The sequence below is a fragment of the Ylistrum balloti genome, unplaced genomic scaffold (genome assembly GCF_031769215.1).
Source record: "Ylistrum balloti isolate Yb309-2 unplaced genomic scaffold, AGI_CSIRO_Ybal_v1 Utg369772, whole genome shotgun sequence".
In the NCBI taxonomy this organism is placed as follows: domain Eukaryota; kingdom Metazoa; phylum Mollusca; class Bivalvia; order Pectinida; family Pectinidae; genus Ylistrum; species Ylistrum balloti.
In genome coordinates, this window is record NW_026781965.1 from 843892 (window position 1) to 988070 (window position 144179).

The window sequence follows — 144179 nt, forward strand, 5'->3', positions numbered from 1 at the left end:
TTAGATGAACACTGGGCAAATCAAGAACTGGTATATAATTATAAATAAGAAATTCTCTAGTTCCTGGATCTGACAATAATCATAAACATTATCATTGTATCACTGAGACCCGTATAGAGGATCGTAACGATCCTGCACTGGTAATAAACTAAACTAAACATCGAATCAGATACCATTCCGAGTTTCCATACAGTATACAACGAGGAAGAGAGTTGTAAGTAACACATATCGCTGAAGAAATTTATCTTATAGGGGAATATTCTGAATCCTATAAACCTCTCCGCCTGCACCTTTTACTTCCAAAATAATGCATAACCGTAAATGTACTGTTGAAGTTTACAGTTGGCCAACGTTTGCAGTTCAGTAAATAATACTTACATTTCTAAAGGTACTGGTTTCCTGACATATCTTCCTGTCATCATCATATTTGCTGACTGTCATATGTAAATGCCATGCACAAGGTCATGTCAATGTGATGTTTGCACATCTTCAATAAGTTCTGAAATGACAGTAATAATATTTCGATGACAGGTGTAATCTACATATCTAGTCCAAAATCTTTTTTAACTTCACTCGCTTTGCAAAATAAATAGATGACACTACTTTCCCGATCATGACAGTTTGAACATTTATGAAGGAAATATGAATAAAAGAAGGGAAAATCCAAGAATAAGTACCTAATTTCGTCATGTATACAGATATTTCTGATTATAATTATACATAATCGAGCTGTCATTCACCAATGTTGGCGACATCCAAACAAACAAAATGGCGGCATTTTTGATCCCATAATTCCCCAAACTTCACATTTGCTCATGCGTACAAGGTGCGACCGCATACATCATTGCAAAATTTCCGGTTTTATGAAACGTTGCCTAGTTACTATGTAAACTAGCCGAAAGCACGTGTTTCGTGATAAGTAAATCTTATGATCAACAATTTGTGAGATGTAGTTTTAACTTCTGTTTGTTTTATAAATGCATGAATAGCATAGAGGCGTAGCTAAATATTGTTAAACCTTTATGCGAATCAGCAGCAATCTTCTTTTTTTTTTTCTCGAAAACTACATCAAAGACATCAAGACATTCAAAATAGCCGATATGATAAGGGAAATGAAGTCTATGAAAGTTTATTGTCTCAAATTTTGAGTGGTATGATGTTGGTGCTAGTTTCCATTTGAGTGGGTATCCACAGAAACTTAGAGAAAATTTTGTGATTATTTTAACGAACATCTGTTCAGAAAACAATATTTTATTCAATTTGGAAAAAAGTGACCAACACTAGTAAGTAGGAGATAAAATATGTATAATGACTAATTTAAATCTACATCTATGTCTGATACTTAAGCATGAGATGTGTGTGTCAAATTTCATAGTGTAGATAGGATGGGTGATGAATTAAAGATGTATGACGTTGTTTGGCATGCATCACATTTGTTAATAAACAATTAATACTAGCTTCTCGGATTGAAACAACACCAACCAGATTATTCGAGCATTCTCAAGTTTTTGTTTTAGGTCGAAAAATGATTGTTTTTACATTTGACAATTTAACATCTAATAAAATCAAAATATTTCCTATGGTCAACAAAACAAAAATAAGATGTTTTACTTATTATCTCCCGTCGAAAGTAGGAAAGAGGTATTGTAAGGCGACTGTCCGTCCGTTATTTCGTCCGCCCATCCACAACACCGTTTCCGGGCGAAAACTCCGGTTCAATGGGTCAAAATGACAATCATCAAGGTCGCTGTTACTATCAATAGAGAATGTGTTTCTGCCCAATAATTCAAATTCCACACAGTGCTTCAGTCAATTTTGAGCTTCACTTGCTTGAACGACTTGCTGTTCAAGTTGAAATGTCAATTAAGGTCAAGGTTACTTTTACTCTAGATAGTAGATAGATAGAACTTCAAATTAATTTCGACACAATAAAGCGAGTTCCGTTGAATAACCAAGAATGATCAATTTCAACTATTACAAAACTGTTCTGGATAATGGTTGAAGAAGTTTTCTCCTATTAATAAAAGCAATTACCTAGTACACAAGCATCCTTAACCTTGCCTCTTGGAAAATTGTTTCGAGAACAACTAAGATCATTATGAACCCAATACGCTTCAGACATACATTGTCCAATTAATTCTGCATGGTTTTTTACTCTTCTGGTAACCAACAAAAGTTCCTTGATAAGGATACATTCCACGTTGTGCTATGGTAATGAGCATTACATGGTTTTATGTATGGTTCTTTTCCTTTGGTGGGCGTCAACTGTTTTGTTGTTGCATTTTTCATTGTGGTGGAATGGGCTGGTAGAGGTTGGGGTGGGGGTGGGGGGGGGGGTTTGACCCCCCAACCCCCACCACCAACACCCACCACCACCCCTTTGCCACACTTTGCTACACTAGCACTGGAGAACCGCCGTCACCTACTCCATTTATGCTCGCCGTATCCTGTAAGAGTATTTTTTTTTTCATGACACCCCCCATCGTTTTTTTTAGGAGGACGGCGGGGGGAGGGGGCTGATAAAGGAATGGCGAGTATCTGCATTAGAACGAAACAAAATCGTCTCTTAAAGTTATATCTTTGTTTATATTGGACATATATACATTTTCAAACTTGACAATAGTTTGTTATTTTTGAGAGTGAGAGGAGGGGAAGAGGCCATTTAGACAGGAAACAGATCGAGTGTACGTGATTTAATTAGTTGACTGACGAGAGAGTAGTGTCGGTGAGTCAGCAGTGTAAATCAGAGATAGTGCCAAACAAGGTTCTACAGTTTGTGGAGTGAACATGAAGAAAGTTACTTGGTTTTATTATATTGATGTTGACACTTAATTATGAAAAAAGTAAAGGAGATGGTGATTGAAATTATAATAGTATCGTAGGAATGGAATGTTGTATGTGGCAATGATAACTTCAGGATGTAGTGTTATTATCCGATTATCCCAAGTCCGTTTTTGTGAAGGACACCTGAAAGTCAACGTGTGATAATGAACTGAAAACTACGCGCAAGACCCCATAACGGAAGGAGAACATTTTGTGCCGGATCTTGGCTTCATAGTTTACATATGTTTCCAACTCTGACGACGATTTAATGCTCCGGAGGTAAGTGGTGGGTAAAACACATTTGATTATTCAAGATCTTCATATTATGGCAATATTGCAATGTCTATTCTCCCCTACCATGCCACAAATATTTTTACAATTTTGTAATTCTAGCGACGGAATGAAATACACACATGCAAAAGTTCCTATTTATTTATCTATTTGAATTACACGTGTATGTAAGCTAATTCTCCGTATCCAGTAGAGCAGTAGAGCAATATATTACATTTCATAACACTTCACATTTGGTCCAATATATGGTAATTCATGGTGAGTTTTTTTGTATATCAATCATAATATCAAGCATGCACATATTGTAATAAGTTTATGTTAGCTATAGTGACATATTTATTTACATTGTATTGTAAGGTTCTGACAAGTCTTACGAAAATGTTCGTTTGGGTAACATGGGAGACTTATGGTAATGTCACTTGGAAGTCCGTAAGGTAGACTTACAGTAAAGTTGGTTGTGGTCATCAGGTAGACTTACAGTAAAGTTGGTTGTGGTCATCAGGTAGACTTACAGTAAAGTTGGTTGTGGTCATCAGGTAAACTTACGGTAATGTTGGTTGTGGTCAATAGGTAGACTTAAGGTAAAGTTGGTTGTGGTCATCAGGTAAACTTACGGTAATGTTGGTTGTGGTCAATAGGTAGACTTACAGTAAAGTTGGTTGTGGTCATCAGGTAAACTTACGGTAATGTTGGTTGTGGTCAATAGGTAGACTTAAGGTAAAGTTTGTTGTGGTCAATAGGTAGACTTACGGTAATGTTGGTTGTGGTCAATAGGTAGACTTACGGTAAAGTTTGTTGTGGTCAATAGGTAGACTTACGGTAATGTTGGTTGTGGTCAATAGGTAGACTTACGGTAATGTTGGTTGTGGTCAATAGGTAGACTTAAGGTAAAGTTAGTTGTGGTCATCAGGTAGACTTACGGTAAAGTTGGTTGTGGTCAATAGGTAGACTTACGGTAATGTTGGTTGTGGTCAATAGGTAGACTTAAGGTAAAGTTAGTTGTGGTCATCAGGTAGACTTACGGTAAAGTTGGTTGTGGTCAATAGGTAGACTTACGGTAATGTTGGTTGTGGTCAACAGGTAGACTTAAGGTAAAGTTAGTTGTGGTCATCAGGTAGACTTACGGTAACATCGGTTGTTGTCATTAGGTAGACTTACGGTAATGTTACTTGGGAGTTCCTTAAGTAGACTTGGTAACATCGGTTGTTGTCATTAGGTAGATTTACGGTAATGTCGGTTGTGGTCGTCAGATAGACTTACGATAGTCTCGGCTGTGGTCATTAGGTAGACTTACTGTGGGAGTTCCTAAGGAAGACTTACGGTAACATCAGTTGTGGCTATTTGGTAGAGTTGTGACGGGATCCAAGTCAAGGACAAGAATTTTTACAACATTTACAGTTTATTTACAGAAAGTATATACATGTCCACATACATAAAGGTGCGAGTCACAAACATCACTATAGTTTCCAACAATCAACTATACGAGTCTCAATTAAAACAGTAAATAATTATCTTCAGTTATGTGGACTTCACACATATATATTCTCGCGCTATCCCAAACTAATACAAAACAACCGGAGTTCCCACAAACACGTCTGTGCTCTCAAACATCCCAACTGAAACTCACCGTGACCAAGCTTTTCCCAAACTTTACCAAACACACCAATGTGATTAATCTAAAGTAATTACACTAAATCTGTCCAAACTAACCCCTCATGACCTTAAATGTCTCTCTCACTCCGTCAGGTCTTAACAGACACATGCCAGCTGGGGACACTGGCCGATGGTCTGCCCAGCCCTATTTGTTTACAGATAAAACAATATGGTAAGTTATCTTTAAACTCATTAATTTTCAATCCTGTACATTCTTCACTCTCATAGAGTTATGGTAATGTCGGTTGGAAGTCTAACAGTAGTTTTACGATAGTGTCTGTTGAGGTTCCCTAAGGAAGTCTAAAGGTTGAGAAGCCCGCGACAGATAGACTTGATATTTTGAAAAGTCGAGTTAATAAGACGACATGTCGACATAATTATTTCGACAAGTCGTGTTACCATACTGCGATAAGTTTCCATTACATGCCTATAACGCTCGTTCTATGATTAACGTGTTTTTCTCTCTTCATGTCAGTAGTTGTACCATGTTATAAACAGTGTTTGGACGATTTAATACCCTTTCCCCTATTAGGTCTTGCATCTTTTTTTGACCCATGTAATTTACCGACCGAAGTTTTTTTTTTAAATGTTTCTTCTGTCGTTCTGAAGCAATCTTTTTTTTCTTTGTTTTTGCTTTTTTATTTTTCGATCTGACATTTTTGGTTTTCACGCACATCCTAACTACTTTCCTCAATATTAAGATATCCTCCGTGTCTTACAAATCAAATTATAGGTTCTGTGGTTAAAAGTTTCTGTATAGATCGTTGTTGTTGATCCGGAATTATTTTTTAATTAGTTGTTTTATGTCTATTTATTTCCTATTGAATCTCACACATATATTTCTGGGCAATATTAAAATTGATAATAAAACTTTATGGCAATGGGGAGTACATGTAGGCAAAACTTTGCTGCTCGGATATATAGACAGATATACATATATATATATATATATATATATATATATATATATATATATATATATATATATATATATATATATATATATATATATATATATATATATATATATATATATATATATATATATATATATATATATATATATATATATATACATATATATATATATATATATATATATATATATATATATATATATATATATATATATATATATACAGACAGATATATATATATATATATATATATATATATATATATATATATATACATACATACATACAGACAGACAGACAGACAGACAGACAGACAGACAGACAGACAGACAGACAGACAGACAGACAGACAGACAGACAGACAGACAGACAGACAGACAGACAGACAGACAGACAGACAGACAGACAGACAGACAGACAGACGACCAGTTGCATTTCGGGCACATGCCAAAATATTTAACCATGATCCGAAAGTCAAAACTATGGGTTCACGTCTGGCGGGGACGTAAACATGAAACTATGTCGTCACACAATGGAATGCCGGTACTCAGATTGTACCTCCGAAGGATTGTATTGCAAGTATCAAGAGGCAACCGAAAAAGTGACATTATAGATAAAGTGTTGTCTGAAAATGTTGCAATGGCGAAAGAAAGTCATAATGTATTATATTCTCAAGTCATGTGATTTATTGGTAGTGTTTATCGTCCCGGTTTGACAACGGTTTAACCAAGAGCTGGTAAACGGTGTCGCCTCTTAATTTGCTGTCCAACATGTCTGACTTCTAACCAGGGTCTAAAATGCCTGTCGAGTGGAAAGACAATTTTCCCGTCTGATCACAATAGATCGTCTACCAAAACTACCTAATTAGAGTGGCAGCAGTTAGACTCCTGCACAAGTAACCAGGTTAGATTGAAGAAAGGGAAATAAAAAGTACAGCTTCCTCCAAAAAAATAAGCTTTGTGATACAGGCATCGAAAGAAGAAACAAATGAATTGAATAAAAAATGGTAATTTAGCGCAGTAGACGAAAGCAAGCGTTGCTTAAAGTAAGGCTGAAAGAGTTACCTCCCGTGGGTAAATACGGGAGGTTACAGGTAAAATATATGAAGATTTGACGAGTTACTTCCCATCCACCATCCAGGAGAATAAACTCGGACGTTGAAATATTTATTTTTTTCAATTAATTTTTTTGGCTTTACAGTACTAAAAAGATGTGTTACTCACTTGTGTGTCTTTCGTACATTCTTCATAGAACGTTATTTCCCATTAAATTACGCTGCGGCATACGTGATGATAGATAGGTAGATAGGTAGATAGATTTATTTGGTAAAACATACATTATATTACATACATACAAAAACATGTATTGTAAAACAATTAACGTTTTAACCAGGATAACGCAGTAAAGTCCGTGGACTTATTTCCAAGGTGGTCCCTTAACATAAAAACATTACAATACAACACTGGATACAAATATTATGACATAAAGTTAAAATATTCCTAAAATATAATGTTTCTAAAATAAACTAAAATTATGTGAAAAAAGTTCATGCGTGTGGTAAGAATATTCTAATATCACAGAAAACAAAAGATTCTTTATGCATTATTCTGTAAAAAACGTCGAACACGGTTTTGAAAGTTTCGTTTGTTAATAACTGAACGAATGTCTGCAGGAGGTGAGTTCCAGGCCTTGACTCCATTAAAATAAAATGTTTTAGAAATTTGACCTTTAACAGAAGGCACAACAAAATTCAATGAACAGTTTCGGGTACCATAATTTTGTCGGTCACAGACCTTTCTAAATTTAGATGACATCTAGCTTGGGCACGTTTCATGAAATACAATGTACATGTGGTTAAGACATGATTGTTTTACTCTGTTTTCAACATTCAAATTGGATAAGACATTTTGGTTTACACTTTCTCTAGGACCAAGATTACAGATAAAACGTAAACATCTATTTTGCACAACCTGTAGCTGATTATTCATCTTTTGGTTCAGGCTGCGCAACAATAATCAAACTGTACAAGAGAATTACAGAGTGATTTCCTGATGTCTAATGGAAGATCTCTGCATTGTCTGTATAAAAAATGAAGTCCGGAATTAACTTTTTCCACTGAGTTTTCAACAATACTTTGGCCTGTTAAACAGTTATATATATCGATACCGAGATAGCGTACTTGATCTGAGTTTTAATTAGGTTCACCAATCACGGTTATTTCAAATGATTTAATTTTGCGGAGTTTTAGCTTTATACCAAAGAGAATAAGTTCAGTTTTCCCGAGGTGCAGAGACAGTAATTGCGCTATCGTCTACGTAGAAAAGTAATTTGGAATCTTTACTTATGCTTAGTTCCATGTCATTGATATAACAGAGGAAAAGAAGGGGTCCCAAAATACTCCCCTGGGGTACCCCCATGTAACTTTTTGAGACGAAGATACAGCATTTTTAATTGAGACGATTTGGTCTCTAGGAGACAGATATGAAGAAAACCAGGATGTACACTCACCCCTATTGCCTTTAATTTGTCACATGAAATTATATGATCGACAGCGTCGAATGCTTTTTGTAGATCCAACAGTATCATGCCTGTATATAGGCCTTTTGACGTTTTACACTTTAAAGATCAAATAGGTTTATCAGAGCCGTATCCATAGAATAATGTCTTCTAAACCTTGATTGATATTGGTACAATAAATTGTTATCCATAAGAAAAGTAAAGAGTTGGAAATAAAGTGATCTTTCTAAAAAGAGCAAAAACTGACAAACTAGAATCGAAAGTAGCAACATTGCATAGTGTGACACTGATACTGATACACTGAATGCGTGATGTTAATGATTTAGGTAATATGTTTCAAATCTTACTATGTTTACATACTGAATACAGAGATCTGGTACCAATGGCAAATACTTAGAAATATGACATATCATCATCAGTACTGAAAAAATAAACAACTGACAATATATAAAATGAAAAATATAATCGCCCAACGTGGGGCTCGAACCCACGACCCCGAGATTAAGAGTCTCGTGCTCTACCGACTGAGCTAGCCGGGCACATATACTATTACAGATGTCATATTATCCATGTTCATCACCCTAAGGTAAGGCCTTCTTTCAACGCCGACTGCTATTTTTTTCCCCATAAAGGATCAAATTATGAAGGAATGATATTTCAAGTTACTACATTGGTAAAAATTGTCGCATGTGTTAAATGTTATATCAAAAGGTTGATGATTACGATATCAGTGTGCGTTGGCACGGATCCAGCAGAGGAGTTACGAATGGATCCGTTCACAACACGATGTTTGTTGTTGGGCGCGAATGTAATGTTGTAAAACTTTATTTTTGATAGTAATGGAAAATCGTGACGGTAAATGCGCATTTTGTCTCTGGGAATTTTACTATTGGCTTTGTAGATTCTGGGGAATTATCACCGCAATTGGTAAGTTACGTTTTGCATATAGAAATACCGAGTTGGAAAACATGTGACGGACATGTTGTGGTGTGGTCTATCACGCCACTTTTTCCGTTTTATTTTGGCTCCGAGCCAAGTCAACCGGTTGTTTACATTAAACAGTTTGAGGCTTGTTGTCACTCATACATTATTCAGGTTACAAAGCAACCAATTTAAGGGGAAATTCTCTCAGAACAATAACATGTGTGTCTTCTATTTTGACAATGAAATGAAGGTTTACTCGACCGTGAAAGTCGCATGTCGTGATTTTCTTGTTTCGTGTTGTCACGTGTAGACATAATAGGATGTATTCCTGGATATCAATAGGGCTTTTACGATCTTTCAGCAATACGTCTGCTCTACTAAGCCTACCTACTGATAATTCTGTATTTATAACTTCACTTGTTCCAACAGTTGTCAAGTTCAACAGGTTGATGTCATTTGAAAGTGTCTGACATAACTACAAGAATGTTACTACGTACAGCCACCATTAAGATTCACATTGATTGAACTTATCCCCTGTCTGATACTTCTCCTGTTGATATGGATACAAAGTAATAAAAGTCAGCAAGGGTTCAAAATTATTTATGTAAAAAGGTCTTATTTTTAAACCGAGACCTAATTAATATAAATAACACATTGCTTCTCCAGCATGCACAATTCTCAAATCACACATAATTAAGGTGAGGGTGGCCAAAATATGAGCGTTCCAGCAAGATTTCTGTTTGCACAAAATATGTATGACAAAACTTTCTTAATTCTTTACTTCATTTTCATATTAGAAGTCATTAGGCCAGTAAGTTATGTCCAGTGTTTATATTAGTTGCTTTCCAATTGGATTGCTGCAGTAATTTTTTGGCTTCTAAGTAAGGATCTTGTATGTGAGAGTCCTTAATTTGTACTTATTTCACTCCTGTTCCTGTGGGCCTGTAAACTTCTTCACTGTAATTAATATGTGTACATGATGGCAATATAAAGGTTCAGCAGATGTCTTGTAAATAATGTTAATGTCCACTTTGATCGGTGCATGTACTATTTGTTTGTGATAACTTGTAATTTTGTTTGACTTACAGCACTATGGGGAATCAGTGTGGAAGAAGCTTTTTATGGTCGATATGTTGGATTCATTCTTTTGTAAGTATCAACAAGCAGAAAGCATGTCTGAATAATAACTAACATTCATTATTTAGTTTTAATAATTGTTTAAGATGTGATGTCTGACTATGGTAAATATTTTGCTTTGAGATCTTAGAATTCTTGAACAATTTGGGACGGATCTCTCTGATCATGAGATGTGATCTAAATAAAGTCGTGGAAAGCTGGCTTTAACAATTTATTTCCCTTTGTTCCTCTAGTAGTCTGCAGTTCTCTCTCAGGTTTTGACAGTCTGTTTGAAATGTTTGTTTGGTAGTCTTCGTTATCATGTGTATCATATCTGCTTTCCATAGCAACAATTAATTTGACATTTGGAAGAGTCATTGCCCTTTGCGTTTTCAGCATTTCGAACATACTTTTCACTCAGGGTCTACACCTCTCTGCTTTATTTTCAGTTTTGCTTTCAGAAGTGCTCATTTTATTGTGCAGGTTTCCCTGTTATATTTACATTATTTAAATGAATTTTACTTCAAGTTTATTCAAGTCACCTTTCTATATGGACAATGATTAAAAAATTCATATGATGCATAAGTGATATACAAAATCATTACCTTGTAAATGTGTTTAAAAAATTGTAAAAAATTGTTACACATTCAATGTAAAGGTACCAAATTATTTTTTAAAATTTTTTTATTATCTTGTCATACAACAAATTGTTATAATTACAGTTGTTGTGGATGATGAAATGCCACTTTGCTAGTCAGTGGATATAAACACATTTGTGGGAGGAGGAGGTTTGGTGTGCGTTGACTAAAAACTGATAGTCTATAAACGTATACATAAAATGTTACCTATTTCATAAATCAAAAGTATGATTCTAATAATGTAATAAAAGATTTGCATGTCAGTCATAGTTAACTTTCCTTTCTATTTCAGAATAGAAGCTGTGATCGTGACTTCTCTAGAGGTTGTGTTTTTCATTGATATTTGTGTGAAAATATTTAAAAGGTGAGTTGGGATTACAGAAACATTAGTTTTGTGTACAAAACAAATACATATACACTGTCTCCTGCTGGTTGTTTAATATAGAGATATAATTTGCTAATTAAGTAAGTTCTAGAAAAGGAAATTATGTAATTGATAATGTGAAGAATTAGAAATATCCCTTAGTTTGACATAAAGTCATTTTCATATGACTGGGATTTACTGAGCTTGGTTTGTTGTAATTCTTATGATTAATTAACCAGAATGCTTTGTATGAGGGAAAAGGAATGTAATTGGGAACTTGCATTGAATTAACAAGTTTATTAATCAATTGCAGGTGTCCAATGTCCACAGATATGAGACATATGCTTTTGTGTTGAAGAGATATCTGCTTTATTTAATGGGGTATCTTGTAAAATACAGTTTTCTTTGTTTGGGGGTGGAGGTGGGGGGAGGGGGAGGAGAATGTGAAAATGTCCACTGTGTGATGGTGTTTGCTATATGAAAAGGATGTCTGCTTAAGCAGATTTAACTGTTTGTATAACCACTTTACATTCGTTTTCTTTTGGAACATTTGATCACTGTAAAGGAATTGACAGTATTTCAGAAAAAAACAGATACTTTTAGTAAATCATTTAAACAAGATGATATGTAATAGTATATGTTTGGCATGTTTTTGGCTTTTACTCTGTGATGGAAATCTCTGAGGCTAATAGATTCTTTCTTTTACAGTAATGATGATGATGAAGAATCTGTGTCCTGTTGTCTTAAAATGTGGGCGTGTGTTTTGTGGCTGGACAATTGGAAGAAAGGAGTTTTTTATTTGCTTTTAGCAGTGCCTTGTTTTATAGAACCTAATGATGCCTGGCTAGCCATTATATCAGGTAAATCATAATATAGAAAATATGTAAATCATAACAGTGTAACAGTCATAACAGTGTAACAGTCATAACAGTCTATATCTGTAAATTATAGCAATCTGCTTACAGAACATCTGTAAATCATAACAGTGTAACAGTCATAACAGTCTATATCTGTAAATTATAGCAATCTGCTTACAGAACATCTGTAAATCATAACAGTGTAACAGTCATAACAGTCTATATCTGTAAATTATAGCAATCTGCTTACAGAACATCTGTAAATCATAACAGTGTAACAGTCATAACAGTCTATATCTGTAAATTATAGCAATCTGCTTACAGAACATCTGTAAATCATAACCAGTCTAAAGAAAATCAGTAAATGATAACCTGCCTATTTATAGAAAATCTGTAAATGATAACCTGCCTATTTATAGAAAATCTGTAAATGATAACCTGCCTATTTATAGGAAATCTGTAAACCATAACCTGCCTATTTATAGAAAATCTGTAAATGATAAACTATTTATAGAAAATCTGTAAACCATAACCTGCCTATTTATAGAAAATCTGTAAACCATAACCTGCCTATTTATAGAAAATCTGTAAACCATAACCTGCCTATTTATAGAAAATCTGTAAATGATAACCTGCCTATTTATAGGAAATCTGTAAATGATAACCTGCCTATTTATAGAAAATCTGTAAATGATAACCCGCCTATTTATAGAAATCTGTAAATGATAACCTGACTATTTATTGAAAATTTGTAAATGATAACCTGCCTATTTATAGAAATCTGTAAATGATAACCTGACTATTTATAGAAAATCTGTAAATGATAACCTGCCTATTTATAGGAAATCTGTAAATGATAACCTGCCTATTTATAGAAAATCTGTAAACCATAACTTGCCTATTTATAGGAAATCTGTAAATGATAACCTGCCTATTTATAGAAAATCTGTAAACCATAACCTGCCTATTTATAGGAAATCTGTAAATGATAACCTGCCTATTTATAGAAAATCTGTAAACCATAACTTGCCTATTTATAGGAAATCTGTAAATGATAACCTGACTATTTATAGAAAATTTGTAAATGATAACCTGCCTATTTATAGAAATCTGTAAATGATAACCTGACTATTTATAGAAAATCTGTAAACCATAACCTGCCTATTTATAGAAAATCTGTAAATGATAACCTGACTATTTATAGAAAATCTGTAAATGATAACCTGACTATTTATAGAAAATCTGTAAATGATAACCTGCCTATTTATAGAAAATCAGTAAATGATAACCTGCCTTATTATAGAAAATCTGTAAATGATAACCTGACTATTTATAGAAAATCTGTAAATGATAACCTGCCTATTTATAGAAAATCTGTAAACCATAACCTGCCTATTTATAGAAAATCTGTAAATGATAACCCGCCTATTTATAGAAAATCTGTAAACCATAACCTGCCTATTTATAGAAAATCTGTAAATGATAACCTGCCTATTTATAGAAAATCAGTAAATGATAACCTGCCTATTTATAGAAAATCTGTAAACCATAACCTGCCTATTTATAGAAAATCTGTAAATGATAACCTGACTATTTATAGAAAATCTGTAAACCATAACCTGCCTATTTATAGAAAATCTGTAAACCATAACCTGCCTATTTATAGAAAATCTGTAAATGATAACCTGCCTATTTATAGAAAATCAGTAAATGATAACCTGCCTATTTATAGAAAATCTGTACCTGGCCAAAAGGTAATCTGATGTAACATGGTTACAGGAAACATATAACCCAACCTTGATATATGAAGAAACACTGAAAACACAAATTGAGAAATTAGCTGAGTATCAGATTGATATTGTTATTAGTATAATTACAGTTTATTGTTTCATATGTTGCAGGTGTTATGCTGATAATGAGTGCTATATTTTATGTAATAAAAACCTTTGGGAGCATGAATGAGGACACTCATCAAAAACTACCACAGGAAACAACATATGATAGGTAAGGTGATGAGGTGAAGGTCACAGTTACATAGGATATGTAAGGTGATGAGGTGTAGTCAAAGTTACATAGGGTATGTAAGGTGATGAAGTGTAGGTCACATTTACATAGGATAGGTAAGGTGATGAGTTGTAGGTCACAGTTACATAGGATAGGTAAGGTGACAAGGTGTAGTCACAGTTACATAGGATAGGTAAGGTTATGAGGTGTAGGTCACAGTTACATAGGATAAGTAAGGTGATGAGGTGTAGGTCACAGTTACATAGGATAGGTAAGGTGACAAGGTGTAGTCACAGTTACATAGGATAGGTAAGGTGATGAGGTGTATGTCACAGTTATATAGGATAGGTAAGGTGATGGAGTGTAGGTCACAGTTACATAGGAAAGGTAAGGTGATGAGGTGTAGGTCACAGTTACATAGGATAAGTAAGGTGATGAAGTGTAGGTCGCAGTAACATAGGATATGTAAGGTGATGAGGTGTAGGTCACAGTAACATAGCATATATAAGGTGATGGAGTATAGGTCACAGTTACATAAGATAGGTAAGGTGATGAAGTGTAGGTCACAGTAACATAGGATATGTAAGGTGATGAAGTGTAGGCCGCAGTAACATAGGATATGTAAGGTGATGGAGTGTAGGTCGCAGTAACATAGGATATGTAAGGTGATGAGGTGTAGGTCGCAGTAACATAGGATATATAAGGTGATGGAGTGTAGGTCACAGTAACATTGGATATGTAAGGTGATGATGTGTAGGTCACAGTAACATAGGATATGTAAGGTGATGAGGTGTAGTCACAGTAACATAGGATATGTAAGGTGATGAAGTGTAGGCCGCAGTAACATAGGATATGTAAGGTGATGGAGTGTAGGTCGCAGTAACATAGGATATGTGAGGTGATGAGGAGTAGGTCACAGTAACATAGGATATATAAGGTGATGAAGTGTAGGTCGCAGTAACATAGGATATGTAAGGTGATGAGGTGTAGTCACAGTAACATAGGATATGTAAGGTGATGAAGTGTATGTCGCAGTAATATAGGAAAGGTAAGGTGACAAGGTGTAGTCACAGTTACATAGGATAGATAAGGTGATGAGGTGTAGGTCACAGTAACATAGGATAGGTAAGGTGATGAGGTGTAGGTCACAGTAACATAGGATATATAAGGTGATGGAATGTAGTTCACAGTTACATAGGATATGTAAGGTGATGAAGTGTAGGCTGCAGTAACATAGGATATGTAAGGTGATGGAGTGTAGGTCGCAGTAACATAGGATATGTAAGGTGATGAAGTGTAGGCCGCAGTAACATAGGATATGTAAGGTGATGAGGTGTAGTCACAGTAACATAGGATATGTAAGGTGATGAAGTGTATGTTGCAGTAATATAGGAAAGGTAAGGTGACAAGGTGTAGTCACAGTTACATAGGATAAATAAGGTGATGAGGTGTAGGTCACAGTAACATAGGATAGGTAAGGTGATGAGGTGTAGGTCACAGTTATATAGGATAGGTAAGGTGATGAGGTGTAGGTCACAGTTACATAGGATAGGTAAGGTGATGAGGTGTAGTCACAGTTACATAGGATAGATAAGGTGATGAGGTGTAGGTCACAGTAACATAGGATATGTAAGGTGATGAGGAATAGGTCACAGTAACATAGGATATATAAGGTGATGGAGTGTAGGTCACAGTAACGTAGGATATGTAAGGTGATGAAGTGTAGGTCACAGTAACATAGAATATGTAAGATGATGAGGTGTAGGTCGCAGTAATATAGGAAAGGTAAGGTGACAAGGTGTAGTCACAGTAACATAGGATATATAAGGTGATGGAATGTAGGTCACAGTTATATAGGATATATAAGGTGATGAGGTGTAGGTCACAGTAACATAGGATAGGTAAGGTGACAAGGTGTAGGTCACAGTAACATAGGATATATAAGGTGATGGAATGTAGTTCACAGTTACATAGGATAGGTAAGGTGATGATGAGTAGGTCACAGTTACATAGGATAGGTAAGGTGACAAGGTGTAGTCAAAGTTACATAGGATAGGTAAGGTGATGATGAGTAGGTCACAGTTACATAGGATAGGTAAGGTGACAAGGTGTAGTCACAGTTACATAGGATAGGTAAGGTGATGAGGTGTAGGTCACAGTTATATAAGATAGGTAAGGTGATGGAGTGTAGTCACAGTTACATTGGATATGTAAGGTGATGAGGTGTAGGTCACAGTTACATAGGATATGTAAGGTGATGAGGTGTAGTCAAAGTTACATAGGGAATGTAAGGTGATGAAGTGTAGGTCACAGTTACATAGGATAGGTAAGGTGATGAGGTGTAGGTCACAGTTACATAGGATAGGTAAGGTGACAAGGTGTAGTCACAGTTACATAGGATAGGTAAGGTGATGAGGTGTAGGTCACAGTTACATAGGATAAGTAAGGTGATGAAGTGTAGGTCGCAGTAACATAGGATATGTAAGGTGATGAGGTGTAGGTCACAGTAACATAGGATATGTAAGGTGATGGAGTGTAGGTCACAGTTACATAAAATAGGTAAGGTGATGAAGTGTAGGCCGCAGTAACATAGGATATGTAAGGTGATGAAGTGTAGGCCACAGTAACATAGGATATGTAAGGTGATGGAGTGTAGGTCGCAGTAACATAGGATATGTAAGGTGATGAGGTGTAGGTCGCAGTAACATAGGATATATAAGGTGATGGTGTGTAGGTCACAGTAACATAGGATATGTAAGGTGATGAGGTGTAGGTCACAGTAACATAGGATATGTAAGGTGATGAGGTGTAGTCACAGTAACATAGGATATGTAAGGTGATGAAGTGTAGGCCGCAGTAACATACGATATGTAAGGTGATGGAGTGTAGGTCGCAGTAACATAGGATATGTAAGGTGATGAGGAGTAGGTCACAGTAACATAGGATATATAGGGTGATGAAGTGTAGGTCGCAGTAACATAGGATATGTAAGGTGATGAGGTGTAGGTCACAGTAACATAGGATATATAAGGTGATGAAGTGTAGGTCGCAGTAACATAGGATATGTAAGGTGATGAGGTGTAGTCACAGTAACATAGGATATGTAAGGTGATGAAGTGTATGTCGCAGTAATATAGGAAAGGTAAGGTGACAAGGTGTAGTCACAGTTACATAGGATAAATAAGGTGATGAGGTGTAGGTCACAGTAACATAGGATAGGTAAGGTGATGAGGTGTAGGTCACAGTAACATAGGATATATAAGGTGATGGAATGTAGTTCACAGTTACATAGGATAGGTAAGGTGACAAGGTGTAGTCACAGTTACATAGGATAGATAAGGTGATGGAGTGTAGGTCACAGTAACATAGGATATGTAAGGTGATGAGGTGTAGGTCACAGTAACATAGGATATGTAAGGTGATGAGGTGTGGTCACAGTAACATAGGATATGTAAGGTGATGAAGTGTAGGTCGCAGTAACATAGGATATGTAAGGTGATGAAGTGTAGGCCGCAGTAACATAGGATATGTAAAGTGATGGAGTGTAGGTCACAGTAACATAGGATATGTAAGGTGATGAGGTGTAGTCACAGTAACATAGGATATGTAAGGTGATGAAGTGTAGGTCGCAGTAACATAGGATATGTAAGGTGATGAAGTGTAGGCCGCAGTAACATAGGATATATAAGGTGATGAAGTGTAGGTCGCAGTAACATAGGATATGTAAGGTGATGAGGTGTAGTCACAGTAACATAGGATATGTAAGGTGATGAAGTGTATGTCGCAGTAATATAGGAAAGGTAAGGTGACAAGGTGTAGTCACAGTTACATAGGATAGATAAGGTGATGAGGTGTAGGTCACAGTAACATAGGATAGGTAAGGTGATGAGGTGTAGGTCACAGTTACATAGGATAGGTAAGGTGATGAGGTGTAGGTCACAGTTACATAGGATAGGTAAGGTGATGAGGTGTAGTCACAGTTACATAGGATAGATAAGGTGATGAGGTGTAGGTCACAGTAACATAGGATATGTAAGGTGATGAGGAGTAGGTCACAGTAACATAGGATATATAAGGTGATGGAGTGTAGGTCACAGTAACGTAGGATATGTAAGGTGATGAAGTGTAGGTCGCAGTAACATAGAATATGTAAGGTGATGAGGTGTAGGTCGCAGTAATATAGGAAAGGTAAGGTGACAAGGTGTAGTCACAGTAACATAGGATATATAAGGTGATGAGGTGTAGGTCACAGTAACATAGAATAGGTAAGGTGATGAGGTGTAGGTCACAGTAACATAGGATATATAAGGTGATGGAATGTAGTTCACAGTTACATAGGATAGGTAAGGTGACAAGGTGTAGTCACAGTTACATAGGATAGGTAAGGTGATGAGGTGTAGGTCACAGTTATATAGGATAGGTAAGGTGATGAGGTGTAGGTCACAGTTATATAGGATAGGTAAGGTGATGGAGTGTAGTCACAGTTACATAGGATATATAAGGTGATGAGGTGTAGGTCACAGTAACATAGGATATGTAAGGTGATGAAGTGTAGGTCACAGTTACATAGGATAGGTAAGGTGATGAGGTGTAGGTCACAGTTACATAGGATAGGTAAGGTGACAAGGTGTAGTCACAGTTACATAGGATAGGTAAGGTGACAAGGTGTAGGTCACAGTTACATAGGATAGGTAAGTTGATGAGGTGTAGGTCACAGTTATATAGGATAGGTAAGGTGATGAAGTGTAGGTCACAGTTATATAGGATAGGTAAGGTGATGAGGTGTAGGTCACAGTTACATAAGATAGGTAAGGTGATGAAGTGTAGGTCGCAGTAACATAGGATATGTAAGGTGATGAGGTGTAGGTCACAGTAACATAGGATATATAAGGTGATGGAGTATAGGTCACAGTAACATAGGATATGTAAGGTGATTAAGTGTAGGCCGCAGTAACATAGGATATGTAAGGTGATGGAGTGTAGGTCGCAGAAATATAGGATATGTAAGGTGATGAGGAGTAGGTCACAGTAACTTAGGATATATAAGGTGATGGAGTGTAGGTCACAGTAACATAGGATATGTAAGGTAATGAGGTGTAAGTCACAGTTACATATGTAAGGTGATGAAGTGTAGGTCGCAGTAACATGGGATATATAAGGTAATGAGGTGTAGGTCACAGTTACATATGTAAGGTGATGAAGTGTAGGTCGCAGTAACATGGGATATATAAGGTGATGGAGTGTAGGTCACAGTAACATAGGATATGTAAGGTGATGGAGTGTAGGTCACAGTAACATAGGATATGTAAGGTGATGGAGTGTAGGTCACAGTAACATAGGATATGTAAGGTGATGAAGTGTAGGTCACAGTAACATAGGATATGTAAGGTGATGAGGTGAAGTCACAGTAACATAAGATAAAATCGCTCACCAGATTCTTATAATTTTTGTTCTGTCTTTATTCAATTTGCTTGAATCTGATTGGTGGATTTCTGTTTTTAACAATACCTTCTAAAAGAATGATAGGACATTTATGAAACTTGTGCTTTACCCTTATTGCAAAATTTCTTTGCTAATGTTTGATTTTCTGAAAGTTCTAAGCATGTTTGATGTTCGCAAAAAATCACCAAACAATAGGCATTGTCTCTCCTGTTGTATATTCTGAAATGATATTTTAATGATTAAATATTTATTAATTGGCCAACAGGTTTGATGATATTCAGGAAGACTTGGAAGATAACATATTAAACCCAATAGATGATGGAGCGGTTGTGTGTGTAGCTGATCAACAGGAGATCTTGGAACTCTGAATGAATGTCACATCTTTACATTGTGCTAGATTTCATAATCAATTTCTATTCACATGGCATTCCTTTTGCATGTGTGTTCATCAAATACTGGTTGGTTACCTCCCTTGTTAGTGCTAGAGTCTGTTGTGTGCTTGATGGCATTATCATTTTGTGATTTTTTGTGAGGAAGTGTGACAGTTTGATTTCTGATTCGATACAATTCAGAAACAAACATTACAATTTTGCTTTAATGCAATCAGCTCTTATGATAATATTTTATTTAAATATGGTATCCACATAAACTTTGGGACATTTTACTACAGCTGGACATTTGATGTTCACATTACAATTCTTTGTCACTGGATTTAAATGTGATTTGATCACAGTATTGTTTCCATTAACGACTTTATGTTATTACAAGTTGTACACATTATTAGTAGTGTGAAAAGTATTGCATTCATCCCTGTCATATCAAATATATTAATCATGGGCTTAGAACAAAATCTATTATTTGAAATATTATAACAAAGGCAACCTTTTGTTTGATGCTTTAATTATAACATTAATTGTATTTTAAAATGATCTGCAAGATAATTAGAGGATATTTAATGGTTTCTCGTTTAATGTCATATATATTTCACAAGTATGACAGAATATCTATTTCATGTTTGGGAAGCACAAGAGAAAAATATAGATGTATTGTCTATCGAGGGAAAAAAATGTATATGATTTTCATTTTTATTATATTTTTAAATGAAATACATGTAAAAAAGAAAGCTGACCCTATTCAACCTATGCTTCATTTGCATCCCAACAGGAAAATCTATGAATTTCGATGCATTGACTAGAAAGCACTGTTCTTGTTGGTCAAAAGTACAAAATGATGTCATCATTAGAAAAGTTAATGATGATATTGGGTTGTCAGATTTCTGATGTCATCATTACAATGATGATGAGTTTTAATTTTTTATCGACTTGATGAATTCCTATATTTTGATAGCAAAAATGTAATAAATAGGTATGCAACAAGACATAAAGTGAATACAGAATTCCAATAAATACATCGTTTGATTGCTGTATTATACATATAGTGATAAATCATTTTATCAACATATCTTTCAAGATCAAATGAATATCAAGCATTTTGATTTTGATCATTTGGTGAAATTTCATTTCTGCAGGGAAAAAAGGTTTCAAAAAGGTCCTGATGTACATAAAGTTTTCTCCATCAGAAGGTTAGTTGTTATAGTTCCCAGTGGGTATGCAAACTAGATTGAAATATTGTTTTCTATGTGGTGTTGTAAAATATCAGGGTAAACTCTGTAAGATTAAGAAGTAATATCATTATGGATGTCATTCCTCCCCAGAGCTAAAATGTTCATTTTGATAGTCAGTGAGATTTCATGAATTTGAATTTGATAAAATTTTGTGTTTTCATGTACAATTTATTATTTTTTTAATTTTAAGTATTATGTAAATTTAAGGAAATTTTACGTAAAGAACAGTGTTTTTTTCAGTTTTATTAGTTCTAGTTTTATTGATTTTCTGAGAATTTACTTGTATACATTATTTTATATTAGTTTTGTTATTTAAGATTTCGTTACAAAACTAAAACTGTTAATGAATTTATTTCTGGATCTGACATAATATACTGAATGATAAACAAATGGAACACTTTAGTGTGTGTGAAAGTGCAATTTAACATTATCTGAACAACGAATACATCTAGTGCCCTATAAATACCACTTTTCTTATAGATACAATGTAGTTATCAAAACACTTTATTTTCTATGAGCTGTATATACTGATAGAGAATCTCCATATTTGATCTACTGTCGATTATGATATAAAATTATTAAAGTTTATTGTTGTTTAAAATCCTATTTATTTATATATTTCACTTTTCACTGTTTTTTCCAGGTGTTTATGTATGAAACCAATGTTATGATGATGCTTGGTTTTTTTTTCAGCATTTGTGTCTTCTCTGTACTTTGTGCCTGATTAAAATTCTCTGTAATTTGTGCCCAATTCAAATAAGAATCGCTATATATACTATGATTGCTTCTCTTAGAATGCAGAGCACTTGTGTAATAATTTTGCTTTCCACATTAGAAGTGTTGTTTGTTTTGTATTGTGTCTGACCATTCCTGGTTGCTTCAGCACCACCAACCTAGGTGTTTTATAAGGGCTAAAATATAAGTGCCTTACATACCTCTTTAATATTAGGATAATGCTTTTCAGTTGTGTAATTAAAAAAATTAATCGGAAACAAAATAGAAATGATTAAAAGTAATGAACAAAGTGCTGGCAATGTGTCTTAATACTAGTGATCTTGTAAATTGTGAAGAAATTCAAAAGAATGTTAATTGAATAAATTTTTTTAAGGATCTTTTTGTGGTGTTGTTACTCAGTAACAAAGGGGATGTTATTGGTCCAGAGTTAGTACTTTTGATAAGATTTTATCAAGTTTTAATGGATTAAGATAACTAGATTACTTACAAATTATGTCCTATATTTGTTGGAAAAAAAAGAGAGAAAAAATTAAAATCCACCTGCACAGATGAAGGTAATATGAACAATACCTTTGCACATGTGAAGATAACTGGACCAAAATCCCTCTGCACAGATAAAGGGAGTTTGACCAAAATCCCTCTGCACAGATAAAGGGAGTTTGACCAAAATCCCTCTGCACAGATAAAGGGAATTTGGAAATGGTCTGAAGTATCTGAGGATGCGAGTAAATCGTTACAATCCAGTTAAGAAAGGGAAGTTTTTACAAAATGAGCTGTGAAGCTTTACTTACTGATACCGACTTGCAGAAGTGTAGTCCTCCTGGGCCAAGCACAGAAAATAAAGGTAAATCTTTTAAAATCCTTAATGTAGTCCAGAGAAGTTAACAGTTTTAAGAAAGACTGAATGAGACGAGGGAAAATATGCTATATAAATGAAAAATGGACCCTTTTCGTACCAAGAGGCAGATCCGAGAAAACATGGAAACATTTACCCTGGTATTTGATCGCTTAAACTTTTGTTTTCAACCAGTATTAAATTCTTCTGAAACACCAGATATATCTCAGCATTACTATTTCTTTAGCCCATTTTTTGTTTTCAGCCTCTTCAAAAAGACAAAATAGACAAAAGTTAAAACTGTGCGAAAATTTCCCTTTATACATTATGGAGCAACATTTGCAATATTACAGAGAATCATTTGCCATGACTGGGGGAATACCAACTGAGCTATGTAGGTCATCTAGATGGATAAATGTCCAGTGTACATGGTGTACTGTTTACACTTCAATTAACAGTGGTGAAACTGGTATTAAAACCATAGAATGAACACTTTCAGCATCAAATTTTCAGTCAATTTTAATGAAAGTTGTTCAGATAAAACAGTCTGCACATGCTCAGTGGCACGCAACAACCGGTTTTGTTTGTGCATTCAGTAATTTTTCCAAAATGACCAAGATAGCACCATGTATACATATTTACATGCAGTTACAATAAGAGGTAAGAGATGCTCATCCTGGATTCACAGTTCTGAATTAAGCAATGTTATGGACGTCAAGGCTGTAATGCAACATTCAATGATATCTTTCCACTGTGATAAAACAAAAAACAAGAGACAAATGTACAATACTCAGTTTTTTATTATTTTATCCTTGAGATTTCCACAGAAGACACATAACCTAACTGCACACAAGGCTGGAGAGTATTTTGCCAGACAATTTGTCCTGCTATGAGGGGAATGTTGATGTTTCCAGTACAACAACCAGTGTTTTAACCCTTGCACCAAATACACAAAATCTATTGTACCTGACACGACCATGCAGCTATCGTGTCAGTATTAAACTAGAGCCAAGCAGCAGCAAATCAATCTGTTCAATGGAACTTAATGTTCAAAAAGAATAGATGGCACATGATCACGATTAAAAATTTGCCTAGTTTTCATATAGATTTTTGGAAAATTAGGAATGTCTACCCATTGTTAAAAATGTTAACAAAATCTGATAGAAATAAGTATTCTGGTAAAATTATGCTCTCAACCATGTTCTGTGCAGAATTATGCCCCTTTACCAACTGTATTTCAACACATTGCTGGTTGGGTGGGTTTTACTAACACTAAAAACATAAATGCATTATCCAATAGTAGCAAACTGCTCACAATATTAAAACATGGTAGACTTAGCACATCAATCAGATCATTATAGGTAGTACAGGAAAACATCACCACAATATGGGGTCCACTATGTACATACAACCAATCCTGTGGCCATATGGATGACTTGAATGGAGTATTAGTGCTGGAATACTTCCTCTAATACATCGATCCAAGTCATCTCAAGTTTTGTATGCGGACTACACACAGGTAAAAAATGTGTGATCAAATTTCACAAATATCTACATTGTTTCATTCAATAATTTCACAAAGTTTGACCACACAGAGCTAATAGATTAAAAAGGAAAGGGGAATACCATATACAATTCTAGATTTTGTGTGAAGTGTCACCGAGACAATTCATTTAACTTTTGTTCATTTGAAGAATTTTTCTCTTTCGTAAGAAATCATTTGTACTTCATATTAATATTGTATATTGTCATGTATCCAGGATTTCCTGGTCCATTGATAGCAGTAAGGCAAGGCATAAACACTGTCAGGGCAGACTATAGCACTAGGTAATCACTGTCTGCTAACTACTGAAGAGGAAAGAGGTAACAATATGGCAGGTTATATATCAACTACTTTATGGCTTTGAGTGGAGAAAGGTACAATATGTGGCCTTTTTCAGGACTTTATAAGCTGCACTTGAAATTTTTATTTTTTTTTAATGTATGTATAAATGGTCTGGCAGATAAATGTGATGATTAGGGGCCCAGCCCTCTGCCTGTGGGTGGACCATGTTCACCCTTGCCTGAGGGTGGACCATGTCCCTCACTGAATCCCCTGCCATTTCGTACATCGCCCATATTCCCACCCATATGCCCCCTGCCTTCATTACATCTCTGCATAGATTTCTACAAATACCAATAACTGCTTGTCTACACAACTTGGCAAGCATCAATGCAGTACTTGTATCAGAAATAAAATATCATAAATGGACTTGTCTATTTCATTTTGCATATTTTTCCTACAAAACCTTAAGTAATCAATTTCAAACCAATACAATTTGACAATACAGAATATTAAAATGTGTTCCTATAATACAGCAAAGACGAAATGGCCCCAAGAAAATGTTTGCTTGATATTTTGTATCAGAAATCAAATAAGTTCGCTGCATCCATTTTCATTAGAAATTATGATAGACTATTTTCAACTCAAAGACACTTGCATGCACTAGGATAAGTTATAATGCATAACATATTTCCCACTCAATAATATAATCAATTGCATTATCTCAATAGAAAATCTTAGTCTTTCAAGGTTTCATACAAAAGTTTCTCTTTATTTTCTGAGCAAAAAAATTTTTTGAAAAGAATCTTGTATTGTAACAGTAATATTCAAAAGCAAAACTAAAAGAAATCATTTCCTCAAAGTTTACACATGCCAACATCAGGGGTGTGTACATCTGTGTTTTACTGGCCAGACTATGATATATCTAAAGTGAACCACACACAAAACTGGACCAACTGGTCAATAGGTCATCACCATATCACTGTTGTTACTATAGTGACATATTAACAAAACTTAATTGTAACTTTCTGATGTTACCATAGTAACAAAAATGACATAGATATAGTAACAAATGCTGTCATTATTTCTATCATAAAAAAAGATGAGATTGAAACTGAAGTAACAAATATTGAAATTGGTGATTTAGTATCAAAATCTTACCTTGTAACTATAGTAACAATGAGACGGAAACTATAGTAACAAAAGTAGGTATTGATGTTTTAGTATCAAATATTGTAACTAGAGTCATAATTACATTAGAGCAGTATCAAATGACATAAGGAACTGTTATCTCCTGAGAGTTAGAGAATTACAGGAATTTTACTTTAGCTTCAAAGTATTGTTAAACTAATATGTGTTTATATTCAATGTCAATCATATCAATATTGTCTGTGTCATCAATAGTGTCAGTATGTGACACCAAAGGAATAGTGTTGGTATGTGACACCAAAGATGTACATGACAATGTCTGTGACATCAATAGTGTTAATATGTGACACCCCAGATGTACATGACATTTCTGTGACATCAATAGTGTCAGTTTGCTACATCACAGATAGATATGATAATGGTTGATACATTTAGAGTATAACTGAATCCATTACCCGACATATAGCTGCCAGCTGACACTGTGTGCCAGGCCTTCCATACAAAGTTTTCTAATCTGTATTGAATAAACCAAGAATCCATTTAAATCTTATTCAATTCATTCTTCTATGAAAAAAAAAAAAGAAAAAAATGGATAGGCCTGATAATTACACCATGTAAATTTGCCATTTCTTATCTAGTTGTATGAAAATAGATTTGGAACGACTGTGTTAAGACTTTGGGACCATACTGCCTGGATGTGTGTATTATGCTTCTTCCCTTGTCATGATACAGAAGTTGACCATACACACTGATATGGCAAAATAAATAGCTAACAATAAATAATGCACACGAATATTTCACACATGAATTGTCTCCCCTATTTTTTGTTCTTCAAATGGGTTGTGCACCATGCTTGCATTTTATTAAAAAATTGTATATATAAAAAATTCATTCACATAATTGTAGTTTTCATGATATGACAGTGTTAAAAATGGTTGGAAAACCCTCATGTACAATAAAAAATAACAGTAAAAATTTGAAACTCTGTCATAATCAACATTAAATATACTCTCAAGATATTTTCTACAAAGGTACAATGATTTCTAACACAAAAAAGAAAAAAATTACAAAAAAGGGAAAAGAAAACCATGGTGACATGAGTATGAACTGATGAAGGTCAATGTCTCCTTGGTTGATGAGGTGAGAGTAGCTGTGCCAGGCACTATCTGTTTTTAACAGGTGTGTTAGCTGTACTGGCTTGACGTGAGCTTTCCGACCGCGGGACTGGCATCTCGTACTCCACCAGGAGGGGAAAGTGATCTGAGGGCACATGAGGGTGAGGGCAGCCAACAACCTTGTTCTGTTGGAACCAATCTGCATCCAGGGGGCCAAGCAGACCGAGCAAGTTTAAGTGGTCACGTGAATAAAAGATGTAATCGATGATACCTTTAAAGTCAAATCTGTAAAGAAACACAAAACAAGGCTCAAAATTGGAAAAATATTCATCAAAATATGGAAGATTGGAAAAAGTTTATCTTTTTAAAATAATATCATAGATTCATTCATAAGTGTTTAGTGAAATTCAAACAAATTGCTTGAAAAGTTATAGGAATCAAAGAGTATCTTTTATCAAAGAAGAAAATGGTAAAAGCTTACGTGTAATTGGTGAAAGGCATGATATCATTGTCGTAGGCACGACCAAGACGGAAATCATGAAGCAGGAAATCTTTCTCTGTGGAGACATTGATGCGTTGTAGACAGTCATCATATCCTCTCTCCTTAAAATCTATGTGATTTCTAGATACTTTTCCTGAGTTGAGAAACTCCAAAACACCTGAAATGGATAAAAAAAACCCTCGAAATTATCTCTAAGATCAATATATTACACAAACAAATACAGATTAATATACAGAATTTCAGTGGATAAAATAGAATAGATTCCTTAACTGTAAATAATGATCTGTCCATATCCTTTTTATTCTGCTTTTATGCTGTATTATAACACCAAAAAAAGACATATCTAGAGCTTTTAACAAAAGCTGAATGTTAATACTTCCTTGATGCATAACACCTACAGATTTTCTGCCAAATGGATACACCAAATGATGTTACCCTGCAGGGATGCTGCTGCCATTTATCATCAAGCTGACATATGGCATTAAGCCAGCCATTTCTAACATGTACGTATAGCTGACAAATCTACCCATTACACTGCAATCACACATTACTGAAATGTCTCTTTACATTAAACCTGAACATGGTTGGATTTTTTTACAGTATTTATATAAGCTAAATGGAACTATATCTCTCTGTGGATAGGACCAGGCTGGTAAATAGGACTTGTTACCAATCTTGTCTATTTAATGTATAGGACTATCCTGGTAGGTAGAACTTGCTAATAATCATGTCAATCTAGGGTATAAGAGGACTATGGTGTTGATAAGTGTATAGAACTAGGTTTGTAAGTAGGACTTATTACAAGCCCTGTCTCTCTTGTGTATAGGTTTTGGTTGGTAGGTAGGACATACAACAGGCCTGTCTCCCTATATATAGGACATGACTAGTAGGTGGAGCCTACTATAAGTCTTGTCTCCCTAGTGTATAGGATTAGGCTTGTAGGTAGGACTTGATACAGGCCCTTTTTCTCTCTTGAATTGAGAACTGATCTGCAACAGAAAAAGGGAATTTGAAGAAGTATGTTTTGGAAAAATGTGTCCATACCTGAGTCTGGGAGGGAGTTTAAATCGCCACATAGTATGAGCGGTATGGAGTTTATGTCTGGGGTAGAGGAACCTGGCCGGAAGCTGCGAATACTTTCTTCGATGATATGCTTGAGTTCCCACATGAGCATCATGGTCTGTATGAGCTTGACATCACAAAACTCTGGGTCCCAGTGAATGTGGGCAGTTGCCACCATTATTTGCTGACGGACAAAGTTCTCTGCTGGTGCACCTATAACATAAACAATATGGGATAACCACACAACAACTGATTCAGGATTCTTTACATTTAGAAATTAATGTTAACAAGCTAACTAGAATAACAGTATTTACTATACATTAATTCCTTTGATTTGTATAAAGAAAATCCTTTTCCTTGGCCAGAAATATTTCCATTTATAATATCCACAATGGAAGTCCAATTTCTAAAGAAGTCAAGATATTTCAAACTACAATACGTGTGTCAGTTGTCCAATGCAACCCCTAGGAACCCACCATTTTCAAATACCCCCTCCTTGGTTTCCAGCATGGCTGCCAGTCCAATATTGTCCTTCGTCATCACCCTATTAAGCATATCATCTGAGCCCTCGGCATTGGCCATGGCTACCTGATTAAACTCAACTAGATGTTCCTTCAATAAGGAGAATCTGAAAAGACAAAGAAAGCCTTTATTACAGTTGCTACAGAGGTGAGTTCATATTATGAAAATTTAACAGAAACACACTATAACATTGTACATTCCCTACATCAATGTTTGTATTCTCTGACTCCACATAACATCACCAGAATAAAATTACCTACTGTTAACATAATCCACTGGGGATGTTTATAAACAATTTATCAGGACAACAACATAGGCAATGTCTAAATCTGTTGTAATAGTGCCCTAATTTACTCAAATAACATTCAACAGTCATTGTCACTGAAACACTATCTTCATTCACTTATGTGGTTACAACATTCCACAATCTAATACCTATAAACAAGCAAGAATTTAATACAGCAAATGTTGCCATCTCCTTGGTAAATCAATAGCAAGATTTTTAAGTTGAATTGTTGGCTTAATTTTTAATTATTAAATATACAAAGAAACATATTTCCACATACAACATGTAGATTCACCCTCAATATTGATTTCTTTAAGCTATTTCCTGCCAAACCAATAAACCTATTTCCTTACAAAATTTTGCTGAAATACTTTATCCCCAAATTTATTTGACAGTAACTAAAACTGACTCCAGATGCTCAACTGATTATATAAACACAACTTAGAACATAAACATTAAGATGATCCAAATTGAATGAAAATGATGCCAAATCATAGACCTATGAAGTTGGGTAAAATTGGGATTTAGCAAGCCAATTCCAATGAACTACCTTAATACCTACTTTGATGTTCTATAGAATATTGCACAACCATCCACATATTTCCTTTCTGATTCTGTCATGGTTCTTGCTCGAGACTTAGCAGAGAAAATGCCATCGTAACCATCTCTCTTTAGCTCAGGTAGGAAGAAATTGTAGAACTGGTCTGTTTCTACCTCCTGAAATTATACAATTTGAAGAAAACAAATTAATTTTACGAAAGATATTTCTGCCAGAAATTTTGATGATGTCCTTGGTGATTAAACCTGATGTTGGAGTATCTGCATGAAAAAAGGTCATTTCGCATTCTCTAACACAAAGGGAATACAGTTTATATATACACAACAGGAACTAGATCAGGAAAGTAGGGGATTCATTGTATAATATGCAAATATACCATAGAAAATGTAGTGAATGTTTGAATAGTGAGAGAAAGCCTGTATTTTAAGTTTATATATTCTACCACAATAAAGTAGATTTAGAAAAGAAAGTCTTAAGTAAATACAGAATTTATTTATTATTATAAATTTGTTATACATAAGTTACAGATTATCTACATACAATAGTAAATTACATACATGGTGTTATTATTTTAATCAATTGTTTACTAACTGATCACAACTGTGAAGAAACATGACAACAGATGAAGTGTTAATGCTGCTGCAAACAAACATTAGCAGCTTTAGACTAAGAGATATTAATGTTCGGATAATGTTCTGACAGGTGTGTACCACAAAATAATCACTGCTACCTGTACAGGTACAGTACACTAGGCATTCTGAGCTATATCTCAGTGATAATCTAGGCCGGTTATTGATCTCTCCTAGCTGTAAGGAGTCAATCTCCTTACTGACCATACATATTCAACAGATCATTATAAGATATTTCAGCTTATAGAGCTGTCTACCTAATGACATAGGAGTAATTCTTAAACACCTGACAATAAAGATCCTTGATAAGAAATGGATCTACCTACATAATAGCCTAGCAACTGACAGAACATATAACAAATCTAAGTGTTCATTGTGTAGTAAAATATCGCTTTTCAATCACACTACAACTCTGTATACAGATACTTAAAACCGTCCTTATATAGATCACCTGAAACGTGTTATAGGGTGTGACCCATATTTAGATGATTTCAACATAACCTACATACTGATACACTCTGCTGTTCTCTTAACACCACCAAACATTACTGCTGTGATTGTGTGTCATCACACTAATATACTGAATGTCTTGCTTATACCTAATTGCAGGTTTTAGATTTGTCTATGTGCTACAGACATAGAAACAGTCTACAATATTTGTTCTAAACAGTTATATTTTTTCTCCTCGCTAGATACTTCTACAGACCTGTGTTCTAGGCTATGTCCTCTGTCTACAGACCTGTGTTCTAGGCTATGTCCTCTGTCTACAGACCTGTGTTCTAGGCTATGTCCCCTGTCTACAGACCTGTGTTCTAGGCTATGTCCTCTGTCTACAGAGCTGTGTTCTAGGCTATGTCCTGTCTACAGACCTGTGTTCTAGGCTATGTCCTCTGTCCAGACCTGTGTTCTAGGCTTTGTCCTCTGTCTACAGACCTGTGTTCTAGGCTATGTCCCCTGTCTACAGACCTGTGTTCTAGGCTATGTCCCCTGTCTACAGACCCGTGTTCTAGGCTATGTCCTCTGTCTACAGACCCGTGTTCTAGGCTATGTCCTCTGTTTACAGACCTGTGTTCTAGGCTATGTCCTCTGTCTACAGACCCGTGTTCAAGGCTATGTCCCCTGTCTTGAGAACTGTGTTCTAGGCTATGTCCTCTGTCTACAGACCCGTGTTCCTGGTTATGTCCCCTGTCTACAGACCCGTGTTCTAGGCTATGTCCCCTGTCTTGAGACCTGTGTTCTAGGCTATGTCACCTGTCTAGAGACCTGTGTTCTAGGCTATGTCCCCTGTCTAGAGACTTGTGTTTTAAACTGTCCTTGACTATAGTCTTTTGTTCAAATCTCTGTCCAATGTCTGTTCCAGGCTCTATTCCTATTCTTTTAAATAATTTACATAATTTTAACCTACATAAAGTATGTCATTGTCGTTCATTCCTCTTTATATTGATGTTGCTGTACATACATCAATAAGTGGACCATCAACCCTTACTAGTGCACAAGACAATTATTGACTGATATTCATTTCAACCAGCTACAGGATAGTGACCTACATTTTTCTGTCAGCCTCTGAAGCAGACACATTTCTCTCTGCAGTAAGCAAGCCTGTGTATTGACTGGCATTACTAAGACTAACAGGACTTCAATGAATATTTGTCTCTTAATTTATTACCTAGGAAATCTGACACAACATATCACAAAGTCAAGCTTATAGATGGAATCAATTCAGAGCCACCCCTCACCAACCCACCTCTTCTTTTATTGTATTTCATGGATTTTGTGTGATGTGACTTGAGTACTAATAAGTCACAACAGAACACAGAATTGTGACCATCCATGTAGTGTCTGGATTGAGTCAGTGCTAACTGTTACCCCTCTTCCCAATTTAACTGTTACATCTGCATTACGATGTTCCCACTGGTGTCAAAAGTTGATAAATTGCGATCTAAGTCATCACTCATGAGTCAAACAGTGTAAAACTAAACAAGAAAGAATGAGTAAATGTAGGGTTTACTGAAGACATAGATAGACAGGAACAGTGATAACCTCTGTCATTGGAGGATGTTTATATGGGTACTTACAGCAAAATAAATCAACAGTATATCTACAATTACTGTCTAAACAACTAAATCTAGGTTGTAGAGACAAAGAACTGGTACCAGCTACCAATATCTATTTTAATTATCATTCCAACTTTTTCTTCTATTTGCATGGATTTTCAATTATCAGCCATGTTTTTTGTTTTATCTTTACATGCATCAACTATTTAATTAGTCAATGTTGAACGACATTGCGAAAAACTAGTCAATGTTTCAGGACATTGTGAAAAACTAGTCAATGTTTCAGGACATTGTGAAAACTAAGAATAGCACAAGGTGTTAGTAGATAATACCAGCCATTAGTTTGTAACAAAATATGTTGGTAAATACACAAAGTATTGGTAAATAACATTTGCAATTGGTAATTAACACTAGGTATTGGTAAGTAAGTAAGTTATTGGTAAATAACAATCAGTATTAGTAAATAACACAAGAAAACAGTACATAATACAAAAACAAAGTGTTTTATTCTAGGTTGGTTACAGATCATTATTGATACAACAAGGCATCAGGTGTTGAATTGAATCCCCGGGGATTATATAGCTTAAATGATGAACCAGACACATGAAACAATCACACATATTATCATACACATGAGTAAATATAGCTTAGCAGGAACAGTAAACAAACGTAGTGTAGCAAACAAGACTCACCAAGTAGACAAAACAAAAAATTAGAAGTGGAACGTGTGAAGTAGCAAGTGGAAGAAGGAAATAGAAAATTAATAACGAAATAATGTAAACACATGATCCTGCTAGCATAATGCTGTTTTCATGATCAGGCTTAAATTCTCAGTCACATGATTATAGCTTTACAGCAATTTCATGCCGTAATTTCTTGCAGACAATGCAAAGACTTTTGTTCCTCAATGATAACCTGGCAACTTTGCTAACAGCACTATATGCAGTGACCTTCAATGCAAGCAGTTAATCCAAAAACATTCATTGCCAGATGATAATCCAGTAACCTTCACTCCCAGTTGATAATCCAGTGGTCTCAATTCAAAAGTGTTCCAAATTGACTCCAAAATGATAAAAACTGTTACTGTACAGCTGGTATGTGATGAATGGTTAGAGGAACAAGAAGATAAATGCAATTACTCGATAGTGGCACCCTGGATAAGCAGGGACTGTGGAGTGGGACATTAGGTTAGTGGTCACTTCTACATAGTAAGCTATGTAGTCACTAGATAGAGGGACAATTGGGTTAGTGGTCAATAGAGTGGACAAGTAGATAGGTCATCACTAGATAGCTGGAAATGGATTAGTGGTCACTGAATAGTGTGACAACTTGATTAGTGGTCAGTAGAGAGTGGTACAACTGGATCAGTGGTAACTAGATGGCGAGACTGGATCAATGATCACTGGATAGTGGGATAATTGGATCATTAGTCACTGGATGGTGTGACAACTGGTTCTGTGGTCACTAGACAATTGGACAACTGGGTCATTAGTCACTAGATGGTGGGACAACTGGTTCTGTGGTCACTAGATGGTGGGACAACTGGTTCTGTGATCACTAGATGGTGGGACAACTGGTTCTGTGATCACTAGATGGTGGGACAACTGGTTCTGTGGTCACTAGATGGTGGGACAACTGGTTGTGTGGTCACTAGACAATTGGACAACTGGATCATTAGTCACTAGATGGTGGGACAACTGGTTGTGTGGTCACTGGATGCTGGGATAACTGGTTCTGTGGTCACTGGACAGTGAGACAACTGGATCATTAGTCACTGGATGCTGTGACAACTGGTTGTGTGGTCACTAGACAATTGGACAACTGGATCATTAGTCACTAGATGGTGTGACAACTGGTTGTGTGGTCACTGGACAGTGAGACAACTGGATCATTAGTCACTGAATGGTGTGACAACTGGTTGTGTGGTCACTGGACTGAAGGAAACCTGGTTCTGTGGTCACTGGACAGTGAGACAACTGGATCATTAGTCACTGGATGGTGTGACAACTGGTTGTGTGGTCACTGGACAGTGAGACAACTGGATCATTAGTCACTGAATGGTGTGACAACTGGTTGTGTGGTCACTGGACAGTGAGACAACTGGATCATTAGTCACTGAATGGTGTGACAACTGGTTGTGTGGTCACTGGACAGTGAGACAACTGGACTAGTAGTAGCACAATTGTCTCAGTAGTGTAATAACTGAGTTAGCAGTGATTTTAATGATCAGGTTCAGTTGTTTGGTAAACTGCAGTATATTTCAAGATGTGTTAGGTTATGGTATTTATCTAGATCTTGTGCATAAGCAAAGTGATAAAGGTACAAGGCAGATGAAGAACCCTGGGGAGTCTGATATAAAGGGACTCACCTGTAGACAGATGATGTCTGCTGCACAATGTTTGATCTCTTCCATGATGCCCTTCTTCCTGTACTCCCAGTTTAGTGCCCATGAGGGACAATACCCGTACAGCTGTCTTGTGCAATACTTATCACATAATACATTGTAGCACATCACAGTGAAGATGGCTGAAAATGAAACATAAACAATATTTTAGTTTTTATAACAATTATATTGCAAATAAAATCTGTTGACCTTGAACAGTTTCACACACTGCCTTGTGTTGTTCATGTTGTCTTCAACAAGGAAGACATGAAATCATGGACACGGATATGTACATAAAGATTTATATAAGACATATATAGGTAATAATATGTGCCCTGTGATTGGTAATGGGTGGCATAAAGAAATTTATTAATTAATTGATATACCATGTATATAGGCAAAGTATGAAGGAACTCATGTGGAACTAACCAGAACAAACATTTCTATTGTTTTATCTAGCCATGTCAACAAAGGCTTACAGGCACATGTTCTAAGTGTTTCACTGACCTCATCAAATGTTAAAGGGACAAAAGTGCTGGAGATGTGCAGTCAGTGCAAAAAAGGCCAAAGGTCAAGTGATTTTACTGACGATTCAGCAATAAACAACAGCACAACACTGTGAGCTGAATATTAATCATTATTGAGATCTTGTGTCAACAGGCCAGGTACACAATAGAATCAGTAAACACAGCAGTTATCAACATATTTTTATTACAGCTAAAGGACTTTTGATGTCTATGCCAAAATGAACTACAATATACTGGATGGTGTTAGTCGGCATTTAAAACTGTTTACAGTTTGAATCCAGAACTGTTAAAATTAAAACAGGTGCTTTTTGACATATGATGTTTTGGCAAGTACAACACACAATGGAAGTGTAAAGATATCATTTTCTCTCATATCAAGTATGAGAGATATCAATACCTCACACCTTTAGACAAAGTTTCATATATTTTGTATAAAGATACATAGTAGATATTAAATTCAATTTTAAAAAACCAGAAACAAGAATGGTTAATAGTCCAGCATTTTCATAATCTTACTGATGCACAGCAATTGTGTGAAAATTGCTAAAATATCCCCTGATCTTACGTTTGTTCACATTTCAATATTTTTCATAAGCTGAACACTAAGTACTTTAAAATGCAAGCTGATTAATTTCTAATGTCATCACCTCAATGGCCAGAACATACAACAGAAATCTCAAGCATTATCTAAATCTGTGCAAAGCCATGCATCAAAGTAAGATTTAGGAACTTTTTTAATTTAGTTTGTTTTCATACATGTACATAGATTTCTTGTCATGGGATGCAAGTATAGTATTTTATATACATAGGCATGATTTGATTTCTCGTTTCAATCTTACTTCTGCAACAAGTGACATTACTAACATGTATGTGTTCCTGTTAAATTTCTTCTATAATGTTATGTTATTCTGTAATTTTCGATGCAGTCACAGAACTAGTGAAAATTATCTGTATGACGACAATGAGGGACAAGTAACTGGGTACATCTGTGCTACAGTATAACATATACTGGGTTTTTAGCCATCTTACTACCACTAAGTATCACAGTAAATAAGTACCTCCTACAGTAGTGTCAACTGTCAGTATTCAAAAACCTATAGGTAGGATTCTTGAGATATAAGATGTAATACAGATGTGATGTGTAATCAGTAGAGAGATCACATTGTCATCTAATCCTAACATTAACCCACCATGTATCCTCTAGTCATAAAACACCACATACAGATATTAGACCTACGACTTAATTCATGTCTGCTCCTATAGAAAACTTTTACTCATCTGCTAGGTCTACCTTCTAAGCTTACACATAAAGAAACAAGATTTCAATCGCGGACCAAGATATTAATTAGCTTGCCTATGGATGGTTTACAATGAAATCCTAATATCTGTATAAAATCCTTTACTTTCTATTTATTGTCTAACTCTAGTAATCTATTTTTCTTCTAAAACCAATCAAATTGTTCCTGATCTGATGAAAGACAAATAATACCAAGAGACATGGTTTCATTAGTCTCCGGGTTTGTAGAAATTGTAAAGTATACAGTCCACAATGATTAATTGCAAATTTTAATTTGTTCTGAGAAAAAGAGAATTTGTGACATCATGAAGTAACATGAAATAAATATGAAATCAGAACCAATTTCTAACATTGTGTAAAAGAAAATAACCCTTTACTTCATGGCACTTTCTTTGAACTTCACGTCCCTGAATTACGCCCATGTCATTAAATCCTAATACAATATAAGTGTTTGACAAAAGAATGTCATATTTCTGTACTGATTACCACAGAAATCAGCGAGAGTGCATTGTGTTGAATGTGACCTCATATGATTTGTACAGTTACAGTGTATGAAAATCCTACTTGGTAACACCTGGCAGGCTCTGCACTCAAACACCCCATGTTCTATCCCTCCTACAGCCCAACCTTCAACCTCATTCTGACACACATAAATATGATCTCACCATTTCCAGCATCAATTAACACAGGCACATAAAATCCAGTAAACACAGAGAACACAGGAATGTTATTTGATCAGATAAAGTTAGTGAGCCTGTTCCTCATTATATTTGTGTTACGACTGAAAATTCCTGAAATTCTCAAAATGTGTATGTATGTTACAACTCCATTGTTGTGTCTTGTGATTTACATCCATGACCATCTGTCAACAGATCTTTTTGTTTGTGATTTCATATTTTAGACATTTTTTCAAATATTTTATGTCCAATTATGAAATAGTTTATTCACAAAAAATTAGACTAAAGCCAAGGAAAGGTCCCATCTTAAAGCTATCGCACAGAAGGCTTGATATGCCAGCGCAGCTAGAAAAGTAGCACTGCATGGTCCTGACCTAATAAGGATAATTTTGTACCAAGCTAGGATTACATCCGTCTTGTGAAAAATTAAAAAATGTCTCAGTCAATCAGAAACCACAGTGGCCATTTTGGATTTTCTGATCCATGCAAAAATTAGTATTTGTGAAGGACCTCATAATGATAATTTGTATCAAGTTAGAAGTCAATATCACCAGCTATTCTCAAGAACTTGAAAATGTCTCATCCAATCAGAAGCCATTGTGATATTTGATTTTCCGATCCACACCAAAACCAACAACACTTATGGGGGATGCCATGATGACCCTTTATACCAGCGTGCGTTCAAAGTCCCGTAACTCTTTTAGATATGAACAAATTCCTATGCTTATCAAATCAATGTGATGTCTCTTGTATATAAACCCATATACCAAATTCGATAAAGATCCAACTGCAAATATGCAGTGTGGAAAGTAATAAATAAAATAGTATATATTTGGCATTCTAAGTCCCATAACTCTTGTAAATATCAATGTGCTGTCTCCTGTACATAAACCCACATACCAAATTCGGTAAAGATCCAACTGCAAATATGCAGTGTGGAAAGTAATTAATGAAATAGTATATATTTGGCATTCAAAGTCCAATAACTCTTGTAAATATCAATGTGCTGTCTCCTGTACATAAACCCACATACCAAATTTGGGGAAGATCTGACTGGAAATACGCAGTGTGGAAAGTAATAAAATGGTATATTTTTGGCATTCAAAGTCTCATAAATCTTGCAAATATTGACAGCTTTCACTCATGTAAGTTCCCAGGAATATAACATACCAAATTCAAAGAGAATCTGACAACAAACACACAAGTTATAGTGCAGAAAGCAAAAACAGACAACAAAAGATGGACGGACAGACTGACAATCTGACAGACCACTTGATTACTAAACGGCACCCGCATCTGATTCGGGGCCCTAAAAATAGGAAAAATTAAACTCCTGTCTGAAATGTTTTGATATCTCTTATCCCTAGGTCAGCTAGATTCGCCTTTCTATCATGTAGCCTGAGGCCTATAGCTACAAGTTCATATATATATATCAAATGTGGTGCGCCATGTACATAAAGCTACTGATATGGGCCTGTGTGATGAGAGTGTGTGTGTTCCTGACTGCCTCATCATGTGGAACTGCATAATGAGCATGCCTCTAGCCATCTATCCTGGCCAGACATAGTGGTAATGACCATCATACCGGGAATGTATGAGTAAACATTCCAATGCTAAAAAACAGGATCTTCTTCTTTCTGAAAACCACCACCCCTTATCAAGTTCTATTTAAAACCCTTAAAAGTGTCACCTGGGCTAAGACAAGATTTCACATCTCAAAATAAAAATCCTTGATCAGCACATTAAGTTTTATAGCGATAATAGTCATGTTTTTTCCCCTACAGTAATACTAAGTGAAGATGAGGAACTTGCAGTACATCCTCACAGCTGCATAATTATTTATATTCAGAAATAGGGCCACTGTCTGGTATGTTAATAGTCCTGCCAGCTTAATTTTTTTCAGAGACATATTGCTATACTTTTTTTTACCTGTCTTTTCTCTTTGATCTTTTCACTAGACATAGTTTTACATATGATACCCTACATAATTTTTACCTTTCATGTTTTTTCCAGACAAAATTAATAGCTGTTGTCCTCTGAACTGTGATCTAATATGAGAATTTGTGTGAACTGAACTCAATGTCAACAAGCTTAATATATATGTTTCACGATCATACTTAGGTGGTGTAATGAAAATATGTAATTTTTTGTTGCCAAAAGGGTTATGTACACATTATTAATTGAATGTGAAATATATTGCAAAATTAAGATTGACAACTGCACAAAAAGTTATATATGAATTCAATGATTTTGAAAGTTTTTGTAAGTAATTCTTTAATTGACACTTGTGTTTTAGTGACAGGCTCCCTACCAATGACTCCCAGCAGGATTAACTATTGAATGTACATACAGAGGTGACCATGTGTTACAATTTGTTTATGCCTACAATTTGATTTTATGAAATCTTTGCATCAGACTATCTAATAAGTTTCATCTGCTCTCAATTAAGCCAGCACATCCTGTTCATGAACCCTTCTGCACCTTAAAATATCAACACTAATATCTCATATATATGTCTATATCACAGGAAATACCCCGGTAATGTATCTCTGACCGCAGCAGTTCAGTACAGATCATTCTGATAACACAATACAGTATCATTTACATTAAGGTAGGGATGATCCTACCATAATAAAGTGAAATTACAATAATGAGTCACAATGATACAGACTGTTGGAAATCATTAGATAAACTATCTATGTGACTAACTTAATGTGAGCAAGTGTACATGGCCTTGACTTAGAGGTACTGTTATACATGTCATAAGACAATGGCATTCATATATTCCTGACCTTGACCATCTGTACACCTGGTATACAGTGGTATGTGTTTATTCCTGACCTTGACCTAGAGGAACTAATATTCTTGACCTTGACCTTTTGTACACTTGATAGACATGGTATTTGTACATTCTTAGAGAAGCTGCTCTTTAGCTGATATAAATTAGTGTTTGACATTTCTGTATAGCTGTTTTTTATGAAAAAGGTGACTCTGAAATACTTTTCAAATTGTTTAGTAACTGTTTTCTAATTTAATCTTAAAACAAGGTTTTCCAAAGTGTTAAAGAGAAAGGTGATAACAAAGGACAGCGTTAAAATAGTTGTCAGGTAAATGATGGGTGGTACAAATTTAGGAACCATACTCCATGTGTAACAATTTATCATGTCAGTTTTTGTACCTCTGCTCACAACTGAAAGTAAAAGGTAGTGTAGATAATAACTAGTATTAGGTGCATTCAGCTGCAGCCATGTAGGCCTGTCAACACTTGATACATCACAGCTTTAAAACACTTCTAACATTTTTTTTATATATATACCTATGTTTCCCTTAGATTTGTCTTATTTTGATTTTTACCTTTGAAGTACAAAGTCTGCAAAACACTCACAAAAGTTGTAATCCATTTCAAAAGTTTAAAATATACATATAAATATACATTCTCTCACCTGTTGGTCTGTTCCTTTCAGAATTGGCTAACCATACCCACTGTCTGCTGGGAGGCTGAGTGGAATTGACTGAAAAGAGAATATCAATGCAATTTATAAAATACATATACCATGTGCCCTGTCCCTTTGATAAGTGCAGTACCCTAGTACACACAACTTCATCTGAGTTAATTACCCAACCCCTTAACTCCAAAACCTGATTATATAAATATCAAATTATCCAACCCCTCCACTTCATAGACTGACCATATCAATATTAAATTACCCAACCCCTCCACTTCATAGACTGACCATATCAATATTAAATTACCCAACCCCTCCACTTCATAGACTGACCATATCAATATTAAATTACCCAACCCCTCCACTTCATAGACTGACCATATCAATATTAAATTACCCAACCCCTCCACTTCATAGACTGACCATATCAATATTAAATTACCCAACCCCTCCACTTCATAGACTGACCATATCAATATTAAATTACCCAACACCTCCACTTCATAGACTGACCATATCAATATTAAATTACCTAACCCCTCAACTCCATAGACTGATGACTTAAATGTTTAATTACCCAACCCTTAACTCCATTGACTGACCACATACGTATGAAATTACCCAACCCCTTAACTTAATGGATTGACCACATAAAGATGAATGACACAACCCCATAACTCTCTGGACTGACCACCTAATTTATCAAACCTTATTAAACAGAACCTATGTAGAGGGAAGGAACATGTTACAAATTCCTCTACTTTACATTTTGTACTTTTCAAAATTACAACAGATCTTAGAAAATTTTAAAACATGGATATAACATCAAAAAAGTTTGCAAAACACTGCCATTATGAACACAATCCATTACTAAAAAAGCCAGATTTTACAGACAAAGCCAAAAAACAAGCCGATGGGATGAATCTTAAATAGCATGGTATCTAACGTTTTAAAGAAGTTTTAAACTGTTGCTTACAGGTAGAAATGTGATAAAAAAGCACATTAGGAAACAGCTATACTGTACATTTTATCATTAAGCATGAATGTCATGAAATGCTTTTGAAAAAGATATTTTACTCAATTAACAACCACTATCTACACAGGATATTTATGTTCAAAAATTGTTAAAGAAAATATGCCATAATCGAGCATGAGGATGTGAACAACAAAGAATATGACTGAGTTGAATGTACGGCATGCATGACAAGTAATTTGACAAGCTGTAAATAATATGGAGCTTTGACCTATCTCTATGTACATATGTATGTAAATCATACAATTCTGTCAAAACTAACAATAAAATAACAAAAAAAAAATAACTTTTAAGAATAAATTGAATTTGATCAGAAGAAATATTAGGATTCAGAATCCACTGAACCCTGACCCTTTGTTTCATGAAGAACAAAAGAACTTCTGAACAATGCAGTTGTTTATGGAATAAAGGAAGTTGTTTATGGAATAAAGGAGGAATCTGAACAGGTCTCTACGTGCCTGTGCATCGATAATGCCTTAGAGGCGGGTAGAAGTCAGTCATGTGATACATATATAGGCTTACAGTAGTACACTGGCTTAATTGTATGTCCTGATCATTTACAGAGAAAAAACCCCAGCAAAGATGGATTAAAAACATTTCAAAGAGTCAGTTACATAATTGTTAACGATTTCCATTTAAGCCTACCTACTTTTGCAGGTCAAGACATTGTGTTAGTTAGGTACACAGTCTTTGATTGGCAACCCTCCCCCCCCCCTCCCCCCAACTTAAAACTCTACAACACATGTTTATGCATGCCTCAGATTACAGAAAAAGAACCATTGAAGCATGTAACCAAAGCCACGTACACTAATTGATTATCCATTGCTATTTAATCAACAAACCTCATTATCAAGCCCTAGAAACGTCAATTCATTAAATACATACTGTCTACAACACTGCTGAATCTGTACGACTTCTAGTTTTTGTACAGATTCTTACTGCATTTTAATATCTGTGTTGAATATTAAAGGGCTTGCCAATGCCAGCATGAATTAAGTGTAGTTTTTATATATATAAATAGACCCACAGTGATTCAACACTTTTCGAAGGGAAAGTAGTTAGAAAGTCATGGGAAAAATACTGGAAAAGGTGACACTGATATGGACAATCACATAATAATAAGTTAGTTTTGCAAGTCCACACTGGTAGACCTTGTGCTTTAAAATACCATTCTTTCTCTGACAGATATTGAATGGTGTACTCTTATTGATAAGACAAGACATCCGAAGACCACTAAATTTTCTTATTACTGTAGAATTTTCTGTGAAAGCAGTTGAGTTCTATCTTGAAAAAATAAACAGAGAGTGACCTTATGACTGGATACTATTACATCATTTTGATATTTTGATGTAAATAGACGTGTTGGAATGAATACCAGCAACCAAGGAAAAGTTAAGAACTTTTGAGTGTAATTATATCTATAATTTGCTTTATAGGAGGTATACTCATCATTCACAAAATAAAAGAAATTGAATATCTGCCTGCTGACTTTTTTTCTTAAATTTTTTTTCTGAAATTACAATTAAAATTCCTAAAATTAAAAGGTCATTAATCTGGGAAAAAACACCATAACCAAATCAGAACTTGAAATGCATAATATTATCATACAACTGTATATGTTAGAAAGTAAATGAGTGGAAACACAGCTCTGACAGAATGACAAAACCATAAAATGGCAGGAGCATAAAACATTTAAGAAAATTTTCTTTGTCCTTGTAACATTTAAGTTGAAGGTTAAGTATACCAGTAAATCCAGTAAAATAAATTTCAACAGGACATGGTTCAAAAGGAAGTTGAACATGTAGTGGTAATACCCTAAAACAGGACGTAAAAGTTTGGAAAGTTGATACGTTAAGAAGGAAACCGTGTAAGTCTGATAGTATGAGGCATTACTGGAGTTAATATTGATTGGGGATAACAATGTATTTGCTGGGTGTTCCTGCTGCTTAAATACAGTGTTCCATCACTCCAGTATCTGTAAGGAAAGCCACATACCCTAGATCAATACCAAACATTCTCATGCACACTATCACTGATGCCAGGGCCTGCATGTGTGCCTAAGGAACAACATATTACCACATCACAAACATCAGGGCCTACATGTGTACCCCAAGAACAATATATTACCACAAGTCTAGCTCCAGGGTCTAATCACACTATCACAAACACCAAGGCCTACATGTGTACCTCAGGAACAATATAATATAACAAAAAGTCTAGCTCCTGGGTCCAAGTACATTGTCATTGGGCCATACTTGTACGCTAGTTCAAGTTAAAGCACCACTGCCTGAAAACAAAATCTCATCACAGGTCCTATTTATCCAACAGTAATACCATACCTGGTTATATGTTAACCTGGGTTCTGAATTACTGTAGAATTATCACAGAATGATTTCATTGTCTTCCAGCTAATAAGCCAATCTCTAACTCAATCATTCCTTTTTTGGTCCCCCTAAGCTTGTTGCAGCGAAAAAAAAAACACAAGATGACATGTGTCAATATAGCTTGTTTTTGGATGGCTAAAAATTTTCACAAAAACACCAAATGTTAAACATGAAAACAATGTTTTTTTCCACAACTTTATTTTCCTCCATTAGTTTTTACTTTTAAAGTTTTCTATTTTCCTTAATTAATTCCATTATTGAAAAAACTGACTCAAAATATCATAGTATTTTGAAATATCATTCAATCTGCATTCTGCCGAATCCTCCCATGAGTCCAAGCCTGCAAATTTCAGGCACTTGAAGGTGTCAGTGAGGGGACAAAACATTAACCTGAATTTTACAAGCCTAAAGAGGGGTGTGTCTGAAGTAAAGCACTAAGGCCATAGCCCTACTAAAGGTTCCCAGTCCCCATATTACTGCTGTGATAATATCAACCTGTAACCAAATCATTCCATCACATTTTCTCTCTTCAATCGACACCAACCTTCATCATTCTATTAACTTAGTCACATCCTTGGGCCTCCACCAAGCACAGATTGCAATCTTCCTATTATCAGGAGTCATAAACCAGGACCTCCACCCCTGGTCAAATACAGGCCTTTGGGTATTGACAAAGCACAGAACCCCACCTTCCTTTTATCAGAGGTCAGACCCCAGGGCCTTCGCCTAGCAAACGTTCCAAACTTCACATGATTAGATATCAGTGATCATGATCAAAGCCTCCAACTAGCAAAGGACCCCACCTTCCCATTATCTGAAGTCATACCAGGTACTCCAGGACCTCTACCTAAATGGTGGCACCAGGTCTCCTCCTAGCCAGAATTATATTCAACTTAAAAGAATACAAGTGAGAATTCTGGCATCAGGGCCCTTAAATAGTAGAGGTCCCTAACTTTAAATTATCAGTAGTCAGACACCAGGATCTCTACCTAGCAAAGGTTCACAACATCAGATCTCACAATCAAGGCTTCCAGATAGTACATGTCTCCAGCAAGGCCTCCAACTAGCAAAGGACCACACCTAGCTGACATCAGGGCTCCCACCTAGTACAGGTACCTAACTTCACATCATCAGTAGTTAGACCCCAAGGCCTCCAACTAGCAAAGGACCACACCTAGCTGACATCAGGGCTCCCACCTAGTACAGGTACCTAACTTCACATCATCAGTAGTTAGACCCCAAGGCCTCCACCTAGCAAAGGTCCCAAACTTTACACTATCAAAAACCAAATCTCAAACCCTCCACCTTGCACACAGGTCCCCACCTTTACATGATCAGAAGTTGGAATTTCAGGCCTCCAACGAAGAGAGACCCCCACCTTCATGTCATCAGAAGTCAGACGTCAAGGCCTCTACCTATCACAGATCCTCATAATCACACTATTCATATACAGCACCATGGCCGCCACATGCATCCATAATACATGTTTAACCTGTGTACACTACATTCAGGGCCTTCACCCTAGCACTAGGCCAAATATTTCAAATTCCATCCTTTTATTATTATTCATCACATATACACTGAACTCTGTGTTCCAATGAGAATTCAGAATACATTGAGTTCTATATGTTTGGAAGGAAGTCAAAATACTTGAGTAGAAACTGAACATCCATCAGCTGGTAGCTATACAAATATAGTCACCACTGTAGATTCACCTATACTTAAGATTACACACAAACTTGCCATCATTCATTCATCCGACCTAATGGATGATGGTCTATTGTTATTTATCATGGAATAATACAATTACCAAAACAAACACTGTCAAGTTATCATAGACTACACAAAAACAGTCTGGTCAATATATCTATGAGTAACAGATGCAGTGGTGTAATATACACGCTGGTGCTGTTATTGAGGAATCTGTCTGGAGGTCGAAACATATGGGCCAATAATGACACTTCTTTGTATCTATCTGAATATACAATATGTTACACTTGGTCCAGTTATACAGATGCATCACAACAACTACATAATCCAAATTGATAGGCTTAGATGTCATCACTACCACATGTTTGATCATCACTTATCTAAGTAACATTCACGTCAATCTCCAGCAGATATTGTACCTGGTACTTCCTTTTGGAATATCCACTACAGAAGTACATAAGCCCTTCATATCTGAACTCGACCCCCTTAAAATTCATCTGGTTTTTTCACTTTATACTCTGTTACGATTTCAACCTATTATACTTAGGGGAAACCTCTTTAAATAGACTTGTTTTGGTCTAACTTGGCAAGGATAAGCTTTCACAGTTAGGGTGGTTCTTTATTCATAGTGACACATATATCACTGTTACAAAATCATTGTACCAGAACTGAATACTATTTCATAGCATTAATGGCCTGTTATCAATCTAAAAATTCCAACACAGAAAACGAGTAGTTTAGGACAATATATAGATATGACATGAACTCTTCTGCCAAAATAAACTGAGTGGTGTAACAGCAACTTACAAAGAGTTATGATTTTAGTTTAGGACTATAGGTTCAGTGACCTGGTTTCTGAATTAAATAGTATAGCAGGCTTTAATTGTGTCACCATGAAGCTCTTTCAACCATTTCAGTTCAAATGTTTCAACTGATCAACCCTGAAGAAAACAAAGATAGGGTACAAGGCAGACCTGAGGAAATTCAACCTTTGTAGATTGAAGTCAGTCACACCTGACTGAAACTAATGCTTATGCTTGAAATAATGATAACAGTTTATCATATTTCTAAAATTACTCACAGAATTATATAAAATGATGTACACCTGAGAGACATTTATAATAAGTGTATACACTTACAGTGTATCAAGGGATTTCCTTGTTTATAAGGTTTTATCCTTAACATTAAGGTTATATTGTCCTTACATAATGGCAGCAATCTTTATTAACATAAAGGACACTCAGTCTGTCTTCAGAATAGAACTCAAAACCTCTTATGAATAAGGAAGAGCTTTAAAAACATTTGATGGTGATCTTATATCCTACATATATCCCACACAAATTTTAAGCATTTTATATTCGTATTTAATTAAAATCCAAATTCCCATTCTGTATAATTGTACATTAAGTTTCCCATGACCATATTTGCTGACTTGATCTGGATTCCCATTCAATATCATTATACATTAAGTTTCCCATGACCATTTCTGCTGACTTGATCTGACAAGCACATGTCAGAGATTGTTTATATACTTACAAGATCTAAGTTGATTTGGGGGTATCATCTGTGTCTTTGGGACATTGGTTGTGTTCACAGGATGGTTGTAGATTGAGGAAGTGAGACTGTATACTGGAGGGTACATGTACGGCCAGTACCAGTGTGGCACCAACATATTAGACAGTTCTGTCATTGATTCAGAAGGGCGGTCACCCAAAAGACCTGGCTGCTGCATAAAGTCAGGTACGGAATGATTTCTGGAAATTGCATAGCTATTGTCAGCACTGTGTAGCTGACCTATAATGCTTGATGAGTCGTTGGTATCCATCAACCAACTATGATCGTAGTACACAGTAAATGTTACATCAGTTCCTGTCAAATCAATGTACACACTATCAGGGAAGAGGTCTTCACTGGATTTACCTCCCTTTCCAGCGATATCAATATCCAGCAGTTGTCTTTCCCTGTCTGATCTTTGGTAATTGTTCTTTGGATTTCTAGATTTGAATGGTTGAGCATTTTTGGATAATTTAGACTGGACAGGTGGGATGGTAGGTAAGGCCTTTGAGGAATCATCGACGGCAGAGGAGGCTTCAGAAGAATCGGTTAATGATATCACAGATACCTCTTCTGCTTCCGAGTCTTGAGTAGAAGTGGGCACAGTGTAGGACGTAGAACTTGGTTCCTCATTCTCCTGACTCTTGTGGAATTCAAAGGCATTATCGCCATGGTTATAGTAATACTGACTATTATATAAATCAGAGAGACACTGGGGACACTCTGAAGGCGGGCAATCGATCCGTACTAGGGGACAACCTGTTGTAAAAAGAGCCAATTTCTCCAACTCATCTTTCGACATTCTGGAATTCTCTGAATTTTCATATGAAACAGACTGATCCGAGTCTGACTGGATTTCAGAACTAGAGATAGTAGATCCATTTTCGCTCTCAGTATCTTCTGTTGTGACAGATCCTTTCTCACTACTATTCAAGTCGTTGCATATGACATCAATATTTTCACATTCAATGATGCTTCTGGGCCGAGAGCTGTCCTTTGTGTCAGTTACATAGTTTGCATTATTGAGAACATAATTAGCCACAAGTTTCGAATTTCTGTTTTGGGCACTATGTGTAAAATTTGTAAATCTGTCTTTCTTATGGGATTTCTCTATTACAGAGATTAAGGCACTTAGATGTTTGACATCATTCTTTCGTTTGAGATGTTTGATGTTGGTGGTAATGTCATCTCTACCCTGAGAACTATCCCCTTCGTTGTCTACAGATACCTCAACATCCTTACATTTGAATTCTGTGTCTGCCAGAGAGCGCTGTTTCTGTCTCAGAGCTGCCTTTAGCGAATCCTTTAACTGGATGACAATTGGGGTATTGGCTTTTGTCGGCTTCTGGCGAGATTTCTGTTTCCATTTTGGACTGTTTCTTGATCGTTCTTTTTGGCACTTTTTACATGCAGGGGGAGTCATTGTCATAGGACTTTTCCACAAATTTTTGACATAGGTGGACTCTACAGGATCAACAGCATCCATAATACTGACCACTTCCCGCTTGACCACAGCCATTTCAGCCATTTATGTTTAAAGTTATTATACTGACCTTAGCACCACATCCTGTTACGACTACGTCCTCTTTGTTATGACAGGATGTGTCCTATTAACGACCGTTTACTAGTTACCTGTGTATCACTAGACAAAGACTTCTAGGTAAAAAAGCATCCCAACACCTCCACAATTACAGCCACAAGGTCTTACTCACACAGTAGTCTGTTTATACATCAATTACTACACAAACACACTAATACTGAAGCAGTGATTTCATATAGAGTCCAAAAGTCCAGGTAATAATCACACCAATAACTGTCTCGAGGTAAAACCAATAGTAAAAACTAGACAAAGAGCCGATCCTCACATGGCATACAAGTTGTTCATTGACACAGATCTCTCTCCACCCGAGACTTGTGCAATTCGTAATGTCTCCTTATAAAGCTTGTGTGCTGTATATCCCTATCATACCATAGAAATGAACTCAATAATGTGGAAATGAGATCAACATTAGAATTTGATTTAACTGCGACAATTTCCTGGTCTTTGTTCAGCTAATGACATGTGCTTCGGTATACAGAGTCCAGTGGACAGGAGGCCATTGGCCCAGTAAATATTTAGTCAGTAAACTTGATCTGAGGAACAGTCAGCAAGCTTAAGTGCTATTTATAAAGATGTCATTCCAAATGTTACATCACCACCTCATTACACGTATATTTGTTGATGATATCACTGATTACTTATGTATTACAAACATCCTTCCAGCCATTTTCTCTGACACCATTACAAATCACATCACATATAGTCCATATCTCAATCGCATCAACTGAAGATTTTTGTTTAGAAACAAACTGGTATATGGTAGGGTTGAGTGAGGTGAGGTGTCTACCGTGTTCCCCAAGGGCTGTATCACACTGGGGTTACAACACCTAGGTAAGGTATACACAGTACTATTAGTGTTGTACACACATGTAGCTCCAGTCCTGTTGGTGGTGTGGTTCACGCATGTCTGTGTTCAGTGGCGGGTATATATCCATTCAAGTTCAGTAATCTGTGTATGATTAATTTACCAATCCTGCAATAAAGTCCTGTGCTCTGATCTTTGAACTAACAAAGCAAATCACAGTGTCTTTCAGTTGAACAGGTCACAATTGTGTTGTAGTTTAACAAAGACTTACAGTCTGGTTATTTAAATTTTTTGTTTTTCAAAAGTCTGTTTGACACCTAGACTTATATCACCAGTTACTACTTCATAAGTCAGTGTCCTTATTCACCCGCACACGGTTCTTTCCTTTTTGAGGACCATGTGCTTTTACTGGCCGTTCGTACACGCTGATTACTTTTATGAATGGCTGTGAGTAGGAGTTGTAGTAGTGTTATCTTATCGGGTAAGATTCCTGACCTTGTACCTGATGACAACACCGGCCTCTGTACTCTCCCACATTCACAAGAATTAAACCCCATTGAGGGGCTAGGCAAAGGGAGGGGCCATGGATGAGTAACACATCACTGCAGATCTATATGAAATCCTGTTACATTCCTCAACCACATAGTGTAAAGACATTAAGCAGTTGTGACGTGTAATGCTGAGGTGAACTATTACGTGTACTCCACATACCAACCTTGTTTTTCTTTTCCTTAGTAATCCCTTTGTTTGTGTTTTGTCTGTTGACCATGATAAAATATATGTTATTCTCAGGAAAGCTGAGTTACGAGAAAGAAGTCACGGTATAGATATATGCAGGTAGAGATGCTCATTAATCAGTGATTATGATGTGTATATACACAGGTAAAGCAGCTCCTTCATTAATCAGTCATTATGATGTGTAGCAGACCAACATGTGCTGCCCATTACTGTATGTACATGTGTGTCCCTGTCTCACCTCTACAGTTTAACATCCTCCCCTGCACTCCAGGGCCCTAGCTAGGTTGATAGTGTCCATTCATCAGTTGATGCAAGCATGGCCCTGAAGATGTATCTACCTTTGACCACAAATAACCAAAGGAGGTGTAAGTGTCCTCTCGGTAGACCCTACAACTTGAGTCTTGTTGGCTATGTACTCCAGTGTGTACATCCATTAACCTGACCTATTCTGTTGGTCAGCCAGTGCCATTGACCATTGGATGATGTGTTCTGGATAATATGCCCCCAGCTGCCTCCCCAAAACAAGTCCTCAGGGCCTCACTAACACATATTCCATGATGGTTCCCTCTTGTCTTACAACTAGCTCATCATCTCTCTCCAGTGCAAGGGAAATCACCTCAACTTCATGACATCACAAATGCTAATCAACATCTCCAGCATCCATGGCTAGTCACATGACCGACACCATTGCCAAAGAATAGCTCTGGTGTTCCATGGGTTTCTCCATCAATAGTGAATGGCCACACACCACAACCAATAATACAGCCTTTATCACTCTCATAACATAGTGAATTGATCAAATCTCAGGTGTAGTCAATCGTTCAAGAAATAAACCTTGACTTCAACTGATACAGTGTAATATACTCGGAATAAAGATAGCTCAATTTAATCCTAATTCTGTTTCGATTGATCTTGCTTCAAATAACATTTTTCTGCATTTATATTTGATCATGTCAATTTTAAACATTACACACATTTCAATGCTACATATATAAAACAATATTTGCATAGGACTTCATCTTTCTGGGGAACCTTGTAGAGTCGGTACCATTAGGTGTATATAGTAGACCAAGAAATCAATACCTACGTAGCTCCAACAATATCAAAATGTCATTACACGATTGATATTGCACAAAACATTTGTAAAACTCTCCTTATCTGGACCGAGGGAAAGCCACAACTGACACTGCCCTACATTGGGGTTTGTTCCCATTAGCCTGCACAACCAATATATAGAAGCATCTAATGGTGATTTTTTTACACAGCATGATCCCATCAGATGCATAGCCATTTCATTTCAACACATGAGCTTCAGCTGGTTATATTAACCCTCAGATATAACTGACAAGAATTTGAGATTCTGTTTATCATACCAACAGCTTGCTGCATATTTTGAGATTATCTATACTTCAAAAATAAAAGCATAACCAAGTTGTGAGTGATGATATTCTACAAACATTTTATCACAGAACACAGGAATAAAAAGGCTTGCACTTCAGACTGATAACTGAAGATTAGATAAAATCATGTAGAAAAACTTCTATACACACACACATATATATATATATATATCTAAATATAATCTCTAACAATTATCACAAACAATATCTGTAAATAAGGAACATATGGTCTATATTTGCAATATTCTATATTCAACTGTATTGTTTGACAGAATCTGTGGCATATATTTCATATTTCACATCTAACTGTATTTGCTGACAGAAAATGTGGTGAATATTTGTTATTTTACATATTTCTGTATTGTCTGACAGAATGTGTGGTGTATATTTGCAATATTCTATATTCAACTGTATTGTTTGACAAAATCTGTGGCATATATTTCATATTTCACATCTAACTGTATTTGCTGACAGAAAATGTGGTGAATATTTGTTATTTTACATATTTCTGTATTGTCTGACAGAATGTGTGGTCTATATTTGCAATATTCTATATTCAACTGTATTGTTTGACAGAATCTGTGGCATATATTTCATATTTCACATCTAACTGTATTTGCTGACAGAAAATGTGGTGAATATTTGTTATTTTACATATTTCTGTATTGTCTGACAGAATGTGTGGTGTATATTTGCAATATTCTATATTCAACTGTATTGTTTGACAGAATCTGTGGCATGTATTTGATATTTCACATCTAATTGTATTTTCTGACAGCAAATGTGGTGAATATTTGTTATTTTACATATTTCTGTATTGTCTGACAGAATGTGTGGTGTATATTTGTAATTCTATATCTAATTGTATTGTTTGACAGAATCTGTGGCATGTATTTGATATTTCACATCTAACTGTATTTTCTGACAGAAAATGTGGTTTATATTTGTAATTCTATATCTAACTGTATTGTCTGACAGAATGTGTGGTGTATATTTGTTATTACATATCTACCCGTATCGTCTGATAGAATGTGAGGTGTATATCTTTAATTCTATATCTAAATAACATTTATTAGGTCATATTTCTTTATAATACACCAATTTTACGGTTACATTTCTATGTTTTTAAATTTTTCTTCAATTTTTTCCTACAGATATATGTAACTAAACCAAATATGTTGAATATTGAATTATACACTAAAAAAAAAAAATCAAATTCCAATGTGTTATACACACACTTATTTTTGAACTGAATGAAATAGTGATGATGAGGAAAGTAAAACATAACCATTCTGCTTTATAACCCAAGAGGACCAACTACCAAATCTCTGGGGTTAATTTTTTATAAAAAAAGGGATATATTAATTTCAAAAGCAAACGAAAATAAAGAATTACTCAAAGCGTTTGTCCCAGATCCAGCATTTTAGAGATGGGCCTATATCTCTATAACAATTCACTGTGTTCAGATTGTGTATTTTAATTGAAAAAGAATAGCCATACACTGCTGTACATATTTTCATTCCATTTTTGTTAAAATAACAAATCTGAAATAAAAGGGATAGCCAATGGCGCACCTGGATATATTTGGTTTGAAATGCATAGATCAAAGCACCAATACATAAAATATATACATATACATGTATGCTGATCAAGTGCTTTTATCTGGAAAATTAGCATACTAAGTGATTTAGCGAAGTCAACATTTCATCACAGAACTATCTAATATATTGATTTTTTTCCTCAAAAATATTCTACAACTAAATTAAAAGTGAAAATTATAGTAAATGCTACTAAAAGGTCAGCAAAATGACACAAGATGTCTAACAGCCATACTGATAAAGGCAGTATATACATATGTATTGACGAGAAAAGCACTCGTTGTAACATGTCACAGACCTTTTGCGTCTAAGTTCTGTCAGTGATGGCCTACTAAAATATCAGATCAGTACCATGGTTCATTACTACATAATATTGGTGACCTTTTTAGTATATATATAGAATTGCTATAGCAGGGATATCATCTTTCTGAGAACTACCACTTCTCTACTAAAAACTTCCGGCTTTATAAAGTTTCAGGCGTGCTCATACATTTATCTATAACGGTTGACTGCTTATCAAGTAAACAACACCTAGTTTCTTTTAAAAAGAAAATGAACTGGTTTATGCAGAGTTGAGCATTTGCATGTAGAGATAAATACCATAATAAAACAGGAATATCAGTGAACAGTGGACACTAAATTTTAATTTAAAGAGCAATAATTTATGCACTGCACATTCTCTTATTATGGCCATTCAGCATGTTAAATCATCCTAGCTTAAATCAGAGTAAAGTTATGCTCTGGACACAGAATTTTAACAAATGGCATAACTATTGTTGTAGGCCTAGAATTTTGGAAGACCGCATAAGGTCTTTATTATGATGAATATCATTATCTTAGTTCAAATGACAGCAAAGTCATGCTCTGAAAATTCAAACAGAGGTCAACAACTCTGAAAATAAGGGTTTGTTGATCTTGAATTTTGGTAAAATGAACATTGAATTAGTATGACGTCAAGATTCATGATCCTTGCTAAACCATGAGCAAAGTTGCAGGACAAGAAAGGATGGATGGGAAGATGGATGGACAGACAAGGCGGCTACTCCACGCTTCCCCACAAAAAAAATTTGGGGAGTGTAAAAACAAAATGACAAAACACAATGTACAAAATGTATTCTTTTTGTCATATGCTCTTTGGTCTTCACTAGTAAATATGAAAATCAAAACAGATTTGTATAAATTATAGAGTACTCCTACAGTGATACACAGGTCAGATACTCAATCAACCCTACAACCCCTGACAACCTGCCCCTGGAGGCCTGAGTCCGCTTCAGGAAGTATATATACACCCTTCAATAAATTTGGTCGCTACCAATCCACGGTTAACAACCTTCCCAGACAGATCAGGTCAAGCTTCAATGATTACATTCTAATTGGCCACCTGATCAGATATTACTATGAATTCTGATACCTAAAACCTGGCATTTTATAAATATGTTGCCTCATGTTCAGTATTTTGTGAGTAATCATAATCAGAATTAAATCTGCCTATAATATGATGTTTTCAATATTAGTCAGATTTACAAATCTATCCTTCACATTATCTTAATCAGACTTACGCATACCCGCTTTATTATGTGTGTGATAACAATAATATTTACACATACAATCTTTATTATGAGTGTTGAGGTAATCAGACTTACATATACCCTCTTTATTATGTGTGTAATTGTAATCAGACATATGCCCTCTGTATCATGTGTGTAATTGTAATCAGACTTACACATACCCTCTGTATCATGTGTGTAATTGTAATCAGACTTACACAAACACTCTTCATTATGTGTGTAATTGTAATCAGACTTACACATACCCTCTCTATCATGTGTGTAATCGTAATCAGACTTACACATACCCTCTCTATCATGTGTGTAATTGTAATCAGACATATGCCCTCTCTATCATGTGTGTAATCGTAATCTGACTTACACATACCTTCTCTATCATGTGTGTAATCGTAATCAGACTTACACATACACTCTTTATCATGTGTGTAATCGTAATCAGACTTACACATACACTCTTTATCATGTGTGTAATCGTAATCAGACCTTCACATACCCTCTCTATCATGTGTGTAATCGTAATCAGACTTACACATACCCTCTCTATCATGTGTGTAATCGTAATCAGACTTACACATACCCTCTCTATCATGTGTGTAATCGTAATCAGACTTACACATACCCTCTCTATCATGTGTGTAATCGTAATCAGACTTACACATACACTCTGTATCATGTGTGTAATCGTAATCAGACTTACACATACCCTCTCTATCATGTGTGTAATCGTAATCAGACTTACACATACACTCTGTATTATGTGTGTAATTGTAATCAGACATATGCCCTCTCTATCATGTGTGTAATTGTAATCAGACATCCACATACCCTCTTTATCATGTGTGTAATCGTAATCTGACTTACACATACCTTCTCTATCATGTGTGTAATTGTAATCAGACTTACACATACCCTCTTTATCATGTGTGTAATCGTAATCAGACTTACACATACACTCTGTATTATGTGTGTAATCGTAATCAGACTTACACATACCTTCTCTATCATGTGTGTAATTGTAATCAGACTTACACATACCCTCTTTATCATGTGTGTAATCGTAATCAGACTTACACATACACTCTGTATTATGTGTGTAATCGTAATCAGACTTACACATACACTCTTTATCATGTGTGTAATCGTAATCAGACTTACACATACACTCTGTATCATGTGTGTAATCGTAATCAGACTTACACATACCCTCTTTATTATGTGTGTAATCGTAATCAGACTTACACATACACTCTGTATTATGTGTGTAATCGTAATCAGACTTACACATACACTCTGTATTATGTGTGTAATTGTAATCAGACTTACATATATCCTGTACTTTTTGTCTGTAATTGCAATCAGAATTATGGCATAATAATACAAAACACACGCAAAGGACAATTTAAAAAAAAACTGTCACTTTTAACTTAAGATATTTTGTCATAATCAGGTGCAATTAATTAATGCTAAGACTAGAACACAACAGCATCCAACATGGATGCAGCTTGTTAAGACACATTATACAACAATGTTTTGATTATAAGCCAATGTAAATAAGGACACAAGTCTACATAACGAGATGTTTTTAAGTAGACAGGTATGGTGTATAGGTGAATCTATCACTAGACATAGAGTAGTGTATTCATATATCAGTTTAAAAGTTGACAGGTACAATGTTTTCTGCATATCTATAAGTTTAACTTGACTTTTTTTATAATCAAACCTGGTATGTTGACTGATTTCTGTTTAGTGACCTACCAAACAGGAAAGACTTTCACATTAATCATTAGTTAAATCAAATTAGCATGTAGCTTATGAACATTATTATACTTGATAAATTATATTCTAACTTCAAAAAACTTTGTGAATAAATTAAACTGATACATGTATCTATTCATTTAATGAATTAATGCATTCAAAGGTAATTATATGTTTAATAAAATGATGTTGGTTTATCAAAAGTACTGTCAATGACATATATTCACATTCAATGACTAAAAATTAACAATTTTAAAGAAAATGTTAGCCTTCATCTGTATAGGTTACACTTCCAACCTCTATATAATTAGGATCCCCCTCTCCCAACTTTTTGCCTTAAAGACTTAAAACTACCTTTGGTAAACACATTCAAGTTTCCAGAATTTGTGGAACTATAGGCAGACCATTGGACTGATTGTTTATACAAATGTGTACCTTCACCAACCCTTGAGACCAGCTGGTCCTTTTGCCTGTATGGAAAGAAATGCCAACAAGTCACCTGAGTTATGTGGGTGCTTGCATGCGCAACTGTGATTGTGACTTTGACAAAATTTATGTCTCTAGAAGAGTATAATGATGAAGTAATTTTGATGATAAGGCAGTGAAATAGGTAACCCTAAAACCTTATCATCCTTAAGATAAGGTAGCTTATTTTCAATTAAGCAGGTTAAGATATCAATGATTAAAGAACAACACAGAGAGTACAATTGTCTTCAGCTTCAGAGAACTATGTATAGAAATATGTTTAATAATTAGAAATTCTATACTTCCCCATTTCATGACAGGCTCTGCATATGTTGCGATTATGGGTAAGAGCATAATAAATTACAATCCTCATTTTTAACCAAAAGACTTCCCATGATGCACTCAAGACTGATTATCAGATACCAAAGGCCAGTAAAGAAAATTGTCAAAAATATTTATCATTAGATTACACATTAGGCAGTAGATTGTTTTACAGGTGTTAAATGGCACTTTTGTGGAACTGTCTAGAGAATAAAATGAAATCAAGGTGAGAGTCCTTCAGTTAAGGATTGATCATTACTTGTTACGTACTATATATGGACTTAATTGGTACAATGAAATCAAAGTCATGGTGAAGGAACTAACATTCAAGGAAGTTAAACTATGATATTGAGGTATTTGCCATTTAGAGAAAAACAATTTCAAGTACACAATTTTTCATAAAATTCATGTTGTTTGTTGAAAATCTGAGTATGATCTTACTTGAAAAACAAGAATCAAGTATCATTTTTTAAACAAAATTTGAACTCTGCACGATAGAACACTTAAAGTGTCAACCACAACTGTTCAATAGTCTCTTCCCTTGACAACTTTATGAATTCCTCACATCATATTGCACAATAATGCATAGTTAGGGACGCACTATCTTACAGAACAGACAATGCTACTTGACATTTAAAATCCTGTGCTTAAAAAATGCAAATATATACATGTTTGCATATTTGAAAAGTAAAAACAAAAAACGTTACACTAGCATTTATGTCTGTTCTTCCTGATCATGAGGTACAGGTCAAGCTGCGCTATTATTCTAGGGGCCAGGAATTCTGATAATCCCTATGTTCAGGATATAGAAATGTTGGGAGTTAAAGCAGCCAATAAGATTTTTATATTCCAAAGGCAGTGAAGGCACCAATGATATTGTAAACTACTCAAAACTACAAAGATATAAAACAAGCCACCAATATTATTCTAAACTATTCAAAATTACAAACATATAAACAGTCTTATTTTACTGTCAATTCCATTATTTGAAAAGATATGATTAATCTGCCAAACAAGGAACATGAAACATTTAGCTGTTCAACAAAATTTTATTAAAGATATTGGACTATTTCCAAACATTACGATCTATAACTGTTATAACACTCCAGTGTACATAATTAACTGGTGGTTTGTGGTAACTGAGATGATTAATGACCTGTTTATATCCTGCTGTAATCACATATCCTGAAGTTTATTGACTCCAATCGCCCTTTTGGATTCACACACATGACAATATGTAACAGTTCCTCTTAGCTACATAATTTTTGTAGCATGTTTTCTTGTTTATTCAATAAAGGAATGGCTACAGGGTTAGAAGACGACTTTAAACTGACACATCATCCATACAAATGCCTGGCAGTACGTAATATAGCTAAATAACAATGAAGCTGGTTTTGTGATCTATCTGTGGTAATTACAGACAGATTTAAGATCATAAACAGGAGAGCATTTACTAGAGATATTTCAGTATATATACAGTGAAATTTTAACTAATATAATATATTTACAATGTTTTTTTTGTTGTTGACAGTACATTTAATCACAGACATTGCAATAAAGAAGACATATGATATACACCACTTTCCATTAGTAGTAGTTTTTTTACATGTCCCTGTACAAAACACTACATCATAACTATAAAACTGTACAGAATAGATAGGACTGGTATTAGACAATTCTAGAAATCTATTAAACCATGTTGAGAAAGTAAATATTAAAACATGTAACAAAAATTTCACTGGTATTTGTAAAGTGAATGAAAATGAATCATTGTCACACGATTGGTTGATACGTTCCAAGTGATTATAAATAAACTACCTGTAGTATCACCAGAGTTACTTCCCTTTATATCATATTAACCTGATAATGAAAACATCCTTTAGTAGTTTAACTTATTGAATTATGTAAAACAAAAATACTATAATAATATATATTTCACATATCCTTTACATTGAAATACTAAGATCTCTAAAATTGGTGTTATGATTTGTTCAGAATGATGTCATCATATGTAAATTTATAATTATGTCATCATATCAAGAAACATGTGTAAATCCATGATGTCATCACAAGGGTGACATGTGCAATGTGTTTGACTTGATGTTAAGACTGACTCATACGGAAAGTGATCTTAACATATTTTCTGAAAAAGGCTTCAGGGCAATTGTATCTTCAACATGTCAGTTAAACTGTGTAGTAATGGTCTCAAATCTCACTTGCAATTTCTGAACACCTTGAGGCAAAGGTGTTAATAGATGTTAGGGCTGTCCAAAGAGTTGTTATAAGCAGGTTGTGCCAGGTGCTCCTAGAAATATTAAGGTTGTGCCAGGTGCTCCTAGAAATATTAAGGTTGTACCAGGTGCTCCTAGAAATATTCATGTTCTCCTGTCAAGCATTGTGCTTGAATTACAATGCAAGATTACAAAACAGTAATTTTGTTTAAAGACTTAACATTTAGTTGACTCCAGGACCTATTATCTTATGTGTTGATTAGATCTAGTAAGCTCTTCATTTCTGTACACTACATTATATATACCTGGCATATGCATATATCATAGCTGTAACCCTTGTCCTTTTTGAGGAATTTTTTGTTTGAAAGTGTTCATCACATTTTGCTGTCATGTGATCATGAATGTGTCAGATACAATTTATTTTGTTCACTTCCGCAGCATATCTTCACTGACAATAGAAAATAACTCAAGAATGCAATTTTCAGAAGTTAATCATAAACAGCAAAACTGTTGGGTTCAAGTATCACCCCTCTAGGATTAGTTTTTGCTTTGTAGATACACAGTATTTGGAGTAAAGACAAACTTCAGTGACTGTAATATAACACATGGTCTGTATGCATTACCACACAACTTCATCATGTGATATGAGAGGTGCTCCAGCTAGTAAGACACATTGCAAAATTATCATACAATGGAATGATTTTCACAACTGCCACATTTTATCACCGCTATATGCAAGGGACATAACTCTATACTACATTAGCACATATTTGAAATATAACACATCTGCCATAAAGCTACACCATTACAAAGTTATACTAGTTTGAGATTTTATGCTGGGTTCTGTCCTTAAATGACCATAGCTGTTGATAGGATGTTTGACAATGAAACCAAACCTTATCATCTAATAGAACAATAATGAAGGGTTTTTCTCTTTCACCATCCCTCAAAATAGTACCTAGCCTATGTAAAAGTTACCTTTGAAGTTTTGCATTACATATATTCATTTACCCAACTGGATTGTTTTCAAGTTTATTGCCCCTTGAACCACCAAGGCTACTTTACAGTGAAGTTTCCTTGTAGAAGCTAATGGCTACCAATAATGAACAACATACAAGAGGGCTATTATGCCATCCTGAGCAGCTGGCGGAAGTGTCTTGCCAAAGGACAACCATGTTGGACCTTAATATTCCACTGACCACCTTTCTGTTGTTTCAAACCACAAACCTTAATCTTCTCCAGAGGTTGTATAGCTAGGCCAATGCACTACCAGCTGAGCTATCAGGGCCCCAGCCAAGGTCTATTCCGTGGAAAGGTTTGTTTTGAGTGATGTGACAGGCTTATGTCTACCCTAAGGGTTGTTTGACAAAGTGTAAACAAAATGTAGATAATGCCATTGAGGCTATTTTTATTCCATAATTAGATTATTCTTGTTTTTATCAAAATTTTGAAGATAACGGCCTGTACATTTTATTTCAGCAATCATAAAATGACCCAAAATTTCCACAATTTATTTTATTTATAAAAGATAAATGATTTTCATAAATTTACTCTTTTCTCATAAACTGTAAGAAGTAGACTTTATATTTAAGAAAGCATCCTTTATAGTTCAACAGTTTTACACTTCGAACTTTTACATCACATATACAAGAGATTTACGAGGGATCTTGGTGCCCACCATTGTTTGGTCTTTACGAGGGATCTTGGTGCCCACCATTGTTTGGTCCATACGAGGGATCTTGGTACCCACCATTGTTTGATCTTAACGAGGGATCTTGGTGCCCACCATTGTTTGGTCTTTATGAAGGATCATGGTGTCCACCATTGTTTGGTCTTTACGAGGGATCTTGGTGCCCACCATTGTTTGATCTTAACGAGGGATCATGGTGCCCACCATTGTTTGGTCTTTATGAAGGATCTTGGTCCCAACCATTGTTTGGTCTTTACGAGGGATCTTGGTGCCCACCATTGTTTGGTCCATACGAGGGATCTTGGTACCCACCATTGTTTGATCTTAACGAGGGATCTTGGTGCCCACCATTGTTTGGTCTTTATGAAGGATCATGGTGTCCACCATTGTTTGGTCTTTACGAGGGATCTTGGTGCCCACCATTGTTTGATCTTAACGAGGGATCTTGGTGCCCACCATTGTTTGGTCTTTATGAAGGATCTTGGTCCCAACCATTGTTTGGTCTTTACGAGGGATCTTGGTGCCTACCAATGTTTGGTTTTTACGAGGGATCTTGGTGCCCACCATTGTTTGGTCTTTATGAAGGATCTTGGTGCCCACCATTGTTTGGTCTTTACATGTTCCTTAAAAGTTTTTTTTTATCTTCTTTTTAATGCTTTCCACAGTTTTTGCTTTTAACCACATGCATTTTGAAAATTCTTCTAAAAAATAGCAATAATAATCTTTAACTGCCAAACCCAAGATGGTTGGCTATCAGCTGTTTTATCTTTATGATCAGTCCTAAAATAAAACATGCACAATTAGAGACCAAGGGAAACTACATATTAAATTGGAAAAAGATAATTATGTTCTTCCAACTTATATTCATCACTCTTGTTGGTCCAGATGGAAGCATGCAAGGTGTCTTACTGTGGGAGGAAACCGGAGTACCCGGGGAAAACCCACATGGTCGGGCAAGTGACCCCATACCTTTTCACATCCATCCCAGGAATCGAACATTGGATTGCTAGCTGAAAGGCGAGTGCATTATCATGGCACCACCTGACCACCCCAGAAAGATCCATCCAGTGTTTTTCAAGAAATAGAGATTGAATAGCTCAAGCTATAAATATATAACTGCACATATCATAATTCTTTATCCTTTTTGCATCCAGTACTTCTGCAGAAATAGCAATAACAATCTTCCATTGTCAAAATTCAACATAACCATTTGTCAGCAATTTTGTTTTTCTGAACTGTTCCAAAATCAAACAAGCACAACTAAGAAACTTTCATATGAAATATGAGAAAACACAGCCAGTGCTTCTCAAGTATTGGTGATAACAACATTTCATTGTCAAAAGATGGATGCCTGTCAGCTATCATAGTTTTTTCCTGTTCAGTTCCAAAATCAAAGAGACACAACTAGGGACCAATATGACCCTTACATATGAAATCGGAGAAAGATCCATCCAAAAATTAAGAGTGAATAGTCCAACATCTGATAATGGTGGGCTATAAATATATAACAACAAACTTTGAAAAAAAGTTCAATCTATCTTATTAACCCTGACTATAAATGATTTTGTTCACTGTGTAACATCATAGTGTTAACAACTTTTCTCAACAGTTTATATTTCTAAATCAGTCATTTCATTCAAAATTGCATCTAGGGTGGTACAGAATACACCAGGATTCCTTTCTTTGCACTGTACTATTTTCAGTAGTTGCCCCCTTAATGTCTCCGAAAGGTTTAATGTATTAGGATGGTTCTGTAGATAGTGACCATTGTACAAACAATAACTTCCATATTGACAGTTACACACAAAAGGTGGACACTGATATCCAAACCTATAAATTTGGTAATTATCATCAAAGTAATTGACTGAACAGTAAACAGTTGGCTGAGGTCAGGAAAAGGACATTAATATTCTTGTGTTCAGCAAATTGCAGTCATATCATTCAAATACCTATATATCTATGTACCCAACCTATACATTTATTCAGGTAGGGAACTTCATTAAGTGTGACTATAATCTTAATGGGCAAGGTAAGGTACTTGAACATCCATCTGGTAGAGAGAGTTAAGTTTTTAAGGTACTTGGACATCCATCTGGACAAGCAAAGGTCAGCTCTTAGGGTACCTGGACATCCATCTGGGAGGGGAAAGGTCAGTTCTTATGGTATCTGGTCAACCACCAGGAAGTCGGGAAGGGGAAAGATCAGCTGTTGGGGTACCTGGACATCCAGGTGGGAAAAGGTTAGTTCTCATATGACCTGGACATCCATGCGAGTGGGGAAAAGTGAGTTCACAGGACACCTTGACAATTATATGGGTGGGGAAAGGCTTATTCACAAAGTACCAGGGATTCTCTCTGGGTGGGGAAAGGGGAGTTCAAAGGATACATGGATACTTATATGGACAAAAAAAATGAGTTCACAGAGTATCTAGACTTTCATGTTGGTGGGAAGTGAGTCCAGAGAACACATGGACATCTATGTGGCAGAGAAGCAAGTTTGCAGGGTACCTGGATATCCATGTGGCCAGGGAAACCAAGTTTAAAGGGCACTTGGACATCAATCTGGGCAGGCCTTCAGCAAGGCCTAGTACATAGGCTACTTAAACATCTATGTGACTGGGGAAAATGAGTTCATAGGCTATAGTTCAACTTTATCAATACTCCATATTTATATAGGAAGTTCATTTGGCAGGCAAGAGTAGACATAAGTATATTCTAAACATGCATTTTGGACTTCCTCCTGGACAAGGAATGGGTGCCTACAAAGTGTGGTTAAGATCATCGAATTTGACAAAGAAAGATTATAGATAAAATACAACTAAGTATTAGTAAGGAAGTAAATACACTGAAATTTACTAGTACAATTATGGTTAGCAATCTTTAAGAAATCAGAATGTTAACCAAGAAAGACAAGTGAGATTGTAACAGATGACGACAATCAGGAAGAACATGTGAATGAGAAGGAAGTCCATGCTGATGAGAACAATTGATCACATTGTTATCTGAGACAGACACTTGGATATTCATACAGGAGGGCTCCTATATGTATGAAGACCAAAAGAGGACCAGCTCAATAATCGGGTTGTAGGTGTAAGGACAAATTATAGAATATCTATAAGATGCACACACAAAGAGATGACCAGAAATCCAAAAAGTGAGATATCAGGGTCTACATTAGTTCTTCAGATGAGAAAACAGAAACTTAATGTATCAGTCAGGAAAATCAACAAATCAATTTGAAATAGAACTTCAAGACTATTGTGCTATTTAATATTGGCAGTAACAGCAAAACAAACAGAAAGTTAATAAATGATGAGCCAATATGTCAGGTCAACCAACAAATCCTACTTTAAGCTACATTATTATGGAAAGTCAATAATAGACGAGATGACAAGACAACCTACAAGTTCCTACTGGTAGGATAACATAATTAAAAGTTAATAGTAGACCTTATTGTCAGGACAACTTACACATTCTTACTAGCAGAATAGTTGAATCGAAAGTCAATAGTGGGCCTTGTTATCATGTTCCTACTGGTAGAGACAGGGGTATAAGTAGTTCATATTTATGTAAATGATTTTTTAAGGATAACAAGTAAGTTCATTTGGGCAAAAAAAAAAAAAGTTTCATAATTTTTCTTAAGCAAGTACATAAGAACAGGTATAGTTATCAATAAAGAAGATTGTTTCTGCTGGAACATAAGGAAAATCGGTGCAAAAGTTTATAAAGGCTGGCAAACCCAGGCAATGAGAAAGTCCATATTTATGGGTGGGGACTGAAGGAGTAACAGCATGCCAATTTATGGATTGGGACTATAGGAGTACCAGGCGTGACAGCATGTATATATGGGTGGGGACTGTAGGAGTAACAGCATGCCCATATATGATTGGGGAGTCCTGGGGTACCAGGAGAGACGGTATATCCATATAGGTGGGGATTGTAGGAGTACCAGAAGTGTCCACATGGGTAGGGACAGTAGGAGTAATAGCATACCCATAGGAAGTATATACTGCTGGGAACCTCTGAACAACCAGAAAGTTGACCATATGGGTTGATGAGGAGGACGGTTTGGGACCTCTGTCAACTAGCATGTCCAAATGGGAGAAAATCTTACCATAAATAGACCCAACCATGAATATGAAGTCCATTTGGATGAACCTCAACCATGACCAGCAAGTCGATATGATTTGGGACATATATTTACTGGGATATGACTTGGGCCACTTGGGGCTAAAGGACTATTTACTAAATTGACAGTTATGAAAAGATGTTGGATACTTACAGTTTGAGCCAGTGACTGGAAGGAACATGGAAGGAAGAAAAATGATGATGTCATGAAGATGTTAAGGGCCAGGAAAAATATTACAGGCATAAAAACAATTCATATAATATACGATCTTTTTAGTAAAAAGGTAAAGATAATAATACAAAATAATGAGAAAGCTTTAAACACCTACACTGCCTGTATATAAATATATGTACATACTTTCTTTTGAAATATATTGCATCAAAACATAAAATATGCTTGATAAATAAAGTTTTATTGGGACAGATCAAAAAGAAATTTGTGCTCTTTTTAACCAAATGAATTATATACCCTATCAACACTGTAAAGGTTATTTCCAATGGCTTCAAGCTTAAGTTTTTGCTGTTTTTCTGGAGTGCAGCCAAATCTTGAAAAAATAATCATGATAAAAGAAAAAAGAAAAAAAATCTCCCCCCCTCCTTAAATCCTTTAAAACAGCAAAAATTCAAAATACGGCAATAGAAACAACCTTTACAATTCATTATATATGTTGCCTATTAATTTTATGCGCAAACATGCTCAACAATGATTTTTTGCTAATACAAAGAAAATATAAAATCACTGCATAGACTTGGCTAGCTCCATTACAGATGTGATAGGCACATGCAGGATTTGCTTGTAACTTATAAACACAAAACAAATTCTGATGGAAATTGAAAGTATTTGTAGGAGAATGCATTACAAGCTTTGTGAACACTGGAGGCCACACACTTACTATTGCCTGACAGAAATAAGTATTAATACTTACCTACAAGATGATCCAACATGTAACTAAGCAATTTCTGAGTTCCATTTGGGGAGTTGTATAGATTCATTATTTCTTGTGACAAGGGATTGCCTTTTAAACCTAAATAAATAAACAGAAACTAGAAATGTTTGTGCAAAACTGATTTAGCCATAGCCACTGTTAATGAAAGCATTAACAAAAAAAATGTCATTAGAATAGTTTTTTAACTAAATTTTCAACTGGATATATTTGGATGGAAAAAAACTAATGAAATTAAATATTTTACTTGCAGAATGGGTCAAAAATATGGCAAAATGGATTTTTAAAAAAAGTATGTAACAGATTGTTAGATAAAGAATGTTGTAATAAGCATAAGAAATTTACAATCCAATGGGACATATGCTCTTCAGGTCTGATAGGTACCAATAAATATTCTGAGAGTTTCCATTTATTTTTCAAAGTTCTGTTTTCTGGATCACATTGAAATTGGCTATAAAAGATTGTCATACTGTCATATACAACAGCAGTTCTATTGTTATATATATAATCTTATATGACTTTCCATTTTATATGCAATTTATGAAAAGAAACTAAGAATTTCTTATTTCAAAGAGTCTCTGGTTAACTAAACCAAAAAAAATTGAGACAAAATTTCATACCTAGTAAACCACATATGAAACCGAGACAAACTTAATATACTTTTTATTACTTCGTCATTTATCTTAGCATTTATAGTATAAAATGTTCTTATCCATGTCAAACTTCTGATTTCTAAGTGATGTCTCTGTGTAATCTGTGAGGATGTCATGTCATTTCATTACCTAAACCTGATGTCATAAAAAGCCATATTTCCCCGATACATGGGTTTATATGTTTTGATTCTGTCAAACATTGAGAGCACATACCTATGGCTATCAAATGTTTTAAAGCAATCAATGAAAATTAATTTGAAAGGACATGTACAATTTGATGATTATTCCAATAATCAATGGAAGTATTACTTTGAGCAGTGACATGGACACTTCAGACTTTCAACATGCAATTCCTTACCTAATGTCTGAAGATTGAAAAGTTTTCCAAGTTCATAAGGAAGAACTCTCAAACAATTGTGATTGAGTAGTAGTTCTCGCAAATGAGCAAGGTCGCCAAGCTCAGAGGGCAAGCTTCGAAGCTTATTGGACGAAAGGTCAAGATAGGTGAGCTGCGTTAGTTTGTTTATATCGGGAGGGATTCTGGACAAGTTGTTGGCGTTGAGATATAGAGATGTTAAATGCTGCAAGTTCCATAAGTCAGGTGCCAAATTTCTTACAGCACCTGAAAAAGAAGGCATTCACCCTGTAATCCATGTACACTTCAAGTCCCTGTAATATATGTATAGACAAATAGATATGTTTATTTCGTCCATAAAATTACATAGATTATATATATATATACATACATATATAGTGTTTCATATTGAATTTCAGAAGAATGATTACTGTCATATGCAATAACAGTAATTTGAGGTGTTACTTCCCTTTCTTTAACACTATTACAAGTACTTACAAAAAGGAAATATATGCTTCCTTGTATATTCTAGATAGCAGATGCAACAAGAAAGATATTTAACTCAATTTATGCAAGTTAACAACAGTCATGACATTTAAATCGAGACAGAAAAAAAAGAATCTTCCTTGAACAAAGCCTGATTGTACATGTAATTTTATAGGATGGAACCTGTAACAAACTGTGTTGTCAATAAAAGCCAGTTGCCAGTAAAAGTAGCCTAACTCTGAACCAGTTTTATTTGTGAAAATTATGTCAAATGATACTTTAACAAATTGTTATTTAGCTATTTAGTTAGCTATGTTTTAATGGCCAACCACTTGTTTCAAATTTAATTGAGAACACTGCTGTGAGTCATCTTACCTACTGATCAATCCACCACATACCTGTTATTTCCAACTCATACCATGACGACTTTTTGCCTGCTGCTAGGTCTTCAGCTGACATAAAGGTGTGAGCACGTCTGGGATTAGGTGAAGCATATTTCTCATACTTGTTATCTTTCGGCATGATGAAAAGTTCTGTTAAAGGAAGAAAGGGTAAAATAAAGTTCACTATCACATTTTAAGTAAATATTGTGAACTATATATCCATGTATGTTGAGCACCGTTCCAGTTTATCAGGTGCTGATCCTTATTCTTGATTCTGGTTATCAGCATGTATGTGGCAAACCTATTTACGCTTTCAAATCTGTAATACTCCATATCTGATAAACAGAAAATGCATTTAACTATATCTACAATACATTAAGTATTTAATTGTTAAAGTGTTAAAATATCTCTCCTCTCCAGTCCCTCTACTGCCCATTTTAATGACCAAAAACAACTTAACTTAAATATCTCGCTTCTCCAAGTTAAGGTATGCCTCTTAAAAATGAAACTTAATACTTCTGTACAGTCCATGAAAATTCTGACACATTTCTCTGGAGTTGATGGTGATATATAATAATCAGTGGTCTTTTATTGGTTAACCTTATACATTGTTAAAGCTTTACATTTTAAACAAGAGAACCATTTTTGTATCACTGTATACACTGTAACCATTTTAGAATTATTGAATGCACTGTAACCATTTTAATATCATTGTATAATGTAACCATTTTTGTATTGCAGGAGTTTGTTACCTACATGATACCTACTTTCATTTTACTATAACGAGATTGATGTTAATCCAAAATTATATTGTAGGCTTAGCCTGAAGTGTGACAGTACTCTCATAGACTTAGCTCGTTGTCCTGTTCTGTTCATTATATAATACGTGTATATAAAATAAACGATTCAGATATAAATTATATTATAACCTTAGACAATGAGTAACCAATCCCTGCTACATTAGGACAATAATTTTGACTGTTCCTCATGTACCAATGATACAAATATAAATCATTATTCAACACAATTGGCATCCATATATAAATATACATCAAACATATTGTGATCAGGTATTTATATAACTTTTACTCTACAGAATTGACACCAGAATGGTGAGTTACATATTATACACCAACAGATCTCAGTGCAAAAGGCAATGACCAGAGGTCATAAATCAAGGTTTGATGGCTAGAATATCAATACTCCAGCATCAATCTCTTTGTAAAATGGACATCGTCACATTTGGTTTAGTCCACATTTAAAAATCTAGTAACTATAATTTGATATTGAGTTATTTTGGCTATTGAGTTGAAACTGAACATTTCTTAATCTAGTTTGTTGTCAGTACTTTTAACATTATATAATCAATTATTTGGGCAAATTTCTTTTAATTGCAAATTAAATATGTTTTTTAATTTGCAGAAAGTACATGAAAGGTTGTACATTTGGTATTTTGTATCGTGTATCTAACGATATTTAGAATTTTCAGGGACATAAAATAGGTGACACTTTCACATGACACCTAGCACTATTCATCAATGACGATGAGTTATCTTGTATATATCTATGACAAATCCATATGTAATGATATTTGTGATTTTAAACCAGATAGTTTTTAATAAGAAGCATAGAAAACAGCTAGACACATATACAGAATAAGTATATACAGTAAAATATCTCTTAATCATTGTTTTGGGTATAGTGGTACATAAGGAAGCGTTACCTTCACAGAATCTTATTGTAAAAATATGAAAGAAAATTGACTATTTTTTCTCATTTCCCCATGTATAGATCAGGATCTGTGCATCGAAAATGGTTTTTATAGATGTAAAAAATATTCATGACATCACACAACATGGAAGCAACACAAATATTTTCAATTATACTCTACCGGTATAAATACTCATTTGTTTTAAATGATATTGCTTTTTGAATTATTAGATGTATAACAATTCAATAATGCTAGGTGACCCAATAAAATTACAGCTAAGCCCCAAAATGAAAGTGCCAACATGATTTATCTAAGATATGGTTGCAACATCCACTCAGCACTGTTAAATATTTTAACCCAATTATTTCATGAACAAAATAACTCGCGAAAAAAATCATGCGATGGCAACGTTTAACTTGCGATCATGTATCGCAAAAACACTCATAAATGAGCCACTTTTATATAACATACTTGCTTGTGTGGTTTTATTAGGTTATTCTTAATATACTTAACTCTTTTATCAACATTAGAGTTACTTTCTCTATGTGAGCACTGTTTTGATTCATGCAATACTTAACAGCTGATGTTTTAAGAGGCGATATAACTTCTTTAATACCAACTAGCTGTTAATACAGTGTCATTGCATCATGAAAATAAATAAAGCAAAGCATATGCAACATCTTCAGTGGAGTACCTTCATCGATAGCTTTCCGCAAACAGCTAAATAGCCCTCTTGCCTCTTTGACAGGTTTTCAAAGTCTGCCAAAAGAAAATCAACATGGCGTCCAACACCGAGTGTATATGAAACAGTTGATTTGATTGGCTATATGAAAATTTATTTTTTTCTGAATTTATTTATTACTGTTATATTTCTATATGTTATTAGAACGAACATGTTAGTTATAAAATATAGTTATTCATTTTTAAATGAAATGCATAACCAAAATGTTTTACTAATTCAGACCAACTCGTGAATTAACGTAACGCACCATTTCCAACATGGCGGCGCCTATGCGTAAACATGGGGCAGGTACTTGTCAAAACAAAAAAACATTGATTATGCCTATACCACGCATCTTATCATAAATCTCACTATGATATGTTGCAAGTGTCGTTGATTGAATGATACTTGTAAAAAATGTCATGCAGCTTTGCCCCAATTAACTGATTACACAAGTTAAATTCTACATATTTCTTAAGTAAATTTCAAGGACTCCTTTGCATGAAAATGTATTAAATTTGTTAGTAGAATCTTGACGAATAAAGAAGTCGTCCGTAAAAATTTTCGATGACAACAGGCGTCATTGGTTACGCTTGAATTCATAAACTGGCTGAATACTTATGAAAATTCGGTTGCAGAGTAAGGTCATTTTTATCAGATCGGAATGGAGGGGGGAGGGGTGTAGTTTTTGCTTATGAGTTATCAATAAGATACTAAAATTAAAATTCAGGATCATTTCAAATAGAAACATAAAGTTCTTTTAACAAATTGCAACCGGAAAGGGTGTCATCCTTTTACCATGACACGGTCAATAAGACACTACATTTGCATAAGGAATATTAATTTCTGTTGTCTAGCTTTGTGCTAAAATGACAATTTATATCATTGACTTTTTTCTCCATTGACTACAGTGTATAGCTATTGAGGACATTTAGTGCAAGTATCATATGTGAGCGTGAATTTACCTATTTAAGCCATATTATAAGCATTGGAGGTGGATGAGATTGTTAAAAAAAGGAAGACAAATGAGTTACACCTTTTTTTGTTCAAAAGGTTAACATTGCATTTGTTATTGGACCATGTCAATAATACAACATCTTTTTTTGTTGTTGAAATGTTTAAAAGAACATTTTGTGTTTCTATGTCACATGTCCCTGCATTTGAATAACATATTGATTATTCATAGCAGTAACTACCCTTCAAATGCAGGACTATTGCCTGTATGTGGAGTGGTGCCAAACCTGTAACAGAGGATATTTATTCTATAAACTCTATCACATTGGTGTAAGAGAAGTCATGAAATGTGTTTAAAAAAAAAAAACCAAACGGAAAGTGGCATGTTGAAAATAAGACTTAAAACATGTACACGTTAATAAACCACATTTGCAAACAAAAATATTGATATATGGTCTAATATGTCTGTGTTTGTATGACATATTGTGTGTCGCCTGAAGATAGTCAATACACAGCTTCAAAAAAGTTTGCAAAAATTATCTGCCATTATTTGTCTTTTTGATTCTTTTATGTTTACATATTTACATAATGGGCTTAATTTTACAATGTGTTTGTATATGTACTGTTTAGTAATATTTGCAATGGATTTGATTTTGCTATATTTATGGTCATTAAAGATAGTGTGAAATGAAATAAGCGACAAATATTTAACATCAATAAAAGTATAAGGAAATCTGTGTTATATGACTGTATATATGTATACCTATGAATAGACATAATGCAAACTTTTATGAGTATTAGTTTCAAGCAATTAAACAATTATACAGTATCCTGTTTGATGTTATTTCAAGCATATGATGTATAAATAACTAATGTAGACTTGTGACAGATATTATTTGTATGTTGCAGTGTTACGCAGACTGTATGTAGCACTAACTCAGGCCTTGAGCCTGGAAAGCCGGGCAACCACAGGGGTCTTTCACTGCCAAATAAGAAATGCTAGCACCAAAAAAAAGGACAAAGAGAAGACCAAGAAAGCCAAGAAAAGGTATCTCTTTATTACAGTATAAATGTAGTTATCTTAGCTTATGACAGAACCTTTTTAGACATGATGGCTTCATATTGATTGTCTGCACATTAAGAACAAGTATTTCTTATCAAAATTCTAATAGTAAGGGTTGTTAGCTATGTTAGAGTTGGATGTGGTCAATAACTCCCTATACTTCAATAAGATGTTTTTTTTTTCTACCAAATGTCAAAATGTCTGCCCCAACTTGGCCAGATGTTCTCAAATCCTTTTTACAAGAATCAAACCAAATCAAATATAAATAAACAGACAAGAAAAATCTCTAGTAAGAGAAATTTCCGAAGAACCAATATCCTGCTAATTTCATAAGTATGTAGTTTCATCTTCTAGGCTTCAGGAGGATATCTAGTGGTATACTGAGGTCTCTGAAAAGTAGTAAATAGTTCAAAAATAAGAGAAGGGCATCAACTTCTGAAGCCAGGTATGTCAATACTGTAATCTGCTGTCTTCTGCTGGTTGTCAACAGTAGAATACAGAATTGGCATACTAAGCTTCAGGAGTTGGTGCTTAATCAAATGTAGTTAATGCTTGTGTCAATCAGAAAAGGAAAACAAATGGATGACAGTATTGATCTCTAATTAATGGAGATATAAAGTATTTTACATTGTCATTATGATTAGATACAAAGAGACATTGAGAGGGTTATTGAAAATCAAATTTGAATTGTAAAATGTTGTAAAAGTCACCAAGCTGTTGTAATTTGGATGAGGATATCAAATATGCAGAAATTACATATGTATCATTAGGTTATAGACTTTTTTTCAATATTTATATCATCTTTTGAATCCGAAGTTATTGGTTAGTTTAAGTGTAACTCGTTTATACTTCACAGAATTTTCACAGCTCCTGAGATGGAGTATATTACCAGTCCATTGCTGAGCACACACCTTGGAAAGGTGCCCACTGATAATGTATGGTTCATGTCCGATTACCCAGAACCCTATTTCACATTAGAGGAAGCTCTTCAGAGACATCAACTGATGGCACAACCCAGCATTTATAACTATTCAGATAGCTACGTGTACGCTAACGTTGCTCTCAACAGCTGGACAAAACGAGAGGTATTAATTCGTTCTTCTGTGATACATTATAGATCATTATACAAATAGCTATAACACAAATAGGTATGTGTCCCTATATATTTCTCAGGATGGAATCGCTCCGTCCATATTTCTGGTATTCATCATTTTTAATGACATATTTAAAATAATATATATTTATCCAAAGCATAACACAAAAAAACTATAAGATTTATCAACATAAAACTTCTTAGGTAGATAGATCTTAACAAAAAGAGATGTAGTACACTTTAAATGCTGATAACCAGAATTCTGTAGTGGTAACTAAGTTCTATGATAACCAGAATTCTGTAGTGGTAACTAAGTTCTATGATAACCAGAATTCTGTAGTGGTAACTAAGTTCTATGATAACCAGAATTCTGTAGTGGTAACTAAGTTCTATGATAACCAGAATTCTGTAGTGGTAACTAAGTTCTATGATAACCAGAATTCTGTAGTGGTAACTAAGTTCTATGATAACCAGAATTCTGTAGTGGTAACTAAGTTCTATGATAACCAGAATTCTGTAGTGGTAACTAAGTTCTATGATAACCAGAATTCTGTAGTGGTAACTAAGTTCTCTGATAACCAGAATTATGTAGTGGTAACTAAGTTCTATGATAACCAGAATTCTGTAGTGGTAACTAAGTTCTATGATAACCAGAATTCTGTAGTGGTAACTAAGTTCTATGATAACCAGAATTCTGTAGTGGTAACTAAGTTCTATGATAACCAGAATTCTGTAGTGGTAACTAAGTTCTATGATAACCAGAATTCTGTAGTGGTAACTAAGTTCTATGATAACCAGAATTCTATAGTGGTAACTAAGTTCTATGATAACCAGAATTCTGTAGTGGTAACTAAGTTCTATGATAACCAGAATTTTGTAGTGGTAACTAAGTTCTATGATAACCAGAATTCTGTAGTGGTTTCCATTTCCTGTTAGATTTATGAAAGTCATTATTTTCATTTTACCTTGCCAGAATATTAAATCAGTAAAATAAAAAATTTTTATTTCTCATGTCATAAATCTTGTATGAGTAAAATGTCTCGTAAAATTCTCTATATCTGTAGCATATTGTTTTACAGGGGTTCTTTATATCAATGTATAAGTCAGCAATGGTCCCTCATCCTTTTGATCCACCTGTGAAAGTAAGATGTGCTGTTTTGACAAAGGTTTGTATCATAACTGATAGAGTATGCAGGAAATTACACTCTCAGAAAGTATACAGCAAATTACACTCTCATAGAGTATGCAACAAATTAAACTCACAAATTTTATAGTGAAATACACTCTCACAAAGCAGAGCATGTTATTCTCTTAGAAAACATACAGCAAATACCACTCTCACAAAATATATGTAAATTTTACTCTCACAAAATGTATGTAAATTTTACTCTCAATAAGTAAACAGAAAATTTCACTTTCAGAAAATACACAATGCAGTTACACCATTACAATGTATACAGCAGATTACACTCACAAGGTCTAAATTTATTACAAACCACACTTTCACATAGTACATAGCAAATTATGCTCTCAAAAAATACTCAGAAAAGTTATACTCTCACAAAATGGTCATCTGCTTTATTGCACATAAGTTCAGCTGGAACTGCACAGGAGTTTGTATAATTTGCGTTGCCTTGTCTATTTTTGGATGATTTTCAACATTTACTTTAAAAAATATATATTTTTACCCAAATCACTATGGATGAGATGCGATAGGCCTCCCAGATTATGTTCATTGCGGTAACCACCAACTACTTCAAAGAGACCACTCCTCAAATTGACCCTGGCTGTTGATGGGCAATAAACCCAGCAAAAACCAAATAACTCTTTTATGATATAATATCTGTTGATTTGATAAAAGTCATTTTAACACGATGCTATGATATAATATCTGTTGATTTGATAAAAGTCGTTTTAACACGATGCTATGATATAATATCTGTTGATTTGATAAAAGTCATTTTAACACGATGCTGACTTGGTCAGCAACTTAAGAAGTGCATGATCATTTTGCTTGTAACACCTCTATATCTCAAATTTCTCTGGTATTTTGAACATGATTTATTCTTAGTTATTCTGAAGATTTGGTGATAGTTTATTTCCAGCTCTGTCAACGAGAGAGCAGAAATCTAATAGTGGAAGTTATATAACTCTAAGGTGTTTTTTCTCTTGTCTTCAATTTACATTGAGGTATAAGCTTGTACAGTTTTAATTGCTTGTACATGTATATCTACTCCATTTTAGTACAATTAAAAGTTTTCTGTGTTTTGCAGCAAAAGGATAATGTAGTGAAGGCTTTTTGGAGCTAAATATTCAACATTTACTTTAGCCCAAAAATATATATTATTACCCAAATCACTACTTAGGATGAGAACACAGGCCTCCCAGATGATATATTGCGGTAACCACCAACTACTAGAAAGAGACCACTCCTCAAATATATGGCTGTTGATGGGCAATAAACCCAGCAAAAACCAAATAACTCTTTTATGATATAATATCTGTTGATTTGATAAAAGTCATTTTAACACGATGCTATGATATAATATCTGTTGATTTGATAAAAGTCATTTTAACACGATGCTGACTTGGTCAGCAACTTAAGAAGTGCATGATCATTTTGCTTGTAACACCTCTATATCTCAAATTTCTCTAGTATTTTGAACATGATTTATTCTTAGTTATTCTGAAGATTTGGTGATAGTTTATTTCCAGCTCTGTCACGAGAGAGCAGACAATCTAATAGCCCAGGTAAATATATATATAACCCAAGGTGGCTCTCCAGCCCTTCAATTTACATTAGTATAAGTTTGCCCAGTTTTAAATATATATGTTATAACCCATTTTAGTACTCTAAAAGCCCTGTGTGCAGCAAAAGGATAATGTAGTGAAGGCTTTACAGTCTGGAGCTAAATATGCAGGAGGAACAGACCTTCTAGCCCAGGTAAATATATATGTTATAACCCAATAGGCTCTCCAGCCCTGTCTTAGGTTTACCTAGAACACAGATCTTCAAGCCCAGGTAAATATATATGTTATAACCCAATAGGCTCTCCAGCCCTGTCACAGGTGTACCTAGAACACAGACCTTCTAGCCCAGGTAAATATATATGTTATAACCCAATAGGCTCTCCAGCCCTGTCACAGGTGTACCTAGAACACAGACCTTCTAGCCCAGGTAAATATATATGTTATAACCCAATAGACTCTCCAGCCCTGTCACAGGTGTACCTAGAACACAGACCTTCTAGCCCAGGTAAATATATATGTTATAACCCAATAGGCTCTCCAGCCCTGTCACAGGTGTACCTAGAACACAGACCTTCTAGCCCAGGTAAATATATATGTTATAACCCAATAGGCTCTCCAGCCCTGTCACAGGTGTACCTAGAACACAGACCTTCTAGCCCAGGTAAATATATATGTTATAACCCAATAGACTCTCCAGCCCTGTCACAGGTGTACCTAGAACACAGACCTTCTAGCCCAGGTAAATATATATGTTATAACCCAATAGGCTCTCCAGCCCTGTCACAGGTGTACCTAGAACACAGACCTTCTAGCCCAGGTAAATATATATGTTATAACCCAATAGGCTCTCCAGCCCTGTCACAGGTGTACCTAGAACACAGACCTTCTAGCCCAGGTAAATATATATGTTATAACCCAATAGGCTCTCCAGCCCTGTCACAGGTGTACCTAGAACACAGACCTTCTAGCCCAGGTAAATATATATGTTATAACCCAATAGGCTCTCCAGCCCTGTCACAGGTGTACCTAGAACACAGACCTTCTAGCCCAGGTAAATATATATGTTATAACCCAATAGGCTCTCCAGCCCTGTCACAGGTGTACCTAGAACACAGACCTTCTAGCCCAGGTAAATATATATGTTATAACCCAATAGACTCTCCAGCCCTGTCACAGGTGTACCTAGAACACAGACCTTCTAGCCCAGGTAAATATATATGTTATAACCCAATAGACTCTCCAGCCCTGTCACAGGTGTACCTAGAACACAGACCTTCTAGCCCAGGTAAATATATATGTTATAACCCAATAGGCTCTCCAGCCCTGTCACAGGTGTACCTAGAACACAGACCTTCTAGCCCAGGTAAATATATATGTTATAACCCAATAGTCCTCTCCTAGAACCCTGTCAGCCCAGGTAAATATATATGTTATAACCTGATAGGAACACAGAACCCAGACCTTCTAGCCCAGGTAAATATATATGTTATAACCTGATAGGATGTCCTTACATGTACCTAGAACCAATACCTTCTAGCCCAGATAGATATATATGTTATAACCTGATAGGATGTCCTTACATGTACCTAGAACCCAGACCTTCTAGCCCAGATAGATATATATGTTATAACCTGATAGGATGTCCTTACATGTACCTAGAACACAGATCTTCTATCCCAGGTAAATATATATGTTATAACCTGATAGGATGTCCTTACATGTACCTAGAACCCAGACCTTTTAGCTTAGATAAATATATTTTCTTATTTTTGAGGTATCTCTGTTTTACAGATTGATATATTTGAAGAGTTGCTGTTAATCTGTACAAAGAGTATCCCAGATTTCTTTTGCCCTGGTATAAAAAATGTTCATTTTCACCCTAAAATACACGAACAAATATTTCAATTTGACATCAAACTTAAATCCAATTTATATTCTCATTCTAAAACTGTTTTTGTTTTCAGTAGATGTTATTACAATGTTACTACTGTAGATACATAATGTTAAATTGTTCTAGCAGGTCAAAGTATATCTGGGCATCAGTTCTGATGGTTAATTAGATAAGTTTTCATCTTTGTTTTTTAGATGCAGACAGATCAAGTATCAATTTATGAGTTGGATCATGTGATAGCAACTCCGGACATGATGAAGCAATTAAAATCTTTGCGCCCTCTATTCGGAGATTTATTTCCAAATGAAAAAAAAGGTATGAAGCAAGTTTAAAATAAAGCTGTTTGTTGCTCAATTATAATATACATGTAAATAAACTTTCACAGTTTTATTAATTCTTTATTTTGAAGTATCTTTGTTTTACAGTTTCACTAGCTCTTATTATTGAGGTTATTTTACAGTTTAAGCAGTTCTTATTTTTGTGTTTTCTCTGTTTTACAGTTTTGTTAAATTTTTTTTGAGGTATCGCTGTTTTCCTGCTTTAGTAATTCCTATTTTTGAGGTATCTCTGTTTCACTGTTTTAGTAATTTTTATCACAGCACTGTGATTGACTTATGTGTTAACATATTATGTATTGTACACTTAATGGAACACAGCTATTATTTTCTACCTTAGATTGACACTTTAAATTCCATACAAATATTTTTCTTCATTTTTCATAGCACTTTTATAATTTGTTTCATTACGTAGCTCATTACGAATTCAGATCTGAATTGGTAGGGTCTGGATTATTATGGCCAATTGTTGTTATAGGTGAGAGTTCAATATATGGCGAGTTCTTCATCATAAAGGGACTGTGATAGCTCAGTTGGTCAGAGCATTGGTGAGATTTCAATATATGGCGAGTTCTTCATCATAAAGGGACTGTGATAGCTCAGTTGGTCAGAGCATTGGTGAGATTTCAATATATGGCGAGTTCTTCATCATAAAGGGACTGTGATAGCTCAGTTGGTGAGAGCATTGGTGAGAGTTCAATATATGGCGAGTTCTTTATTATAAAGGGACTGTGATAGCTCAGTTGGTGAGAGCATTGGTGAGAGTTCAATATATGGCAAGTTCTTTATTATGAAGGGACTGTGATAGCTCAGTTGGTGAGAGCATTGGTGAGATTTCAATATATGGTGAGTTCTTTATTATAAAGGGACTGTGATAGCTCAGTTGGTGAGAGCATTGGTGAGATTTCAATATATGGCGAGTTCTTTATTATGAAGGGACTGTGATAGCTCAGTTGGTGAGAGCATTGGTGAGAGTTCAATATATGGCAAGTTCTTTATTATGAAGGGACTGTGATAGCTCAGTTGGTGAGAGCATTGGTGAGATTTCAATATATGGTGAGTTCTTTATTATAAAGGGACTGTGATAGCTCAGTTGGTGAGAGCATTGGTGAGATTTCAATATATGGCGAGTTCTTTATTATAAAGGGACTGTGATAGCTCAGTTGGTGAGAGCATTGGTGAGAGTTCAATATATGGCAAGTTCTTTATTATGAAGGGACTGTGATAGCTCAGTTGGTGAGAGCATTGGTGAGATTTCAATATATGGTGAGTTCTTTATTATAAAGGGACTGTGATAGCTCAGTTGGTGAGAGCATTGGTGAGATTTCAATATATGGCGAGTTCTTTATTATAAAGGGACTGTGATAGCTCAGTTGGTGAGAGCATTGGTGAGAGTTCAATATATGGCAAGTTCTTTATTATAAAGGGACTGTGATAGCTCAGTTGGTGAGAGCATTGGTGAGAGTTCAATATATGGCGAGTTCTTTATTATAAAGGGACTGTGATAGCTCAGTTGGTGAGAGCATTGGTGAGAGTTCAATATATGGCGAGTTCTTTATTATAAAGGGACTGTGATAGCTCAGTTGGTGAGAGCATTGGTGAGATTTCAATATATGGCGAGTTCTTTATTATAAAGGGACTGTGATAGCTCAGTTGGTGAGAGCATTGGTGGTAGGTAAACTCCGGTGAATATCTGAGGGTTTGGTTCTGTCCCTGATTACTTATGTTTCTCAGAAGGCTGAGGAAATGTCTGGTCCGTGCTTATGTGGTCATTTCCATGGGTAAGACTTCTCAGCCTTATTACTCTTGATGGCTTGTGACAGGCCTCTCGTATGTTGTTCATTGAGGAAGTCACCAGCTACAACAAGGAGACTCTGACCCTGGCTATTCATTGGAGCAATAAATCCAACAAATAAAACACTGTAAATACGAAAGACACTTGTTATAACTGATAGTTCAATATAAGGCTAATAGGTTCTTCACAATAAGCATTGGAATGAGGAAATCTTCTCATTTTTGCCAAACCTGGTAGTACATTATTAGCATTTTCAGTCATGCACTACAACCATGTTATACAGTGTATGTACTAAGTGTCACCATGTGCAATACCAATGTTGTAACATGTTCCACAATCATCTTGGTAATAAAAATTTTAAAGTTTAAATTGTCAGTTTTTTCATGAATATGAATCAGAGATGAAAAGTTCATAGTATCATAGTGTTTTCTATGTACCTTATTTGCTACAAAATTAACACCATCTACTTTTCAAAAAATTAAATGACATTAAAAAATTTCAAATTTTTTATATGTCATTGCTGAAAGGGTCATGAAACATGAAGTTATTGCCCTTGTTTGATAAATTCCATATTATATAGACTTATCATGAAGGTGAAATACTGGGTAGATATTAAGATTGTGTATTTTACAGGCACTCCATGTGTAGGCTCTCCATGAGTAGGCCTTCCATTTGCAATTTGTTTAACTTTCTCCCCTACAGGTAGTATGGGAGAAGACATTTCATCTATGTTAGAAAATTTCCTCGGTGGGATAATTATGAAATCACAGCCAACTAAGACAAAGGGACTTGCAAACATTCGATTTCCAATTGGAAAGGTAAGTTCCTAATTAAACACAATAATATCCTGTGAATTATGGCCGTAAAGTCTTATAAAGAATGATACAGGAAAATGTAATTTTTACGCAAGAATAAATTTTTTATCATCTTCAGTGTCAATATACTACCAGTATTTAAAATTTCTCTTTCTTTTAAAGAGAATAAAAAACATGTTGAACTAGTAATAGTTTTGGTTTTGAAATGAAAAATAAATTGTTTTTGAACTTCATTGTAAAAAATATAATGAGAATATGATTACTGACATGTACTTTCTTCAGTGTAAACTCCTTGAGCCTTCAGTTCTTTGTGTTAATTTGTTACATATCTATATGTACATAAATAAAACAATAGTATTAAGGTTCAGTCCTTAAATCTGAATCTTATTTGAAGTGTATGCTGACTACATGTGATCCACTAAATATGGTTTAAAATTACAAAGAGGCCCAGGATATTGATGTTGGGTATGTGGCATGCTGGAATGAATGACCTTCAAACTTCAAGGTTACAGTCAAATGTGTTAAAATCTTAAAACAATTTCTTCTTAACAACCAGGAAGCTGGGGGTAGTATTATTGGGACTGTATCATACTGGAATGAACGGCTACCAAATTTGTTCAAATGAATGACCTTGACCCACTTTCAAGATTACAAGGATCAAATGTGTTAAAAGTCTTAAAACATCTTAACTATTTATCTTCATGGCCTATCAAGGAGTTCATCATTATGGAATGTGCAAACACAATTAAATGACAAGTGAATATTGCAAGCCAATTAGGCCTTTTATTTTGCTATACATGTTATTGTTTGGAGCTATTTAAAATAAGCTACCACTAAGTACTGTTGACCTATGTAATGCAGTTTACTTGATATGATATTCGATGGATTATTTTTTCAGATAAATATGACACAAGCACAGTTAAGTGAAAATTTGGAGGCATTAAAACTGGAAGTACATAAGGCTCGCCCATCAAAGGTAACAGGTAAGTATTCTTCTATAGATCGTTAGAGTTGATCATTTTGTGATGATATCATGTACCATACAATGTACAAACTAAGCTATATTTTGAATCATGCTGTTTATTGAAATTAGTTAAAGTCTTTTTAGCTAACCATCATTACTTGATGTGCTTTTCAAGGGTCTTTTTTGTTCAAGGTCCATCCATCTTGTAAAACTTGTTGCGATAATAGACCTTCTTGAAACTTTATGGAAGTCATAATTAGCTCACCTACCCAAAGGTCAACTTAGGTTATGCCATCCATCTGGTGTTCACCTTTTCCTTTGAACAACTCCTTTTCAATAACCAAAACTTCAGGCTACTGATACTATGCCAGTATCATGCTGGCATAAAGGGCTAGACAGTTTGTTCAAATGGATAATGTTAACCAACTTTCAAGGTTAGATGTCAAATTTGTTAAAAACTTTAAATGACTTCTTCTCAAAAACCAAAAGACTATGGGTAATTATGTTGGACCTGTAGCATGCTGGATTTAAGGGCTACCAAGTTTGTTCAGATGATTGACCTTGACACACTTGCAAGGCCACAGGAGTAATTAAAATTTTGAAAACTTATTTTTAATAACCAAGAAGCCCAAGGTTATGATATTAGACCAGTTTTATGCTGATATAGGGCTACACACGTACATATGTTTAACCTTTACCACTTTCAGTGTCTCAGAGGTAAAATTTTCAGAGAAGTGAAAGCTTCCTTCTACAGTAACCAATAAATACAATTCATGAGGACTAGCACTATAGACTTTGAAATTTGCCAGAATTTAATTGATTGAACAAATAAACATGTATGTGATGCAGGCCTTTTTGGCCTCTTGCTATGATCTTGGTTATGTATCACTCATTTTGAGCTTGATAACATATGACCATTAGATTTTGAAGATTAAAAGTTTGTTACAGCTACTCCTCAAGAATTACTACGTTAGTGACTAGAAATGATCTTACCAGGTTACTGGGTATTCAAGAAATGTTGACAATAAGATCCCTCTGATATATCCTATATGTAGTCCAAAATTTACATTGTACATGTTTATCCATACCTTAGCATTTCCTCAACCCCATTTAGTTCCTTTTCATTTCTAAGAGACATTCTCTTTCATTCTCCAGGTAAGTACATTCTGCAGTTGGAGATAGAAGTGCCTCCGTCTCCATCGACATTCAAGCTGGATCCACAACTATACGACGTCAGTGAACCAATAAAGAAACAATGAGGAGAGACTATGATATTGCTCAGAACATGAGCTCTGTATTAAGTCATTGAGATGTTGCAAAATAAAGTGTTAATTATGTCCAGATTTAGTCAAGGAGTTATTTCTGTGTATCAGCCATTTTATGTAGAATATAGCTTTATCCATCTCTGGATGGAAGCGCAGAGGGGTCCTACTATTGGAGGAAGCTGGAATACCTTGCATTAAACACAGCATTTCCACTGCACCACCTGACACAGAGTGCAAAATACTAGTTGTGTCCAACATCCTTCACAATTTTGCTGGTATGATTCAGTTTTCAACTATTTATATGTGGAGGGGAAAATTCGAACACAAACTCTTGTAGGATCTGACATTAGTCATTAATATGTTTTTCTGTGTAGTTTTCCCTTTGTACATGGATTTTCTGTCTGTCTTGGTTTACAAATTTACTTTTAGTTCAACCTTACACAAACAAATGAAAATATGTACAAATTGAGAAAGCCAATGATATATAATGATGAGAAAGATTACACAAAACAAAGCATATCTCAACATATGTTTATTTTTTCATATTCATAGTTTAAAAGGTACAAAGACATACTTTGTTGTAAGGAACAGATCACAAATTTCTGTTCTTATTCTTAGTACTTCATCTGATGAATATTAACTTAAGCCAAATAATTTATCAGCAACGTATTAAGTATAAAAGAAAATGTACTCGGAGCTGAATAAATATGATGTTTGTGAGACTATTGGCATAAAATAAACATCACAGGTTATATGTAGAGTAGAAAAATGTGGAAAAAGACCGCAAGAAACATAAGGTGTAAAAAAACAATACAACAGATGTGCAACTTATAAGGGGGAACAGCACTAAAATCCTCAAGTTCATTTCAAACTGATCCAATACTCTTGTGCAATTAGAATTCTTCAGTGAGACAACATGGTAAATTGAAGGATTACATCCCACAAGAACATTGGTCTGCATGGAATGGAATGATGTAAGTTTGTTATAAATCTTGTTGAAAAAATGGCAATAGAATACTTCCATATACTGGCCTTGTGGTTTCAGTTTATTTTTTTTCCCCCTCAACATGAGTTGATGAGGAAATTCCAAATTTGTTTTTGTTTGACTTATATTCAGCATACATGCTACAATGCATGAATTCAACGCATAATACATCTTCACACCATATCTCTATGCACCACAACACTGGACCCTTGTTAAATGTCTTGAGACAATGTACTACCATGGATAAAAACAAAGGAACTTGGATATAAAGATTACAATCCCTTGGATAAGGAATTTGGCAGTTATCTGACTAAACAAGAATCAACATATAACATCCTAACTAATTCAAGCATTTTCTCACTTCAATACCCAACTTAAATACTAATATCAAGGTATATACTAGTAACAGATCAAATACCTTTTTAACAGATCATACAGTGACAACATAAGGATTATAACAGCAGTTTCTACAGATCTCAATTACAGTATATCATACAAACAAGTGATCTCTCAAACATCGTAACTTCAAATACCCAGTTTTAGGTTTTCAGAAAAAATCAGAAGTCTACAGCTACAATAGCAATTAATTCAGTTTAATATTTAATCATCAATGGCATGCTTACAAATGTGTTTTTCATGGAGAGAGAATGTAATGTCCAAATTTTCAACCAAAAAGATAAGTAAAGTGCAATATTAAAGGCAGCAAAAAAAGATGAAGTTAAATGCAGGTTAGAATTAATTCTTTTTTTAAGGAATCATGTTCATGTTAATAAACAATTTCATGAGGTAAATGTTTTCGTAAGTGAAACTTTTCATATTTTAAAGATAAATACTGTATGTTGCATCATCTACTATCGCCAATACTTAATTTCCTACAACATGTATTTCTTTTCTAAGTCCTGGTAGTGTATCACAAGATATAACAGGATGAAAAATAACACTTGTCCCAGAGTAACTCTATGTAAATGTGAGGCCAGCCTCTTCATATACTTTGAAGATTTTCTCAATGGCGGTGATAAACGCAGCTGTACGTAAATCCAGGCCGAGGTTGTACTTCATTGCTGTTCTCATTATGTTCTGTAAAAACAGATAAATATAGTGTTAGTCTATTCAACAATAAACACATCAGTACAGGCCCTACCTTAGTCAACTTGAGTCTACTTAAGTGTCATCTAGATACACAGAAATGTGAAGTCCTACTTGGGTTCTATTCTTCAGAGAGCATTATTCTAGTGTAAACAATAGAGAATGTTTTAGTAGTTATGAGAGATAGATGACAGCTGTCGCACTATCATAAACATGTCAGATGTGTATCTGATAATGAAAATAAAATCATGGATCCAATTTTTCATACCAGTGATAAACCCTGCAACACTTTTTGTTTAAATCCACACTTACAGCATACAATTCTATCCTTTAGCATAATTACATTTCATGAATTTATAAAACATGTGTAAGCTTTACCTATATTAGCTATTTCAAAGAATACACATGTAACTTTCTGAAATTTTATGTAATCTCTGATATCAATATTTTATATTTGTCATATTTATTTCCACTTTTATTTCATGCACTTATTATATGTTTCTTAATGATGCTGTAAATATCGTATATTTTATATTTGATCACAAGTGAGAAGATTCATTGACTCAATGTGTAATCGAAAAAAAACAACTATCATTATCACTATTATTTTTATAATGCAGTATATAGCAACAGCTTTAATATCAAAACTGGTTTTCACATTAGTCAGAACTGTACTCTGTGGTATATTCACTACTGGACTTACTCTTGCTGATCTCTCCATAGTGTACTCCAAGCCAGAGTGTACAATGTCTTTTTCAGAAGCACCCTGAAAAAATGAAGTCTCAATATTTTTATTGTGAATTGACATTGCCTCTGGGCATATCACAAGTTCCAGTCAGTGGCATATCATCTCATATATCTGCATGCAAGAGTTGCATCCCTTCAAATCAATTGTCAGGAAACAGCTACGTTATCAGAAACCAAAGCTGAAGTAACCAGTTACATAGCCATTAACATGAAATTGTATATAGGACAATTACACTTTCACTTAGCTATCCATTTAAGTGTACTACAAAGTAAACACATCCTGGATCTATCATGATTTACCTATGCATTTCAAAAGTTAGCACATCTGAGACCTGTCATTTTACTCATGTTTTTGTCTGAAGGTAGAAATGCTTAGAGTTGTTTTAGCAATCTGTTCAGACAACAGTTTAATACATGCTGCTAAATCTGTTATATTTTCGATATGTTTTCAACTGAAATTTTATATGTTTTCAACTGAAATTTTATATTTTCTAACAACACAGTTTATAACATTACACAGAAGGATGACATGTTCCAAATAGACGGTTCAAAGTTACATTAGTATACTATTGTCAACAATATATCATAAATTTGATTGGTAATATATTAAAATCCTTTCAACATGTAACTCATGAAATAACCAATTACAAACCACTGTGATATTTTTTAATGTTTGTTGGGAATTGGGAACTCTCAAAATAAAATAGAGTAACACAAATTCAGTTTTTACCATTCAAACTGGACAACTTACATGAATTCTCTTCTCAAATTCTTCAGAAGCATTGATAGGAATTGAACCTCCAACTTTCCCAAATTTCCTTTCCAGAGAATTCTGGACACTTTCTGTTGAAGAAAAAGGATGCCAAATGATTAAATAAAAGCGAAAATTAAAAATGTTTACCTGTAGATAAATAAATGAAGTATTTTAATTGAAACACAGATGGATCAGGCTTAGCTAGAGCCTTGCTTGACTTAGAAACAACTGGGATCACTTATGATGTCAGAATCTGTGTAAAAAGGTGTACCATAAGTATCATTTACAGACAAAAATGAGATCAACAGAACAGTTGTGTGCATAATCTGTGAGTCTTCAGCAAAACGGAGAATATATGGTGGCCATCTTGAAATAAGGATGACACCAGCTTAGTATCCACCGAGCACATTTAGTATGAACAACAATTCTACAGGAGCAGAGGTGTTGCCATTGAGAGATAATGAAAAGACTGATTCCTTCATGTATTCTTTTCAGAAGTTGCAATGTAACAGTACCAATGCAACAGAAGTTACAGCAATCTTGACTAGGGAAAATCTTGAATTATAGTGTCTCATCTAATTAATATACGATATATACCCACTATGCAACATTTTACTACAAAAAGATGAAAGATCCAACAGAAATGCTAATGCTTATACAATTTGCTTTTCAATCTGCTGTCCTATTTTTAATAAGTGACTGATAGACTACATTTTTATCTGTCATGTTTCTACATGTAACACAGTATACCCAAGTTAAATATTCTAGACTGCTGAAAATCTTTCATGATGGAGAGATGTACAAATTGAACATGCATATCATAAATTACTCTAGGTACCAATGGCTCTGATATAACATGGAAGGTGATTTTCCGTTCCAGTGTCTCTTGTAACTTTACCTAAATCAGAACAAACTTCTTACAACTGTAACTGCTAGTACAAATAAACAACCAAATTTTTTTTATTTAAAATGAGTACTTACGGAGAAGGAAGTAATTTGAATCTTTCTCATACTTGAAGGTAAGTCGTCCATAGCTGACATGGTTGAGATTTTTGAGCCACTCAAAATAGGAAACGGTCACACCTCCGGCATTGATGTATAAATCCTGTGGAGAGATAATACATTTTTAAGAATGGTCATAAAATCCCCAACCTGTAAGAAACTACATACCACACGGAGATACAAATACCTAGTCATTTAGAATGGTGACATATCATACAATCAAATCCATCACAATCCACGCCTTTTTAAAGTTTTCATTTTGAAGAAAACTAACAAGACAGGTTTGATTATTCATTCAATGTTTTGATTCACTTAAGTTTATCATTCATAGGAAGGAGTGAACAGCTTCAGTAAATGTGATTTACAAGAAAAGTAAGACACGTACCGGGATGACCAAAACATTTCTCTCCAGGAAGATCTTGTCTGCTCCCATAGTGGTGGGGCCATTGGCACCCTCAGCTATAATCTACAATAAAAACACAAATTTGTAACTTCTTGGAATTAATGTCCCACAAAGAATCTCCATTAATTCTTAGTAAGGGAGGAAATGAAACATATTTCACATATAACAAACACCTGACAAATGACCAATCTTTAATGTAAATTATTTAGAACGAGAAAAAAAATGATAATAACAAAATACTTTGATCTACAAATTATATGTAAAATTTCCAAATACACTAAAATTCTAAAAGAAAGGCTTTGGTAAATGGAATCATATATTTAATATATATAATTATCAAAATATCAATACAGTGATGTACTTATATCTGTTGATATTTCATATTTCAATTCATATGTTAACAAACACAATGAATGACAACTGCACATATAACATCATTAAGAAGTAAATGATAAATAAAAATTCTTTGTGTTTACCTTAGCCTGTATTTCATGAGCATTTTCACTGGTGAGTTGTTTCTCACTGGCAGCTGGTACCAAAATATCACACTTCTCCAACAGAAGGTTACCTTCATAAACAGAGGCTCCTGGGAAACCTATGATTGTACCATTGTCCTGTAAACAAGAGTCATGGCCCAATTAATGCAATCTTCATCATTGAATTCTCCATTTTTCTGATCACTGTGTTTTTTTTTTTTTAAATAAGTCCCATACCTCTGTAAATATTTTTTTACAGGCATTAGTGTTGAGTTTTTGGTAGTCATTAATTGACCAATGTTTTTAATGGTTCAGTAGGGTGTGACTAACAACTTGACAGGCAGGAGGAAAATGAAGTACATCCTTATGATTTACTTACAATCTTGTAGTCCTCCATGTCTCTGGGACTGATACCATCCCTGTTGTAGATGCTGCCATCTTTCTCTATGATACCAATGCACTTGGCTCCAGCTCTGTGGAGGTATCTCATTGTGTGCAAACCAACATTACCAAGACCCTGAATCATTAAAATATATATCAGCACATCGTAAGATATACACAAACTTTGAAATAATTACAAACCCTTAAAAATCAACTAATCTTGTAATATACACAAACATTGAAGTAATTACAAACCCTTAAAAAAACCTTTAATATATTTACAAATTTTATGGTATTGGCAAATCTTATAACATCAACAAACTCCAAAATCAATTAACCTTAAAATATGAGCAACCCCCTAAGACGTTGAGTGTGTTGACTGAAAGATTTACATAAATTCCAACGATTTACATAACGTAACAAATGAACTTAAAATTAATCTCAATCTGGTGACATACCTGGACAATGAAGGTTTTATCCCCAAAACCAGGAGTAAGGCCAACCATACTCATATAGCTTGCTTCATTCACAAAGTTCTGGATGCCATGGTAAACACCCTGTAAAATAGTATCAATACAAAAGTCACAAAAATAGCTGATTCAAGAACCAAAGATATTCACTGCAGTGCTATATCATAAAACACTTATGACGGCCTTAACCCAATAGATCATCAACAGGTTAGTTTTACAGCCAAGGGACACAAATTTCAGATACAGACATCACAGTCAAATTTTAAAGGTACGAATTTAGTAGTACACTGACCATTATTCAGATATCCAAACAATGCACAATTCCTATTGAAAGTGCAAGGAAATCTCATACTTGATTTAAAAAAAAAATCAAAAAAAATCACCAAAACTTGTAAAGAAATAGAGAAATAGAGTGTTGAATTACTGAGAGATTACAGAAAAGGTTGAAACAGAATTAAGGTACACTATATTTTCACCTAGCCTATCAAATGACAAAGACATACAATACTAATCAGGCCTTGGGCTGGCAAACTACAATCTTTCCAAGTACAAGTTTATGCTTGAAACTTTATCACTACTAAAAAAGAGACTTACCCTGCCTGTGGCAGAGATACGACCATGAATGCCACCTTGTGTGATGGGTTTACCAGTGATGCAGGCATGGGCATTGATATCATTGTATCCTAAAATCAAACAATAAAATCATGTTAAGAGTTATTACAAATAAAACAAAGAAATGACAATCAAAATAATAACATTGATACATTGAAACGGCATTTAAACAACTTATGTATTGTATACCATAATTTTATATCAGTTAAGTTTGATCATTTGATATAAATACACATAGCAAAAACAACATTTGTGAGTAATCTTATTTGAAGTGATTTGAAATTTAGACTCTTTTGTCATAAGCAAACTTTGATAACACATTTGAGTGTGTGCTCTAAAATGGCTATTGGAGAAGTTTATACATGTGTATGTCTATTGTGAACTAAAATGAAAAAGCCAACAAAATGTGTTGTGAAGGTACCTCTTGTGAAGGTTTACATTGGTATACAGACCTATTGTGTAGGAGTACACTGGTATACGGACCTATTGTGTAGGAGTACACTGGCATACAGACCTACTGTTTAGGTGTACCCTGGTATACAGATCTATTGTGTAGGAGTACACTGGTATACAGACCTATTGTGTAGGAGTACAGTGGTATACAGACCTATTGTGTAGGAGTACACTGGCATACAGACCTACTGTGTAGGAATACACTGGTATACAGACCTATTGTGTAGGAGTACAGTGGTATACAGATCTATTGTGTAGGAGTACACTGGTATACAGACCTATTGTGTAGGAGTACACTGGTATACAGATATATTGTGTAGGAGTACACTGGTATACAGACCTATTGTGTAGGAGTACACTGGTATATAGATCTACTGTGTAGGATACACTGGTATACAGACCTATTGTGTAGGAGTACACTGGTATACAGACCTATTGTGTAGGAGTACACTGGTATACAGACCTATTGTGTAGGAGTACACTGGTATACAGACCTATTGTGTTAGCATATGTGTCCGCTATCCAGCTCATCTCCCTCTCTCCTGTACCCATGTCAGGGGCTGGCACATCAATACCTGGTCCTACAAGGAATAAATTTAACTTACATTACCTTTTTGTAATTTCCCATGTTTACATGATATTTGTGAAAATGTCTATGTTTATCAATGCTGATACTGACATACTTAATTTCTTGTTAGCATTTTTATACTTTTTTATTCATAAATAAGCAGTCATTGGTAGTTTTTTTATCCTTCAAAAATGTAAGAGATTGTTAATTTCTATTAATGAATTCTGCTTTAGAGAGCCCATCATACAATCCAGATATCTTGTTTGATATTACTGATCTTAATTAAGAAAAATCCCTCCAGCTAAATCTAGTCAGGAAAAATGACCTTGACAATAGGTCAGTCACTTGTTTTTTGGAAAATTATTATCATTTCACCTTAAACAGAACAATCGTTTCAAAACAAATGAGGTATTGAACTTTTATCGCCTATTCAAGCCAACTTCTCTACTAAAATATCACTGCTCCAAAACTTAGAACTTGATATCTGGTGATCTGATTAGCTATGAAGACTGCAGTTTTCAGTTCAGAATTAATCATAGATTGTAACCTATGAATCCTTTCTTTGCTAGTTCCACTGCCAGACGACGTGTGATCTTTTCCAGTTCCCTTTCTGAGTAGTTTGTGGGGTTGATCTTCACACCAGCCTTGGCCCCTCCAAATGGCACATCCACTACTGCACATTTGTAAGTCATGAGGGATGCAAGAGCACGCACTTCATCCACATCGACAATAGGACTGTAACGGATACCTGTAACAAAGATATCAGAAAATCTTTTAATTGAAATTACCTTAATTCATTATGTACATTTGGGCTGATTATTATAAATGTACTTACTTTTTTTACTCATTATCATTTTTTGGCAAATAAGCCCAGTGTTAAATTCAAGCATAATTAATAACTGTGATATATATAATTTATCCAAAAGTGATAGTCAGAGCAATCATATTTCAGGGTCAAAAGCAACTAACTAAGATGACTTTAAAATATGCACATTCATGATATTTAGAACTTTTCTACAGCATTACATACTCATCTTTCAATCTATACAGACCTTTAGAAATAGACTGAAATACCTTGTAATTAACATGTAACCTATCACCTAATTAATCATGATATCATTAAGTCTTGAAAGCGAGGGATATGTTCTGGGAAAGATGTATACAGTCAATATTGAAATGGGACAAGATGTGTCAAACTATCTTCTCATTTATCTTAATTTTTCTGAGTAATTTTAATTAAAGGAGTGTATATGGTATAAATTGTAGCACAATTTGAAATAATCACTTTGTCTGCAGTTTAAAATAGAGACTAAGAATCATATACATGTATATGTTAATATTTTGATAAAAGGCATTCATACTTTATTCCACCACTGTTACTGATATTTTTTATGTCCATTATCTTTCACTGTTGATGTTTTTGAGTAAGAGTTAGGACCATTTGAAAATAAAATGAAATTTTTGTAATAAAATTTTTATGGAATATCTATAGATATGAGGGCTACTTAAAAAATTTGAAAATTTGCCAATGTTTCATGCTATTTTTTACTGACAGCACAATTATTTGAAATATATTATATGATATGATAATAATAACAAGTGTATCACTGAGAAATTGGTAATTTTGCCTATCAGTTTCAAGTCTGTTTCCAAGGCAACACGAAATATCATAAAAAATTATAACACCTTCATAGCGAAAAGCACTACCACAATGCTAGTTTAATAGTTGAATAGAGTTTCAAATTTCGTTACAATATTGTGTCAATGATACACATGATGTTAATGTTCCATCAAATCCATCAATTTAGGGACATCATAATAAACTGTACTGTAATTGAAACATTCTCTCTAACTTATCAATGTACTAAACCCTCTATCACTTATACATAAATACAACATTTCCCCAAATACCGGATCTCATAAGATCAAATAGAAAGAACTATCATGTTAACAATGTGAAGTGATATGTACCTAGTTATACTTCATTTTGTGACATATCAATACTTTATGCATGGGACTGATCTCTGATACACATACTTTAGCTGGGCATTTCTCCCTTTAGCTGGGCATTTCTCCTAAACAGGAACTGATGACATGACAAAATAAAGAGTCTTACTATTTCATAAGGCAAGGTGAATACTAGATGCAATATATCACTTGAGAGAACTTCCCTTTAGCTCAATCTAGTATTTTACCAGGATTACATATCCAGGAAACAACTCATCCCTGAGTTTCCAGGGATTATAGTGATGCTTGTGAAAGTTACATTCAGTATTATTAATGAGTCCCATCATTGACAACAATGTAACCAGTCATTATTTATTTCAATACCTCCACTAGGATTCGAACCTTGGACCCCTGCCTTACTAGTGTGTCCCTCAACTGATTGAGTTCTCTCTAGTCATGCTGTATATTGTGGCTTGTATTTACCAAGGTTACAAACTTCCCCATCAGAAAATTACTCGTCCTTGAGTTTCCAGAGATGCTTTTGAAAGCATTGCTAAGTATTATCCCCTAAATGGGCAATAATGTTACAGAGGTCATTATTTTAACGCCTCCACTAGCACTCTAACTCGTAACCGCTGGTTTACTAGACTGACACTCAACCATCAAACTAAAGAAAAGTTCTCTCTTGCCGAGCAGTATTTTGCAGCTAGCATTTTACCAGGGTTACAAAAGTATGCATTGAATTTTCATCTCATCTAATAACACCAGAATCCTTATTTTTTTATTTAAATAAATCATGTTTTACCACATGTGAAATGGTAACTTCTACAGGAATAATTTCATTTATTATTTCATGGTTACTTACAAAATCGATATTGCAACAAAAAACTATCATTAAAAATAAATCTTTAAATTGATAATTTTACATATATGTGTGTTAATTTGAAGTTGACATCACACCCATAATTGGCTACAATTACTCTTGTAAGGATTTAAAGTATACTTCCCATACCTCTCTTCTTTTGATTTTGTAGAGATTCTATCGTTTGGGTTTCAATTTTAATTTCACAGAATTTTATCAGTTTCTAGTCTGCCAAGAAAATTCTGTTGATCTAATAAAATGAAGTTTGAAATTTTAAAAGGCAGTTATCAGGTATCTATTCCATTTTCATAAATCCAATTTAATCTAGTTTAATTTCAATTCAATTAAACTTACTGCTATATAAAGGAACTAAACTTTTTCTGGTATAACAGGTTACTTGATGGATGTTTATTTTTATTCTCTTGGAACATTTTCTTTTGAGGAAGTCTCAAGCTTTGCTAGCTTTGTCTGTAACATGATTTATGTTGATTGCAAACCCCAATTACAGTAAAACAGGGGCGTAAAACTCCACTTGCCTGATGCCCAGGACAGTCAGTTATTTAAAGTGCAAAATATTATAGACAGATAATAATGAATGGTATCCCTGATGCAGAATCAAGGAGGGTGATGAAGAGTTCACTCACAATTGAACATCTGACTTTTTGTTCTATATAAGACAATGGGTCTCTATGCAACAAAGAATATAACAGGCTAGCATAGTGTAGCATAGTATAGTGACACAAGATGGTAAAAAGATTATAGAAAAAAAAGGAAGCACGATGATAAGAAATATTGTAGTTGATTCGAGTATGCTTTGTTTCTCACTAAAGGCAGTCATCTGAATACCTCGCAGCAGGCAAGTACTAACCAGGGACAGAAGCGGACACAGGCTCTCACACATTTATGACCAAGAGTTAATTAATTAATGTGTAGCCAATCATGCAACATGTTTAAAACATTGTTCTTTCCCCTTCAAACTTCTCCATTCTAGGTTATTTTTAGTTTCATTAATTCACAAGCAGGGAGAGCCTCCATTTAAGTTGTTTTCGCTGAGCATTCATCACTTCCAATAATACTCTTGTTCAGGCAGTCTGTAGTCCAATTTTATTATTGTCTTGGTCATGTTCAACTACAATATATACAGTGACCAAGGAAAAATGAAATTGTTGATACCTACTGTAATCAGAACTCCAGACTAATGTGTGTCAAAAGTGATGACAACAGAGGTGGAGATCGTCAAATTGTTAAAAGAAGGAGCTCAGTACACCTTTATTGATGATACTAGAGTAGATTGTAACTGAGGATCTGATGAAAGGCAAACCTGTGTTGATCTTCAGACTAATGTTTAGGAAGTCAAGATCACTGACTAGCCAGTGCTGTTACGGTTCATGTTCACTATCATTTGAAAAGAAATTACACAAATTACTCTGGAAAGCATACATCGTGCCTGCCATGTCTTGTTCAGTGACGTATCCACTAGCTACTACAAGGAGATTCTGTCTCAAAATGAGTGTCTGTTCATGGGGCGACAACCCAGCAAACAAAAGCGTGGCAAGTGACCTGCCCTTGACATTGTTGCCAATATTAAGGTGAACAACTAACTTGCATGCTTTGTTGAAACGACAAGGAGAAACTTCTTATTTGGTATTATGATGAGAAAATCTTAAAATCGTGTTACTACTAACCTCCTTTGCACGGTGTTCGATGCTGACTGTGTTGTGCTCGCCACGCTTCAATGATTTCAAACTCCCCGTTGTCACGACGAATAGGGAAAGTTAATTCAATCATATGATTACATGGTTTGATCATTTTCAGTATACCCCTCACTTTCTCCCTTTTTTCGTCCATTGTTAGTCTTCCCTTCATTGTATCGGCTAATTTATCTTCAACCAAGTCAGATGCTTTGTCGAAAAATTTGTCGACAGTCTGAGAGAATGATAGTTCGTCCAAAACAGCATATTCATTTGAGTATGGTCTACTAACGGTCACTCCAGCGATTCTGCTTGCGCTTCCATTACTTAATCTAGGTAATGTCCTGCAAACCTCGCTAGTCAAACGTCGATACATGATTCCTGTATCGAAAAATTAACAGCCAAAATTTTCTTCCTCGAATGTCCTTGTGACACGGTTCTGCTCACCTTATAACAGTCGGTTGTAACAACGCTTTTCATTGGTCAAGTGAAATGGATATGTGGAAGGTGTGTCGTCTATGAACCAATCAAATAGTGCGCATTTCTACATCCTGACTCGCCCACTCCTTGAGTCCATGTGATTACTTTGACGTAGGTTAATAAAATATGTTCTCATCCATCTTGTAAGATTCCCGTTGAAACAGCTATTTTTTTCGATCGGTGTAAGGCTTATATGCCTACTAAAACAGTATACTTTTTTCAAATAATTAGAAATCCATTCGAAAGTGGATGACACCAAGCTTTCATTTAAAAATATTGAAACACTGCATTACAATAGTAGCCTCACTCTCTCTCTCTCTCTAAAACCTCTTTCAATGTTTAGATGTTGTTACTAAAATAACCTAGAGTGTTATCATCGGCATAAGTATAAAGTGTTGTTAAATCTTTTATTTATAAAAGAAAAAAGTTAAAGGGACATGAGAATCGCCCGGATCCACCAGGTGCCCCTTTACAGGATTCTTTCAAATATTTTGGAGATACTACAATAAGTATGTTGACTGTACAATATACCTTCTACAGGTCTGTGGTTTTCTTCTTTTGAAGTTTCGATAAAACCTTGGTGATACAAAAAGAGGGGAAAAAACTAACAGGAGAAAGAATATGGTTCTCGATATTAATGACTCTCTCATAATCATCAGAATTCACCTTTTTATCTTTTGACCAATGTTGTCAGTCACAGTGCTAAAGTGAGAGTTCCTATCGATCAGTCAATACGGTTATTATCACGCACTGATCTTTTAGATAAAATGGTTTGATAGAGGCCATCAGTCTTTTGATTTAGGACCGTCTCTACACACGACTCTCTTTAATTCGTTGATTACATTTCTCTGTTTCTTATAGTGTCTCCAAGTTTCTGTAGTTCTATGTTTACAGTATTTCAAAACGCAATAAAGCGAAATTTAAGCATTCTATTTCCGCTTTTTCGCGTATTTCTTACAGCATGAATAAGTGAAAAAGCGAATAAGTGCGGACGAAAATGCGAAAAAGCGACATAGCTGATACTTCGCTTTTTGCGTTTCATTTCGGCGCTTTTTCGCTGTTTTGCGTTTTGAACTGCGAAAAAGCGAAAATGGCACTAATCAAACACCATACTTGGGACATATGGCAAAAATGGAGGTTGCATGGCGGCACCTTGTGGATAAGATGAGAAGACAAACTTGATCCTTTTATGCACATCAAACATTGCATGGCTTTGAAGTTGGTTGTCGCGCCTTTGTAATATTCAAAGGAACGTTTCAATCTGTGACTGATCAGTTCATGTTCAGATATGATATAATAACGTTCTATTTATACAGTTGGCTTGCCTCCTTTAGCTCTGTAAATATATTCACGCAATGAGGCTGTTGTTTCCGTTTTAGTCCGATCTTTCCTTCTCTGGAGTGTGTTGTGAAATTACTTATAACGCCAGGAAGATGAAATCGTGAAAATGAACGAACTTTAATGACTTTTAGTTATATGGGAATTCAAATTTGTTACAAAAGAACGAAATTCACCAACCACGTCCATCGAACATACTCATCAGAATTTTGAAAATAAGGGAAATGACAGAAGCTAATTGCATCCATCTTTAACTATTTATATCCCAACAACTGAAAGGGAACGCTGCCCACCAAGCTGCATGATGAGCGGTATGGTTCGATTTCTCTAGTTTAAATTTCCCGGAGTGTCGCGCATTTGATTCAATATCCAAGATCTTATTCTCAATAACATGATTTTCGTGAAAAAAGTCGACAACTGACGGATAAACTCACAAAACTGGGTTTCGACGGATAAACATTGCGAAGTCAAACTTACAATTGTCACCATTTTGTACTTTGAAAATAACCAAATACATTTCCTGGTGTTATATGGAATTAGATGTGTTCCATGAATGAGATTATGACTGGTGATTTCGTTGAGTACATTACCAAACAATCAAAAATACTTGGATTGGTAAATATTTAACGATACATAGCAGCTATTTTCATGAAACAAAAGAAACTCGTCCTTCCGAAACCCCTGGTCTCATTCTCATTGTACTGCATAGAGAATCCCCAATGTGATAAAACTTCCTTACGCTCATATTTTGCCATCATTTAATCGATTTTCAATTTTAATTAAGATTTTGCTCTTTTTAACATGTCGGTATTTATTATTATCATTAATTCTTTTTCTAGAAATAACAATAGAAGAATTTGACCTACGTAACCGTTGATTTTGTAGGTCAAATTGTTTGACCCTTAACGGGTTGATTATGATTTATGTAACTACTTGTAACGTTGAAAAAGACGACATATTTCTGATTATCTCCGGAAATTTTTACTGTGAATTTTTCACCATCATTTCATCATTCATGACCGTGTAGTCACCGAAATATCACACTCTAATCTGCTACTGGTTGTGTTATAAAAACTCTTATTCTATTGACATTACCAACATTACGAAAATGTTGTAAAATATTACGTATTTTGTTAAGTTTATCAATTTCTGTACAGTTGGATGACAAATTTAGCTGTGCTAGTTGAAATTAATGTGAAACATTGGCTACACATTTATCGCATATTATACCTGACATAAACTTAAACATAAACTATGTCTTAGTTAGTAAACCAGTTATATTATGCTTACTAGTAAATGTATTTAAGATACATCGGAATGTTTGATATCAAGGATTAATAGATCATGTTAATCATAGTTGTTGGGACAGGAGAATTTTAAACAATAGTGTAGACTAGAACCACGGCTCAACAAATACTACATTATACTTATTACTTCGAACAAGCGTGCTCAAAAATCCCCAGGTCGAGTGCACCTTCTTAGGATCTCAATGAGAGTAGAAGAATTCGCAAAACTGCAACTCACGAGACTTGCTGAATGCTTAGCAACTTGGAATCATTCTTAGAAGTGTGAGATCCCACGTCTTGGGTGAGTGGAAAGAGTAATTCATGTTATCGTTGAAGTAAAGCTGATCCGTTGTTGGCTCAAGGTCCTCTGTATCATAATGGGAATTTCCAGACCCTACATAAGGATAAGAATATCTACCGGGAAAAATTAGTAAAACTATAAAGACAAGAAGCAGTATTTCGTATTTGTCTGATTGGCACACGTAAGTTTTAATGTCGCATAATTTGAAAAGAAAAGCCAAACAATGAACTGATAAAACGCTTGATTATTTCCTGATATCCGTGACATTATATTCATCTTCAGCAATCACATGATGTTAAATCATCTATTTGCGGTATCCTGCTGTCTTCCAACACGACGGGCGATATTCTGCACTGGAAGTTAAGTTGAACAATTTCCGGGTCTTATGCTATATACACATATCTATTCGTTCATTTGATCGAAAGTTTTCAGTTACAGGACTTTCACCTCCTTGATTGTCTTTCCGCATCGTCTGGAGGAAATGTATCTCATCTCTCTATTGAATATACATTATTTATTCATTTACATAAATATACATAAACAGCATCCGTAGTCGTTTTTATTCATAAGTAGAACAGTTTTCTAAATACGTTTTTCTTTACACATGTAATAAATCAGATGTACATAGAAATAACAAAAAATATCTACATATTTACAAAATCTTAATTCAAACTCAACATCGATATAACGAAGGATAAATAGAAACAACGGAAATAGAATGTCAGCATCAGACTGCACGAGGAGATTATTAACAAGGTTCCTGTCGTAGGACTGCTTACTCTCTATACATCAGGCGACTACATGTTTTCTCCATTGCCTCCTACTCGCCCTACAATATTCAACGTCAATCCAGTCTCCTTTATTGCTGTCTCTACAGTTCCCCATGCTTCCTTCAGTTTACCAGGTTATCTCTTTCTATGTGGTGCCCACTTTATCCAATACCACATTGTATCTTTCTCCAGACTCAGCACATGTCTCAGATATCGCCACCTTCTGTGCTTTATCTTCAGATTGATGTCTCCTATCCCTGTCCTCGCGGCTAAATATGACCTTCCGATCCTGCCATCCACTCCAAGAACCCTACTCAAACATCTTCTTTTAAACCCTCCCAGCTTGCTCTGTCACCTTGTTGTTTTTCCATTTTCCACTATGTAGATGTAGAGCAGCATAGATCATGCATTCTTGTATAACTTAAGCTTTGTCTTTCTTGAGGGTTTCCTTGATTCCAAGTTGTTACTCGGTATCTTAAATGCTGTCGACGCTTTATCTGTTCCAATGTTGACCCCCATCACTTCATAAAATATGAACGAAAGAAAGTACAAGAATGATAAGACCAGGTATTCCGGAAGAATAAGTAAATGTCTTCCGATTCATCGATAATCAAAAAGTGAACCAGAGATCTTCCATATACACATTATGATTAGTTTAGATATTTGATAAGACTACAGAGTCATGGAAAATATTTATCTTGGTATCTAAATGGCCTAGTGCCTTTGTGGAGACTGGAGATACGAGAACTACATGTATGTAAACATTGCGCAAAGTGATTATCGATGTGACTATGATTTCACTTTATAATTATTTTTTTATTCTTTTTCTCTGATCACTTTGAATCATCTGTAAGTGGCACATGATGGCAAGTTTATAGCCCTGATGTCATTTGTATATACTTAGACTCAGAAAGATCACGTGATACGTTATCTTGATATATTTCAAAACTTTATGTCATTGTAAAAGAATTACCTTACGACAAAAAAACTTTTGGAACAAATCTACCTTATCTCTGTGAACTGAACACATGTTTTTTACAGTGGCTTTCGTTTAAAGACCCGGATAGTGAATAATTCATTCAGTTATTTTCAGGTGAAACGGACACTTTTTCTCCACAATGCTGGTGTTAGTTCTGCTGTGTTGCGTTCCTTTAGCCCTAGCTGAACCTTTAACGGCAGGATGCTGCTTCCCCAGACAGTGGACAGCGGTAGTAATGGAGAACGGAGGGAAAATACTGCCAACAGGTGGACGGGAAATTGATGTAGGTATACCGACTCAAATTTAAGTCCTTTATTAAAACTAAAATGATTCTTTCCTATATATTTATTAAAGGTTGTACACGAACTAAGAAGCGGCACTAATAGTCAAACACCACAGAAGATCTGCACAAACATGGAGGTAGGTCCGGGCAAATATCAACTTAGGTCCAGGCAATCATCAAAATAGATCTTGACGAATATAATGGTAGGTCCGGGCAAATATCAGGGTAGGCCCAGACAAATATCAACGTAGATTCAGACAAATATCAGGATAGGTCCAGACAAATATCAGGGTAGGTCCAGACAAATATCATGGTGGGTCCAGACAAATATCAGGGTAGATCCAGACAAATATCAAGGTAGGTCCAGACAAATATCAACGCAGGTCCAGACAAATATCAGGGTAGGTCCAGGCAAATATCAACGTAGGTTTAGGCAAATATCAGGGTAGGTCCAGGCAAATATCAACGTAGGTTTAGGCAAATATCCGGGTAGGTCCAGAAAAATATCCGGGTAGGTCCAGACAAATATCAACATTCACCAATTGTTTTGCAATTCATCCTCATTCAATCATATAAAGACATAAATAACAAAAAATAGGTCTGGGGTGGGGAAATTTATATGATTACTTGTCAGTATTTGTCATTAATTATATTATTCCATATCTATTACGACCCTATCCTGATTTTTATGTGCGTATTCATGTTAATTACTAGTACTTGTATGGTTTGATTCAATTATGTGCACCAAACCGGCTTTTGATACACAATTAATTGTACATTCCGAGTTTAAACTTCATTTTTTTCTGGTATGATATAATGGAAACTTCTTTGTTCTAAATATTTTTTTTTAAAAATCAGTAATCTTTTTACTTCCATGTAACATTACAAACCATTGTGTAATCTTTCAATAGTATGTGGATTTTGAAGAACACCAAAAAGCTTTTCCCAAAACATATTTTTTTCTATCAGAACATCTGATTTTCCATTCTGTACACCACCATACCTCATTTTAAAATGAAGTAACGTCTTCATTCTCTTGTTATGAGAACCTTCTTCTTCTCTTCTTCAAGAAAGGTGAACGGCGGTATAAATATATGGTTGTGAATTATACTTAAGCGTATTTCGTAAAATAAAAGAAGAGAAATACGGACGACGAAATCATACAATTAATCGGGTTTTTTGGTTGACAACATCTTCGTCGAGTGGTAAGATCTTTCAACAGACTATTGGCATACCCCTCTGGTGGCTGTTTTGGTTTTGTTTTTACATGAGGATGGATGTATTAAAGAGCTTATCAAAACAGGTCACAAAGACCTTGCAAAGTCGTTTAATTTCGCCTTCAGATATATTGATGGCGTCTTGTCTTTAGGTAACAAAAAAAATTATCGACTTCGTCCATCGCATATATCTACAAGAGCTGGAAATCAAAGATACGACAGACTCTTCTACATCAGCTGCTTATCTCGACCTTTCCTACAACGAAACCAACATGGACAGCATTCCATCAAGCAGTATGGTAAACGTGATGATTTAATTTTCAATATTGTGAATTTTCCATTTCTGGAAAGCAATATCCTGCATCTCCAACCTACGATATGACATGTAACAGTTGATTCGATATTCAAGGGTTTGTTCCCATTATCACCATTTTCGTACAAGAAGTCGTCAACAGACCGACAAACTCGGAATACAAGGGTTCAAAAGATGCAGGGTGATGGAAATTATGGGAAAGTTTTATGGTCGCCATAGTGATCTCCTTGAGAAATATTATATTTCTTTGTGCGACATAAAGCTGGACGTATTTGATTCTCGTTACTTTGCTGGTTCCGTTGTTGTATACATTGGTGTCATTTGAGACGTGCACTTGGATTAACCTAGGTTTACATTGTGGGTGTCGTCGATGAAGCAGAAGACACTTTCTCTTCCGGAACACCTGGTCTTATACTCCTTGCACTTATTCAGGAGTCTCCGTGTAAATCTGTCTTTTGTTTATATTTTGCCTTACTTTTATGGAATTAGAATTTGATTTGTGATTATGTTGCCATGTTGGCATTTTCTTGGTGTGTTTTATTTAAATATTCCTCCCTGTAATCATTTTTTGTAATTTTCTGACTTCAAATTTTCAACAATTTCCAATCAATATCATGTTTAAGCCATGAACTGAATGATGATAGACATTAAAAAGAGGTCTCTCTTCCGTTCATTTCAGTACCTCACACACATGTACGCAGATTTTGACAGAAAGTTGTTGCGGATGGATCAGGAAGGTCTCCGAGGTGACCAGCCCACTAATCAGACAATGTTTTTCGACTACAATGCGGTAAACTTCGAAACATGCACTCTTAACGTTTATATGCTGAAGAGAATTGATATATTCTTATGATTTAATGATTATAAACCAATATCAATCATACCTAGATTTTTACAAGGAGAATGATAGTGTGAGGAATATCTTATAGAGGCAACATAACGATTGGTTGGTGCATATGACACTGCTTTCAGTCGAATGTTACTAAAAACACTGGTTTCAGCGTGTGATTTTGGACTTTTGAAAACTAACTAACGAGAGTGAAAGAAATACTATACACAACCAGAACAAGTTTGTGTTTTACCTGTTTCCACAACACTAAAAAGGTTGTTCCGACGGACCGTTGGCCGGTTCTGTTTATTATCTTCAAAACAATTTATTGAGAGAAGTCCAAACGAAAATCAAATTATTTCAGAAAGAACTTTGAACTTATGATTGCACGTTATACTTTTCGATGTGTCAGCCAATCAAAAGCGTTTCCCGTTTATACCACATTTGGAATGAATGTTTGTTTATACAGCAGTTGTTAATAATAAATTGATGTCATACGGGTTGAATAACTACCACTTGTTACGATAGGAGTTAATATCGCTATCAGACTGATATGATTTTTGAAATGATTGAGAATATGTATATGACACGATGAAACTAATTTGTCTTGAGACGCATGGGGCCATAGTTGGGGTCTTTGTAGGGATGGGAGAAGGGGCGGTATTAGAAAGGAGGTACTTCAGTATTTTTGCTTGTAATTACTTTTGATTTTATCAATATAATTCTGAGTAGATAATTAGAATGTTGAAATATTTTCATTAGTCACATGCTCAACCTGTTATCCTGTGAATTCGCCCATGTGACATTTTTGCATCTGTCACTAGGGTAATATTGTATCCTGGAAAGTGTTTTTCATTGACAGCCTACTATTCTACTTTCATAATTTTGACAATAACGTAACGCCATGAATGAAATATGGGACAACTAAAAATGGCTGCATCCTGTTTGAGATTGTCCTCTGTAAAACCTGTCAAAATGTAGATTTATTATGTGATAAAAATTTGTTTCTCGAAAAGAAACTTCAAAGACGGGTTTCATAAAATCACATATGAATATTTTACTTAATCACGTTAAATGGACGCTGATATTCATATCTTAATGTTAACGTAATCAGAGTAGGAGTCGCATACTGAATATGGACATATGTTATTAGATGGACACTGAAACATAGGCATAAAGGACTCTCTATCTCGGCCTTCTTACCGGTCAAACTATTTTCACAAGACTATGCCAACATTACGCGAATTACGTAATCGAAATATTTTTGTATCGTAAACACATTGACTGCTGGCGAAACCTATTTACTATGAAAGACAATATACATGTCTTTTTCGTGAAAGCCAGCTCCGTCCTCGAAATGTGTAATTGTTTTCGTATATCAACTGAAGAACATGTGTTTTAAAACCTATTTTTTCAGCACAAGCTTTATTATGATGTTTCGGATTACTGCGGGCCCACCAACTTGTCCACTTCCATGCCTGAATTGTGCGTCTCACGTAAGGAAGATTGTTATATCGTAAAAGCATCTGAAGGATACAGAAATATCTAAAATATACACAGATACCCACCAAACCTCCTTATCATATTATACACTTTCTACTGCAGATAACAGCTACCATTATAATGGTAGACATGTTGTTGGGTCCAACGGTGACAACGTCATCACTGACTCGTGGTCGACGACGACGAGTGGAAATGTTACCATGACATTTTACTTGACGGAGGACTGTCATCCCCTGTTCCAGATATACACAGATTTGACCTCTGAGTGTAAGTATCCAGTGCCGGTATCGGTGGATGTTTTTAAAATTCGAAATTAATCAGACTATTCAAATTATGTTCCCCATGGTGTGCAATAGTAGTTTTCTTCAGTTTTGTACAAGTGGATATCGGGGTATCCTTCCTCTTTATTTCTGTGTCGCCTGCAGAGCTGTGGTCGGCGTCGGCGGCGTCGTCGTCCCTACGAAAGTTTTCCGGACTTTTTTCGGTCATGCTTTGAGTTATCAAAATGAAATTTGTTAAGTTCGATTCCCGGCTGTCTGTGACCCTTTCAATTTCCTGGGAATATTGTTTTCCGGACTTTTTTGGCTTATGCTTTGAGTTATCGAAATGAAATTTGGTATATGCCTTCTTATTGCAAGGGTTCATATTAAGTTTGATTCCTGACTGTCTGTGACCCTTCTTGACCGAGTTATGCCCCTTTGAACTTGGAAAATTTCTCAGGAATATTGCTTTGCGCAGTTTTCCCTTTATGCTTCAAGTTGTAGAAATGAAATTTGGTATTACAACTTTTTGGTTGATCGTTGCACATCCAGTTCAATTTCTGGGTGACCGTGTTCCGAGGATCTCTTGTTTGTATCATAAGAATCAAACACAGCACAATTAAAGAAGATGCTTTCACAGATATTGCGGTATTATTTTTTAATATATTTTGAGAAAATTCTCCTTATCGACTGAGATCATTGTATTATCGCATTATATACTACATGAAGAGAGCAGATGTTTCTCCTTGCTCAATTTTTATTTCATCTCTATACTGTATTCACATGTTAACATGTTTATTTGTCTCCAAATATAAAATAAAGCTGCCAGGAAGATAGACCGATTTATCAAATGCTTATTTGTCTACAAACAGATACAGAGCTGCCAGGAGGAGAAACCGATTCTTCCCACACTTATTTGTCTCCAAAGAAATACAACTGACAGGAAGATAGACCGATTCTTCCCACACTTATTTGTCTCCAAATATATACACAGCTGTTAGGAGGATAGACAGATTATCACACGCTTATTTGGTCTCCAAACATTTACACAGCTGTCATACTCATGAACAGCAAACATGAAGACATCGAGTTAGGAACGCTTCGGTGTTTTCTACCCCTAACACAGCATATGGTAGATACATTTCCTAATACAAATTCATGGTGAAAAATGAAACGACCATCGACCAGTGTTGCGGAATTGGGATACTTTCTGAGAGGACACGGCATAGTACAATAAGTACATAAACATTGTTCTATTCTTTTCGGTAACTTAAGAGGGATTCTCTCTGTTGTAGATCCCTCACAAGCAATTTTGACATATAGCAGTTTCAAGGAAGGCGTTGAGGCAGATAAACTCACGCCGCCTTCAAGATGTCACACCTAAAGGTAATTTCGTTGGAATGCAACATACAACTGAAGGAGAAACATAGATCTACGTACCTATTGGTTGTTCTTCTTAGTATAAGTTTTTATAGTAAACCAAACTTTCTGATTGAATTTGTGACTGTTAATATAAAGGTCATCAATACGGTCTATTGCTCACGGTCTTGGTGAATATCTTCTGTGATGTACCTTGTTAAAGAGGTTAGAATCCGTCTTTAAAACTATTGAGTTGAACTATTCTTGCGATCTGCCTTTTTTGTAGTTGTAATAAAATAATCCATGCTATTTGTATGCAAAATGTTCATTCTAAAGCAAGATAAATAGGCAATTTGAATACCTTATATTTAGATATAAAGGTAAGCTGTCCGTGTGATATCCTCGTGTCATATATAAAAGAACGCTTTCTACATGACCTATCTAACTTGTGTCAGATATAACGGTAAGTGATCTATGTGATGTGTCGAACTCATGCCAGATATAAAAGTAAGTGGTTTATGTGATATATTTACCTGGTGTCTGATATAAAAGTAAGTGGTTTATGTGATATATTTACCTGGTGTCTGATATAAAAGTAAGTGGTTTATGTGATATATTTACCTGGTGTCTGATATAAAAGTAAGTGGTTTATGTGATATATTTACCTGGTGTCTGATATAAAAGTAAGTGGTTTATGTGATATATTTACCTGGTGTCTGATATAAAAGTAAGTGGTTTATGTGATATATTTACCTGGTGTCTGATATAAAAGTAAGTGGTTTATGTGATATATTTACCTGGTGTCTGATATAAAAGTAAGTGGTTTATGTGATGTATCGAACTCATGCCAGATATAAAGGTAAGTGGCTTATGTGATAAATTTACCTGGTGTCGATATCAAGGCAAGTAGCCTCTGTGATATATTTACCTGGTGTCTGTTATAAAGGTAAGTGTCCTCTGTGATATATTTACCTGGTGTCTGATATAAAGGTAAGTGGCTTATGTGATATATTTACCTGGTGTCTGATATAAAAGTAAGTGGTTTATGTGATATATTTACCTGGTGTTTGATATAAAGGTAAGTGGCCTGTTTGAGAGAAAAGTAAGCTATCTATGCTATCGATGCTGTCTATCGAAGTTTCTGATACGCCGATTGTTTTCTATAAAACATTAAGCAAGTGACGAACTATTGAATTGTTTATGATTGTATTTGATGTTCTAACGATTTCTGTTTCAGGTATAGATTGTACCCAGCACTCTCCTTTGGCGTACTTTTACGATCAATTCTACCGAATTACAAACATTGAAAAATATTGTTTCATGGTTTCAGAAATAAACAATGATACAGGAAAATGTTAATTTTTTTCACTGGAATGAAAATTTAATTGTTTACCTACAAACGTAGACTTACACAATATGTCTTTTACCAGTATGAACCTACACAGTATGTCTCTTTACCAGTGTACGCCTACACTGTATGTCTCTTTACCAGTGTACGCCTACACAATATGTCTCTTTACCAGTGTACGCCTACACAGTATGTCTCTTTACCAGTGTACGCCTACACAGTATGTCTCTTTACCAGTGTACGCCTACACAGTATGTCTCTTTACCAGTGTACGCCTACACAGTATTTCTCTTTACTAGTGACACCTACACAGTATGTCTCTTTACCAGTGTACGCCTACACAGTATGTCTCTTTACCAGTGACACCTACACAGTATGTCTCTTTACCAGTGTGCGCCTACACAGTATGTCTCTTTACCAGTGTGCGCCTACACAGTATGTCTCTTTACCAGTGTGCGCCTACACAGTATGTCTCTTTACCAGTGTACGCCTAAACAGTATGTCTCTTTACTAGTGACGCCTACACAGTATGTCTCTTTACCAGTGTAAGCCTACTCAGTGTGTCTCTTTACCAGTGTACAACTACATAGTACGTCTATTTACTAGTTAAGCCTACACAATATGTCTCTTTTCCAATGTAAACCCACACAGTATATCTCTATACCGGCGTAAACACACACAAAAGGAACCTCTTCCAGTGTTAACCACACAGTATATCTCTAAACACACACAAAAGGAACCTCTTCCAGTGTTAACCACACAGTATATCTCTAAACACACACAAAAGGAACCTCTTCCAGTGTTAACCACACAGTATATCTCTAAACACACACAAAAGGAACCTCTTCCAGTGTTAACCACACAGTATATCTCTAAACACACACAAAAGGAACCTCTTCCAGTGTTAACCACACAATATATCTCTAAACACACACAAAAGGAACCTCTTCCAGTGTTAACCACACAGTATATCTCTAAACACACACAAAAGGAACCTCTTCCAGTGTTAACCACACAGTATATCTCTATACCGGCGTAAACACACACAAAAGGAACCTCTTCCAGTGTTAACCACACAGTATATCTCTAAACACACACAAAAGGAACCTCTTCCAGTGTTAACCACACAGTATATCTCTATACCGGCGTAAACACACACAAAAGGAACCTCTTCCAGTGTTAACCACACAGTATATCTCTAAACACACACAAAAGAAACCTCTTCCAGTGTTAACCACACAGTATATCTCTAAACACACACAAAAGGAACCTCTTCCAGAGTTAACCACACAGTATATCTCTATTCCAAACACACACAAAAGGAACCTCTTCCAGTGTTTATATATTTATAACCACACATAATCTCTAAACACACACAAAAGGAACCTCTTCCAGTGTTAACCACACAGTATATCTCTAAACACACACAAAAGGAACCTCTTCCAGTATTAACCACACAGTATATTTAAACACACACAAAAGGAACCTCTTCCAGTGTTAACCACACAGTATATCTCTAAACACACACAAAAGGAACTTCTTCCAGTGCTAACCACACAGTATATAACACACACAAAAGGAATCTTCCAGTGTTAACCACACAGTATATCTCTAAACACACACAAAAGGAAATTCCAGTGTTAACCACACATATATTTATATACACACACAAAGGAACCTCTATTAACCACACAGTATATCTCTAAACACACACAACAGGAACCAAGTATTTCCACATATAATTTTAAAGTGTTAACCATACATATTGAACACACACAATGGCTTCTTCTGGTGCTAAACACAATATAAGTAAACACACACAATCGCCTACTTATCCATAACCATTTATATTTACATACACACAAAATAACATTTCCAGTGTTTACAGTATCAAACATTTACACCTCTTAGTAGTGCATCTAAATGATATAATTTCATGGCCGTTCTGTCCCAATTAATTAACTACGTATAATTTACATCTCTACAGTCCACATAGCATTTACAGCTCTATATTCCACATATAATTTACATCTCTATTCCACATAGAATTTACATCTCTATATACCACTTAGAATTTTCATCTACATACCAAATAGAACCTTCATCTCTATACCACATAGAATTTACAGCTACATACCATATTTAATTTACATATATATACCTCATATGATATACATCATTATATCACATGCTATTTATAGCATCGGAATCCATAATGTCTTGGAGTGATATTTATACATAGAATCTTACATATAGATATTCCGTACATACCATATAGAATTTACATATATACACCACATATGATTTACATCAACATATCACATACTATTTAAAGGATCGGAATCCATAATGTCTTGATGCCTTCCCAAATCGTTGCCAGTAAATACACATGTACTTCACTTTATTTTAAAATTATCGGATACATGAAAAGTAGAAAATGTATTGAAATATAGCGCAAATGCACCTCCTCATATAGATTTTGACATTTTTCACTTCCCTAACCCTGTTTCCGTCGTTTTGCTTATCCCTAATCCGTAACCATTACTGTGTCTTTGATACTTGAGTTACTGGTGGGCATCTCCCCTCATTTCTGCTTGGTTATGTTAATCAACTTCCTGAAGTCTCCCCTGTACTGAACATGATATTTTTACCTTTGTTCCCCATCTTGCTTCATCTCGACAAGTGTGCGTAATGGGTCTCCTTCCATTCCTCGGCATTTTCTGTCCGATGCCCGTTCCTTCCTTTTGATATTTCTGTATCCTTTGACAGTGACATGCGTTTATTTAAACATTTCTGATTTGCTGACAGACTGAAAAAAACCAAAAGACAGCTGTAAAAATCATTAACTTATTTCGGGCAAATATATTCAACACTTGAACATTGAATTATAATGATTTTGAAGGAAAGAAAAACAATATCACAAAAAGTCATTATTCAAACTAAAAAGAGATGAATTAAAGTGAAACATGAACAAGGGAAAATTTAGACGGAGACTCTTGCTGCAGCCTGTGAGGAAAAATTAACCTTATTAAGTCAATCGACTACGACAGAAAAGTAAATCGAGGTCAATTTAAATAGGATAAAAATTTCATATTTCCCAGAAAAGCCGCCTTTAAGGTAGACTTTCTTCTAAATTTACAAAATGTACAAACACGGAGTGGTAGAGAAATCTTTTCAGCCCTACACATTTCCACCTTCAAGTCATAATACAAGAAATCATTTACTTTACCAGATCTGAAATGAAGAAGAAATATCCACGTTTTGATTTTGCTGTATTACGTTGTTTATGAAATATCGTATCAATATCCTTGATTTAAGCTAGAACTTCAATGTCAAAATCTATGCCCCTATGGCAAAATGTGAAAGAAAGTAAATACAAGAAGAATGGGATAAAGTGTTCTGGAAGAGTAAGCGTCTTATGATTCATCGATAATCAAAAAGTGGACCAGAAATCTTTCATATACAATTTTTTATTATTTCAGACTAGAAAATCAAGTCAAAACATCTATGATAACGTTTAAAATGAATTGTATGAAATAAATAGAACCAAATGACCTAGTCACTCTTTTCTTTGTGGAAACTGGATATACGAGAACTAGATACATGTAAACAGTGTCCGCTGAGTAGCTGTCGTCACTTTTGAACTAATCGTCCGAGACACACATGCCAATTAGCCGACAATTGGTGTAACAATGGTGTGATTTTTTAGATTAATTTTCTGTCACCATTTTGAGGTGGTGATTGATGGAATGTCTTAATGCTATTTGTATATACATAAAATTAATACGATGTGATATTTTGTCTTGGTATCTTTCAAAATTGTATGTGGTTGTGAAATACGTCAACTTTAACACAAACCTTTTGGCACAAGTTTACCTTATCGCTGTGAACTGAACACATGGTTTTTAGAGATGGGGTTATTTAAGGATCCGTGTTCTGAAGTCAGTTATTTTCAGGTGAAAGGGACACTTTTTTCACAATGCTAGTGTTACTTTTGCTGTGCTGCGTCCCTTTGGCCCTAGCTGAACCAATAACGGCGGGATGCTGCTTCCCCAGACAGTGGACAGCGGTAGTAATGGAGAACGGAGGGATAAAAATGCCAACTGGTGGACAAGCACTTGATGTAAGTAAACTGTCTCAAATTTAAGCCCTTTACCGAAACTGAAAGTATCCAGATATTCTTTTCATTAATATTGATATTAATATAATATCAGTAAACAGGGGCATACATCAAGGTAAGTCAAGACAAACATCAAGGCTGGTCCAGACAAACATTAAAGTAATTGCAGACAAATATCAAGGATAATCCAGAAAAAACTCATGGTAAATCTGGACAAACATGAAAGTAGGTCCAGACATATCAAGTAATTTCTGAACAAGCATCACGATAGGTCAGTTCAAACATCCAGGTAGACTTAGAAAGTTGTTCCTCATTCTTATTTAAATGTACCTTTCATGTTACTTATTATAATAAACAAGGTTTCTGCGTAATCCTTCTGTAATTGATTAAATATCGCTGAGGTAAGTAATCTGTAGTGGCTTACCACATAGTATGTGTCTATGTAGGGACGTGCATAGACCCATGCTTTCAGATACTACAAGTGTTTCCCCTTCTGTTCGTTTCAGTACCTCACACACATGTACGCAGATTTTGACAGAAATTTAGTACGAATGGATCAGGAAGGTTTCCGAGATGGCCAGCCTACTAAACAGACAATGTTTTACGACTTCAATGCGGTAAAATTCGAACCATGCACTCTTAACGTTTATTTACATAAGAAAATTGATATATTCTTAACATTTTATGGTTTTAGCACACTTTGGATAAAGATATGATTAAAACTATCATAACATGATATTATGTATAAATAACGAGTGGTGATTGTTTATGAATTTCTTTCACTCGAAAGTGACTAAAACACGAGCTCTAGCAAGTGTTTCTGGACTTTAGAAAAATAATGAACGGAAATAAAATAAATACTGCATACAAATGACACAACTTTTTATGTTACCTGTTTCTGCCACCATAAAACAGTTCCGACGATCAAATGACCGGTTCTGTTCCTATGTGCTTTTTTGCTAACTATATCGGCAGGAGTGTAATGTTATGATCTGCATTGAGATGCCGCTATTTGATATGCAACACTGATAAATTCATAAATATGTGGAAATATTATAATTCATGACAAATTATAAAAAAAACTAACGGCTTTGCTATCGTCAAATCAAAAAATTTATAAAAGTTCAAATGAAAATCAAATAATTACAGAAACATTCGTGAATATCCTATTGCGCGTTTTAAATTCTGGGAGTGCGTGTCAAAGTTCAATGTGTCAGCCAATTCAAACACTTTTACACAACAATTGTAATCATTAACTGGTGTCATTCAAGTTGGATTTAATTGAGACGCTTTGAATATTGACATAACGGAAAGGGGCAGAACTGGGGTCTTTGCGGGATTGGGGGTACGGGTAATGTTTATTTTTTGTTATATCACAACTGCAGAGCATGTATTTTTAAGCGATCTATTTTTCCAGCACAAGTTGTATTATGAAACTCCGGAATATTGCGGACCAACTACCATTTCCACTACCATGCCTGAATTGTGCGTCTCGCGTAAGGAAGCTTGTTATAACAGTAGTACATCGGAAATATACAGAAATAACAAAAAATATTCACTTACAACAGTTACACGCCAAACCTCCTAGTCATGCTATATACTTTCTACTGCAGATAATAGCTACCATTATAATGGCAGACATGTCGTCGGGTCCACCGGTGACAACATCATCACTGACTCGTGGTCGACGACGTTTGACAATGTTACCATGACATTTTACTTAACGGAGGACTGTCATCCCCTGTTCCAGATATACACATATCTGACGACTGAGTGTAAGTATCTAGTGCAGGTATCTATGAAAGTATACATTTTATGTCCCCCCCCCTGGAATGCAATACTACCTTTCTTCTGTTTTGTACAAGACACACACGCTTATTTGCCCCTAACATATACGCAGTTTTCAGGAAGACAAACCGATCTAGAAAGTGTTTATTTTCACCATAATGATTCCACAGCAATTAGGAAAACAGACCGATTCTTTACGCATATTCGTCTCCAAATATATACATAGCACTCGGAAATATAGAACATTAAATCATATGCGTCTTTGTCACCTAACATGTACACCACAAACAGGAAAATAGACCGTTCAACACAGGTATAACTGTCTCCTGACATATTCACAGCAATCAGGAAAAACAGACCTATTCAGTACACTTACGTGCCTTCTATTTTGTATCATACTCATAAATATCAGATATCAAGTCATCAAATAAGGAACGCTTCTGTTTCTCCTAACACATACACAGCAATAGGAAGATAATAGGCCTTCTTTGTCTCCAAATTCATGATGAAAAATGAAACAACTGTTGACCATTTTTGCGGAATTGAGAGATACGTTCATAGAGGAGAGGACATAGAACAATACATACATCAAAGTAGTTATCTTTCTTTAGAAAATAAAGAGCGATTCTTTCTTTTGTAGATCCCACTCAAGCAGTTTTGACCTTCAGCAGTTTTAAGGAAGGCGTTGAGGCAGATAAACTCACACCGCCTCCAAGGTGTCACACCTAAAGGTAAATTCGTTGGAAACGCACTTTGTCTTCGTACCCATTGGTTGTATCATCGTATCATTTTTTAAGTAAGCAAACTTTCTGATCAAATCCGCGACTGTCAAAACAACATGCCATTAATACGGTCTATTGCTAACGGTCTCGGTGGATATTTTCTGTGATGTGCCTTAAATGTGTAAGAATGGAAGTTTAGAATCCATCTCCCAAACTTTAAAGTTGAACTATTCTTGCGATCTTACCTTTTCATTATTGTAATAAAAGAATCATGATAAGCATAATGTTTACTCTTAAGCAAGATGATCAGACAATATTTACCTCTCGTCCGATATAAAAGGTAAGATACGTTATATATCTACCTTGTGTCAGATAAAGAGGCAAGATGTCTCTATGATACACCTCACGCCAGATATTAAGGTAAGATATTTGTATGATCCATCTTCCTCGTGTCAGATATAAAGGTAAGCTGTATATGTGATATATCTACCCTCGTGTCAGATATAAAGGTAAGCTGTCTTGATATATCTACCTCATTTCATGTATAAAGATAAGCTATCTATATTGCCTATCATAGTTTCTTATAAATATAACACTTTAAGTTAAGAAGTACTAAATTGTTTTTGATGTTTAAACGATTTCTGTTTTAGGTATAGCTCATACACAGCACTCTCCTTCGGCGTACTTTTACGATCAATTCTACTCAATTAAAAATATTGAAAAAAATATTGTTTCATGGATTTATTATTTCATGGATTTAGAAATAAAAAATGATACAGGATATTATTTAACATTTTTCACTGGACTGCAAGTTTATCATTTGTTTCCCACAAAAGTCAACAGTATATAAATGTTTTTGATATTCCTTGCTTACAAACCTACAAATGAATCTAGACTTACACAGTGTGTCTCTTTATTAATGTACACCTACACAGTATATCTCTTTACCAGTCTAAACTTACAAAGTAAGAATCTATACCAGTGTACACTTACAAAGTATGAATCTATACCAGTGTACACCTACACAGTAAGAATCTATACCAGTGTACACCTACACAGTATATCTCTATACCAGTGTACACATAGACAGTATGTCTCTATACCAGTGTACAATTACAAAGTAAGAATCTATACCAGTGTACACCTACATAGTATGTCTCTATACCGCTGTACACTTACACAGTATGTCTCTTTACCGGTGTACACTTACAAAGTAAGAATCTATACCAGTGTACACTTACACAGTATGTCTCTACCAGTGTACAATTACAAAGTAAGAATCTATACCAGTGTACACCTACATAGTATGTCTCTATACCAGTGTACAATTACAAAGTAAGAATCTATACCAGTGTACACCTACACAGTATGTATGTACACTTCTCTATACCAGTGTACACTTACACAGTATGTCTCTACCAGTGTACAATTCTCTATACCAGTGTACACCTACATAGTATGTCTCTATACCAGTGTACAATTACAAAGTAAGAATCTATACCAGTGTACACCTACATAGTATGTCTCTATACCAGTGTACAATTACAAAGTAAGAATCTATACCAGTGTACACCTACATAGTATGTCTCTTTACCGGTGTACACTTACAAAGTAAGAATCTATACCAGTGTACACTTACACAGTATGTCTCTACCAGTGTACAATTACAAAGTAAGAATCTATACCAGTGTACACTTACACAGTATGTCTCTTTACCGGTGTACACTTACAAAGTAAGAATCTATACCAGTGTACACCTACACAGTATGTCTCTACCAGTGTACAATTACAAAGTAAGAATCTATACCAGTGTACACTTACACAGTATGTCTCTATACCAGTGTACAATTACAAAGTAAGAATCTATACCAGTGTACACCTACATAGTATGTCTCTATACCGCTGTACACTTACACAGTATGTCTCTTTACCGGTGTACACTTACAAAGTAAGAATCTATACCAGTGTACACTTACACAGTACGTCACTATACCAGTGTAAACCCGCAGAGAATATCTCCACATCAGTGCACACCTACAAAGTAGGAATCTATACCAGTGTATATCTACAATGTAGGAATCTATATAATTGTAAACCTACATATTATGTATATACAAATGTACACATAACCAGTAGGAATCCACACCAGTGTACACCTTCATAGTAGAAATAGATATAATTGTAAAACTGCATAGTATGTCTAGGTTATGTACACCTACAGAGTAGGTATCTATACCAGAGTACACCTACAGCGTAGGAATATGTACCATATTTACGTACACAGTATGTCTAAACCAGTGAATACCTAATTATTTCCGTAATTCATCTTTGACCGAAGAAATTGGAACATGTGTGAGGTCATCCGATTGGGCAACAGGTGTTATTAAGAATTTACTCAAACATTTATTTTAAAATATGAATAACTATTTAAATAGGCGATTTCATTTGCTGTAATGAATAAGTCTATTTGCGAAAATGTATACAAATTGTTTTATGTCCGTTGAAGTTTAGAACTATAGTTTTGCATTGAGCAGTTATTTTCGCTACGTCATCGGGCAAAATTCAATGTAACATCAGGTAAAAAAGACTAAACAACACACTGTTGACATTTCGGCATTTTGAATTTCCAAACATTGTCGCAGAAGATATAGGATACATGATAAGTGTATCAATATACTAGCGGAAACGGTATTTATTATTTTAAAAGATTAATCGATGATTATTTCATGGTTTGGGTTTCTCGGTTATATCCTCATTATTGAATACATCACGATGGGTTTTTTTTTGTCCTATCACAGACGGCGTTTGTGTGAATAACGTTAAAATAGCGTTACCCTACGCCTGTGTGGCTTCAGTCGCTGCACCTATTCTCCACATTAACATTGACTTCATCAATGTGTTTATTGTCCTCTGAGGGATATTATTCCACTCCTGAACAATGGCCTGCGTGAGTTGAGCGACGTTATATGGGACGTTGACGGGCTTCCTAACCCTCCTGTCCAGCTCATCCCACAAATGCTTGATTGGGGACAAATCTTGTATGTTTGATGACAAACCGTAGCAACATGGGACCTCGCTTTGTCCTGCTGAAACGTAAGGTCACGTTGATTGATAAGAGGAAGGACGAGTGGTCTCAAGGCATGATCCTGATATGCTCCTGCTATAAGATTGTCGCGGCATTTCACTCTATTATCACTTCGAAAAGAAATGTTGTGTAGCTGATATTTGCTATTTCAGTGCTCGATTTGTAATGATTTACCAGCTCAAATTGTGCAGAAGCACGCTTTGTTAAGAAATCTGCTGAAAGCTTGCAGAGTCGAGCGGGGTCTCGGTCGGCTGAAGAACATTGTCACAGCGCACGGATGTAGCTCAATGTCAAATTTAATTATATTTCATCAACGTGTCTAAAAGTAATTTTATGAAAACCGAATTTCCGTTTCTTTTTTCGCTGGTAAATTTTAAACTACATTTTGGAACAAGACAAGAAGATAAGAGTTAGTTCGCCACTTTTATCATTCTACACCGTCACTAAAATATAGATTTGTTGTGACCCTGCTTATGTATCCTTCATGTACCTACATAATAGATTTGGACATAAGAAAATACCTTCACAAAATATAATAATTATTGTTAGAATCTTTCCTCAATATAATCAGACATATCGAAGCCGTTTATTAGTAAAAAAATCAACAGTAAACAGTTTGTAAACGAATGATTGATATAATAGATGTACATTTGATAAGCTGAGAGGTAAACTTACATTCCAAATTCCTAGATGCAAATAATTTTATTGGGGAATATTCTCTTTGTGATATAAAAATGGTAAATGTCCGCGACGAAACGTGAGAAAGTGACACTTCAGGAACACATTCTTTGTTAAGAAAAAACTTAAATATAAGAAAACTTTCCTTAACTTAATGTTATGCTTTCCTTTGTGGACAATTTTCAGTCCAGGAAAAATCTTAAGTTGGTCAGATCTAGTGTCGAAGCTACCATGCCTTATGCTTACAATACAGAAAGTAAAGGATACGATAGCCGAATACAGATGACCTTAACAACGAAACAGCTGTATGATGCAAGTGAAATCATTGATTGGCTCTACTTTATCCAAATATTATTTTATTGAATGGTGCTATTCACTTTTATTTTGCCAGAAACTCGGTGATTTTCGAGATTAGCTATGCCAGAGAGTGGATTCTGCGTTCATTATTTTTAAAAGTTGATTCCTACTTACTGTTAGAACAAAGCCTGCTCGACAACAATGGAAACCCTTAGTAGACATTACCCAAGCTTTTCAAAGACGTTATACTAGCCAATCGTGCTTCAACTTTATAATCATTTAGGTTAGAAATAATTAATAGGAATACGGACCTTTTCAAAATTCCAAATTAACAACATTTTGCTTCTGACTTGTCTGGTTGTGCCATCAAATCTTTATGCAAACTTCGTACAGCTACTTTGTGATAGCGAACTCGAGGAGTGGAATAAATGGATTCTGGAACTGGGAGAAATTCAATGAACAGTTGACCAAGCTTGGATATCAGGTTTGTTTAAATCTTTTCTGTAAGGCAATTTGATTTCTCCAATCGTTATACTATTATACCCAAGTTTTAGAGAACGCATTCATTCCGTGGTTATGGAAGTTTGCTTTTCGGTAAAAGTAAATCCTTATGAACTGTGCTGAATCGCAATCGTCCAAATGAAATAAACCGAGTTAGAAATAATCTTCGGGATCGATGAAACAGGTGATGTTTAATCTTCCACGAATCATGGGTTTATTTTCTTCACAATTTTTAGTATTGTATCTGTGTTGAAATTGAACTAAAATTTTGTAAATACGGCTTAATATTTTCTAGTAATCGTTCCTGTCACGACATGCATTGTATGAGCAGAGCACAAGTTGTTTTCCCCGTGAAGAAATGTTGATTGTGTGTTTTATGGCATGACATTTAGTCGTGATTTTTTGTTTGTTTAAGATGTCCCGATAATGACCAATATCTTTTTTACTGGTAGGTTTAAAGACCATATTAAGATGGGTTCTTCAAAACAAAAAGTTTGATTGGTCTTATTCTCAATCAGGTAATACCGTTTTATTTTCCCGAATCTTGTTTTGAGGTATTACCTCTCATTTCGATATACAATAGACTTTATCTTCATAGCATCGGGCTTTGTTTTAATGGCTGTTTTTAATCCTACAGCTTAAGAAGAGTTATTACTGTTACATATCTTCAGCTTCCTAGGCTTTTCTCTCACATCTCTTACCGATCTCTTTTCAAACATTGTATTTCATCATCATACCATAAAGTCCCCCCCCTCTTTTTCGTTATGTAATCTTAGTAAACTGTTTTTGAACAGTTTGTGTCCTCGGTTGTTTAAGAATTCTTAGTGTTAGACCAGTATATTTAAGCTTGCTAATTACGGTTGTAAATTATGCTTTATCTCATTTCTATTGCACTCGATACATCTATAATATATTTGCATTATCATTCGGTCCCATGACAATAGTGTTTGCACGCATTAGCAATGATCTTTACGGGATATGGCAGTTAGAAAGTACATGTGTATCTTCAGTTGTATTTTTACTTCGTTAAACAGTGATAATTTTCATTTAATTGCAATAACAGAAAACATATTTTCTTTTAGATCTATTTCTTTTGTCATTTTTATTAATTTTCAAACTCTTTTCAATTCGTGTCATATACACCTAAGATTCTATTTTTATCCGACCACAGGTCCTGCACCATTCTGAAAAAAAGCTCACAAAGCTAAGTATGCATTTAAACAATATAAATAAATGAATAAAGAAAGAAAATAAGTATTAATCTGGAAGTGATGTTTTAACAACAAGTATGACACCAAGATAAGCTTGGCCTATTTTTATGGAGTGCGTATGCACCAAACAGTTGTTATCCACCTAAACCTGTAGTAAGTTCTTTATCTTTTACCGAAAATCTATACGTCAATCGACACTATCGATCATTACAATGATTCCTCCTGGAAGAACGCAGATCAAAAGAGAATGACTGTGTTATTACAAAAAAATGATAACATCATAAAAAAAACATAGAAACCAACATTTGAACAAAAAATGGTTAAAGACCCGAAAAACTGGAAGTCAAATATGTACAAATCTATGCATTTGACATCTAGTATGTTTTAGCGTCGACAGAATTTGCATGTAACATCAACGATGTCAAATAATATATATACAACAATGTCGTTAATAGTATCACACTTCCGATAAAACAAGGATCCTTACAAGTCCTTACACACACAATACAAAAACATTCCATGGTATCGATATATCAAAGTGGTGCAACAAGGAACAGTTATTTCTTATCCAAAATGTATGTTTATGTTCAACGGTTTTAAACCATAAGCCTTACCTCATGACTTCTGCATTCTGGAGGGATATTGAAGATTCCATTTGGAAGCGCTCCTTCTGTGATATCAGATAGCAAGTACGTCGTTTCTCCTGGTGCTAAAAAGAATATTTAACAACAATTATATCTATATTTCACAACTATTCATATCAACATCTCACATTACATTTACATCTACATATCACATAACATTTACATCTACATATTACATAACATTTACATCTACATATCATTTACATCTACATATCACATAACATTTACATCTACATATCACATAACATTTACATCTACATATCACATAACATTTACATCTACGTATCACATAACATTTACATCTACATATCACATAACATCTACATCTACATATCACATAACATCTACATCTACATATCACATAACATCTACATCTACATATCACATAACATCTACATCTACATATCACATAACATTTACATTTACGTATCACATAACATTTACATCTACATATCACATAACATTTACATCTACATATTACATAACATTTACATCTACATATCATTTACATCTACATATCACATAACATTTACATCTACATATCACATAACATTTACATCTACATATCACATAACATTTACATCTACGTATCACATAACATTTACATCTACATATCACATAACATTTACATCTACATATCACATAACATCTACATCTACATATCACATAACATCTACATCTACATATCACATAACATCTACATCTACATATCACATAACATTTACATTTACGTATCACATAACATTTACATCTACATGTCACATTACATTTACATCTACATGCTACTGAAATCGGAGTACAGAATCATATTTTTTACCAAAGATGTAATATGTTATATTATTTACGCTGTACATACACATAAAAATGGATATAAAGATATTTCTGCAAAATATCTATATAACAGCTGACACATTCATCTATGGATTACACCATACACTGATTTAGGTAAGTAAGTGTGTACAGTAATTATACAACCATTCATACAATAATGATATTTATACATACACCCGCCGATATTGCCATACATCGACATCTGGACAATCGTGCAGGTGTCATTCGTCACTGTGAATTTTATAGTTAAGTCGCTCGTTGCCCATCTCCAGGTATCCACAGCCAGACTGTAATTAGCACTTCCCATCATTTGATGTCCAACCAGCTGAGCTTCATCTGTAACCATAAACACATAGTTTACTATTTTATTGGCAATGATCATCATTTGTCCATTCATCTGAACATCATCTGAAATGAAAAGGACATGTTTTACAGCTTTTGGTCGAAATTACAGCTAGACCTGTTTTACCTGTAATTTGTCCTGTAATACCATTTAGTAGTTAGGTATTTCTTACAGTTAGATTTTACCTGTATATATGTTGTAAGTTCATCATTATGTCTCTCATACAGCTATATTTGTCATTTACAAGGTATGTAATACTCGTCATTTACAATATCTGTAATACTATAATACTCGTCATTTACATCATCTGTAATACTGTAATACTCGTCATTTAAAATATCTGTAATACTGTAATACTCGTCATTTACATTATCTGTAATACTGTAATACTCGTCATTTACAATATCTGTAATACTGTAATACTCGTCATTTACAAGGTCTGTAATACTGTAATACTCGTCATTTAAAATATCTGTAATACTCGTCATTTACAAGGTCTGTAATACTGTAATACTCGTCATTTACAAGGTCTGTAATACTATAATACTCGTCATTTACAATATCTGTAATACTATGATACTCGTCATTTACAACATCTGTAATACTGTAATACTCGTCATTTACAAGGTCTGTAATACTATAATACTTGTCATTTACAAGGTCTGTAATACTGTAATACTCGTCATTTACAACATCTGTATTACTGTAATACTCGTCATTTACAATATCTGTAATACTGTAATACTCGTCATTTACAAGGTCTGTAATACTGTAATACTCGTCATTTACAATATCTGTAATACTGTAATACTCGTCATTTACAAGGTCTGTAATACTGTAATACTCGTCATTTACATTATCTGTAATACTTTAATACTCGTCATTTACATTATCTGTAATACTGTAATACTCGTCATTTACAAGGTCTGTAATACTATAATACTCGTCATTTACAATATCTGTAATACTATAATACTTGTCATTTACAATATCTGTAATACTGTAATACTCGTCATTTACAATATCTGTAATACTGTTATACTCGTCATTTACAAGGTCTGTAATACTGTAATACTCGTCATTTACAATGTCTGTAATACTATAATACTTGTCATTTACAATATCTGTAATACTATAATACTTGTCATTTACAACATCTGTATTACTGTAATACTCGTCATTTACAATATCTGTAATACTGTTATACTCGTCATTTACAATATCTGTAATACTGTAATACTCGTCATTTACAAGGTCTGTAATACTATAATACTTGTCATTAACAATATCTGTAATACTATAATACTTGTCATTTACAACATCTGTAATACTGTAATACTCGTCATTTACAATATCTGTATTACTGTAATACTCGTCATTTACAATATCTGTAATACTGTAATACTCGTCATTTACAATATCTGTAATACTATAATACTTGTCATTTACAGGGCCATTCATACTGTAATACTTTTCGTGTACAAGGTCAGTCACATTTTAATACTTGCCGTGTCCAAGGTCTTTCATACTGTTATACTTTTAATCATCAAGTTGTGACAAAGAATGCTTATTGCACTCTAGAAAGTTAGAAATAATGTAGCACTTACCAGGAACACACGGGCTCTGTGCCTGCTGCGTTGTGTTTTCCATTGTGCAATGACCATCATACAAATTATACGATATATTCTGTGGGAGACAAACAATGATAAATTCTTATTTGATTAATAGTAAAAGATAACTGCACAGGGACGTAACACGATGTACAGACCTACGTTTCATACATATGTATCATAGTGACATGGTGCGCAAATCCTAAGTAGGGGAAACTAAAACTGTTTTATTTGATAATGTATTTAATACCCGAAGTCCGTAGATCTAAGTAACACATGTTACATTTAAGAAAACTATTTTACATTTTCAATGAGTGCTTGATGAACCAATTGACCAAGTTATGGTCTTACGAATTTGGAATTCAGGCACATACATCAAACACTTGTGTAACCTCTGTATATACATCACGTATAAACAAGCCGAATTCACTAATAGGTCGATGGGAAATGTCGTATATAGATGTACCCGTAAAGTGTAAACCATCTGATGCTCATTGTTAATATACATATCTTAAATAAATAGTGTTCTCCCTATTCTAACTTGTTTGTTCTTGAATGTTTATATCATCCACTTGATAAATAGCTCTAAAAGTATCAAATATTCTTTTTAACATTTATGAAATATATAAAATTGTCTCAAGGCACTACAGTGTTACCAAAACAAATTTCATATAAGCCTCGTTTTCGTAGAATTTTGTCAATGTAGTCATCAGGATAGATAGAAATTATTTTCGGACCTTCAAAAAAGTAGAATTATAAATCAACTTACTTTACTTAGGTCTAATAGAGAAATCTGCTCTTTCCCAGCAATTTCCATTTGTGTTCTGGCCATCTTTCCATTGTAGTCATAAAACAAACGGAGATCATACTGAAAAAATAAAGTTTTACTATTTGGTTGAAACGTCCATTTTAAAATGTGTGTGAGTAAATTATCTGATGAAAATTCCATGTTTCAAAACTGTCCAAAGTAAATCAAATCAATTTTTACATATCAATATTGGTTGTTGCCTGTCAGAAGGTGTACGCAAGTCCAACTGTTTACAAGAATAAATGACAAATAACAGCGGGTTATATAAGTGGTATGAACGGTCTTATCTTATGCAATGTACACATACCCGGTAATGTTACATTCTTCCCCACTGGTAATGTCATATTCTTCCCTACTGGTAATGTCAAATTCTTCCCCACTGGTAATGTCACATTCTTCCCTACTGGTAGTGTCAAATTCGTCCCCACTGGTAATGTTACATTCTTCCCCACTGGTAATGTCACATTCTTCCCTACTGGTAATGTCACATTCTTCCCCACTGGTAATGTCACATCCTTCCCCGCTGGTAATGTCATATTTTCCCTTGTAAGAGCGTCACCCTACACCCGACTTTTAACATCACATATCATTTAGTGTCTTGTCTCTTTACACATCATGTCGGCATCCCAGTGTATATCTGAGTTTCCTCCCGTGTAATATAGCTTTCTGGCACACACATAGCTCTTTGTATCCCAACATATACAATCCTATGGTTTTCTTTTTGTTCCTTGGACAATACAGGTTTACGCCACATACAATCTCCCATCAATTTTTCCCTCACGCGCAAGTTTTTGAAGACTTTAACAGTCCGTCAAATAACAATGCACTACTCAGAGACGATCACAACTGGCTGTGAAACGTAAACAGAGTTATTTCCCTTTTTATTTATTTACCATTAATTTTTTTCTTAACAACAACGAACAAAATTTGAAGACTTCACATTAAACTTTATAATCCAAACGTGAAACATGGATTTTCGGCTTGTATGATACATCCCCTACTGAAACACTGTACCGGTAAATCACTAATTATTCTTAAACGTGGTTCTGTTGATGTAAGGTAGTATTAGTGTAGATATTGCTGAAAAGGTTATGAGCAAAACAAACCTGAAATTAAGGAATAATTAATGGGAGTTGATCTTGTCTATCTTAGAACAGTTTGTCATAAAAACGCCTTACTTTGGATATGTAATTTAATTTGACAGTTATCTGATTACTAAAACATGAGTTATAGTAAGTTTTTCAATATATATCTAACAACATTCAGTATGAGATTTAATTTCATGTCAATGAGATAATGAGTATAGTGTTTGATAAGGTTTTTTTCTGAAAAAAAAAGAAAGTCTTATTAATGTCCGTTTATATGACGCAGTGACCCAGACAACTTACCTCAAATAAATTTGGGACACCGTTTGCGGGAAGAGTTGTTCCAACTACATACATAGTGGCGGAGAACTTGGCAGGGCCGCAGCATTTTGCCGTCAAAGCGGCAGGCACAAACAGAATGGCGAGAAGGTACAACATTATCTATGTGGTCTCTGTTCCTACAATGGCGCGTGGACTGGAGATACGAGGGTTAAATATAAGTAGACCTTCATTCTGTATTCATAGTCCTATTTCAACAGTCATCAGATACACACATGTGCAATTCCCATCAACAAGAAGTTCAACGTAGGTGTCAAAATGGTATATTTCGAAATTCAAAACAGTGACAATCATTTCACAACTTATTGTTTCAAAGTCATTAAATCTTTAGATGAACTTAGTAGAAAAGAAAAAAAAGTATGGTATGTTAGTTTGAATCATGAGAACACGATTCATTAGACCTTTTTATGAAGAGTTCTAATTCAGGTTTCTGTTTTATCAGTCGTGATAGATTGCGCCCCGTCCATTTGTATATCATTATGCAGTATAATTTATAATAATTTCGGTAATTGACAGCTTGTTTACGAAATATGTCCGTATCTTGTGTAAAATTGTTTTGTTTGATTTTATTCTGATGAACGTCCTAATAACATATAAAGTCATATAAGTACGGATTATGGATATTAATGAGTGGAGTGTGTAAGTGTTTAAGTGCTTGTGTACTTTGCAGGCTGCAATATGTTCGTGTTAGCATTCTCCATATCCGGGGTGAGAAACGGATAACGTGTGTACACGATATATCCGTACCTCGGCATGAAACAGGTATATTTATACAAAATATATCGGTACCTCGGGTAAGAAACGGATGGTATGTTTAAGAAATGCATTCGTACAACGGGTAAGAAACAGTAGTATAATTACAAGTACAAAATGTATCGCGACTTTCGATAGAACACAGATAAAATGTTTACAAATTTCATCCGTACTTCAAAAAAAAAAAAAAAAAAATACATTGGTACCTTAGGTAAGAAATGGATGATTATGGTATATATACCATCAATGACCTGATTAAAAATTCTGATCATTTGACATTTTTCTCCTTTGATGAGTTTCTTCATAAATTTTTAATCAATGCCAACTATTTACAGTATTATGGCTTGATTACAGCCGTCACGTGTTTCTTGAGAAAACATGACTTCCATCCATTAGGACTATTTCAGCCTTTTATACCACTTCTATGGGAAACTTTTTATAAAAGTCAAAAAGGTGCCAAAGACTTCTACAATGCTATTATTAAACCAGCTCCAACCTTTTTATGTACACTATGTAATATGGAAAGAGAAACTATTGTTCACTGTCTATGGGAGTGTATAGAGGTACAGAATCTATTGGAGAGATTTGAATCTCTTCTTGATATTCTTCTGATTCCTTTTTGGATAAACAAAGAAACATATTTATTTGGAATAATCCATCCTAATGCTAACATTGTAGATAACGAAATTTAATTCTCATTAAACACTATGTTTATATGTCAAGATGTCTACAAAAATCTCTTAATTTAAATGCTCTTATAAATAAGATTAAGGATCATTTCCATGTTCGAAAGTACAACATTTCCAGCAAAAACACTATTATGGAAACAAATTTTGAGAATAATTGGAAAAAATGGATGCCCATTTTCGAACTATAGTATGTATGCTAACAAGTCTGTTCCCAATGGCCATGACCTTGACATTACCAAACTGACTTTAAATCAATTGAAAATTAGTGCTATTTTTATTTAATAATGATTATAACCCTCCCAATTCTCTCTCTTTCCCTCTCTCGCTCTCTCTCTCTCTTACTCCTCTCTCCCTTTCTCTTTTTTTGTTTAGGATGTATAAATATTTTTTATATATATATATATAAATGTATTCATGAGTGAGTATGTGTGTGTGAGAAAATATCTTTGAAAAGTGTAAGTGATATGATATTGTATGTGTGTGTGTGTGAGAATTTTGTTAAGTACATCTAAGTTTGCTATATGAGTGTAAGTGGGTGTGAATGTTGATGAATGAGTTTGTGTGCAGTAAGTAGTAGATGCATGTGCATGATGATAAAGATGATGGTGATGATGATGATGCTGCATGTATATATGTAAGACATATTCAAGTAAGAGCACACAAATGTGAGAGTGTGGGTGTATGTTTTTGTGTGGTTTCTCTTGTATATTTTGTATTGTGTAATATGTAAAAACTTATCAAAAATAAAAGAATTACAAAAAAAAAAAAAAAAAAAAAAAAAATGGATGATAAATTTACATGATATATTCGTACCTTTGTTGAATTGCGTCCCTTTTAGAGTACAATTTCAATTTGTGTGAGAAGCATCTCCATTACTTAAACATGAAGAATACCTGTTTCGTACTCTCTTGATCTATCTTAAAACTATTTCTCTGTCTTTGTGCTCAATTAATGTTATATATAGAATGATCTCCCTTGTGTAGTAAACCCTAATCTGTGTAAAGATACTCTCCCCAGCCAAAATGATCTAGTTCAAGATTTTCTCTCTTCACTATACACAGTATTAATTTTGGTAAGAACATTTGATTTAACGTATCGGTTATTACAAGAGAACACACTGAGGAACACATGTAGAAGGAACACGTCACAAGTAGTTAAAAACGCTACTGATATTGTGTGAAGAATTTTATCACGTGATATGTCATCAAGGTTTTAAAGTACAAAGTTCATCATTGTTGTTCCTCCACAATTGTCTGTGCTTGTAAAATGAGTCACTACGATTAAACTTTTGACACAAACCTACCTTATCGATGTGAACTTGACACACGCCTACTGACGTGTGTTTCATTTAAAGACACGGATACTGAAGAACACGGTCCTACTTTCAGGTTAAACGGACACTTTTCCACAATGCTAGTGTTACTTTTGCTGTGTTGCATTCCTTTAGCCCTAGCTGAACCTATAACGGCAGGATGCTGCTTCCCCAGACAGTGGACAGCGGTAGTAATGGAGAACGGAGGGATAAAACTGCCAACTGGTGGTCAAGAAATTGACGTAAGTTAACCGACTCAAATTTAATTCCTTTTATCTTTTTATTTAAAATTTTAAAGCATTTGTGATAATACAAAGACAAAGCTAAAAACAGATCAATTATGAAGGAAGATGAAGCGATGTGTATGAAGTTATCCGTTATTGGAATTGTAGGTTATCTCGTTATCAGGACTAAACACTATATACGGAACTTTCAATTTCAACTTTGTATTTAATACAGATAATGCATTTTTATCGCAAAAACCGAAATAAACGGTGGTATTAAGGTTGACTTCTTTCATTGTAATAAAAAAACACATTCCGAGGTCAGTAATCTCTCGAACTTAGTCAACAACCATCCATGCATGTTTGTAGGGATATCTCAAAGATTTAGATGTTGTTTTTAATCATTACAAATACTTAATTTTTCTTTTAATTCATACTACACCAAAGTCATTTAATCCCCAAGAGTAAGCGACAAGACGCCAACATCCCATAGACAACACCTGTTTCTTTATATGGACCCGGGGTTTATGATTTATTAGTAGAAGCTGTTCAGACTTTAGGAATGACCATATTATAATATGTAGAGATTTTACCCTAGTTTTAGAACCATCTTTACACAATGATGATAAATATGTCAATAATACTACAGCAAAGTATTGGAAATCAAGACAAAAGCCTTATTGTTAGGGAACATCATCAAGATACTAGATATCTGGCAGTAAATCCTGTAAAACAAGCACGATTGGACTTTTTTTTTCTAATTTCAGAATCTCTATTATCTGATGTAAACTAGTCCAGAATCGAATTTAGTTACAGATCTGACCATTCTATTCCAACCATATCTTTGAATCTGAATGAATCTTAAAAAGACATGGTCTTTGGAAATTTAACAATTTTTTACTATTTTAATCTTAATACCTGGATATTGTTAAATCATGAAAATTGAGAACATACAGCTGCAATTTTCTTTACCTGTATATAATTTTGACTCTGCTAAAAGTGTTCCAGACAGTGACATAATTTTTTATGAACTATCAGTTATTGAGAACATACAGCTGCAATTTTCTTTACCTGTATATAATTTTGACTCTGCTAAAAGTGTTCCAGACAGTGACATCATTTTTTATGAACTATCGCTTATTCTTGGAAATATTATTAATGGAAATAAAGGGTAGGTATATATATTATCCATCTTTCAGGGAGAAAACCCGAGGTAATTTACGACAACATAATCCATAGAGTTATAAGAGGCAGAAACAACTCCAGACCAGGGGCAACTGGGGGGGGGGTTAAGAAAAATTTGGAGTCCATTCTTTTGAAAAACAACAGGTATTTTGATTAGATCTAGGGCACAATGGACTGAGGAAAGGGAAAACATACTTCGTATATTCTGAATCTAGAAAACAGAAACCTAACGTCTAAAGTTATACCTAACACTCTTTAAGAAAATAGAGATGATATAACTAAGCAAGAGGGTGTTTTCACTGAAGTAAGATGATTCTATGACAACTTATAAATTCAGGGAAGTTGATAATGTTGATCTAGAAGTACATCTAAATATCTACAATGTCCCAAAGTTAAGTAATATTGAATATGAGAGCTTAGAGGGTAGGATAGCATTTGAAGAAACAGGAAAAACACTTAAAGGTATGAAAAAAATGAAAGCCCGAAATTCAATGGTTTTACATTTGAATTTTCAAAGTTTTTGGAAATTCTTGGAAATTTTGTTGCACGCTTTTTAAATCAAGTTTTTTTCACTGGGTCAGTGTTCAATATATTCAAAGACATCGTATAATTGTTTGTATACCTTAGAGAGATAAGCCACGCCATTTCCTGTAAACTGAAGGCCAATCATACAATTAAATATCATGTAATTGGGGTAATAGCATATAGAGTTAAAACAGTTTTAGGTAATGTTATTAATGAATATCAAACAGGTGTCTTATCTCTTAGGTGTATTGGTGAAAACACACGCACAGGGTATGGTGTAATGCAATGTGTTGAAGAACAAAATATCCCAGGCCTGCTGATGTTAAAAAGAATTTGAAAAGGCGTTGGACTCGGTTTCATAGAGTTTCACAGATAAAAGTTTAGAAGATTTTAACTTTGGTGAGGATGTATGAAACTGGGTGAAAACATTTAACATAGTGTGTACGTTTTAAGCAACAATATAGTAATATATCTGAGCTTATTAATATTGAAAGAAGCTGTCGTCAAGGAGATTCAAAAGCCCCTTATATTTTTATATTATGTGCAGAAGTTCTAGCTGCTAAAATTAGAAATAACAACCTTATCAAAAGCGTTGACATTGATAATGTTCCAATTTTAAATGTGCAATATGCAAACGACACTGGATGGGTCAGAGAAGTCACTTCGTGAGTCTATTTTAGAGGTGAATAATTATGCAATTTCAGGAGACCAGTATGCGTAGCTTTCGGGCTTTTTATAAATACAGCCTAAAAGTACGTCACTTACAGACCTGCTTTTTATTCACGTTTTTCAAAAATAATTCAACTCCTTGAACGTATTCAGAGTCAGTACGTGTAGAACAAAATTTCAAATACGGATATAACTAACTTTTGATAATTACAACGCCAGTAGATTTTTTCTTAAAATTTGAACGGGTTTTCATGAAATACGAGTATCCTTGTGGTATCTTTAAAGGTTATTAATGCTTCAGTGTTCGCGTTTCTATGGTGTCCAATATCAGGACCTTTCGTAGCACTTCCCCTAAGAACGAGACCAGTTGTTCCAGGCGGAGCAGTGTTATGCGACTGGTCCTGTTTGGGAGTGTTTGGGATGGCGGGCGAGTAGGTGGACGTTTTGACGACTTTGTGGGTAACGGTGTAATAAAGAGCTGCTTGTCGATTTAGAACTCATCAGCTTGCAGTGTAGGCTTTTAACCGTATGTCGTTTGGCCTCCTTCATGATAGGGGTGCTTTCTTTCCACATGATTGTGCAGAGTGTGTTGGAGAGTTCCGTAGTTTCTCACACAAGTCCGAAAACTTTTTTGTCACTTCGCGTAGATCAAAGTGTTGTCGCCATAAAATCAATGATATTTCCAAATATAGGTGAATTAAAAATGAAGATGAAAAGCGAAAGTATAAATATAAACACAGCGGTTGGCAATTATTTACTCACCATTATTTATCCGTGATATAATCCATAACGTGAAAGTCACATTAAAGTGTACCCTGAGGAAATATAGAATTGTACAGTATTATCATTTATGATTCAAAATAAAAAAAGGTTGAAAACCGCATCCGGAGATCCCACTTCCGATATTGACGTGTAAAGTGTATGATTTTCACATTTCCATCAATGTAATCATTTTCCCTGCGATAAAACGTTTGTTTTCAAAACTATTTTAAAAAATCAACAACAAATATGTATATATATATATGAATTTCTTATTTGGCACAAATACGTTTTTCAATAGTCTTAAAATGGCGTTGCCCGTTTACAGAGCAGATTGGATTGCCTGCCTTGATATTTTTACCCTCCGGCAGACTTTAACTCTTTTGGAAAATACAACGACGGGTCATCGAATACAGTCTAACGGAGAAAAGTTGTAACTAAACAGGTTATCCTGCTGATGTACAGAGGTGACAAGTAGGGTACAGTATTGCACCCTGGGAGAGATTGATCAAGACAGTGACTCGTCCCAAGCATATCCTTAGATTGTGAAACGAAGGGAAATAACTCTGGTTTATCTTAATCTACTGCTTTCGGAATTTGCTGGTACACTAAAAAAGTCTTATCTCTTTCAGTACCTCACAAATCTGTACGCGGACTTTGACAAAGGAAAACTGCGGATGGACCGAAATGGTTTTCAAGGCGGTCAGCCAGTGCAGCAGACGCTGTTTATGGACTATCATACGGTAAGGCATATACGTTACGGAAACGATCTTTGAATGTAGACGTGTTTCAGTCCAGTGCAACAAGGAACACTTTGGATTTCGACAAAATTAAATCTCTATCGGGATTATCTGAGAGCTAAAATAATTTTTAAGACAACGTATAAGTGCTATTTCATTATCAAATTGTGTGTGTGCTGTAGATGTATGAAAGTATAGTGGTCAAAATTTCTAAAATCTCACTTTTGTTTTGTTGATGGTTTTTAAAAAGTGCACTTCGTTTACTGAGACAGGCGTTAGGGTATGTGTTATATGACATATACAGGATATTTAACTGTTTACTTAAGTAAGAGCAAAATGTTTATCAAGTGTGTCTAATATTTTGATATCTCTACGCGTGCGATCGTGTGTGAAAGATTAACAAAATATTAATAAGACGCACAAGTGAAATATATATGTTTTTTACTAGAGACACCATCTCATATTCTATTTATTACATATTTTACAAGCAAAACAGCCAAATTATTAAGTACAGATACTGAAGGACGAAGCTGTGACTATGCTTTTCGTGGACACTACTCGCTCGTTTTAACTTCTCAGTACGCAACTGACTGTAATCTTTATTTTCCTTAAATCATTAGAAATACATAAACACGAAAAATATATGTCCATGTCAATTTATTTTTACGTAACATTAAAAATGTTACTTATTTATGTCACTACTAGACATTATTTCATGTAAAACGTTCAGAGAGTTTAACCTATGACAAGTTACTACGCGGTTGAAAATACGGACGCAACCTAGCTGTCGATGACACGAACCCTTCTGAAATGTCTTTATCCACATTCAAGACGTTAGGTTGGGTATTGGGTTGACCAATGATAAGGTCATTTGAGTTGAAATGCTTGCTGACTTCTAAGGAAATGAAATTTAATTATGAAAATAAAGGTCATGTCATTAGTAAACAACCCTTTCAGGTTTCTTTTTTTTTTTAGTCTTTTGTTTGTTTTTGTTTTTTGTTTTCATTTGTACCAGATTTTATGATTTGTCAATTTTATCAGATTATTTGTGTTCTCTTTTTCATTGTTGTTTGTTTACAAAGTTGTTCTCTTTTACTTGTTAAAACAACACATCTATCAACGTGATATTTCTCTATGTTTCATTGGCAAAAATGTCATAAACATTCTTCGTTATTTTCGATGCGACTTTTATTCTAGCAAATTTTCATTTTCACAAAAAAGTGAATGCAATATACTGGAATAATAGGAAAAAAGAAATGTGAAAATGCTGACACTTTACTCGACATTACGCGCCCAAAACTGTAAAGCACCTGCAAATGTAATTTTTGAAAAATTACTTAAATTCTAGAATTGATATGTAAAGAACATGGTTTGCATTGATAGAATAATATTCGGAGAATTTTTCTCATAATCATCAAAGAGAAGGTCATTGTGCTTTAATTTGGGTAATTTCCACCAAAATTTCAAGAATCTGAAAAACTTAAATACATATTTTTTTCATCCTAAAAATAGACAGAAGTGATTCACCGAGTTTGAATTCACAGATTTTCTAATCTGTTAATTGAGTTGATAATTTATGTGAATATTGTTGAATTCCACCCAATGTCGTCAGAGTTATACTCAAGAGACGTACCCTAGAATTATCAAAATGACGTCTCTCTTCCGGTCAAAATAACTTTCATAATTCTCAAGGATGTATGAAAGTCGTGTTTGACACGAAAAAACCGATACAGAATAAATACGTTTTATTTTTTCAAATTTCAAAATCTTTTTTTCTTTTTCAAACCCTATTTTCTTTTTTTCTATCTTACGTTTTGTTGTTGCAGCACATGTTGTACTTTGCTGAATCGACGACTTGTCTGCCTGCCAACTTTTCCGCTACAGTTCCCGAAACGTGCCTTTCACGTAAGCTAATAATTTATTGTAAGGGTAACGGAAAGGACGAAGATTATCAAACAAAATAAACGAACAATGTTTTATTTTTTTTCAATGAAATGAACATGTTTTGAATAATCAGCGTGACTGGTTTCATTTAACAGTTTCACACTGTTTCTCACGCACCATAAAGAGCGAAATAGTGTCGTCTAATTCGATTAAAAGGCGTTTTGTTGTCACAAAAAAGCGAACAGGTTGCATGGCCTTTCTGAAGCAAAGTCCTAACTTACATAACATCATTATGCATTTGCGTACGTCTTTATCAAATAAACAGATTAGTGACGAGAGAGAGGAAGGTGCACTGTAGACTTCTGGGATAAAGGTTACACCAAAAAAGGTTGCACAACAGCTGCCACCTTTTTCGGTGCAACTTTACTCCATCTCATGGAATTACACCACGGGTGTAAACTCACGACATTGGTGTAAAGTTACACATAGAAAGGAGGCAGCTGTGGTGCCACCTTTTCTTGGTGTAACCTTCTTCTAAGTACAAGTGTTACTTTTGTGCTTTATCAGTGTTACCTTCATCCTTTATCAGTGTTACCTTCATCCTTTATCAGTGTTACCTTCATCCTTTATCAGTGTTACCTTCATCCTTTATCAGTGCTACCTTCATCCTTTATCAGTGTTACATTCATCCTTTATCAGTGTTACCTTCATCCTTTATCAGTGCTACCTTCATCCTTTATCAGTGCTACCTTCATCCTTTATCAGTGCTACCTTCATCCTTTATCAGTGCTACCTTCATCCTTTATCAGTGTTACCTTCATCCTTTATCAGTGTTACATTCATCCTTTATCAGTGCTACCTTCATCCTTTATCAGTGTTACATTCATCCTTTATCAGTGTTACATTCATCCTTTATCAGTGTTACCTTCATCTTTTATCAGTGTTACCTTCATCCTTAACCGGTGTTACCTTCATCCTTTATCAGCGTTACTTAAACACCAACTAGAGTAACCTTAATTTGTAATAAGTGTAAGCTTCATGCTTCATCAATTATTTTTATTTCGGGTCATCTCTATTTGGGATATGCATGTTTGCTGTGGTAATTTTTTGCTCTTGTGTGTGAATGAGTACTACAGTATTCAGGTAAAAGATAAATATGGAAAAAGTTAACAGCCGCAAATAGAGCGAAATTAAATCCTCTGTGAATATTACCAACTACATAATATATCAAAACCTCTTCCATCTAAACACAACAAAATTGTAATAAGTCATCTCTCTCAAATCCCTCTGGTCTTTATTTCTAGGGTGCAAAACAGTAGATAACCAATCTTTTTACATTGTTCAGTAATAACATAAGGTATCAGTAATATTTTCCATGTACATGTACAGCAATGAGACACATAGAAAAAAGCGGAACTTACAAAGATCTTGTATCACTAGATTCTGGACATACCTGTATCGTCTATCGACTTGGGAAGTCAAAACTCGCGTAAAGTGCGCGGTTTTTCAGCTTCATTTTCACAAGCGCTTTAAAAGCATCTGAGAGACCCGGTTTTTGCAGCTAAAGACCTGTTTATTAAGCGTTCAGAACGATTCCTTTAAACATGCATCTATGTACTGAAAGCATATGGCTTAACTGATGATGGTGACTATTGCAAATACAAATTTTGCATTTTATTGTAATTGTCCATTATATTCGACAACAAACCATTAGGCATGTCTACATTTCATAAACCCGGGTTTAACAGGCAAAATCAGATGGCATTCAACGTGAGGCTACGTATAATGTACCCAAAATGGAACGCTACCCAATATTTTATCTTGCAATACGGAGGGCCACAACGTTGTCCGACGAAAATAGGCCTTCATTAAAAGTTAGCTGCAGTGTGCTCTTCGTGTGGGAATAACTAACATGTTTAAGTGAGGATTCGATTTTGTGTCCGAGTGTCCCTCACAGTGTAAAGTTACACCAGAGACATCTCTGCTTACGCTTTCATTGAATATGTTGTTAAGTAATCACTCCTTACGGTGTTAGGTAACACATCTAAATGTGATTTGTTGTAAAGGCTTAACATGTCAAGTAACACTTCTCAGAGACGATTTTGTGTAATGACAGTCCCGCGCGGCGGTAAGATAACACCTCTCGGTGACGATTTGGTGTAACGGTGTAAGGTGACAGGTTTCAGTACTGATTTTGTGTAAAGTCATTTCCTCACAGTGTGAGGTAACACTTTTATGTGAGAATCTGGTGTAAAGTCACTCTAGTACGGTGTAAAGTAACACTTTTCAGCGAGAATTTGGTGTAATACTGCACCTGTGCGGTGTAGGATGAAAAAAAAATGTACTATTTTGTGTAAAGTCACATCTTTCTGTGTAAAGTAACACTTTTAGGTGAGATTATGGTGTAAAGTCACTCTCTTACGGTGAAAAGTAACACTTTTCGGTGAGAATCTGGTGTACAGTTACTCTCTTACGGTGTAAGATAACGCATTTACACCGATTTAAGATTGAAGTAACACCAAATGTCGGTATACTATACACTTTTCTTTGTTGTGATTAACTTTACATCAGAAATGGTGTAACCATAAATTTTACACCAAAATAGGAGTGAATTTACACGTTAAAACACCATATATGGATGAACGTAACACTAAAAGTTTACAGTGTGGGGGCGTTGTTTATATATATATATATAATTTATGCAGTTTCGTGTAAATCAGTCTCTCTTAAACAGACAACACAAGTGTAAGTTACACTGTGCACATTTTACGTGTTATATATTTTGTTGCAGATGGAAGTTACTCTTATAAAGGTAGACACGTCATCGGATCCGGGGGTGACAATATTGTCAGTGATGCTTGGACGACAACGGTAAATGGAAACATTACAATAACCTTCTACGTGACGGAAGACTGTGAACCTCTGATACAGATATACACGGATCTGGTGTCCCCGTGTAAGGCTTTAATTATCATTGCAAACGTATTTTATGTTTATTTGCCTGAAAAGCTATGACATTCAAACCAGATATGGTTGCCAAATCAAGTTCACTCATAGTATTGACTTGGTTTTTTAACTTGCATTTCTATTGTTGCCTGACCACATGGTCCTAATGGTGGATTTAAATGTTTTCGTTAGTTTTGTGTCTGTAAAATTTAAAATGGAAGGAAACAAAGTCATATGTTAATAAAGAAAAACAGTAAATTTAGGAATTAACTCTCCTTTTACAATTGAACCAATGGCAAATAGAGAAAGTAGCACTAAAGCGACAAATATCTTCTGAATAACAACTAACGAGAAAACTTTTTTCTGCTGTAGATCCAACTCAAACAATTTTGACATACACTAGCTTCAAGGCAGGGGTCGAGGCTGACAAACTCACACGACCTTCAGCGTGTCAAACGTAAAGGTAAGTCATCCCTGGTTATCAGTCTAACGTAAGTCACAATAAAAGATAGGCCATTCTTACAATCAATCTAATTTGTGACTGTAGGGTGGTGAGCAATCCCTGTCACTATTCTAACTATGGTCAGTAAAAAGGATGTTATCTTTTACAATCTGTCTATTGTGATTGTAGCATGACCTCCAATTTTGTGACCAACACATAGGCCATCTTTACGATCTGTTTAGTTCATGACTGTAGAATACCTCCAAGTTTGTGACCAATATATATGCATATATGTATATAATCACATAAAATCAACAATGACAGGTTTATTTTTTTTAGTTGAATGCATATTAATCATAAAAACAGATTTTAACGTCCGCTTCAAAAAAAGTGTACCTAAAGTCAGCTACAGAGATATTATTCGTGTTAGGCGGCTGGAATACGAGTTTAAGCATATACGTGCGCATTCCTTAGCTCAACAAGTGTCATGATTGATGGTAAGGTACAAGGTATTAATTAATGTCATCTTCTCTGTAATTATAAGTGTATGCAAGCTGCATGTGTTTTATAATTCTAATTCACTTTAAAAATAATCCTCCCATTTATTTTTTAATTTTGACTCAATCGCAGCTAATACACGTGCACTAGATTTTAAGGTTGATCGCTGATAAACATTTTCTATTTTTTCCAGGTTGTACTTCAGGTGTGTTATATGTTTTCGTTGAAATAAATAATTTCAAAATCACTATGTGTACCTTTATCTATTGCTAACTTTATAAAACGACGGCAGAATAAATGAAGGAAAAGTGTATAATTACAAGGAGAATTTAAAGGTACAGATCTAATTTCGTCTTTCCATTAAGTGATTCGGAGTATTGACAACGAAGCAGTATACATTGAATGACATTTTTCATTGTATTTTTGGCATTAATACAAGTATGACAAGAGTCCCTGTATCTATAGTCTTGATTCTAAATTGCAGTTGCCTGTCAATATATATTTATATAGCTCCAGGAAGTCAAATGATTACAGAATCACGTCAAGACATTTGCAGATGTCATCACGCAGATTACAGAAGGTACCGTAGCAGGAATGTCCCTCCATCCATCTGGTATTGTAATATCCCACAAGGTTGTGTTTCTCTATGTCGGATGCCATATCATGCCTTTCTAAAATTCCTTGGCGCTTTCGTGACAAGAACACATACTAAGGTTCAGAACATGTTTACGACGTGATTGGTACAAGTGATTCTTAACTGCAGAGCAGCTTTACCTGAGGACACACAAGACTCATCATATCCTTGTCCACAGGCCTTGTTATAGCAACTTTCAGGAATGGCCTTTACTATGCTCTTTCTTGTTGCTGTGATTATTTATACAATGTCAATTTCAGTCAACATTCACTTGCAAATCGACATAATTCCTTACTTGGTTTCCGGAGGAGCCGATAACCTCATCCGTAATAATGGAGAAGAACGATCAAGGCTCCTTTGGTGGTCCAATGATTACTGATCGTATGCATTATCAACCAACACCAGGAACCTCACTCTGAATGTTTTTAGAGGTGTGTTGAACATTTCGTTCTGGTCCAAATGGTCTTTCAGGTCAATTATCTTTCGTGAGCATCAGATAAAATTGTCTTAAAATTCCCACTGTGTGAAGATGTCGACGTATTGTCATGGAGATAGGGTTCGGACCGTTACATGATTCAGTGATAAACAATAGTCTGACACGATTGATGTTTTTCGGGAAGTATCTTGCTACTCTTTGTCGTTCTATAGTAGTTACCTCCCTTCCAGCGTCAACCTCAGTCATTTTATCGAATCTGCTTCTATTCCAAAAAGTTCTCAAAATTTGATTAAAATAAACGGGGAATGAAAACTGTACCGCAAGGTTATATCTACGTAACAGTCAATGTAAACCGTACCGGGGGTTGATATCTACGTAACAGTCAATCTGTAAACCGTACCGGGGGTTGATATCTACGTAACCGGGGTTGATATCTACGTAACAGTCAATCTGTAAACCGTACCGGGGTTGATATCTACGTAACAGTCAATCTGTAAACCATACCGGGGTTGATATCTATATAACAGTCAATCTGTAAACCGTACCGGGGTTGATATATACGTAACAGTCAATCTGTAAACCGTACCGGGGTTGATATCTACGTAACAGTCAATCTGTAAACCGTACCGGGGTTTATATATACGTAACAGTCAATCTGTAAACCGTACCGGGGGTTGATATCTACGTAACAGTCAATCTGTAAACCGTACCGGGGGTTGATATCTACGTAACAGTCAATCTGTAAACCGTACCGGGGTTTGATATCTACGTAACAGTCAATCTGTAAACCGTACCGGGGTTTGATATCTACGTAACAGTCAATCTGTAAACCGTACCGGGGGTTGATATCTACGTAACAGTCAATCTGTAAACCGTACCGGGGTTTGATATCTACGTAACAGTCAATCTGTAAACCGTACCGGGGTTGATATCTACGTAACAGTCAATCTGTAAACCGTACCGGGGTTGATATATACGTAACAGTCAATCTGTAAACCGTACCGGGGGTTGATATCTACGTAACAGTCAATCTGTAAACCGTACCGGGGTTTGATATCTACGTAACAGTCAATCTGTAAACCGTACCGGGGTTTGATATCTACGTAACAGTCAATCTGTAAACCGTACCGGGGTTTGATATCTACGTAACAGTCAATCTGTAAACCGTACTGGGGTTGATATCTACGTAACAGTCAATCTGTAAACCGTACCGTGGGTTGATATCTACATAACAGTCAATCTGTAAACCGTACCGTGGGTTGATATCTACGTAACAGTCAATCTGTTAACCGTACCGGGGGTTGATATCTACGTAACAGTCAATCTGTAAACCGTACCGGGGTTTGATATCTACGTAACAGTCAATCTGTAAACCATACCGGGGTTGATATATACGTAACAGTCAATCTGTAAACCATACCGGGGTTGATATCTACGTAACAGTCAATCTGTAAACCGTACCGGGGTTTGATATCTACGTAACAGTCAATCTGTAAACCATACCGGGGTTGATATATACGTAACAGTCAATCTGTAAACCATACCGGTGTTGATATATACGTAACAGTCAATCTGTAAACCGTACCGGGGTTGATATATACGTAACAGTCAATCTGTAAACCATACCGGTGTTGATATATACGTAACAATCAATCTGTAAACCGTACCGGGGTTGATATATACGTAACAGTCAATCTGTAAACCGTACCGGGGTTGATATATACGTAACAGTCAATCTGTAAACCGTACCGGGGTTGATATATACGTAACAGTCAATCTGTAAACCGTACCGTGGGTTGATATATACGTAACAGTCAATCTGTAAACCGTACCGAGGGTTTATATATACGTAACAGTCAATCTGTAAACCGTACCGTGGGTTGATATGTACGTAACAGTCAATCTGTAAACCATACCGGTGTTGATATCTACGTAACAGTCAATCTGTAAACCGTACCGTGGGTTGATATGTACGTAACAGTCAATCTGTAAACCATACCGGTGTTGATATATACGTAACAGTCAATCTGTAAACCATACCGGTGTTGATATATACGTAACAGTCAATCTGTAAACCATACCGGTGTTGATATATACGTAACAGTCAATCTGTAAACCATACCGGTGTTGATATATACGTAACAGTCAATCTGTAAACCGTACTGGGGTTGATATCTACGTAACAGTCAATCTGTAAACCGTACCGGGGGTTGATATCTACGTAACAGTCAATCTGTAAACCGTACCGGGGGTTGATATCTACGTAACAGTCAATCTGTTAACCGTACCGGGGGTTGATATCTACGTAACAGTCAATCTGTTAACCGTACCGGGGGTTGATATCTACGTAACAGTCAATCTGTAAACCGTACCGGGGGTTGATATCTACGTAACAGTCAATCTGTTAACCGTACCGGGGGTTGATATCTACGTAACAGTCAATCTGTTAACCGTACCGGGGGTTGATATCTACGTAACAGTCAATCTGTAAACCGTACCGGGGGTTGATATCTACGTAACAGTCAATCTGTAAACCGTACCGGGGGTTGATATCTACGTAACAGTCAATCTGTAAACCGTACCGGGGTTGATATATACGTAACAGTCAATCTGTAAACCGTACCGGGGTTGATATCTACGTAACAGTCAATCTGTAAACCGTACCGGGGGTTGATATCTACGTAACAGTCAATCTGTAAACCGTACCGGGGTTTGATATCTACGTAACAGTCAATCTGTAAACCGTACCGGGGTTTGATATCTACGTAACAGTCAATCTGTAAACCGTACCGGGGTTTGATATCTACGTAACAGTCAATCTGTTAACCGTACCGGGGGTTGATATCTACGTAACAGTCAATCTGTTAACCGTACCGGGGTTGATATATACGTAACAATCAATCTGTAAAACAAACTGCATGGTGCTTACCCTATACTATTTTTTGCATAAGAAGGAACTTTTTTTTCACGATTAATTCCAGGAAATTTCAACCATCTGTTTTATCTAACCTTTGATACTCTAAGGCAGCTGTACCTCACTTCATAAATATAAGACTTCTTAAAGAAGCTACAGTTATTCTTAGTTACCCTTTTAAATTCATTTTTGATACTTCTTTAACAACTTGTTCCAGTGCCTGGAAATTTGCCAACGTTACCCCAGTGTTAAACAAATAACACTTTTCTTTATACCGACTATCGACCTATTTCAGTAATATCTATAGTGGGCAAATTAATGAAAAGATGTAAATACAAATATCGGTATATATTTATTCTCAATTTGGATTCAGGCCTGGTGACTAAAGTAAAAATCAATTACTCGCCATTACTAATGATAAATATTTGGCGCTAGACAAAGGCAAGGAAATTAGGTTGGTCTTTTGTGATATCAGTAAAGCCTTCGACAGAGTCAGACATGCATGGTTAATTTTCAAATTACGTAAATTAAGCATCGGTAGGTGTTTTGTATCATGGTTTTAAAGTTATTTAAATAATAGGAAGCAGAGAGTGGTTATAAATGGTAAGACTTCTGAGTAGAGCTGATGTTCGCCAAGGGTCAATATTAGGCCATCATCTCTTTTAGATTTTTGGTATTAACGCTATAGTAAACTTATTTGCTGAGGACAATTCCCTTTATGTCGTTGTAGATACTCCGCCTCCGTGTGCTGATCTGTTAAATGATAGTGTTCGGAAAATTTATGACTGGTCTGTTGAATGGTTGGTCGAATTTAACCCTGAAAAAAAACTGAATCCCTTTTGATTAGCAGGAAAATCAATAAGCCCCATCACCTGA

The 144179-nt window shown here is 35.0% G+C and overlaps 5 protein-coding genes and 1 non-coding gene across 8 annotated transcripts; 2 read left to right on the forward strand and 4 right to left on the reverse strand.

Moving 5' to 3' along the window:
- Positions 1-8667: 8667 nt before the first annotated feature.
- Trnak-cuu (transfer RNA lysine (anticodon CUU)) lies at positions 8668-8740 on the reverse strand. The gene has a single exon. It is a non-coding gene; the product is annotated as a tRNA-Lys (tRNA).
- A 240-nt stretch (positions 8741-8980) lies between these two features.
- On the forward strand, positions 8981-21411 carry LOC132543878 (transmembrane protein 72-like). The gene is made up of 6 exons (XM_060207411.1): positions 8981-9128; positions 10214-10274; positions 11172-11243; positions 11952-12103; positions 14002-14104; positions 19812-21411. Exons 1-6 carry the CDS (start codon positions 9041-9043, stop codon positions 19912-19914), a joined length of 579 nt encoding a protein of 192 aa, XP_060063394.1. The 5' UTR covers positions 8981-9040; the 3' UTR covers positions 19915-21411.
- A 2111-nt stretch (positions 21412-23522) lies between these two features.
- On the reverse strand, positions 23523-71058 carry LOC132543993 (CCR4-NOT transcription complex subunit 6-like). Of its 3 annotated transcripts, XM_060207550.1 has the most exons (12): positions 70976-71058; positions 68586-68720; positions 67705-67968; positions 66676-66774; positions 65904-65918; positions 40768-40836; positions 34809-34966; positions 29761-29915; positions 28867-29018; positions 28373-28603; positions 27308-27485; positions 23523-27111 (listed from the first exon to the last, which is right to left on the reverse strand). In XM_060207550.1, exons 2-12 carry the CDS (start codon positions 68707-68709, stop codon positions 26874-26876), a joined length of 1683 nt encoding a protein of 560 aa, XP_060063533.1. In that variant the 5' UTR covers positions 68710-68720; positions 70976-71058; the 3' UTR covers positions 23523-26873. The 3 variants fall into 3 exon arrangements, with proteins under 3 accessions (XP_060063533.1, XP_060063534.1, XP_060063532.1); XM_060207551.1 differs by lacking the exon at positions 65904-65918; XM_060207549.1 differs by lacking the exons at positions 65904-65918; positions 66676-66774; positions 67705-67968; positions 68586-68720; positions 70976-71058 and adding an exon at positions 47434-51167.
- Positions 71059-71280: 222 nt separating this feature from the next.
- LOC132543901 (large ribosomal subunit protein uL1-like) lies at positions 71281-84004 on the forward strand. Its single transcript, XM_060207446.1, has 9 exons — positions 71281-71311; positions 72866-73004; positions 73876-74104; positions 75192-75278; positions 76985-77056; positions 78949-79069; positions 81587-81702; positions 82598-82682; positions 83819-84004. The coding sequence occupies exons 1-9, from the start codon at positions 71281-71283 to the stop codon at positions 83920-83922; spliced, it is 984 nt and encodes a 327-aa protein (XP_060063429.1). The 3' UTR covers positions 83923-84004.
- A 441-nt stretch (positions 84005-84445) lies between these two features.
- Positions 84446-96807, reverse strand: LOC132543860 (glutamate dehydrogenase, mitochondrial-like). The gene is made up of 12 exons (XM_060207377.1): positions 96360-96807; positions 92413-92613; positions 91792-91878; positions 90827-90915; positions 90221-90319; positions 89761-89898; positions 89382-89519; positions 88888-88968; positions 88482-88605; positions 87498-87589; positions 86703-86765; positions 84446-85990 (listed from the first exon to the last, which is right to left on the reverse strand). Exons 1-12 carry the CDS (start codon positions 96739-96741, stop codon positions 85871-85873), a joined length of 1614 nt encoding a protein of 537 aa, XP_060063360.1. The 5' UTR covers positions 96742-96807; the 3' UTR covers positions 84446-85870.
- A 24172-nt stretch (positions 96808-120979) lies between these two features.
- LOC132543959 (uncharacterized) lies at positions 120980-126792 on the reverse strand. The gene is made up of 6 exons (XM_060207516.1): positions 126658-126792; positions 125231-125329; positions 124459-124537; positions 122683-122844; positions 121648-121742; positions 120980-121006 (listed from the first exon to the last, which is right to left on the reverse strand). The coding sequence occupies exons 1-6, from the start codon at positions 126790-126792 to the stop codon at positions 120980-120982; spliced, it is 597 nt and encodes a 198-aa protein (XP_060063499.1).
- Between the last annotated feature and the right edge of the window lie 17387 nt (positions 126793-144179).

Coding starts and splice junctions, on each gene's coding strand:
- LOC132543878 (XM_060207411.1), top strand. CDS start 9,041: ATGGAAAATCGTGACGGTAAATGCGCATTTTGTCTCTGGGAATTTTAC. Junction 11,244..11,951: donor TGTGTGAAAATATTTAAAAG/GTGAGTTGGGAT, acceptor TTTCTTTTACAG/TAATGATGATGATGAAGAAT. Junction 14,105..19,811: donor CAGGAAACAACATATGATAG/GTAAGGTGATGA, acceptor ATTGGCCAACAG/GTTTGATGATATTCAGGAAG.
- LOC132543993 (XM_060207549.1), bottom strand. CDS start 48,979: ATGGCTGAAATGGCTGTGGTCAAGCGGGAAGTGGTCAGTATTATGGAT. Junction 29,019..29,760: donor ATATTCTATAGAACATCAAA/GTAGGTATTAAG, acceptor TTGTCTTTTCAG/ATTCTCCTTATTGAAGGAAC. Junction 27,112..27,307: donor ATGCCTTTCACCAATTACAC/GTAAGCTTTTAC, acceptor GTTTCTTTACAG/ATTTGACTTTAAAGGTATCA.
- LOC132543901 (XM_060207446.1), top strand. CDS start 71,281: ATGGCGGCGCCTATGCGTAAACATGGGGCAG. Junction 77,057..78,948: donor GAACAGACCTTCTAGCCCAG/GTAAATATATAT, acceptor TTTGTTTTTTAG/ATGCAGACAGATCAAGTATC. Junction 81,703..82,597: donor TTCGATTTCCAATTGGAAAG/GTAAGTTCCTAA, acceptor TTATTTTTTCAG/ATAAATATGACACAAGCACA.
- LOC132543860 (XM_060207377.1), bottom strand. CDS start 96,741: ATGTATCGACGTTTGACTAGCGAGGTTTGCAGGACATTACCTAGATTA. Junction 91,879..92,412: donor AGCAAAGAAAGGATTCATAG/GTTACAATCTAT, acceptor TATTCCTTGTAG/GACCAGGTATTGATGTGCCA. Junction 90,916..91,791: donor CACATATGCTAACACAATAG/GTCTGTATACCA, acceptor GTTTGATTTTAG/GATACAATGATATCAATGCC.
- LOC132543959 (XM_060207516.1), bottom strand. CDS start 126,792: ATGTTGTACCTTCTCGCCATTCTGTTTGTGCCTGCCGCTTTGACGGCA. Junction 122,845..124,458: donor ACAGAGCCCGTGTGTTCCTG/GTAAGTGCTACA, acceptor TTATGGTTACAG/ATGAAGCTCAGCTGGTTGGA. Junction 121,007..121,647: donor CAGAATGCAGAAGTCATGAG/GTAAGGCTTATG, acceptor GCTTTTTTTCAG/AATGGTGCAGGACCTGTGGT.